The sequence below is a fragment of the Puma concolor genome, chromosome A3, assembly GCF_028749965.1.
Source record: "Puma concolor isolate L17-30 chromosome A3, mPumCon1.1.hap2, whole genome shotgun sequence".
NCBI lineage: Eukaryota > Metazoa > Chordata > Mammalia > Carnivora > Felidae > Puma > Puma concolor.
Genome location: NC_141669.1, coordinates 82,545,706 through 82,689,884, shown reverse-complemented (window position 1 = coordinate 82,689,884; position 144,179 = coordinate 82,545,706). Strand labels below are relative to the sequence as shown.

The 144,179-nt window shown below is 41.3% G+C and overlaps 1 protein-coding gene across 2 annotated transcripts; it reads left to right on the top strand.

The window, feature by feature from the left end:
* Window positions 1-66,032: 66,032 nt before the first annotated feature.
* On the top strand, window positions 66,033-132,603 carry RFX8 (regulatory factor X8). Of its 2 annotated transcripts, XM_086701410.1 has the most exons (15): window positions 66,033-66,184; window positions 73,253-73,376; window positions 83,985-84,046; window positions 85,143-85,229; window positions 104,846-104,909; window positions 108,898-109,008; window positions 109,596-109,673; window positions 112,260-112,373; window positions 113,227-113,377; window positions 115,617-115,675; window positions 117,297-117,453; window positions 119,872-119,966; window positions 123,150-123,264; window positions 125,861-126,177; window positions 130,503-132,603. In XM_086701410.1, the coding sequence occupies exons 1-15, from the start codon at window positions 66,111-66,113 to the stop codon at window positions 130,677-130,679; spliced, it is 1,785 nt and encodes a 594-aa protein (XP_086557536.1). In that variant the 5' UTR covers window positions 66,033-66,110; the 3' UTR covers window positions 130,680-132,603. The 2 variants fall into 2 exon arrangements, with proteins under 2 accessions (XP_086557536.1, XP_086557537.1); XM_086701411.1 differs by lacking the exons at window positions 66,033-66,184; window positions 73,253-73,376; window positions 83,985-84,046; ... (3 more) ...; window positions 109,596-109,673; window positions 115,617-115,675 and having other exon boundaries at window positions 112,261-112,373.
* The last annotated feature ends 11,576 nt before the right edge of the window (window positions 132,604-144,179 follow it).

Here is a 144,179-nt window from a genome sequence, read left to right as displayed (position 1 = left end):
CTTAAAATGAGGGAAGTAAATGGCCCTCTATGTCCCTATTAGCTCAACTCATTGAGAAAGAAGGGATACCCAGCCCACCCACAGGTGGGAGGTGCTGTCCTTAAAAGAGGTTGCCCTCCCTAAGCCCTGCCATCACATTCAGGATGAGTCACTTAGAAGGCTGGATATGCTTAAAGTCCATCATGAGTGACTCCAATCGTGCGCATCTAGGGAAGTTAAGTATTAGCTGTACCAAAATAGTTATACTTTCCATGTCCGACCTGGGCATAAACCTGTCTCCTTGTTCCTGTCTTTAATGTTGAAATAGGTTACAACTCACCATCTTTCTATTGATTGGTCATGTCCAGGCCTATAACTTTCAAGAATTATCATGAAGCCACAGAGTGTAGGTCATAAGGAATCAGGCTCTGGTGCTCGACCACTTGGTTTCAGAGCCCAGTTATTAGTTGGTGACTCCTGGTAGGTTACTTTTCCGACTATGAAGTGGGGCTTGTAATATTACCTAACTTATAGTTAATATAGGTGAAACAATGAGCACAATGCCAGGTACCTAAGCATTCAACAGGTGTCATTAATAGTCATCCTTTAAAGACACAATTATGCCAGTTGTAAAGTGCTCATGAAAAATCTTACCTTCCATTTCCCACCAGGGATGCTATAAAACTTGAAGTCATGAGTGTTAAAACACATAAAAATCTGTGAATGCATTGGGATTCTATCTATACAAGACTGCTGAGGATTGCTGTATTGGGGAAAATGCCTCTGACAAAGTTGTTGTTTTGTTTTTTTCTTGTTTTTTTTTTTGTTTTTTGTTTTGTTTTTTTTTTTTTTTTTTTTACCATTTCATTGACTAAACTCCCTTAGATTAGGATGACAGATAAACCAGTATTGTGCAACCCTGCTCTGTAATAAGTGAGGCAAGAGCAGACTTCAGGATCTAACAGACAGTGTTCAATACTGAAACTTCCTGTTGCCCTGAAGGAAATAGGTTTCAGTGCCTCTGACATTGTTAGTGGGATTTCTGGCTATGGCCAAGTGAGGAGGTCAACAAATACTGTCCTCAAAAAGTAACTATAAAGCTTGGAATTTTGACAAAGACAACTATTTCATTGCCTGGAAATTGACCAAAGGCATATAAAAATATAAGAAATATTTTGTACAGATAACCACTAAGGACAGTAGGAGTCTGGCATTTTTGCCTGGGGCTACTTCCACTCCCCTGCCCAAGTCAGTGGAGAATGTTTTGCCAGGGAGGATGGGCCATGAGGATCAGCATCTTTGCAGCCTCAATCAAGAATCTTGCTTGGTTTGGAGCAGTGGTGACACCTACATCCATCTACATAGTAGGAAGTGACAACATTGGCAGTGGATGAAGGTGACTCTATTAGCCCGAGGTTGCATTTGTGGCCGGGAAAAGCATATTCTTGGCTGAGTTGATGTACATGCCTAGCAGAGACTGGAGACAGCCCAAGCTAGGCACATAATCCTGGCCAACCATAGGGTTATACAGAAGATACGGGGGGTATGCAAAACAAAGCAAAACAAACAAACAAACAAAAGGTGGAAAGGAAAAACTTGGATAGGACATAAAAATGGCCTGAACTTTGAAAATGGCCCTCATCCACTCACAGATCCATCAGCAGAGGACAGAAAGCTTTTTGGTTCCAGGGGCTTGAGCAAAACCCCCCTCAAGTCTGGCACTCCAAAATAAAGGCAGAGATTGTCATACTGGATTAAAAAACCAAGATCCACCTGTATGCTGTTTAGAAGAGGTAAACTACACAAAGATTCCAAGACGCAAAAAGATTGAAAGTAAAATGATGGAAATAGATATCCAAAACAGTATCCGTAAGAGAGCTCAAGTAATTTTATTCATTTCAAATAAAATAAAGTCAATTGTACATTAAAGGAGTATTTCATAATGAGAATACAGTCAATACATGAGGAATTAAAACAATTACAAATGTATATACCAAAAACAGAGTAAATAAAGTAAAAACTGACAGAATTGAAGTTGAAATAAATAATTCCACAATAACAGTTGAATATTTCAATACCCCCTCAATAACTGATAGAAAACCTAGATATGAAATCAACAAGGATGTCGATGGGTTGAAAACTATCAACCAATTCACTCTGGCATATACAGAACACTCTGACTGTAGACACACATTCCTTTCAAGTGTATATGGAACATTCCCTAGGAAAAACCATATGATAGGCCAGAAAACAAGTTCCAATGTATTTAAACAGATTAATTATATAAAGGATGTTTACTGACAACAATGAAATTAAATTAGAAATCAACAAAAAAAGAAATCTGGGAAATCCCATAATACTTGAAATTAAACAACACACTTTCAAATAACCCATGGGTTAAAGAAAAAATCACAAGGGATATTACAAAATATATGGGGCTGAGTGTAAATGAAAACACAACATATCAAAATGTGTGGGATGCAGAGAAAATAGTGCTTAAATGGATATTTATAGCATTTAAATGCTTGTAATAGAAAAGAAGAAAGCTCTCAAGTCAATAACCTAGGTTCCACATTTAAAAAATAGAAAAAAAAATCTAGGTACAAAGCAAGTAGAAGAAAGAAAATTATAAAGATTAGAAGAGAAACCAATGAAATAGAAAACAGAAAAACAATAAAGAAAAATCAGTGAAACCCAGACTGGTTTTTCAAAAAATATTAATAAAATTGAGAAGTATTTACCTAGACCTATGGAAAAAAAAAGTTCAAAGAAGACACACATTTCCAAAATCAGGAATGAAAAACATCATTGCTGATCCTACAGAGATTAAAAGGATTATAAAGAATTATTATGTATACAAGGAATACTACTTGGCAATGAGAAAGAATGAAATCTCGCCATTTGTAGCAACATGGATGGAACTGGAGGGTATAATGCTAATTGAAATAAGTCAGGCAGAGAAAGACAGATACCATATGTTTTCACTCATATGTGGATCCTGAGAAACTTAACAGAAGACCATGGGGGAGAGGGAGGGGGAAAAAGTTACAGAGAGGGAGGGCAGATACAGAGTTACAGAGAGGAGGCAAACCATAAGAGACTCTTAAATACTGAGAACAGACTGAGGGTTGATGGGGGTGGGGGAGAGGGGAAAGTGGGTGATGGGCATCGAGGGGGGTACCTGTTGGGATGAACACTGGGTGTTGTATGAAAACCAATTTGACAATAAATTATAGTTAATAAAAAAAGAATTATTATGAACAAATTTGTGTGTGTGCACACACACACACACACAACTAGATAAAATGGACAAATTCTTAGAAAGTCAAAAATTGGGGGACCTGGGTGTCTCAGTCAGTTAAGCACCTCACTCTTCACCTCAGCTCAGGTCTTGATCACAGAGTCATGAGTTCAGGACTTGCATTGGGCTCCACATTGGTCATGGAGAAGGAAGGAAGGAAGGAAGGAAGGAAGGAAGGAAGGAAGGAAGGAAGGAAGGAAGGAAGGAAGGAAGGAGAGAAGAGAGAGGAAAGAAAGAAAGAAAGAAAGAAAGAAAGAAAGAAAGAAAGAAAGAAAGAAAAGGAAGAAAGAAAGAAAGAAAGAAAGAAAGAAAGAAAGAAAGAAAAGGAAGAAAGAAAGAAAGAAAGAAAGAAAGAAGAGAGAGAGAGGAAGGAAAGAAAGAAAGGAAGGAAGGAAGGAGAGAGAAAGGAAGGAAAGAAAGAAAGAAAAGAAAAGAAAAAAAGAAAGAAAGAAAGGAAAGAAAGAAAGAAAGAAAGAAAGAAAAGAAAGAAAGAAAGAAAGAAAGAAAGAAAGAAAGAAAGAAAGAAAAAGAAAAAGAAAAAGAAAGAAAGAAATTACCAATACTTATGAATAAATGAAAAATCTGAATTAGACCCTAAGAAGCAGAGAGATCAAATTAGTTTACAACTTCTTACAAAGAAAGCTGAGAACCTGATGGTTTCAAATATCAAAATAGATACAATATCAAATAATTAAAGAAGATACAGTATCAATCTTTCACAAAATTCTTCCAGAAAATTAGAGGGTAGTAAACTTTCCAACTCATTATTGCTTGTCCTGATATCAAAGACAGACAAAGACATCCCAAAAAAAAGAAAATCAGAGGCTCCTGGGTGGCTCAGTCGGTTGAGTGTCCGACTTTGGCTCAGGTCATGATCTCACGGTCCGTGAGTTTGAGCCCCGTGTCTGGGTCTGTGCTGACAGCTTGGAGCCTGGAGCTTCTATGGATTCTCTCTCTCTCTGACCCTCCCCCATTCATGCTCTGTCTCTCTCTGTCTCAAAAATAAATAAACATTAAAAAAAATTTTTAAAGAAAATCATAGACTGATATCTTTAATGTCCATAGATGCATTAATCTTTAACAAGATATTAACAAACTGAATCCAGCAACATATAAAAAGGACAATACATCATGAGCAAGTGGGATTCACCCCCAGAATACAAGGCTGGCTTAACATTTGAAAGTAAATTAATATAAAACAATATGTTAATAGAATAAAGAACAAAATCCACATGGTCATCTAAATAGATGCAAAAAAAGCATTTGATAAAATCTAACACCAATGTGTGATAAAAACTCTCAACAGATTAGGAATAGGAGGGTAAAGGGCATCTGGGGAAAACCCATAGCTAACATTTTACTTACTGGTGAAAAAGTGAATGTTTTTCCCCCCAAAATTAAAATCAATGCAGCAATGCCCAGTCTCATCACTTCTTTTCAACATTGTACTGGAGGTTTTAGCCAATAAAATAGGCGAAAACAAAACAATAACAACAAAAGGTAAAGTCATCCAGGTTGGAAAGGAAGAAGTAAAACTGTCTTTATTCTCAGAAGACAAGATTCTGTATGTTGAAAATGCCAAAGAATCCACATAAAATTAATAAGAATAAATATACAAGTTTACCAAGATTGCCTGACACAAGATCAATATAAAATAATTAATTATATTTTCATATGCTAGCAATAAAAAAATCCAAAAAATGTGATTAAGAAAACCATTCCATTTACAGTAGTATCACAGAAGATAAAATACTAGGAAATAAATTAACAAAAGAAGTGCAATACTTGTATACTGAAAGCTGCAAAACACTTTTGAGGAAAATTAAAGATCTAAACAAATAGAGAGATATTCCATGCTCATGGATTTCAAGTCTCAATATTGTCAAGATGGAAATTCTCTTTAAATTGATCTATAAATCCAACATAATTCCTATCAAACTCCCAGTAAGCTTTTTTATAACAATTCACAAGCTGATTTTTAAAAATCTATATGACAATGCAAAAGACCTAGAGTAGCCAAAACAATATTTTTTTAAAAGAAGAACAAATTAAGGTCTTACATTACTTAATTTAAAACTTACTACTATAAAACCACACTAATGTAGACAGTGTGGTATTAGTACAAGGATAGGCATATAGAACAATGGCCCTGATTAAGTGTCCACAAATAAACCCTCGTGTTCACTACCAACTGATTTTCTATGAAGGTTCTAGACATTTCAATTCAATGATAAACATAAACATAAACATATGTTGCTGGTCCAATTGGGTGTCCACATGCCAAAAAAAGAGAATAACTTAGACTCTCATCTCAATAAAAAAACAACAAAATTGACCCATAATGGATCATAGACATAAATATAAAAGCTAAAATTATTAAACTTATGGGAAAAAAACTTCATAAATTTATATTGGGCTACACATGTTTACAAATGACACCAAAACAAGATTTATAAAAGAAAAATTTCATAAACTGGACTTCAAAATTTAAAACATTTGTGCTTCAGAAAATACCATTAAGAAAGTGAAAAGACAAGGGGCAGCAGGGTGGCTCAGTCAGGTAAGCGTCTGACTTCAGCTCAGGTCATAACTCACAGCTCATGAGTTCAAGCCCTGTGTCGGGCTCTGTGCTGACAGCTCAGAGCCTGGAACTTCCTTCGGATTCCATGTCTCCCTTTCTCTCTCTGCCCCCCATCTCTCTCTCTCTCTCTCTCTCCCAAAAATAAATAAAAACATTAAAAAAAAATTTTTTAATAAAAAGAAAAGAAAGTGAAAAGACAAGTCATAGACTGGGAGAAAATATCTGCAAATTATATATTTTGTAAAGAACTTATATCCAAATGGTATAAAGAATTTTCCAAACATGTTGATAAAAAAAGCAATAATCCTATATAAAATGGTCAAAATATTTCAATAGGTATTTCACCATAGAAATTACAGAAATGACTAATAAAGTCATGAAAGATATTCAACATCATTAGTTATTAGGGAAATGCAAATTAAAACCACAGTGAGATATCACTACATACTCACTAGGATGACTATAATCAAAAAGGCAATAGCAAGTATAAGGACATAGAGAAACATAGCCCTCATACGTTGCCAGTGGGAATTTTATATGATGCAGCCACTTTAGAAAACAGTCTGGCATTTTCCTAGGAAGTTAAACTTTCTACTTGACACAGCAATTCTACTCCTTTTTTTCTTAATTTAATTTATTTTTTTAAATTTACATTCAAGTTATCATGTAGTACAACAATGATTTTAGGAATAGATTCTTTAATGCCTCTTACCCATTTAGCCGATCCACCCTCCCACAACCCCTCCAATAACCCTCTGTTTTCCATATTTAAGAGTCTCTTATGTTTTGTTCCCCTCCCTGTTTTTATATTATTATTGCTTCCCTACACTTTGTTCATCTGTTTTGTATATTAAAGTCCTCATATGAATTAAGTCATATGATATTTGTCTTTCTCTGACTAATTCCACTTAGCATAATACCCTCTAGTTGCATCCAGGTAGTTGGGAATGGCAGGATTTCATTCTTTTTTGAATGCCAAGTAATATTCCATTGTGTTTGTGTGTGTGTGTGTGTGTGTGTGTGTGTGTGTGTGTGTGTGTGTGTGTGTATACATACATATTACATATATATATATATATATATGTATGTATACACACACACACATATGTATGTATATATATACACCACATCTTCTTTATCCATTCATCCATTGATGGATATTTGGGCTCTTTCCATACTTTGGCTATTGTTGATAGTGCTGCTATAAACATTTGGGTGCATGTGCCCCTTTGAAACAGCATCCCTGTATCCCTTGGATAAATACCTAGTAGTGCAATTGCTGGGTTGTAGGGTAGTTCTATTTTTAATTTTTTGGGGAACCTCCATACTGTTTTCCAGACTGCCTGCACCAGTTTGCATTCCCACCAGCAGTGCAAAAGACATCCTCTTTCTCTGCATCCTCACTAACATCTGTTTCCTGAGTTGTTAATGTTAGCCATTGTGACAGGTGTGAGGTGGTATCTCACTGTGGTTTTGATTTGTATTTCCCTGATGATGAGTGATGTTGACCTTTTTTTCATGTGTCAGTTGGCCATCTGGATGTCTTCTTTGGAGAAGTGTCTATTCATGTCTTTTGCCCATTTCTCCACTGGATTATTTGTTTTTTGGGTGTTGAGTTTGATAAATTCTTTATAGATTTTGGATACTATCTGATATGTCGTTTGCAAATATCTTCTCCCATTCCATCAGTTGCTTTTTAGTTATGCTGATTATTTCCTTCGCTGTGCAGAGGCTTTTTATTCTGATGAGGTCCCAATAGTTCATTTTTGCAGTTGTTTCCCTTGTCTCTGGAGACATGTTGAGTAAGAAGTTGCTGCGGCCAAGGTCAAAGAGGTTTTTGCCTGCTTTCTCCTCGAGGATTTTGATGGCTTCCTGTCTTACATTGAGGTCTTTCATCCATTTTGAGTTTATTTTTGTGTATGGTGTAAGAAAGTGGTCCAGGTTCATTGTTCTACATGTCGCTGTCCAGTTTTCCCAGCACCACTTGCTGAAGAGACTGTCTTTATATTCCATTGGATATTCTTTCCTGCTTTCTCAAAGATTAGTTGGCCATATGTTTGTGGGTCCATTTCTGGGTTCTCTATTCTGTTCCATTGATCTATGTGTCTGTTCTTGTGCCAGTACCATACTGTCTTGATGATTACAGCTTTATAATACAACTTGAAGTCTGAGAATCTGATGCCTTCTGCTTCGGTTTTCTTTTTCAAGATTGCTTTGGCTATTTGGGGTCTTGTTCCATACAAATTTAAGATTGTTTGTTCTAGCTCTGTGAAGAATGCTGTTGTTATTTTGATAGGGATTGCATTGAATATGTAGATTGCTTTGGGTAGTATTGACATTTTAACAATATTTGTTCTTCCTGTCCAGGAGCATGAAATCTTTTTCCATTTTTTGGTGTCTTCTTCAATGTCTTTCATAAGATATCTGTAGTTTTCAGTGTATAGGTTTTCCACCTCTTTGGTTAGATTTATTCCTAGGTATTTTATGCAATTGGTGCAATTGCAAATGGGGTCAATTCCTTGATTTCTCTGTTGTTTCATTTTTGGTGTATAGGAATGCAACTGATTTCTGTGCATTGATTTTACATCCTGCAACTTTGCTGATTCATGGGTCAGTTCTAGCAGTTTTTGGTGGAATCTTTTGGGTTTTCCGTATAGAGTATCATGTCATCTGCAAAGAGTGAAAGTTTGACCTCCTCTTGGCCGATTTGGATGCCTTTTATTTCTTTGTGTTGTCTGATTACTGAGATTAAGACTTCCAATACTATGTTGAATAACAGTGGCGAGAGTGGGCATCCCTGTCTTGTTCCTGACCTTAGGGGGAAAGTTCTCAGTTTTTCCCCATTGAGGATGATTTTAGCATTGGGTCTTTCATGTATGGTTTTTATGATCTCAAGGTATGATCTTTCTATCCCTACTTTCTTTATTTATTTTTTATTTTTTTAATTTTTTTTTCTATCCCTACTTTCTTGATGGTTGTTATCAAGAAAGGATGCTGTATTTTGACAAATGCTTTCTCTGCATCTATTGAGAAGATGATGTGGCTCTTGTCCTTTCTTTTATTGATGTGATGAATCACATTGATTGTTTTGTGAATATTGAACCAGACCTGCATTCCCAGGTATAAATCCACTTGGTCGTGGTGAGTAATTTTTTTAATGTATTGTTGGATCCAGTTGGCTAATATCTTGTTGAGGATTTTTGCATCCATGTTCATCAGGGAAATTGGTCTATAGTTCTCCTTTTTAGTGGGGTCTTTATCTGGTTTTGGAATCAAGGTAATGCTGGTCTCATAGAAAGGGTTTGGAAGTTTTTCTTCCATTTCCATTTTTTGGAACAGCTTCAAGAGAATGGGTGTTAACTCTTCCTTAAATGTTTGGTAGAATTCCCCTGGAAAGCCATCTGACCCTGGACTCTTTTTGGGGGGGAGATTTTTGACTATGATTTCGATTTCTTTACTGGTTATGGGTCTGTTTGAATTTTCTATTTCTTCCTGATTCAGTTTTGGTAATTTATATGTTTCTAGGAATTTGTCCATTTCTTCCAGGTTGCCCATTTTATTGCCACATAATTGCTCATAATATTCTCTTATTATTTTTTTTAACGTTTTATTTATTTTTGAGACAGAGAGAGACAGAGCATGAACGGGGGAGGGGCAGAGAGAGAGGGAGACACAGAATCTGAAGCAGGCTCCAGGCTCTGAGCCATCAGCACAGAGCCCAACGTGGGGCTCGAACTCACAGAGCGCGAGATCGTGACCTGAGCTGAAGTCAGACACTTAACCGACTGAGCCACCCAGGTGCCCCTCTCTTATTATTGTTTTTATTTCTGCTGTGTTGCTTGTGATCTCTCCTCTTTCATTCTTGATTTTATTTATTTGGGTCCTTTCCTTTTCTTTTTCTTTTTTTTTTTTTTTTCTCCAACTGGCTAGTGGTTTATCAATTCTGTTAATTTTTTCAAAGAACGAGCTTCTAGTTCCATTGACCTGTTCTACTGTTTTGTTTTTTGGTTTTTGGTGGGTTTTTTTGGTTTTGATAGCATTGATTTCAGCTCTAATTTTTATTACTTCCTGTTTTCTGCTGGTTTTGGGTTTTACTTTCTGTTCTTTTTCCAGCTCTTTAAGGTGTAAGTTTAGGTTGTGTATCTGAGACCTTTCTTCTTTCTTTAGGAAGGCCTGGATTGCTATATACTTCCCTCTTATGACTGCCTTTGCTGCGTCCCAGAGGTTTTGGACTGTGGTGTTACCATTTTCATTGGCTTCCATGTTCTTTTTAATTTCCTCTTTAACTTCTTGGTGAGCCCATTCCTTCTTTAGTAGGATGTTCTTAATCTCCAAGTATTTGTTATCTTTCCAGATTTTTTCTTGTGGTTGATTTCGAGTTTCACATTGTTGTGCTTTGAAAATATGCACAGTATGATCTAGATCTTTTGTACTTGTCAAGGGCTGATTTGTGTCCCAGGATGTGATCTATTCTGAAGAACGTTCCATGTGCACTGGAGAAGAATGTATATTCTGCTGCTTTAGGATGAAATGTTCTGAATGTATCTGTTTAAGTCCATCTAGTCCAGTGTGTCATTCAAAGCCATTGTTTCCTTGTTGATTTTCTGTTTAGATGATCTCTCCATTGCAGTAAGTGGGGTGTTGAAGTCCCTTACTACTATGGTATTATTATCAATGCGTTTCTTTATGTTTGGGATTAGTTGATTTATATATTGGGTGTTGCCACATTTGGAGCATAAATGTTTACAATTATTAGGTCTTCTTGATGGATAGACACCTTAATTATGACATAATGCCCTTCTTCATCTCCTGTTACATTCTTTATTTTAAAGTCTAGATTGTCTGATATAAGTATGGCTACTCTGGCTTTCTTTTGTCGACCATTAGCATGATAGATGGTTCTCCATCCCCTTAACTTCCAATCTCAAGGTGTCTTTAGATCTAAAGTGGGTCTCTTGTAAAGAGTATATAGATGGATCTTGTTTTCTCATCCATTCTGTTACTCTATGTCTTTTGATTGGAGCATTTAGTCCATTGATGTTCAGAGTGAGTACTGAAACATGAATTTATTGCCATTCTGTTTCTTGTAGAGTTGGAGTTTCTGGTGGTGTTCTCTATTCCTTTCTAGAGTTTGTTACTTTTGGTCTTTTTTTCCCCCATCTTTTCTCCCTTCAGAGAGTCCCCCTTAAAATTTCTTGCAGGGCTGGTGTAGTGGTCACAAACTCCCTTAATATTTGTTTGTCAGGGAAACTTTTAATCTCTCCTTCTATTTTGAATGACAGCCTTGCTGGATATAGAATTCTTGGCTGCATATTTTTCTGATTCAGCACATTGAATATATCCTGCCACTCCTTTCTGGACTGCCCAGTTTCTGTGGATAGGTGTGCTGTACACCTGATCTGTCTTCCCTTGCAGGTTAAGGACTGTTTTTCCCTTCCTGCTTTCATGATTCTTTCCTTGCCTGAGTATTTTGTGAATTTGACTATGATATGCCTTGTTGATGGTCGTTTTTTGTTGAATCTAATGGGAGTCCTCTGTGCTTCCTGGATTTTGATGTCTGTGTCTTTCCCTAGGTTAGGAAAGTTTTCCGCTATGATTTACTCACATAACCCTTCTACCCCTTTTTCTCTCCCTTCATGTTCTGGGACCCCCTATGATTCTGATGTTATTTCTTTTTAATGAGTCACTGATTTCTCTAATTCTTAAATTGTGCTCTTTTGCCTTAGTTTCCCTGTTCTGCTTCATTGTTCTCCATAAGTTTGTCCTCTATATCGCTGATTCTCTGCTCTGCCTCATCCATCCTTGCACCATGGCAACCATTCGAGATTGCAGCTCAATTATAGCATTTTTTATTTCATCCTGACTAGCTTTTACTTCTCTTATCACGGCAGGGAGGGATTCTAATCTATTTTTGACCCCAGTTAGTATTCTTATTATCGTGATTCTATATTCTGGTTCAGACATCTTGCTTGTATCTGTGTTGACGAAGTCCTGGCTGTGGTTTCTTCTTGCTCCTTCTTTTGGCATGAATTCCTTCATTTCATCATTTTGAGGGGAGAAAAGAAATTAATAAGGTAAAAAATTTAAAATTAAAAAATTAAAAACAACACACACACACACACACACACACACATGCAAATCAAATAAAGGATACTAGATCTCAGGTGTGTTTTGGTCTGGTTGTTGAAAGGAACTTGATAGATTAGAGAAAAGGGGGAAGAAAAAAAAGGAAAATGTTGAAAATTTGGAAAAATGAATACAATGACATAGAATTTGAGAAATTTATAAAAAAGTGAAAAATACAGTAGAAAAAAATTAAATAAAAATATTTTTAATAATAATTGAAAATAAAAATAATGTTTTTCTCTTTCTGTATACAAGAAAAAGAAAAGAAACAAAAAAGAGAAAAAAAAGAAAATTGACTAGGTGGACCAACAAATAGACCAAAATACGATTGAAATTACACCATTTTCACCTAGAAGTCAAACTGTGAAGCAATATATAGTCCATATACTAAGCAGGTGGAGAGACTTATACTGTTCCTGAAGAGCGAGGTTGGCCCAGTTGGGTGGGGGCTTAGTGTAACAACTCCATTCTCCACGAGATGGCGCTGCTTAGCTTACTGAGGTGGATTGTAATGGCGCTTGTAAATGTGTATGCCTATGCGCAGGAGGGGTGAAAATGGCATCACCCAGCTACCCAGTCTCTAGTATGCGATCTCTGTTCTCCCACATCAGCAACTGCGCACCCATCCTTTGTCTCCAGCTTCCATCTACTCCCTGCTTCTACACTGTCCTTGACCAAGCCATCAGGTTGCCAGGCGGCACCTCCCTCCTGAGTTTCATCTCGGATGCAGCTGTGTTTCCCAACCCCTCACTTCTGAGGGACTGCAACTTTGTCCCACTCAGACTTTCTGGGAGAGGGTCTCACTGAGCAATGGCCAGGTGCCGGCCACACCCAGGAATGTTCACAGGACCATGCTGCTGCCAATGCCCAGAGACTGCAACTGGGTGCCAGTTGCACCCATCTCTGCCAGCTGGGCACCCATTTCTGAAATGTTCTCACAATCAGAACATTTTTTCTCAGAAAATGTTCTCACAATCGTGTAGCAGCAGCGTTTCAGGGATTATGGAAAATTGCAACACACATCTGGCCACCCTTATCAACCTGTCCCAGCACCAATGAATGTGATTGTTCTCTGGGGTCTGCTGGCACCTTTGCCTGTGGGGGTGCTGCAGAGCCTCTACCAAATGTCCTCCCAGCAGAGGAACTTCCTCTCCCCTTGTGGCCCAAGGACTGCCTGGACTTTGCTCCTGGGGATTCATCCCTCCCACCAGAGCACTGCCAGGTATCAAGCTGCAGAGTTTTATACTCTGTGCTCCCCATGTTTATAGAGTCTTAGTGGAATTTAAACTCTCTCCTTTCTCCCTTTTTAGTTCAGTCCCTGTGGCTCTCTCCACTTTTCCACTTTCTCTCCAGCTGCTTTTTGTGGGGGGTGCTTTTCCCGTACTCCCCCCCCACCCCCGCCACCCTGTCTCCATCCTCTCTCCACAAGCAAAAACAGCTCCCTGCCCTCTGCAGCTTCTCTCTCCCCCAGGTGACCTCTCCGTGCTGCGTACCTACTGAGTTCTATGGCTCAGGTTGTGCAGATTGTTGTGTTAATCCTCACATCAGTTTTCTAGGTGTGCAGAATGGCTTAGTGTTGCTCTGGCTGTATTTCATGGATGCAAGATGCAAAAAAAACCTTCCATGCTGTTCTGCCATCTTAACTCCTCCAAGCATTCTTTTACCTTGCAGTTCCACTCCTAGAACTTACCCAAGAGAAATGAAAACACATGTCTACACAAAGACATGTATGTAGATATTCAGAACAGTATCACTCACAACAGCCAAAAACTAAAAACAATCTAAATGTCTTAACTTGTGAATGGATAAACAAAATATTTCATGTGCACCCAATAGAATACTGTTCAGCAGTAAAAAGGAAAAAAACTACTAATACATCCTGTCACACAGATGAACCTCAAAACACAATTCTAAAATAGAGTGAAAGAAGCCAGACAGAAAAGACTAATTATTATACGATTCCATTTGCATTAAATGTCCAGAAAAGGCACATTATAGAGACAGAAAGTAGATTAGTGGGTGCCTAATCAACCTAATTAACTGCAAATGGGTATAAGGGAACTTTGGGGGCTAATAGAAGTGTTCTAAAACTGGATTGTGGTGGCAGTCACTCAACTCCGCAAATTTGTTAAAAATCATTGAGATGTGCCCTTAGAATGAGTGAGTTTAAACGCATATAGATTATGCCTCAATAAAGCTGTTTACAATCCTGAAAACATGAAATTCAACTGCTGTCCAGTTGGCTCTCCTTTGCTATGAATCATCTCTGCTGCTGAAGTTATGTTAGATTTTGGAATGATCATGTGAATTTAATTAATAGATCTCCAAGAAGATTGGTTTTATGTACCTAATGATATTTAAAGACATAAGCATTCAGTAAATTTTGTTGTCTGTTTACAGCCATCTCCTATTTGTTATGCTCTCTTCAGTGCAAGCTGCTGCCCTTCTCAGGGGGCATTACTACTCAATATAAGTAGTAATTAATTAAGAGCTCAGCTCCTACACTGGAAGCAAGCAGAAGGGCAAAGAAAGCCAAACAGATGTCCCCAAAATGAGTTTGGTTCTTCTAGCAAGTTTCCTAATTACCACTAATACACACATTTGCCATGGGTTGGAAATACCCACTTCCTGTTAAGAATAGCAGTAAAATAATCAGCCAGAGAAAGAAAACCCTTTCATTCTTATTTACTAACAGTTGAAACATGTAAACATAAAAATCAACTCAGGCATTGAATCAACTTGGATCATTATGACCAAGTGGGAAGGTGGTTTGGTTGACATTTAAAGAAGAATACGGGTTGGGGCATGTGGAAGGGAGACAGGTTTACCCTATCAGACATCAAGACTCATTTTGGAACACTAATAAATTAGCATTGTGATATATTAATAGACCAATGAAGCCAGACAGCCAGAAACAGATGATATTCTATAATATAATTAAAAAGCAAAACCTTATACTACACTGAACTTAAAAATACCAAAACCTAAGAAAACAATTGAAAGCAGATTTCAGCAAACTTTTACACTTTCTAGGCCACATACATTTCTGTCCCTTCTTTTCTTTCTTCCCCTACTCCTTTTGCTCCTTCTTCAAACCTTTAAAAATGGGCAATGGATGCATTAGTCACTTCACAGAAAACTACTCCAAATAACCAATAATCATATGAAAAGATGATCAAATGGAAATGTAAGCCCTAGCAAGATGTCATTTTGTCCACATTAGATGGATAGATGTTGAAAAGACCATGATACATCCAGAATACTTACATACCACTGAAGTATAAACTGGTCAAAACTCTGGTGGAGGTATTAACTGATAGACCCACTTTGAAAAATAGTAGTAAATATAATAATAATAGGAACTAGAAATCCCACTCTTAGGTATTTACCATAGAGAAATTCTTACGTATGTATACCAGGAAAAAATACAACAATGTTTATAATAGCAATGTTTATAGAAGCAAGGACTTGAAACAAGCTAAATATCCAATGGCAGTGCAAGGTATAGTGTTTATACAATGGAATACTATATAGCAGTGGAAAAAAAAGTCAATGAATCATAACTATGCTCATCAACATGGATGAACTGCACAAATACATAAGGTCAAAGGGAAACAGTTTTGAAAGAATACACAGAACATGTATTCTGTACAAAGCTTAAACACATTTAAAACTAAACAATATGTTTTTCAGGATTACATACATAATGGCAAATTGTAAAGAAAAGTAAAGAAACAAGCACTCAACTCAAGGAAGCAGTGGCATCTCATGGGAGGCAGGCAGATAAAATTTGGGAGGGACACACAAGTCCTTCAGAAATATCAGCAATAGTTTCACTTGTGGGTGATGGGCATACAGGTATTGGTTTTGTTATTATTATGTATTTCTTACATGCAACATACAAATATTTATATCACATGTAAGTTTAAAATGAAAAATTATGTGACAGAAAGAAAAGTACAGTAAGATACCATTTATATAGATTCATAAAGCACAAAAAGCAAAGTATATTTTGTTCTAGATATACACACATGTGGTAAAAGCAGAAAAACACCCCCATAAGGATAATCACTAATATAATAAATAAGTTTCTTTGGAAGAGGTTGGCAGAGTGGAGGGCTTTACTTGGGGAATGTTACAAAGAGATTTAAACTGTGATCTATAACTTTCTATTTAAAACATAAAAATAATTAAAGCTAAGATATAAGACAGGAAAATACTGACATTTTAAAGTCTGAGTGTTGAGTACTTCGGTGTTAGGTATAAGGTTGCCAGACTTAGCACAAATAAAAAAAGATGCCCAGTTAAATTGAATTTCAAATGAAAAACAAATGATTTTTAGTATAAATAATTTGGAAATAAACATGTCACATAGGGACAGTCTGTGTTTTATCTGGCAGACCTAGTTAGTTATATTAATCTCTGTATCTTAAATACCTTATAAGAAAAAGACATTTGGCCTATTCATGTATATTATGAAAAATCAGTCAGCAATTACATATTTAGTATGCAAAAAAATGAGAGGAGGAGATTACAAAGTACCTACAGCTTGTATCTTCAAGGCTCTGAACAGATCTATTTTCTCTGATTATTTAACTCTAAAAACTGATGTACTTATTTAAAAATCATAATTACCACTTATTATATGCTAAGATCTTGGCATGCATTGTCTCATTTGATCTCCATAACAACCTAGTCCTGGTACTGCTTTTCTTAGTCATATAATAGTTTCTGGTACTTCACCAAGGCTTAGAAATTGGCCAAGTTCACTGAGCTAGTGACTGGTTCCAAAGCCATTGTTCCTTCTACCTGATGGCCACACACACACACACACACACACACACACACGCGCGCGCGCGCACACACACACATACACACACACACACACACACACACACACACACACCAACAACAATCTTTTCTCAGTCCTTCATGGTCTCTCCCCCACTTTGTGTCTATATCACTTCTATATCACTTTGTGTCTGGTTCCTCCTTTGACAAGGAGCCCTTATTAGCCCTGTGTTTGTTACGTTTCTAGATCCAGACCACCCTCCTACTTAGATTACATACTTCTTTGCTCATCACTACCCAGCCCCAGCTCCAAATCTCTAACTGGTGTCTTCTGGGAAGAAGGCGCACATTACATATTTGTCAGTTGACTGGTCAGCATTTTTCCTAAAGGCATTCTGGAAGGCAGCAGTGGACTTGGCCACTTCCACCAGGCCTACTTTAAACACAAAGTTCCTTGGCTTCCAGTTGTCACATTAAAGTGCTTCAATTCCTTCTGGTCAGCACAGTGCATCACAGGGTCTGGAAACCCTCTATATTATACATCACACTGGGAAGCCCAGAGACAGTTTTCTTGGGAGTTTCCATATAAACAGCCCAAGTCCATGACTATTACTAATTTTTAAATTGCCCCAAAACAACCCCATTTTGTTGTTTAGAAGAGCAGGGAAGAATCCCTTCTGCCCCACAGAATAACAAAAGACCAGTTGGCTTCCTTTCAAATATGCTAATTGCCCAGCTTCCAAGTTTCAGCTCAAGGCCCATTTTTATGCCTGACAATAAGGTCTTGAATGGAAATGCTGACAACACTAACTGGTGAGAACAAACAGCTATTCCAAGAAGGGGGACGCGCAGGGAGGCAGTGAGCACCCATTCTAAGCTCCCACCCGCCTACAGCACACTCCAGACTACACAGGCCCAGGACCAAACCTGATATCTTCACTGGGGCTTGAGGAAATGTGATCCTGTCTCTTTGCTCAGTTTAAAAGTGGAACATTTTCCAGTTATGTTGGAGGGAGAGTTTGGACCCCTGCACTTGTGGGGGACCAATTCTGAAACTTGGGACAATCAGTATACAGGCATGGACCTGGGGTACAAGCCCCCAAGCACCCAGGTGCAGTTTCCCTGTTGTCAACTGCTCCCTCTGTTTGAAAGAGAGCATTTAAAACAAGAACCACGAGTAAACAGGCCTGGATGACCGAATGAATTTCACGAAGATGTGTTTCCTGTGTGGCACTGAGTAATCTGGGTCCCGGTCTGCATTTTAACAGCTCCATCTAGATAGTAGCCTTAAGGTTCTATGTCAATGGAGGCTACACCTCCAATTCTAACCAAAATGAGTGAAGAGTTAGTCCATGGCATCATCCCCTTTCATTTACACTCACCAGTGAGGTCAATAGTATTGTCTCCATTTTACAGATGAGGATCCTAAGCCTCAGAAAGGGTAAATCAGTTAAATAAGACCACACTGTTAATAGGTGATAGAATTGAAATTGAAAACCAAGAGTGCAAGGGACACCTGGGTTGAGCAACAAACTCTTGATTTTGACTAAGGTCATGATCTCACACACAGTTCATGGTGATGGAACCCCGCATCGGTGCCTGGTTGGGGTTCTCTCTCTTCCTCTCTCTCTGCCCCTCCCCTGTTTGTGTGCTTGCACACTTGTGCCCTCTCTCCCTCTCTCTGTCTCTCTGTCTCTCTCAAAATAAATAAATAAACATTTTAAACCCCCCCCCAAAAAACCAAGAGTGTGAGATATGATGGGATTCAGGACACACTGCCCCAAAATATAGTGCCTTGACATATGGATACTTAAGTGGAAGGAATTTGAAGAAATGGCATATGCAAAGTCATGCTCACTTTCCCCTGGCCCTTCTCCCCTGAAACAGGCTATAAACCCTCTGTGAGAGGTGGCTTCTCTGTACTCAGAAGAAAGGAACATTCTCATGTCCAAAAAACAAAGGGATGCCAAGAAGAATCCTAGCAAACAGGCCTTGCTAAATTCCCCATTTACAATACTTACCTCATACTCCTTGACCTATCATATTTCTACATGAACACCCACTATTCATCACACCTAGTATAAAAATACTCAGGCCTGTTTCTTCATGGCTTCATTTCCTTATGAAGGCCCCCAAGTCATGTAAAATCTATATTAAATATATGTGTGTTCTTTTCTCCTGTTAATTTGCCAGTTTGATTTTTAGACCCAGCCAGAGACCCTAGGAGAGTTGAGGAAAATTTTTCTTCCCCTACAGATGCTACATTGTCCTACCCTTGCTACTCAAAGAGTGGTCCATGGACCAGCAGCATTTGGCATCAGCTGGGAGCTTGTTAGAAATGAAGTCTGATAATTTGCCTTTTAACAAGATCTCCTGGGCTTCACATGTTAAAGTTTGAGAAATGCTGACTCACATCCCAGCCCTTCTCAAATGACCCTGCTCCACAACAGAAAAAACTGAGCATGGAACCGTGAAGATCTTGGAAGAGAAAACTGGGTGTGACATAAATGTCCTAAGGAGAGTGGAGTGCTAGGTGGAAGGAAATGAAGCATTCAGGATAGCAGTTATGTTATGTCTCAGAGGACTGCCTTGGATGCAGCACAGAGAAAAATAAAGTGATAGTCTCTAGATTTAGGTATCTTTACCTCCTGGGTCTGCCATTTACTAGCTACAAAACCTTGAGAAAGTTGTTAAATCCCCTGAGTCTCAGCTTATCTCCAAATGAGGATAATGCTACATCTTAGGTTGTTCTGATTTTTAGTGGTGTGTGTGTGTGCGCGTGCGTGTGTGTGTGTGTGTCTGTGTGTGTGAATATATATAACATGCCTAGAATGTCATAGGTCATCAATATGGGTTCATTTTAAATACTAATATCCACATTAAATATTATGCCATCCAGAGTCTGAGGGTACGTGAAAAAAGAATTTTCTTGCAAACAACAGAAACCAGTTCAGAACTCTGGCCAGTTCAAGGGATTCGTTACCGAATATTATGCAGTTTACAAAAAATCATTGTAAGTAGCTGATTCAAGCGGGAGCTTCCAGAAACAATTCCCAGGCTCAGAAGCATACTTGTGCGGCACTGCAGAAAGCCTTCCTAAGGATCTCACTGCCTCCACGGCAGTCCAGCACTGGTGAAATGACTGCCTTACCTTCTGCCCTCTCCCTCTCGGTTCAGGTCCAAACTGAGTCCCATACTTTGGTATATCTCATTGGTGGAGCCTAGATCACAACCAAAACCCTGTTTGTAAGGAAACCTGGGAAGTGTAGTTGCTAGCTTTCCAGTGGCTGCAGAATAAGGAGGCACTCCAGAAGGGGCTTAGAATGGATGACAGGGGACAGCGCATACTATCCACAACAAGTGGAGATTGCAAGTCCTAAATAGGACAATCTGTTCTAGGGGTCAGGGCCTTATCTGGAGGCTGTATGGGATGGGGGTAAGGATAGATCACCAAGTATGAATAACTAGAAAGCAGGATGTCAAAAGGAGCTATAGAGAAGCTGATAGGTAAATTCATTTCAGGCACTGTATTAAACTTGCACATGCACAGAGTTCAGGGATCTCTGCCAGCAGGACCTACTGGGGTGACATTAGTAGGCAGACTTTCTCTTTGTGCTCATGCCTGCTTACTCATTCTCTGGCACCCTGCCTGGAGTCCACATTCTACCCGAGGACCCCAAATCCCCACTCTGGTGCCCAACCTGGCTCGGCCTGATCAGGATTAATTCATAAGAACATGTAAAGTGGAGGCTAAGGGCTTGATGAATTATGTAGTCACAAGGATGTGTCTGAACTTCATTGGAGCTTTCCAGTACCAAGTTTCCAGGCCATGGGAGTGTGCAAGCAGAGGGTAGACACTTACTAGTCATGGCTGCTGAGAGATTCAGGCGTGTGGAGTGCTGGGCCAAATGGCCTGTAGGGCCTTTTCTTACTCTGAAGTTCAAGACTCTCTTGAGGCACAAGGTCTTACAACCCTGGAAGTGGCTATAATAAGGAGGAAGCATGGCAGACCAATAGGGAAGATTTGGAGTCAGGGCTCTCTACAATGTGCAAATCACTGTCAGAGCAGTGTCTACCTCCCTAGTTTACTGAAGCACCTGACTAAGGGGCTTCTTAGAAGCAGGGGCAGTGCCCCATCCCTCTGTTAGACAATTAATTGCATTGTTCTGTATGTTATTTACTTGAAGCAGTCAGTGCTCTCCCTTCTGAAAGGAGCCTGGCTTAGGCACTGAAAGGATTAGAGGAATAACTACTTTTACAAACCCACAAGAGGTGACCTATAAATAGATTCTTTCCATAATATTGTGAATATATGTGAACCAGAACTGTTTGAAAATCCTAAAAAACAAAACAACAAAATGTGTTGTGTGCAGCAGACAGGATTATGGTTAAGTTTCTTTTCTTCTTTTATTTGGATTTCTGCAAATATTTTATAAAGTTCCTTTGTAGACTTCAGAAAAAGAAATCATTTCTCTGGACTTAAAGGGTAGATCATGAATCACTATATAAGGAAGAAGCAGACATGTTTCTAAGTTTGTCTCATTTTGTCTTTGGCTTGCTAAAGGCCATCAGTGAGACTGAAGGCTCTGGGCCTCTGTAGTTCCAAATCCAAGTTGATAGGGCCTCAGACTCTGTAGTTTGCCCTCTGTGTGTGGTCTCTGTTTTGTTTGGTTTGGTTTGATGTGCCCAGGTGAGCAGGCTGGTTTGAGGTGTTGGTATCCATACAGCAGCAGAGGGGACAAAAGGCTCTGGGGCCACTTCCTTTCCTACACAAGCAAAAGTGTTCTTTCACAATCCATAGGATCTGGGTCTGACTTCTAGATAAAGATGGCAGACTCAACACCTGCCTCCGACTTTGATCTCTCCTGAAACCTACTAAACTATAATAAATAAAGTGAACAGGACAGGAGGTAATGAGGTTTGGAAGCTGGAAAGCAGATGAGAGCCAAATCTGGCAGTGCAGAAAGCTGAGATCTACACAGTTTACACTGCACCACCGTCAAAGAGCTCAGGACATGGCTGCAGCAGGCACTTCTGCAAGTAACCCACCATTCCATACCACAACTGCCTCTCCCCCACCCTGTCAGGAGACTGGAGAGTTAGTCTATGGAGAGAGCTCATGGGCCGTCTCAGAACTAGGAATAGTGGGTACAATTGAGAACAGCACTCTGTACGAAAACGATGGGAAAATGACATGTGTTGTGCCTACTGGCAGCTGTGGTGGGCAGCCCTCTTTTCTCATGCAGCTCCCAGAGCACAGGCAAGCAGGTCTTCACCCTCTGTGGAGGATGCTGGAAGCTTCTCCTCAGGGGTGTCAGATGGCCCAAGAGGAGAAACCTGAAGGTACTGACATCAGGGGTTTCCCAACTCATGGCCCAGGCTGGTCACCCCCTGAGCAGCTAATAGTCAACAATAGTCCCCAATCCCTGTGCAAAACATTCAGTCAGCCTTTTGCTCCCTTAGTCATCTTCTCCACTCCCTTCCCTTCTCTAATAAGCTGGGACCTGTGTGTCTTTTTGCCTTCTCCTGGGCTCCAGACCCATCCCCTTTGGCCTTCCCAGGAATGTTATCTTGGTCCTCTTCCTGTCAGATAATAGATCCTTCTAATTAGCACTGAAACCCTCTCAGGTCTCCTCCATCTCACAGAACCCCTCCTTCAGTCGCACATCATCTCCATTCCTAAAGGCCACCTCTTCTGCCCCTCACAGCCAAACTTTCTCACATTCCACTGATTTCCCAATCCACTCGAGACTGTTTTATATCTCACAACCTTTTCAAGGAAGGACATGGTCAGTCCTCTCCTTGACTTGACAACAGTATTCACTAATGTTGACCACCATCTTCTTGAAATACTCTCTCCCACTGATTTCCATGGCACCCTGTTCTGATTTCTCTCCTACTTCACTGACTTCTCAGCTTCCTTTGCTACCTCGCCCTCTCCTACTCAACCTATAAATAGTGTTCTTCAGGGTTCAATCCTAGGCTTTCTATTTTTCTCACTCTGCATTCTCTCTTTAGCTGATCCCATTCAGTTGTTCTTGAACGTGTATCTTGAGCTCAGACCGCTCCTTAAGTCCAATTTCATCTTTGGAGGCAGTGTAGATATCTCCAAATTAACTGTCCACGCTGAATTCGCCATTTCTCTCCCAAACTTGCTTCTCTTCCAAAGCCCTCCTCATTAATGGCCAACATCTGTAGATGTTGTTCGTGTTGAACACCTGGAGTCATGTTTGACATCCTCTTCTCCTGTTCAAACCTTTACTAAGTTCTGTTGATTCTACCTCCAAAATGTACCACAAATCCACCTCTTTCTCTCCATCTTCACAACCACCACCAGAGTCCAGGCCTCCATCATCTCTTGCTTCCAGACTACCTGCCCCACATTCATTCTTGCCCTCCAGTATCACTCCTCTGCTTCAGAACTTCCAGTGGTTTTCCACTGTTTTTAGGATAGAACAAAATCCTTCACTTGGCTTCCAAGGCTCAGGCTAATCCAGTCTCTCCCCCTCCTGCTTCCACTTTTGTCTTTCTAGCCACAGGGTTATTCCTTCACTTCCTGCCCCTGGGCTTTTGCACTTGTTACTCCCTTTACTCATGGTATCCTTCCTTCTCCGCCCGCCCTCCTCAGTGTTATGGACTGAATGTTTGTATCTTCCCAAAATTTATTTGTTAAAGCCCCAACCCCCTAATGTGACTGAATTTGGAGACAAGGCCTTTATGGAGGTAAGGTTAAATGAGGTAATAAGAGTGGGGCCCTAATCCAGTAGAATTCGTATCTGTATAAAAAGAAACTCCAGAGAGCTCTCCCTGCCCCAACCCCCCACCATGTGACAGAGCAAGAAGATAGCCAGCCGGAAAGGATCCTTGCCAGAAACTGACTCAGCTGACACTTTGATCCTGACTTCCCAGCTTCCAGAACTGTGAGAAATCAATTTCTGGTATTTAAGCTACCCAGTACATAAGTATTTTGTTATGGCAGCTCTAACTGGCTAATCACACTCAACTAACTTATACCATTTAAGTCTCCATTTAAACCACATTAAAAAAAATCTCTGAATCCCCATTCCCACACCATATTCCCATTTAAAGAGGACTTTTTTTAATTTAAAGAATTTATTGCAATATAATTATTTCTCCTACATTCTTTTTTTTAATTTTTATTTTAACTTGTTTTATTTTATTAAATTTACATCCAAATTAGTTAGCATATAGTACAACAATGATTTCATGAGTAGATTCCTTAGTGCCCCTTACCCATTTAGCCCATCCCCCCTCCCACAGCCCCTCCTGTAACCTTCAGTTTGTTCTCCATATTTATGAGTCTCTTCTGTTTTGTCCCCCTCCCTGTTTTTATATTATTTTTATTTCCCTTCCCTTATGTTCATCTGCTTTGTCTCTTAAAGTCCTCATATGAGTGAAGTCATATGATATTTGTCTTTCTCTGACTGACTAATTTCACTTAGCATAATACCCTCCAGTTCCATCCACATAGTTGCAAATGGCAAGATTTCATTCTTTTTGATTGCCGAGTAATACTCCATTGTATATGTATACCACATCTTCTTTAGCCATTCATCCATTGATGGACATTTGGCCTCTTTCCATATAAAGAGGACTTTTGATATTCAACCTCATAGCAGTCGGGTCCTCCTTTGTAGCATTTGTCACTATAGCATTAATTTATTGCACAAGTGTTGCCTTCTCCACTAGACTATGCTTGATAGAGGTAGAGACAGTGGTCTGTGTTGTTCAGTGATATAACCCCTGTATCTAGCACAGGGTCCAGAACATAGTAGGTGCTTAGCAAAAATCTTAATGGGTGATCTTTACAGTTATCCCTGAATTTGAGGAAATCTTGAACAACTTAAAAAAATTTTTATTTTTAACTCCAAAATCTTATAGGAGAAAGGAAACAAATCTTATATTCTATATGACTCTTTTTAATTTGCAATGCCTAACTTGTCAGAGCTCAAATATACATTTTCATGTTGCAGTAATCAGTGCTGCTTTATACTCTGCCTTTTTTACTGCAGTGGAAAGGATGCCAGGAAAATCTCCCTTCTGGGACCTGGGCATTCAGTCAAATGCTGCCTTATCACATGGCTTCTTCCCTTTGATCGCCAGACTATTCCTTAAAGTAGTTCAAGCCTGTAGGCCCTAAGTTACACACAAAATAGCGTAACGTGTAATTGTGTGGTAGTTTGAATATAGGTTCAAATACTAGATCAGAAGGAAAAGTCTATGATTGTTAGTGATGCAATCCAAGCAGGCAGTAGTTCATTTGTACATGTGTGGGCTAGCCCCTGAGTGCCCAGCCTGTCTCCCTTAGAACCACAACTACACCCAGTTAGTCCCACAGAGGAAGCAGCTCTCAGGTCTTCCCGGCCTGGGCTGTTTCTATACAATGTTTAACAGCTGCTGGTGGAATTGTTCCCTGCCATGGACTAAATATCGTGTTCCTTCAAAACTCATATATTGTCGTCTAATTCCCACTGCAGTGGTATTTGGAGGTAGGGTATTTGGAAGGTAATTAGGTTTATGAGGCCATGAAAATGCCCCTCAACCCCTGTTGGGATTAGTGCCCTTATAAGAAGAGACCAGAGCCCCTTCCTCTCTGCTCTGTGAGGACGCAGCAGGTAAATGGCTGTCTGGAAGCCAGGAAGAGAGCCCTGACCAGGAACTGAATCTGCCAGCACCTTTTTTGGACTTCCAAGTCTCCACAACTGTGAGAAATAAAAGTCTCTTGTTGAGGCTGCAGTCTGTGGTAGTCTGTGGTAGTTTGTTCTAGCAGACCAAGGTGACTAAGGCCTCCTCCAATATCGTCTCCCTGTAAGTCTGCACTATATTCTGCATCAAGGGACTGTCCACTTCCTCCCAGGGAAGGTTGCTTTTGAATTTACTGTTGTTTAACTCCTGTCTGATGACACTCTGCTGTCTGTAGAAGAGCTCGCTCAGAGGAAAATAGCCTGCTCTTAGTGTCACTCTCCAAACCAGAAAATTAGTCTTTAACTAGAGAAATGTCATTATCGTGACTTCACATGCACAGATACAGACAGAGGTCACACTTTCCACCATTTTTCATGCCCAGTTATTACACGGATATACTGAGTCCTTCCCTATTGTTGAGCCCTCTAGTTGTTTCCAACTTTTTCACTACTACAAATAGCAATGATCAAAACATTTTTGTACTGCTTGCTTTTTTTCTAACTTTTAGATTTTTCCTCACAGTTTCCTGGTTAAAGCGTAGGAGTTATTTTATAGCTCTTACATAAATCCTATTCCTTCATAAAAGCCACAATATATGTAGGGTACCAGCAATGTGCAAATGAGCCTCCTCGCTCACATGCCAGCCCATACTAGGTCTTGCCATTTCTCCTTTTAACTAATTTTATAGATACATTTTAACTAGTTTCATAGATACATAATGAGCCCTTAGATTTATTTTACTATTCATTTCTTTCTGTGAGAGTTCTATATGTGTGGTGAACAAAATGCTAACACTCTGAAAATCAGTTATCATTTGCCAACAATCAGAAATCTCTGCTTGATGACCCATAGTTTCAGCTCTGCCATAGCACTTTCCTCATTCACAAATCCACAAGGTATTGTTAATATCAGTGATACTTCAGGGGACTTAATGGGGACAAACGGTGGAAGAAAAAGCAAACAAATGAACAAATAAGCAAGGAAGCATTTCCTCTTGCAACATGGGCCTCCTCAAAGTCACTGTGTTCGTGGAAGGCCATCTAGTGGACCCACAAGGGAAAAATGCACAGTGGTGTGGAAAGGAGGCCATTTTCCCAGGCACACACAAACGGGTTGGGCAGGGCTTTCAGGACGAATTCTGGCTCAGAGTCCTGCTTCCTCACAGAAGGAAGAGCTGTAGATTTCCCCAACTCCCATCAGCTACTATATACCATTATTTCACATTTCTTGGGGAGATGATGGACTGGCTGGCCTCTTCCTGATAGGGGTGTGTGGAAACCAGAAGGGAATAAAAAACAGTTGTTATATCTACTAAACTATACAAAGTTGGGGACTCAGTTAAAGAAGTGAATTTCTAGTGTGCACACGCATGCAAACCATGTGTGCACTTTATGATTCCCATAAAGCAAGGTGCCAACATTAGAGATGTCTATTCGTTCACCAAATATTAGTTGAGTTCCCAGTATATGAACAATGCCATCCTCATTCTACAGATGGCTCTAGTTGAGACTGGGACGGAGAGTCTAAAGGAAGGGAAAAGACTTAGCTGTGAAAATTAGTTAAGGCAGAAGACAATGAGACTTAAAGAGCATGAGGTCACTCTGCAATAGAAGAATCAGAGAACCTTCCATGGAGGCGGTGGAACTCTTTTTCTCAGGTTTGTTTTTTATTTCACCTAAATAAAATAATACATGCTTCTAAAAATTGAAAACAAAACAAAACCAAAAGTGAACCATCTTCTCATTACCCACATGCTCCTATTCTTGACAGGGAACTGCTGTTTATTAGAGTTTGTTTTGTATAATTCTGGGAGATAGATTTTAACCCAGGACTTAAAGGATGAAAAGGTCCAGTGGAAGGGAACAGGATAGGAATAAATATGGTAGAGGATGATCTAGTACATGAAGGGTTAACTGGAAATGGGCACCTAACCCTGTTGTCATTGTGATATTTTAATTTTCTGATGGTCTCAGGTCCCCTGAGTTTCTGGTAGTACTCATAATTTATAAAAAAAAAAAAAAAAGAAAGAAAAGAAAAGAAAAAAAGGAACTAGTTAATTAATTCCAGATACCTGGCTTCTTTCAAACTCCCCAGATTTTTTTTTTCTTCTTTGGTTTGACCACGAAGTGAACCCGAGAGTATGAATCATAAGCCTTCACTTCATGAATGTTCTATTCCAAGACCTTTGACTTTTCAGAACTTTTTATATTGCATTCAAATCCTCAGGCAACATAATATTTCCCTGCTCTTGCTGGCCCTTGAAAATTTGCATTGTTGTCTAAGATTGGGGGACATTTGCTACATAGCAGCAGATACTTAACTCCCAATGCAGTAACTAGCAATCTCGTTCTTTGTAGACCTCCCAGACTAGTTTATGTGATTTTCTTCTGGATAAACTGCACTTAGCTCTGAGAGTACTTAACAATCTATGTTGTAAATTGCTATTAATTATTTGGCTCTATACAGACCATAATACTCATGAAGCCTGTCTACTCACTGTGGTAGGCTCCGTGCCTACGATCTCAAATATTTGCAGAATGACCAATGTTCCACAAGAAATTCTCTGTTCTAGGAGTGGCCCCAGAGTAAATGCATTAGCTGCTAGACACGTGTGATAAAATGATAACTCACCAACAGCTAAGCACTGCTTCCCACACAGGAAGCTGAGTTATGCCTCCTTTGTGGATATCCCAAGTCACTCATTTTTGAGGAGAGTTAGAACTTTCCGGGATCAAACTGCAAATTGCATGACACACATTCTTCCTGACCCTTTTCCTGCCACTACTTCCCCAGTCAGCACTGACTGACAGTCAGCATTTGCCACAAAATCATCATTAGCATATCTCTTGGATGGTGTCACTGCATGGCCTGTGCTCACCTTCTCTACCCCTGGGACCTTCAGAGAGAGGTGGCCTGCTGCACAATGTGTCAAGCCCAACCACAGACAAGGGTTCCAGCTTCAGTGTCTACCCAGACCCCCTTGCCACTTGACCTCTTGACCCATGTTTCCTGTTTCTCTTTTCCATATCTCTTTAGGCCCTTGATGTGCTCCTCAGCCTCCCCATACCTGCCTCAGATCCTCTGTGTTAGTCAGGAGAGGCGAGGCGCTTGTTATAGTAACTATCACTCTAAAAATCTTAGTGACTTAATAACAATAAGAGTTTATTTTCTGCTCATGCTATTTGTCTGCTATGGGTTGGTGGAATATTTCTGCTCACTATAATCATTTAGGGACCCAGGTTGATAGAGGTTCCTTCTCCACACAAAATTCCATGTGAAAAAGGCAACATGGTGAATTACAAGCTCCCAAAGCTTCTGCTCATATTTCATTGGCCAAAGCAAGTCACATGGCCATGCCTAATTTCAGTAGGTACAGAGAAGTACAATCCTACCACGCACCAGCAGGAGACAACTGGAGTATCTGCACATGACTTTAGTGACTACCAGACTCTCCTTTTATTGACAATGTGATTGGACCTGTTTGACAGCCATGCTGACCTTGGCCGTCCTGCCTATTCCACAGCTCTGCTTGCTCCTTCCGTTTTAATCCACCACAGTCGCAGGGGGAAATTTCTGGCTGAGGAAACTGGACCACTACTTCCTGCCAGAGGAAGGAATTGATCATCATTCATGTGAGATCAGAGTCTCAGTATTAAACAAAATTCCCAGAGAGTTTCCAAACACCTTCTTAACCAGTAGCTTGCATTCAGCCAGCCAAGTAAGCTCCACAAACATTTCTTGAACTCATACTATGTGCCAAGGACCCTGGGAGGTGCTGGGGTTACACCCATCTACCACACGCAGTCACTACTATGAAAGAACAAACACACAGGCTAACAGGTTAAAAAATATCCAAAACAAGCCTTGCCTCCTTTACTATCCCAGAGTTTCAGAAGTAGTGATGGGGCCAGAAGAAGGATAGCTGATTCAACTCAGCATCAGGTGGGTCAGCCATGCTCAGGCACAAAACTGCCAATAGTGGAGGGGGGTTGGCCCACTCTCTTTGCTTCCACAGAGAAGTCATGTCACGAAATCATGGGACTGCCCACCCTGAGGCAGGACTCATAGGAAAAAAAGAAAAAAAAAAACAACAACAGCATGTTAAGGCTTTTCTACAAGTTGCCAGTTCATGACATGGCAAGTGGACTTGGCCTGGGTTCGAGTCTCAGCTTCTATATTCACAAGTGAGCCAACTCTCCGGGGCTGCTTCCTATCCGTAAAATGAAGATTTTGTGAAGATTACATGAGATAATATATACACAGCACTTACCAGTCTCCCGAATGTGGGAGAGAGCCCGAAATGGTATTCTCTGCTAATGTTATCTGAAGCTTGCCCAAGCACCTGCAGTGGGTACACAGTGTATTTGATCAGTTTTTAATCACTCTCCTTCTTTTGCAACAAACTGTGTTTCAGTAATAATCAGGAAATGGAATAAGTCATAATAATGGCCATTAAAAAATGCAGTAAAATTTTCTTTTGATTAAGCTTTCTATATATAATCATGACAGTAAAACATAAATATCCAGCACAAAAAAGGAAGTACATTTTTGGTACAACAAAGGAAGGAAACAATGGATTAGTGTTTTTTAATTACAATAACTTTTTTTAATATAGAGGAGAAAAATGTATACTTAAAAATTGGTTCATCATGGTAATGGATGATAGTACAATTCCATAACAACTGATAAATGTAAGGTAAAAAAATAAATTTGAATTTTATATACATTTTCAAATATTACTCAAATTTAATCATGCATTTTGTGTATGGTAAATTTGCACATAACAAAAATATTATGTTTTGCAGTTGGCATAGTTTCAAAGTTTTAAATTTTAAAAATGAAAACTCCAAGTCATCATATAGAAAGTGAGACTAGAAATAACTCACATTCTGTTTCTTCATCTTTGCAATCATTCTGCTATCATTGTTTATTTCAAATCTACTGTTTAAATGCGGGAATATGTAGTTCTACAGAGGATTAGACATGAACTTGAAGTGAACTCACTCAAAGGGAACACAGGCCGGTTTGCTCTCAAAAGGAATGGGTGTAGCTAAGCCCAGGCTAATCCACGGCCAATTGTATAATTGGAAGTTCTCTGAAATAATGTTTCCATGGTACATAAAGTTTAGTAAGGACTGCAGTGGGCAGCATTCTAAGATGGCCCCCAAATTGCAACGCCTGGGGACCAGGCATTTTCTCCTGTTATTCAGTTAAACACGAATGTAGGCCCTGCATTGAGGGACTTTACAGAGGTAGTTAAGGTCTCACCTCAGTTGATCTTTTAGGGAGATTATCCAGGTGGCTTGGCCTAATCACATGAGCCCTTTAAATCTGGTTGTGGAAGTCAGAGACATAAGGAATCTGAGATGTGAAACAGGAGAAATTTTGGATGCATTGTTGTGGGCTTGAGGATGGAGGGGGCCACATGGCAAGGAATGTGAGTGGCCTTAGGAGCCAAAGCCTCAGACTGGCTGACAGCTTGACTTCCATTCCAGGACCTGGAACAGAATAGCAGCTCAGCCACACTGTGCCACTCCTACACAGCTGTGAACTCATAAGTGGGGACTGGGTTTTTTGTTTGTTTTTTAGCTTTATTGAGATATAATTGACCAGTAAAATTGTATATATTTACGATGTTGAAACAACTTAATTTTTTGTTTTGTTTTGTTTTGTTTTGTTTTGTTTTGTTTTGTTTTGTTTTTTAGAGCAGGGGATAGGGGCAGAGGGAAGGAGAGAGAGAGGATCTTAAGCAGACTCCATGTTCAGTGCGCAGCCCAGTTCAGGGCTTGATCCCATTACCTTGGGATCATGACCTGAACTGAAACCCAGAGTCAGATGCTTAATTGATTGAGCCATCCAGGAGCCCCTTGATGTTTTGATACTTGTATACACTGTCATATGATCACCACAAGCTAATTAACACATCCATTACCTCACATAGTTACTTTTTTGTGTGTGATGAGAACACTTAAGATGTACCCACTTGGCCAAATTCAAATCTGCAATACAATATTTTTAACTGTAGTTACAGTGCTGTGACATTAGATCTCCAGAACTTACTCATTCTGAGTAACTGAAACTCTGTACCCTTTGACCAACATCTCCCCATTTCTTCCATCCTCCAACCCCTGGCAACCACCATTCTACTCTGTGCTTCTGAGTTTGACTAGTTTAGATTCTATGTTTATGTGAGTTCATGCACTATTTGTCTTTTTGTGTATGGCTTCTTTCACTTAGCATAATGTCCATGCTGTTGATAATGCCCATGGATCATCCATTTTGTCATAGATGGCAAGATTTCCTTCTTTTCAATGGCTGAATAATATTCTGGAGTGTGTGTGTGTGTGTGTGTGTGTGTGTGTGTGTGTGTGTGTCTGTCTGTCCATCTCACATTTTCTCTATCCATTCATCCATCAAAAATTCTTAGGTTGTTCCCTATCTTGGCTATTGTGAATAGTGCTTCAGTGAACACAGGAGTGCAAATGTGTCTTCCGGATATTGATTTCATTTCCTTTGTACATATGCCGAGAAGTGAATGCTGTTTTAAACCAGTAAGTTTGTGGCAATTTCTTATGCAGCTATAGAAAAACTAACATAATGGATTAGTAATACACATATTCTAACGTTTACATAAGTATTATTAAAAATCTATAGTAACTGCACCAATTATTTAGAACTTAAGGGGTGCCTGGGTGGCTCAGTTGGTTAGGTGTCCGGCTTTGGCTCAGGTCATGATCTCACAGTTTGTGAGTTCGAGCCCCACATCAGGCTCTGTGGTGACAGTTCAGAGTCTGGAGCCTGCTTCAGATTCTGTGTCTCTCTCTCTCTCTGCCCCTCCCCCACTCACACTGTGTCTCTCACTCTCTCTCTCAAAAATAAATAAACATTAAAAAAAATTTAAAAATAAGAACTTAAACCAAAAAATATTTTTCGAGTGAGGACTTCTTTATCAATGACTTTAGAAATGCTAGAGCACAGTGATTCTATAAAGCAGACTGACTTTTCGTTGGTTTTATTATTATTTTAGAATTCTTTACCGATGGTGCTTCCCCTTACAGTCTGCATCTGAGGTAGCTGCTCTGCTTTTGGTAAGCCACTGAGGACTTGGAACCCCAAAAGAGGAAGAACCTTCTAGATCAAGCAGCTTTGTAGCAGTAGAACAGTAATCCAACCTCAGGCCCCTTGACTCCCAGTCCTGCCCCTTATTAAATTCTGGCTGCAGGTGTGCTGGGCAGAGTTCTGCCAAGTCTACTGTAAGTTTTCTGGTAAAATTCTTAGTAAGGTAACCAGTTAAGATTCATCAATAATCACTAGCAGAAGAATGCAAAGTGTTGTCCAAGATGAATACCTCATTGATTTAATATTTATTTAATTGATTTATTAAATTGATTTAATACTTATACCAAACAGGGCTGCTTAGGTTGCCATCTGTCTTAGTCTGCTCAGGCAAGTTTCCATGGGTGCAAGTGGGGAGGGGATTTCTTGTCACCCAATGAGTCCCAAGATTATACTTGTGGGAGATGGAATGGGGAATGAAGAGAGGACACCAGAGGGATGTAGAAAAGGAACACCAGGGTTCTGCCTCAGTGACCTCACAAGTTTGCCAAGAGCATGTCCCAATTGTTTAAGATTAAAAGAGCAAGTCAAGGACACTATGCCCAAGAGGAAGTACGATGGGCAGATTAGGCAGGGTGGGGATTGAGTTAAATGAACTTCACAAGTACTACATGTTCCAGTGTTCCTATCAATCTTGACTTCCTCACCATAGAAAAACATCTAATACCGGTGGGTTTGGCTATAAATTAGGGGCACCATGTAGATGATCTCCTGAGTGCTGACTGGCTCCAAGACAAGTGAAGTGGACAAAAGAAGCTTGTAAATTGTGCAACACCAACTTCTCTTCTACCTCCGTCTTCTATCAACTCTGTCCTTCTGGACATCTGAGGCTTGCATATCCTCCAGACAGTCCTCTTGAGTGAGATCCATTTTGAGGTGATCCAGTGGGTCCAGATCCAGCCCAGACCTGGGAAGTCTCACCCCTAGCCTCTTGTCAGGTGGTAGTCAGATATCAGCACACTGTGTCCCTCAAAACCTAGACACATAGTGGTCCCCCTGAAGCCTCTCTATTCCTTTGCTTTCTCATCATCCTGAACATTCAACTGTGTATTACGTTCATTGCCCCTTAAGGTCTCCACTGATCTGACACCTTCTTAAGACTTTCCAACCAGCTCAGTGAAGATGCCTTCAATTAATTAGTACCTTAGCCTCCTTCCCCACTCAGTATCCCTCTATTTTTAGCCTTATCCTCTTGGATTTCCTTCCCCAGCTGTTGCCTGTGTGAGTATGCCAATACCTTGATTGGCTGTCCTCTCTGTTGCCCAACCCCCACACCCCCACATGCCTACCTTTGGCATGATGCTGAACTGCCTTCCCTTGCATATCATCCTTCTGTTAAAAGTTCCTTCTCCCTCTAGCTAACAACCCTCTACCAGCACAGTGCTTATGTTTAAGACTGCTTCTGGGACACAGGCATGTGTAGACAGAAAAGCATTATTACTTCATTCCTTCTGCAGCTTTGGTGAAAACTCAGTGATAGATATTTATGGAGGAGATATTTACCATGGCTCTGTGTCTGTCAGGACACCTTGGAAGGATATTTTCACAGCTGATCCACATGGCAAAGTCACTGTGGCCATTAGGAACCTTCAAATGGTCCTTCAGATGGGTGGTGACAAGAACAACCCTAGGAAATATACATAAATTTATGGTCCCTGGTAAATAATGGGCTCTCCTCATGTATATCAACTTTCTTCTAACTCAGAATGAGTCCCCTGCATATTCGGGCCACATCTCCCAAATTTTGAAATGACTGAGGCAGCTTCATGTAAATTTCTCTGCTTTGAGTCTTAGACTGAAATGAATCAATTCTGAATGTCCTGGTAGCTCCTTTAGTATGGTTTCCAAGTTGGATATGCCAAGTAGGTGTTCACTATGATCCTCATAAACAGGGATTCCACACTGGGCTTGTGGATCTTCAGGATACCCACAGGGAATGGGGACAGAGGATTCAATACCTCCATCCCAATGACATAAGGTCCCCATGGTTTAAAAAAAGTTAGAAAATTACTGTGATGATTAATTTTTCATGTCAACTTGGTTGGGCCACAGAGTGCCTAGATATTTGGTAAAACATTATTCTGGATGTATCTATGAGGGTGTTTCTGGATGAGATTAACATGTGCATGCATAGACGGAGTGAAGCCAATCACCCTTCCCAGTGTGGGTGGGTCTCATCTGATCCATTAGAGGCCTGAATAAAACAGAAAAGTCTGAGAAGAGGGATTCATCCTCTCTGCCTAATTGTCTTTTGAGCCAAGACATCCATCTTTTACTGCCTTTGGATTTAGAATCAGAATGAGATTAGAGCTTATACCATCTTGATTCTCAGGCCTTCAGACTCAGAATGGAACTATACCATCAGCTCTCCTGAGTCTTCAGCCTGCTGACTACAGATACAATATGTGTATATATGTTATATGATGTATGTATAGACCTATTATTTATAGGACTATAACACATACATATATATACATAAATATCTGTATATATACATTATATGTATTCTTATTGGTTCTATTTCTCTAGAGAACTCAGACATACAATTAACCAGATGATATCCATTAATACTTCCAGTTTACAAATTGTTTGCAGGATATTATATCAATTTCCAGTCTCTATTGAGATTATAATGATCATGGATCAATGAGTTAAGGACTGTTAAAATAAATTCTGAGGGATTTGTCAACTCACTGGATCAAGAGAATTTTGCTTTATTGGATATAAGACCTCTACAGAAAATCTCTTGGGCTTTTGATAATAGAGGGATTTTAATTTTGATAGTATTTCTAGTCATGAAATTTGGCTTTCTTCCCATGAAACAAATAAAAATTTACCCTGGGTCATTAGAAAGGATGAATGATTTCACTGCCTTGTGTTGCATTCAAGACCAGACAGCCACAACAACTTAGAGCTGCCTCATTCCCAGCTGGAATTTCTCTTTTTTTGAATATTTCTGTGTGAAGAAAGTTGGAATAAGGATTAAGATTCCGGGTTTCAGAGAACAGGCAGTATGTAATGTCAAGGAGAAAACAGGATGATAAAATATTCAGGTTAGGAAATGATATTCTACTCAATTTGGAAAACAAAATTCAAAAGTACTTAAATCTTTAGAGTGTTTTTAGAGTAGTTTAGCTGACCAGCAATTTTACTTTTTTTTTAAAGTTCCTATGATTGCGCCCAAAGAATTAAGAGCCCACATGGCCCAGGTTTTACATAGATCATGCCAAAATCATGAAACGAGATCCAGTTTTATAATGTATACCAGCAGTTCTCAAACTTTTTGGTCTCACTCGTCAAAATTATCAAGGAACCCAAGGGGTTTTTGTATATGTGCATTCTAACTATTGGTATTTACCCTGCTACAATTATAACTGAAAATTTAAAAATATATATTTATCCAGTCATTTTGATGACAATGATACATCCATTAAGATAAATAATATGTTTTTATGAAAAAGAGGCTATATTTTGAAAACTTTAATGGAAAGTGTAGAATTGTTTTACATTTTCGCAAATCTCTTTAGTGTCTGGCTTAATAGAAGACAACTAAATTCTCATAGCTGCTTCTGTATTTAGCCACTTGCAATACCACACGTCCTGTAGCTTCCAGTGAACTTCACTGTGCACATAAGGGAATGAGAGTGGAAGGGCCAATAGCAGCTTAATATTCTTGTGAAAATACTTTTAAATGTGCAGTTGCCTTGAAAGTGACTACAGATCACTCAGCAATCCCCAGAACACAATTTGAGAACCACTGACCTGCATAACACCTCCTAAAATATCCTCTCCTCTCCTCTCCAATTCTCTCACATGCTAAAACTGCTCAGGACTTCCCACCATACGACCATGCAACATCCTCAACAGCCAGCTCTGCAATTTGTTCCTGTGTTCCTCTGCCCTCCACAGCCTCTAGACTACATAGATTTCCATTTACTTAGCTTTTGTCACGGGTTTCTGGTGCCTCTGCCACTGCTCAGATTGTCCCCCACAAAGGGGAGCCCAGAGCACGCCTGAGTCCATCTCCATTTCCACCCACCTCTCCAGTCCTACCATCTGTGCCTTTCCTCCCATTCTGTGTCACGAAGTCTAGAAGCTGGGTGGGAAAAAAAAGCAGGTCTTTCAACACTCTGAAGTCAAACCCCTTACACATTAAGCAGTCACTCCCCATGTGCCCTCCCCCTTGCTCCTATAACCACTAATTGACATTCTGCTCCCTAGAGAGTCATCTCTTCTGGATATATCATATAAAAGGAACCACACAATATGTGGCTTTTTGTGTCCGGCCTCTCTCACTTAGTGTAATGTTTTTGAGGATCATTTGCATTGTAGCTTGTGTCAGAACTTTGTTCCTCCTAAACACTGAGTATTATTTCATTACAAGGATAGACCACATTATTAATTCTTTATAAACTCATCCTTGGCCCTGACTGTCTACATGCCCACCTTCCTATCTTCCTGTCTTTATTCTCCTCAAGTGGAGGAATTTCACTGCCCTGTTCCCAGCACCTGAGGGAATACCAAGGAGATAGTGGGTACTCTTAAATATCTGTAGCCTGACTGGCCGGCTGACTTTTTTTCATCCCTTCACACCTTTGCTATTGGGCTTCCTTCCAATGTTTGTTCAGCAGAAAGTAATTACCACCATCCAATCTCAGGTGCAGGCTTGGGCTGGCTCCCTTCAGGCTCTTCTCCCAATGAGCTAACAGTGCAGGATGGGGTCACCTTCATTTTCAAAGCTCAGCTTCCATCCTTTGGGCTTACAGGTATTTGGAGTCCCAATGGAAGGGCCAGAAATAGGAGAGCTGTCCACGTGGGGAACACTGCACTGCAGCCAACTAAGCCTCAAGGGCACTGAGCAGACAGACTCCTGCCCTGTGGTCGGCAGGGTGGGACAGGAGGGGATGCAGAACATGGACTGCTGTGAGCCAACATCCTGGCCACCCTTGGGTCTTGGCAGTGTCTCCATACTTCTTTGGAGCTCCCTTACATTCTTCCTCCATCTGCCAGGCTCTGTGCCTCTTAATGCCTCTGAGATCTGGAGCATCTTTTCTAGTTGTGAGGTGGTGAAAACCTATTCTTGTTCATGCTACTTAACCCAAATATTTGGTCTGTGCCCAAACCCCTGTGCTGCCTGCTGGCCCATCATGTCCATCCCCGAGGAAAGGAACAGAGAAAAGCCTCCATTTGGAGGGGGTTTTGTGCCGTATCTCAAAAACAGTAAATTGCTTCAAAGGTCTTTTATGGGTACTATTCGGGAATAAAATGGTGACTGGGATTAAGTCCCTGCCATCAGGAATTACTTGCGCTGGGCTGTGTATCTCTCATGATTACCTGTCTATCCAGTTTCAGGTGAGGTCAATTTACCATCCACCTGACCAGGAGCTGACTGTTTGACTCTGATAATTGAATTAGACACGTTTTCTTCAGAGGTGACAGACAGCTTAGCCTCCCAGCTCCAGCAGCTTCTTTTCAAACCTCTCTCCAGGAACATTATTTCAGGATCTGTAGCACAGGAGGGTTTAAAGTGCACTTCATAAAATAATGTGAAAGCTTCTTCTGTAAATAGACTAAAAAGAAGAATTCTCTTTTTAAAAAAGCAACAGACATCCTCATTTCGCCACGCACAGATGCATGAGAATGGCTTTCAGAAATATTTTCCCCAAAGGTTACAAAATGCCTTGCATCATAGGTGGCTCTTTGGTTTAGTAATAAAAAGTGATCACAGTGGCCTATTAATTTACAGAAACTAATTCAAGCCTCGGGATACAGTCTAGAATTTTGTAGGCCGCTACTAACAGCTGCAAAAAACCCCATGGATCCAAGGCCAGAGAAGAAGAATCATAAAAATTATAGCAATGGAATATGCAAGGATTAAGGAGCAGCAACGCTGAAACAGCAGTCAGACTGATTTCCGCCAGAGACAATACATCACATAGGTGACTAGCCTTCCTGGATATATTTCCAACGCAGGAAACCATGTGAGCATCTGTTATGTGCCAGGGATGTATACGGACTATAAATACAAAGCAGCTGTGATAAACTCAATCTCAGAAAAAGCACCTTGCTTTTAGAAGTACAGCAGAAGAGCAAGTAATTTTCACCAGGGGTTGAGAAAGCTCATTAGAACAAATGTCACCTGTCCATCATTTGGGTCTAAGGCAGAGAGAGAAGAGAAGAACCCCAGATAACTCAAAGCTTTCTAGCTTGGCTATCAGGACAGGTGAGAGTAGACTAACCAAGACCTCAGGGGTAGACTTAGAAGGCTTGAGGTCTGCATTTGAACCTGACACTGGGGGTGCCTGCAGAATTTTCATGTAGCTGTTGGGGAATATGGTAACAACAGTAACAATATATTTCATCCTTTCAGTTCCGTTTATTTCCTTTTTTTTTAAACACTACAAACACACTCCATTTCACACTCTTTTAAATGCCAATGGCTAATCTTTTATCGCTAGCGTTCTTAAATTATTCTTGGCTATAGACTTGGATTTGTATGAACTCAGAGCTCTCCTTTGTTTTCTCATCCCATGCTGGGGGAACCCAGATAATTTCGGGTCACAGCTGCAGATCTGTGGTTGTAAGTGATCTCCTGGAAAATAGCCGTAAAGTTGCTGAAATTATCCTTTTAAAATTTTTATTTCATTTCATGACATAAAATACTTTAGCTTTGTTCTTGTGGCTGGATCTCCATTTCTGGCATTTCCCCAACCATGCTGTATTATCAAAGAGCTTCATGCATTTTTAAACAAAATTATCCTACTTTCCAGAGCCTTTCATTTCTTTTTCCAGGGACTTCAACTTTTTAAAGATCAATTACACTTGCAAAAAAACCCAGAATGTAACTAACTGTTGCTCCCATTAGCTATTGCATTGTGTGTAGACTTTTTACTTCTCTCTTTAAATACATTCCCAGAAATTATTCAAACTTTTGTTTTTCTGGTAAGGTCATTTTTTTTTTCTCAGCATGCCATTGTTTATATTATGTAGTTGAATTTTCCTTGCATACCTAAATTTGTTGCTGTTTAAAAATACCTAGCCTCCACACCATACACAATATATAGCATCAGTTCCTGCCTTCTAAGAACTTATTGTTTTAAATATCAGTTGCAAATTACATATATTACTTTATCTTGAACCTAGAATCAGAAATTATACTTTAAAAGATTGACTACAAAACATGCAGACTTGTACATGGCAAAAATTCACCCAAACAATAAATAAACTAGTTAATTAATAAAACAAAAAAAGGAGGGGGAAATATTTACAAAATATCCTACTTAAATGGTTAACATACAAATTGTAATACAAATTACAGCTTAAAATTTTTTTTAATGTTTATTTTTGAGAGAGACAGAGAGTGAATGGGGGAGGGGCAGAGCGAGAGGGAGACACAGAATCTGAAGCAGGCTCTAGGCGGGGCTCAAACTCAAACCACAAGATCATAACCTGAGCTGAAGTCGGAATCTCAACCAACTGAGCCACCCAGGCGCCCCTCAAATAACTGAAGCATTATTGCTTCTCTTTATGGTATATAAATGCTTCTCTCTATGGTATATATAAATGGTATATGGTATATAAATGAGCAATACTCTATTTTTGGAAAACCTTGCTCACATACTCTATTTTTCTTGTCAATAGTAATAGCTTTCTTATTGTTATAAGAAGGAATATATTTTATTATTATTATAAAGACAATATATTATTATTATTATTATTATTATTATTATAGCAATATATTTTTGTTATCAAACAGGACATTTTATCCAGTTCCCTCATTTTATTTATTTATTTATTTATTTATTTATTTATTTATTTATTTATTTATTTTAAGTAAGTTCCACAACCAGTGCAGAGCCCAGTGTGGAGCCCAATGTGGGGCTTGAACTCATGACTCTGAGATCGAGCCCTGAGCTGAGATCCAGGGTTTAAGGCTTAACTGACTAAGCCACCCAGGTATCCCTCAATCCCCTCATTTTAAACAACAGAGTAATGCATAAAATTCTAGAGTCCTCTATACAAATGGGTGATTCTTAATATATTTTCCTTGACATGGAATTGTTGAGGTAAACAACAGGCATGTTTGCATTTTTAATAAATGCTTTCAAATTGCTCCATAGAAAAGTTGCTCCTATTTTTCCTGCCATACCCAGTGTTTGAGAAAGCCTGCCCATTTCTTCATATCCTCAACATTAGGTGTTTGTGGTTTGTTTTTTAAGCCAATGGAAAAAGAAAAACCTGTTGCTAATCTAATCCATGATTTTTTTTTTCTCATTTCCATTTTAAATTTTATTTCTTTGATTATTAGGAGACTTGTGCTTCATGTTACATGGCTTTTGAATTTCTATTGTGAATCGATCAGGGAGGCGCCTGAGTGACTCAGTTATTTGATGTTGGTTGGGGAACCCGGATGTGACTGGGTGCTGGGAGTGTCTGTCAAACGTTAAGGTAACACAGGGGTCAATTTAAACCAGCATAGTACTGATAGCTAAGAAAGTGTTACAGAGTCGAGGTTCAGTTGGCTCTATTGTCATTTATGCCAGAATCATTTCTAATAGACACATTAATTGTTCACGTTAATATAGCTCTTATAAATTTAAGCAGATATGGAAAAAAGTAATGTTAGTTGCTCAAATCCATTTTTTCCACAGTACAATGTTTAATTTGAAACTGTGAATAAAATAATGAATGAATACTTACTAATCTTCTGAATTTTATCATGACTTTTAAATTTATATATAAATTGAAATAGGCAAGGCACCTGGGTGGCTCAGCTGGTTAAGTGTCCAAGACTCTTGATTTTGGCTCAGGTCATGATCTCACAGTTTGTGGGATTGAGCCCCGCATTGGGCTGTGCGCTGACAGCACAGAGCCTGCTTAGAATTCTCTCTCTCCCTCTTTCTCTGTCCCTCCCCTGTTCATGCTTTCTCTCTCTCTCTCTCTCAATAAATAAATAAACATTAAAAAATTTTTTTAAAAAGGAAAGAGGCAATAAAATAATTTCAATGTTACTGAATGGATTTTTACAAATAACCTAATCTTGAAAAAATTCTATTTCATGAATTTCAAGACTCACCATTTCTCCCATATACACTGTATATCATTTAATTCCCTAACCTCTTGTATTTTCACTTATCTGTTTTTACGTTTTGTTATATTTGTTACACACGTTAAAAAAAACAAACAAACTATGCAAAGTTGGGATTACAATAAAAGGGTAACTGCATTTCCTTTCACTGTCATTTAGGGACATTGTTGAACAGGCCCACTCAAGGATTATTTGATTCTCTGGGGAATGTACCTTTGCTTGAGTTACTAATTACTACTGATTTGGCCTAGATTCGTAATTGTAGGTTTTTGCCTAGTAGGTTTGCAAAGATCTGTCTGATAAACAAATTTACACCCAAAATTATCATTTTCTTGCCTGTTAGGACATTAACTAGTTTTGTCTCTAACACAAAGTGTTATAGGGTGAGCTGTGTCCCCCCAAATTCATATGTTGATGTCCTAACCCCCAATTCCATACAATGTATTTGAAGACAAGATTTTTGAAGAGGAAATTAAACTAAAACGAGGCCATGAGGATGGGCCCTAATCCAATCTGACTGGTGTCCTTGTAACAAGAGATCAAGAGATCAAGAGATCAGGACACAGACACACACAGAGGGAAGGTCCAGTGAAGACACAAAGAGGAGATGGCTGGCCACAAGCCAACCAGAGGGGCCTTGGGAAAAACCAACCTGCCAGCACCTTGGTCCCTGACTTTTAGCCTCGGAATCATGGGAAAATAAATTTCTGTTGTTTAAGCCCCTGGTCTGTGGTACTTTGTTATGTTAGCCTCAGTAAATAAATACACTTAGCAAAGCCATTTCAGCATGCCTTTCCTGACTAAATAAATTCTTAAATTCTACTTTGAAACAGCTTTAATGTCGTACTGAATCTCTCACTAATGTGTTAAATAAACTTTCTATATTTGTATGAAAGTCATGTTTTTAACATTTTGAACATTTTACTTTGACATAAGTTTTGTAAAAAGCCCATAAAATTATCTCCCCGTTTTCCTATTTGACATTTATTCCATCTGAGTACACATTTCCAAATGTTCTATTGTTAATTCTTTTGATATCTGACAACATATTGATCAACCAGTATGGTATGAATCAATATTCTCATCAGCTTTTACTCCTTGTTTGGTTTTGTTTTTAGTATCCCTTAGGGACTTCAGTTGGAGTGCCCTATGGCCAGCCTTCTTCCAGTTCATTCAAATAATTCTCCTTCCTTCTTTGTGTTACCTTAGGTCAGAGGGAGCTGAGAGATTGCTTATGAAGGGCCCAAGCCCTGAAAGCCTTTTTAGATTAAAATGAGCATGCAACAGGGGAAACTGAGGCTTTTCTTGGCTTAAGAAAGCTGTTGGGAAGAAGTCACGCTGACCCATCACTGATGCTGTTCCCCAGGGAAGGTGACATTGGATATTTTGTATCACATTATTCAGTGATGTCAGCAGACATAAAATCTAATAGAACTCTTTTCCAGTTCATCTGGGACTTTATCTTTAATCTCAGCCATCAGAATGTGACACTTTATTCACAGCAACTCATCCCTTATTGATTTTACTGGAACAGCTATCCCATATCACCAGGGTGAATTAAATTGCTTCCATTTACCAAAGATAGAGAATAGCCCTGCCCTTTACAAAGAGATGGGTGATAGTCATTTTTATTTAGAAAAATATTAAGTAATTTTCAGTTAGAGAAGCACATATTAGCTTATTCGAAGCATTCAGAGCCAAGGAGGAAGCTCTTAGCCCACTGTGGAGAATGGTATAGTGTTTGGAATAATTATTAAATAATTATTTAATTAAGTAATTAATTTAAAATTAATAAATAAATAATAAGGTGGTACCGATACATGCTACAATATGGATAATCCTTAAAAATATTGTATAAATGGGGGTGCCTGGGTGGCTCAGTCAGTTAAGTGTCTGACTCTTGATTTCAGCTCAGGTCATGATCTCACAGTTTGTGAGACTGAGCCCTGTGTCGGGCTCGGTACTGAGCAAGGAGCCTGCTTAAGATTCTCTCTCTCCCTCTCTCTCCCTGTCCCTCCCCTGCTTGCTCTCTCTCTCTCGACAAACAAATAAACTAAAAAAAATATTATACTCAGTGAAAGAAGTCAGACACAAAAGACCATATATTGTATGATTCCACATTCCATATGGAATGTCCAGATTGGGCAAATCCATAGAGACAGGCAGTAAGTTAGTGGTTGCCTAGGGCTGGGCAGGATAGAGCAGGTAGGGAGTCACTACTAAGATGTGCAGATTTTCTTTAGGAGTAATACAAATATTGTACAGTTAATTGCTGTGATGGGTGCACAACTCTGTGAATATACTAAGAGCCATTGAATTTTACACTTTAAAGTTTCTGTTAGAATAAGGTTTTCTGCCCAAGGTGGAGCCTGGGGCGGGGCGGGGGGGGAGGAGGGTGCTTCATTCAGCCAGCAATCTTTTATCTTTAACAAAAAGGAGCAGCAGGCACTTTCTGCAATACTGATGGTAGTGTATATTACTATAGCCCCTTTGAAAACAGTTTCTCATTTTGAATAAAATTGAAGAATTACATACCTTATGACCTAGCAGTCCCACTGCTGGGTATTTTTGGTGCAACTGAAATGCTTTCAGGTGTGTACCAAAAGACATTTCATAGGAGCATTATTCAAAATAGTCCCAAACTATTGGAAACAACCCAAATGTCCATGAATAGGAGAATGGATAAATAAAGTCATACAACTGTCATACCATCATATGGAAATCTATATGACAAAGAAAATGAATGAACTATAGCTAGATGCAGTGACATGGATGAATCTTAAAAACAAAAGTAGAAAGAGCCATGATGCAAAAAATTAAGTGTCCTCATATATAATAATTAAAATAGGTAGAACTGACTATCTTGTTTAAGGATGTATACTTAGCTCGTACAACTACAAAGAAAAGCAAAGACTGAATTATCATCAAAGTCAGGATAGTGATTATATTTGTGAAAAGGAATTATGGTTGAGAAGGGCCAAGAAAGGCAATATGCCATTTCTTAACTCAGTGTTTACTCATTGGCATAAAGTACTAATGAGTTACAGAACTACAACCTGTGGGTTCAATCCTGCCTGCCACTTGTTCTTGTAAATAAAACTTTATTGGAACACAGCCACACTCATTTGTTTCTATATTGCCTGTGGCTGCTTTTCACTGCAATAGCAGACTTGAGTAGTTGAGAGATGGATTGTATGACCACAAAGCCTAAAATCTTTACTATCTTGCCCCTTACAGAAAATATTTGCCAACTCTTGTTTTATACTAATTTGTTAAGCTATATTTTATATTTAACGTTCCTTTTGTAGTGTATTGTATTTCACAATTAAAAACAAGATTAAAAAAGAATGTGGTGTGATAAGTACAATGATGGCACCATCATGTGGGTAGGTTTTGAGATCATCCAGCAGGGCTCTGGGTTGCATGAGAAGGACTAGGAGGATAAAGAAATACTTCGGGGCATTTGATGCCTAAATGTATCTTAATAAATGAGTAAGAATCAGTCAGATGAAAATGACTGACTTCTACTTCTGGAAATACAATTGGCGAGGTTACTCAGAATAACACTCTTGCTAAAAATCAATGAAAATTAATATATGAAAAAATTTAAAAATCTTATCCACTCATTTTACCCAGATCCTTTCTAAAGTCTGATGAGCATCAGCATCAGAACATATTAACCCAGTGTTCAGTTCATCTCACAGTGCCAGTTCAGTTTTCCAAAAGTGGCCAACTAGGCACTCATGTTCCACACCTGGCTCTATGCCAGTGAGCCAGGCTTCTTGCCCATTTAAAGTCTGAGAGTAGGTTTGGGGCACCTGGGTGACTCAGTCCAACTCTTGATTTAAGCTCAGGTCATAATTTCATGGTTCGTGAGATTAAGCTCCACTTCAGGCTCTGCGCTGACAACGCGGAGGCTGCTTGGGATTCTCTCTCTCCCTCTCTTTCTGCCCCTCCCCTTCTCCCACTCTCTTTCTCTTTATCAAAATAAATAAAATAAAAGATTTTTAAGTTAAAAAAATTTTTTTAAATAAAGTTTGAGAATATGTTCAATATGTTTCAGCCCCAAGACTTCTAATAATTTCAAGTTCACTTTCACTGTGTATTAAAAACACCAAAGAGCTAACAAGATAATAAGGAATTACCAAACCAAACATTTAAGTGGAAAACCTCTATGGTTAAATGAAACTCTAATGTTCCTTCTGGCGCATTTGCCAACTGGTCAACATTGAGCTTGGGTTTTCTTGACCTCATGGGACAATGGGAGAAAAGTCAATACCTAGGGCATGACCAGGGTGGGGTTGGCCTTATGACAGGCCGTCCCTCCATAAAGCGGGGACCCAAAAAGTCTATTCCTTAAGCAAACATCCACAGGAAAACTTAAAGAAAATTGCATCAATACTGAGAAGAGTGTGGGAAATAAAAATTTCCCTAGAGTCATAACCACAACCTAACTCTTATGTGGATTTGCAGTTCATAACCATATCACCTGGTGGTCTAATACAACTCAAGCTTTGAGGTTAGTTTTAAATTTCTCTTGGACTAGTAGTGTCCCAAGACTGCTGGCAAAAATAAGCACAGATTCTCTCTTAGAGGAAAGTATCTTCAGCCTCAGGCAGATAAAACTCTAAAGATAGTTTTTCAAGAATAGTGGCCAATAGATAGACAAAGCAAACAACCAAACATCTTGAACAAGAATAAGTAAAATAGTAGATTGGAGAAATCAAACTTCAAACTTCAGATAATTATCAGACAGAATATATAACAAATACTTAAGTGTATTTTTAAAAGTTTTTTTTTGTTTTTGGGTAACCTGAGTGGCTCAGTCGGTTAAGTGTCTGACTTTGGCTCAGGTCATGATCTCGCGGTCCAGGAGTTCAAGCCCCACATCAGGCTCTGTGCTGACAGTTCAGAGACTGGAGCCTGCTTCAGATTCTGTGTCTCCCTCTCTCTCTGCCCCTTCCCAGCTCACACTCTGTCTCTGTGTTTCTTTCTCAAAAATAAATATTTTTTAAAAAAAGATTTTTTACGTAATCTCTACACCCAACATGGGGCTTGAACTCACAACCCCAAGATTCAGTCACATACACCAGTGACTGAGCCAGGCAGGCACACTTTCTTAATGTATTTTTAAAAAGAAATGCTCATAACAAGCTACAAAGCTTATGTCTGGAGGAAATAAGAAACTATAAAATGTGATACAGCATATTTTAATAGTAACCAAATAAAACTTCTAGAAATAAAAAATAATAATTAAAATTAAAAAGTCAATTAGTGGATTAAAAGGAAGATAAAATACATGAAAAGAGATTTAAAAGACTAGAAAATAGAGTGAGAGTCTAACATCCATTTAATCAGAGTTCCAAAAGAGAAAGAATAGGATAAAGGAAACATTTGAAGGGGTAATCGTTGAAACTTTTCCTCGACTGATGGAAGACACTAATCCATAACTTCAAGAAATCAAAGAAATCCCAAGCAGGATAAAATATGAGAAACTCACATCTAAATCTGCCATAGCAAACCTGAAGAGAACTTAAAAGAAGAGAGAGAAAAAACCCAACACTGTCATCAAAGAAAAAAAACAGACGTATGACTGACTGTTCAGCATCAGCTATAGAAGCCAGAGGACAGTGGAATAATATCAACAACATGCTGGAAGCAGTAAATGTCATTCAAAACTTCTAAAACCAGTGTACACATCCTTCAATAAAGTGAGAAAACTAAAGATATTTTTAGAATAAAACCTGAGAGAGGTTTCCAAAAATAGATCTTCAATAAAGAGAATTCTAAAAGATAATCTTTAGGTAAAAAGAAAGTGATGCCATGATGAAAGGAGCAAAGCATAAAGCAAAAGAAAAAAGAAGGTACATGGGTAAGGCAAACAAGCCCTGCTTGTATAAAACAAAGTATTAATGCTGGGGAATGGCAAAAAGATAGAATTAAAATAAATTACAGCATTTCCTGAGAAGTAGGTAGAAAGGGAAATGAAGTTAAATGTTTTTAAGTTTCTTCTATTGTTGAGGAGTAGGCTAAATGTGTTAATTAGTTTAGACTTCAAGAAGCTAAATATGTATGCTGTAATTTCTAAATATTTCTAACGTTTATTCATTTTTGAGAGAGAGAGACAGAGCACAAGTGGGGAGGGGCAGAGAGAGTGGAAGACACAAAATCTGAGCAGGCTCCAGGTTCTGAGCTGTTAGCACAGAGCCCAATGTGGAACTTGAACCCATGAACTGTGAGATCATGACCTGAGCTGAAGTTCAACATTCAGCTGACTGAGTTGCCCAGGTGCCCCATGTTGTAATTCCTAGAGTAATGTTTTTAAAATAGACACAGGATGTTACTTCCAAATTACTAGATGATAAGAAATGGAATGATAAAAAAAAAAAAAAAAAACTAAATCCAAAAGAAAGCAAGAAAGGAGAGAAAACTATTTTTAAATTTGCCATGAGATCAGAGGGTGCTCAACAAATAATGAAACTAGTAACACAGATATCACACAGTAGGAGGTTGCTATTAAATGAAGTGAGAGCAGGCATTCTCAGCACTTAGCAGAGGAATTCAGAAGATGAAAATAGGGGAAGAATCTCTATTTCACCATCTATACAACCATGTGGGACTCAATGGGTCTCCAGCTTCCTCCAAAACATCTGATGATTTCATGGTGTGTCTTTAAACTTGTGTAGTGTCCAAAGGTGCTATAAGTCATAGCTGTTGTCCATCTCATCATCGAAACCAAATGGATCCACTCCTCAGTGGGATGCTGTCAGCCTCTCTTTCCTCGACTAGTCTGCTGGGTTCACAAAAGTCATTTGACTGTCAACCTGTATTGTGAATGTTCCTCTCATTCCCGGCAAAGTTGCGTTATCCAGGAAGAAGAGTTGCCTTTGTTGGATTTGAGGAACTCTCTTCCTTGTATAAGACAAATAGTTTTTTTCAGCTATGTGAGAGCTGAGTGTGGGAGCCATTGTTTAAGCTTTCCTGTGCTGGGTTTTGTGATAAATTGAGACTTTTGTTTTGTTTTGTTTTTCTTCCTTGCAGAGGAAATCAAATGCAGCAGGCCTCTTTATGGTGGGCTGGATCTGATGTGACAAAGGCAACAAAGTCAGGAAGTTCAAGTGATGCTTCCTAGGATGGGTCCAAGCAAAAAACACCACCTCTACCTTATGAAATAGAAAATATTATGCTAAAACAAACAATGCAAGAAATGGTCCTTTTAAGAAACACAAAACTCAAGTTCCTATCATCTCTCTCAGGAGACATTTCTCATTACTTAAGCCATTCAACAAACATTTACTTAGCACCTACCAGTATCTGTCCAGCATTATGCTAGTCAGTCCCTACCTTAAGGAACTCACCATATAGAGGAAGGACAGCTGGGCACACAGAGTGGTAGAGCCCAGCATGAGCAATGCTGTGATAGAATTGAGCTCAGGGGTATAGGAGAGCCCTGGGGAACCCCGCATTTAAATGGGATGAAATAGAGGGGCCTGGGAAAGCTTCCAGGACAAGGAGAGATGACCCTGAAGTAGGTTGGACAGAAGTTAGCCAGGAGAAGATGAGAGGAAGTCTAGAGGCTTCAGGCAGAAAGAGTAGGTGGTGCAAAGGCACTAAGACACATAGATGGGCAGCTCCTCAAGGAACTGCAAGTTCAGACATTCAAATCTACATAATTGCTGTACGAATATCTGAACTATAGGCGTACACCCATAGAGAAGAAAAATCCTCAGGTGTGCGGTTATATCACTGCAGTCAGTTTTGAGAAACTGAGGATCCAGAGGACTGACCAAAATGTGAATGATAGCAAAAGTCTAGACGGATCACAAATTTAGTTGCAATACAAATTGCAACTGTACAATCTTGAGCAAATTGTTTAATTTCTAAGGAATTTTTTTTTACCTACAAAACAATAAAAATATTCCATAAATGGGTGGACATGACAGTGTTTTATGAGTTTTAGGAGCAAATGTGATGTAATGGTAACAACAATTGTGTTAAGGAACATTGTGGAAAGTATTAGCATTCTTAGTGTCATAATGTTCATTACTGGCACAAGGTTTGCTTGGTCTTCCCAGACCTCCACATGTCAAGAGACAGAAAGAAAGGAAGACTAGAGAAGATACAGTGGAGGGGATCAGAAGGGAAGGGCAGAGGACTCCAGGATCTCAGAGGCACTGGGGCTATTCATAGAGTAAAGGATGAGGAGGAAGGTGTGTGCCAGTGTTTGGCTGGGCTGCAGAAGGATCAGGAAGGGAAAGTGGCTAATTGTGTGGTGGGCAGATAAGTAAAAAGTGAGTCTGTCAATCAACATTCTGTGACTCTCAGCATATTTCTTGAGCAGTTATGATCACACTCTTTTTATTGTTATTATTTTTATAAAACTTCCAGAGCAAGGAAATCCCAAACTTATCAGTCTATTCAGTTTTCATCGTGCTTTCCAACGCACAGCTAAAACATGAATTCAAGAGCTAGCTAAGAGGAAAATCAGAGAAAATTCATTTGCATCATACCAGAATGTTAAATGTATAAAACATAACTATATATGTATTTTTAATTTCCTATGCTATCTCTCCTTGGATAGAACCAAACTCTGACTTAAATCTTGCTTACCATAAGAAGGCCCAAGTTATATGTAATTATGGGAGGGAAGAGTGGGAGCTGAGACTCCATCCAGAGCCCCAAGGAACCCGAACTCTTTCTCTAGCCTCCCTTTCACACTATAGTCAGAGACGCTGCTCCTGTGGGAGAGGTGAGCGAGATTCATTCACAAGGCCACCTCTTTCTCTTCTCTGGGTATGTGGCAGCTGGTGTTTTGGGGCCATGGGGAAGGAGAGTAGAAAGAAGAAAAGTAGACAAAGGAAGCATGAGACCAGGACACTAAGCTTCCTTTTTGCTAGACCTCTAAAAAACATTTTGTTTAACAGCATCCTACACTTCCTGGACAGCCCACAAGATCTGACTTATTCTGTGATGTAGCTCATACCAGTGTTTCCCAAACTGAGTTCCATGGGACCCCCTTATCCTTCAAGATGTTTATCAATGGTAATCAGTGTTATGTAAAAACAGACAAGTAAATGGGGAGGAGGTGGGAATCTTTAGATAATTAAACATGCAAACGTTAAGTTAAATGATAAACAGGCTTATCTACTGCAGGACCTCTCAGGTCCTTTAATATAATACATCTGCAAATCACCAAGACAGATGTATAGTATTTGGGAGTTTTCAAAGAAGAATTTTTTGTATGTGCATGCAGAACACTTAGTTGCCAGAGTGTTCTGCAGAATGCTAAACCAGAGTCCTAATAACTGCATATTGAAAAAATACTAATGTTAATTATACTGTCAATAACTTACTATGCTTGGATATTCTACATGTTGAAGAGGGTTTTAGGAAAATCTGAAACAAGTGTGTGTGTATGTCTCTATGTTTATAAATGTCTTTTATGCATCATCCCCTGGAATACAGTTTCATATATATAGATAGATATAGATATAGATGTATGCTTCATATATATATATATATATATATATATATATATATATATATATGCTTCATATATATATAGATATGTAATACAGCTTCACATATATATATAATGAAAAGCTAAATATATCTATATCTATATATCTATATCTATATCTATATCTATATCTATATCTATAATTTCAATTTTCAACACATGACGGTGGAAAGCAAAGTATAATGAACTCATGGCCTGGCATCAGCAGTCATCAGTACCTGCCAATCTCATATCCTCTATCCTTCCCTCTTTTCCTCCCCACCCCTGCCAGCTGGTTTATTTTGAAGAAAATCTCAGACATCCTCTCATTTCATCTGTAAATACTTGAATGTGTATCTCTAGAATGGATGAATTCTCTTTACAAACATAACCATAATACTATCACCATACCAAAAATTTCAAAATAACTGACATCATTTTAACTATTTCTTTTCAATAAAAGTTGTAAAATAGGCAAGTCAAAAGTTTACTGAGCAGGTACTATGTGCCAGGCACTGTGCTTAAATCTTTATCAGCTTTTTTTTTTGTCTCACAGCTACACTTGGCAGTAGTTACTTTACTGCCCATTTTGCAACCAAGGAAGCTGCCACTTAGACTTCCCCCAGTGGAGTGGTTAAGCTTGCTCGAACTCACAAACCATGAGATCATGACCCAAGCCAAAGTTGGACACTCAACATACTGAGCTACCCAGGTGCCCCTAAAACTGCTTATAAATCCCTAGCAGTGCTTTTGCTGGGTCATAGAGTAGATCTATTTTTAATTTTTTGAGGAACCTCCACAGTTTTCCAGAGTGGCTGCACCAGTTTGCATTCCCACCAACAGTGCAAGAGGGTTCCCGTTTCTCCACATCCTCTCCAGCATCTATAGTCTCCTGATTTGTTCATTTTAGCCAGTCTGACAGGCGTGAGGTGACATCTCAGTGTGGTTTTGATTTGTATTTCCCTGATGAGGAGCGACGTTGAGCACCTTTTCATGTGCCTGTTGGCCATCTGGATGTCTTCTTTAGAGAAGTGTCTATTCATGTTTTCTGCCCATTTCTTCACTGGATTATTTGTCTTTTGGGTGTGGAGTTTGGTGAGCTCTTTATAGGTTTTGGATACTAGCCCTTTGTCTGATACGTCATTTGCAAATATCTTTTCCCATTCCATTGGTTGCCTTTTAGTTTTGTTGATTGTTTCCTTTGCTGTGCAGAAGCTTTTTATCTTCATGAGGTCCCAATAGTTCATTTTTGCTTTTAATTCCCTTGCCTTTGGAGATGTGTCAAGTAAGAAATTGCTGCAGCTGAGGTCAGAGGTTTTTTCCTGCTTTCTTCTCTAGGGTTTTGATGGTTTCCTGTCTCACATTCAGGTCCTTTATCCATTTTGAGTTTATTTTTGTGAATGATGTAAGAAGGTGGTCTAGTTTCATTCTTCTGTATGTTGCTGTCAGTTCTCCCAGCACCATTTGTTAAAGAGACTGTCTTTTTTCCATTGGATATTCTTTCCTGCTCTGTCAAAGAAGAGTTGGCCATACTTTTGTGGGTCCGATTCTGGAGTCTCTATTCTATTCCATTGGTCTATGTGTCTGTTTTTGTGCCAATACCATGCTGTCTTGATGATAAAGTCTGGGATTGTGATGCCTCCCACTTTGGTCTTCTTCTTCAATATTACTTTGGCTATTTGGGGTCTTTTGTGGTTCCATACAAATTTTAGGATTGCTTGTTCTAGCTTTGAGAAGAATGCTGGTGCAATTTTGATTGGGATTGCATTGAATGCGTAGACTGCTTTGGGTAGTATTGACATTTTAACAATATTTATTCTTCCAATCCATGAGCATGGAATGTTTTTCCATTTCTTTGTATCTTTTTCAATTTGCTTCGTAAGCTTTCTATAGTTTTCAGCATACAGATCTTTTACATCTTTGGTTAGGTTTATTCCTAGGTATTTTATGCTTTTTGGTGTAATTGTGAATGGGATCAGTTTCTTTATTTGTCTTTCTGTTGTTTCATTATTAGTATAAGAATGCAACTGATTTCTGTACATTGATTTTGTATCCTGAGACTTTGCTGAATTCATGTATCAGTTCTAGCAGACTTTTGGTGGAGTCGATCAGGTTTTCCATGTATAATATCATGTCATCTGCAAAAAGTGAAAGCTTAACTTCATCTTTGCCAATTTTGATGCCTTTGCTAGGAATTTACCCAAGGGATACAGGAGTGCTGATGCATAGGGGCACTTGTACCCCGATACTTGTACCCTGATAGCAGCACTTTCAACAATAGCCAAATTATGGAAAGAGACTAAATGTCCATCAACTGATGAATGGATAAAGAAATTGTGGTTTATATACACAATGGAATACTACTTGGCAATAAGAAAAAATTAAATATGGCCTTTTGTAGCAATGTGGATGGAACTGGAGAGTGTTATGCTCAGTGAAATAAGTCATACAGAAAAAGATACCATATGTTTTCACTCTTATGTGGATCCTGAGAAACTTAACAGAAGACCATGGGGGAGGGGAAGGGAAAAAAAAGTTAGAGAGGGAGGGAGACAAACCATAAGAGACTCTTAAAAACTGAGAATAAACTGAGGGTTGATGGGGGTGGGAGGGAGGGGAAAGTGGGTGATGGGCATTGAGGAGGGCACCTGTTGGGATGAGCACTGGGTGTTGTATGGAAACCAATTTGACAATAAATTTCATATTAAAAAAATAAAAATTAAAAAAGGAAAAAACCCTGCTTTTAAAAATAATTCCTCCATGCTCATAAAAACCTTTAAAATACCATTCACACAAACCCAAACTAATTGCATTAGTGTGTCTTTGCTCATTTTCTCAGAAAATTATTAAACAAATTAGGGTGTGATTTATGATTTTGCACACACTCATGATTTGAACAAGTGCCTTTTGAGGTTATGTGACAGCTCTAATAGGATGACTTATTTATTTTTATTTATTTTTTTTTTATTTATATATGAAATTTATTGTCAAATTGGTTTCCATACAACACCCAGTGCTCATCCCAAAAGGTGCCCTCCTCAGTACCCATCACCCACTCTCTCCTCCCTCCCAACCCCCATCGACCCTTAGTTTGTTCTCAGTTCTCAACAGTCTCTTATGCTTTGGCTCTCTCCCACTCTAACCTCTTTTTTTTTTTTTTTTTTTTGTTCCCCTCCCCCATGGGTTTTTCTTAAGTTTCTCAGGATCCACATAAGAGTGAAACCATATGGTATCTGTCTTTCTCTGTATGGCTTATTTCACTTAGCATCACACTCTCCAGTTCCATCCACGTTGCTACAAAAGGCCATATTTCATTTTTTCTCATTGCCACGTAGTACTCCATTGTGTATATAAACCACAATTTCTTTATCCATTCATCAGTTGATGGACATTTAGGCTCTTTCCATAATTTGGCTATTGTTGAGAGTGCTGCTATGAACATTGGGGTACAAGTGCCCCTATGCATCAGTACTCCTGTGTCCCTTGGATAAATTCCTAGCAGTGCTATTGCTGGGTCATAGGGTAGGTCTATTTTTAATTTTCTGAGGAACCTCCACACTGCTTTCCAGAGCGGCTGCACCAATTTGCATTCCCACCAACAGTGCAAGAGGGTTCCCGTTTCTCCACATCCTCTCCAGCATCTATAGTCTCCTGATTTGTTCATTTTGGCCACTCTGACTGGCGTGAGGTGATATCTGAGTGTGGTTTTGATTTGTATTTCCCTGATAAGGAGCGACGCTGAACATCTTTTCATGTGCCTGTTGGCCATCTGGATGTCTTCTTTAGAGAAGTGTCTATTCATGTTTTCTGCCCATTTCTTCACTGGGTTATTTGCTTTTCGGGTGTGGAGTTTGGTGAGCTCTTTATAGATTTTGGATACTAGCCCTTTGTCCGATATGTCATTTGCAAATATCTTTTCCCATTCCGTTGGTTGCCTTTTAGTTTTGTTGGTTGTTTCCTTTGCTGTGCAGAAGCTTTTGATCTTCATAAGGTCCCAGTAATTCACTTTTGCTTTTAATTCCCTTGCCTTTGGGGATGTGTCGAGTAAGAGATTGCTACGGCTGAGGTCAGAGAGGTCTTTTCCTGCTTTCTCCTCTAAGGTTTTGATGGTTTCCTGTCTCACATTCAGGTCCTTTATCCATTTTGAGTTTATTTTTGTGAATGGTGTGAGAAAGTGGTCTAGTTTCAACCTTCTGCATGTTGCTGTCCAGTTCTCCCAGCACCATTTGTTGAAGAGACTGTCTTTTTTCCATTGGATGTTCTTTCCTGCTTTGTCAAAGATGAGTTGGCCGTACGTTTGTGGGTCTAGTTCCGGGGTTTCTATTCTATTCCATTGGTCTATGTGTCTGTTTTGGTGCCAATACCATGCTGTCTTGATGATTACAGCTTTGTAGTAGAGGCTAAAGTCTGGGATTGTGATGCCTCCTGCTTTTGTCTTCTTCTTCAAAATTACTTTGGCTAATCGGGGCCTTTTGTGGTTCCATATGAATTTTAGGATTGCTTGTTCTAGTTTCGAGAAGAATGCTGGTGCAATTTTGATTGGGATTGCATTGAATGTGTAGATAGCTTTGGGTAGTATTGACATTTTGACAATATTTATTCTTCCAATCCATGAGCAGGGAATGTCTTTCCATTTCTTTAAATCTTCTTCAATTACCTTCATAAGCTTTCTATAGTTTTCAGCATACAGATCCTTTACATCTTTGGTTAGATTGATTCCTAGGTATTTTATGCTTCTTGGTGCAATTGTGAATGGGATCAGTTTCTTTATTTGTCTTTCTGTTGCTTCATTGTTAGTGTATAAGAATGCAACTGATTTCTGTACATTGATTTTGTATCCTGCAACTTTGCTGAATTCATGTATCAGTTCTAGCAGACTTTTGGTGGAGTCTATCGGATTTTCCATGTATAATATCATGTCATCTGCAAAGAGCGAAAGCTTGACTTCATCTTTGCCAATTTTGACGCCTTTGATTTCCTTTTGTTGTCTGATTGCTGATGCTAGAACTTCCAGCACTATGTTAAACAACAGCGGTGAGAGTGGGCATCCCTGTCGTGTTCCTGATCTCAGGGAAAAAGCTCTCAGTTTTTCCCCATTGAGGATGATGTTAGCTGTGGGCTTTTCATAAATGGCTTTTATGATCTTTAAGTATGTTCCTTCTATCCCGACTTTCTCAAGAGTTTTTATTAAGAAAGGGTGCTGGATTTTGTCAAAGGCCTTTTCTGCATCGATTGACAGGATCATATGGTTTTTCTCTTTTTTTTTGTTAATGTGATGTATCACGTTGATTGATTTGCGAATGTTGAACCAGCCCTGGATCCCAGGAATGAATCCCACTTGATCATGGTGAATAATTCTTTTTATATGCCGTTGAATTCGATTTGCTAGTATCTTATTGAGAATTTTTGCATCCATATTCATCAGGGATATTGGCCGGTAGTTCTCTTTTTTTACTGGGTCTCTGTCTGGTTTAGGAATCAAAGTAATACTGGCTTCATAGAATGAGTCTGGAAGTTTTCCTTCCCTTTCTATTTCTTGGAATAGCTTGAGAAGGATAGGTATTATCTCTGCTTTAAACGTCTGGTAGAACTCCCCTGGGAAGCCATCTGGTCCTGGACTCTTATTTGTTGGGAGATTTTTGATAACCGATTCAATTTCTTCGCTGGTGATGGGTCTGTTCAAGCTTTCTATTTCCTCCTGATTGAGTTTTGGAAGAGTGTGGGTGTTCAGAAATTTGTCCATTTCTTCTAGGTTGTCCAATTTGTTGGCATATAATTTTTCATAGTATTCCCTGATAATTGTTTGTATCTCTGAGGGATTGGTTGTAATAATTCCATTTTCATTCATGATTTTATCTATTTGGGTCATCTCCCTTTTCTTTTTGAGAAGCCTGGCTAGAGGTTTGTCAATTTTGTTTATTTTTTCAAAAAACCAACTCTTGGTTTCATTGATCTGCTCTACAGTTTTTTTAGATTCTATATTGTTTATTTCTGCTCTGATCTTTATTATTTCTCTTCTTCTGCTGGGTTTAGGCTGCCTTTGCTGTTCTGCTTCTATTTCCTTTAGGTGTGCTGTTAGATTTTGTATTTGGGATTTTTCTTGTTTCTTGAGATAGGCCTGGATTGCAATGTATTTTCCTCTCAGGACTGCCTTCGCTGCGTCCCAAAGCGTTTGGATTGTTGTATTTTCATTTTCGTTTGTTTCCATATATTTTTTAATTTCTTCTCTAATTGCCTGGTTGACCCACTCATTCGTTAGTAGGGTGTTCTTTAACCTCCATGCTTTTGGAGGTTTTCCAGACTTTTTTCTGTGGTTGATTTCAAGCTTCATAGCGTTGTGGTCTGAAAGTATGCATGGTATGAATTCAATTCTTGTAAACTTATGAAGGGCTGTTTTGTGACCCAGTATATGATCTATCTTGGAGAATGTTCCATGTGCACTCGAGAAGAAAGTATATTCTGTTGCTTTGGGATGCAGAGTTCTAAATATATCTGTCAAGTCCATCTGATCCAATGTCTCATTCAGGGCCCTTGTTTCTTTATTGATCGTGTGTCTAGATGATCTATCCATTTCTGTAAGTGGGGTGTTAAAGTCCCCTGCAATTACCACATTCTTATCAATAAGGTTGCTTGTGTTTATGAGTAATTGTTTTATATATTTGGGCGCTCCGGTATTCGGCGCATAGACATTTATAATTGTTAGCTCTTCCTGATGGATAGACCCTGTCACTATTATATAATGTCCTTCTTCATCTCTTGTTACAGCCTTTTTTTTTTTTTTTCTTTTTTTTTTTTTTAATTTTTTTTTTTTTTTCAACATTTATTTATTTATTTTTTGGGACAGAGAGAGACAGAGCATGAACGGGTGAGGGGCAGAGAGAGAGAGGGAGACACAGAATCGGAAACAGGCTCCAGGCTCTGAGCCATCAGCCCAGAGCCCGACGCGGGGCTCGAACTCACGGACCGCGAGATCGTGACCTGGCTGAAGTCGGACGCTTAACCGACTGCGCCACCCAGGCGCCCCTTGTTACAGCCTTTAATTTAAAGTCTAGTTTGTCTGATATAAGGATGGCTACTCCAGCTTTCTTTTGGCTTCCAGTCGCATGATAAATAGTTCTCCATCCCCTCACTCTCAATCTAAAGGTGTCCTCAGGTCTAAAATGAGTCTCTTGTAGACAGCAAATAGATGGGTCTTGTTTTTTTATCCATTCTGATACCCTATGTCTTTTGGTTGGCGCATTTAGTCCATTCACATTCAGTGTTATTATAGAAAGATATGGGTTTAGAGTCATTGTGATGTCTGTATGTTTTATGCTTGTAGTGATGTCTCTGGTACTTTGTCTCACAGGGTCCCCCTTAGGATCTCTTGTAGGGCTGGTTTAGTGGTGACAAATTCCTTCAGTTTTTGTTTGTTTGGGAAGACCTTTATCTCTCCTTCTATTCTAAATGACAGACTTGCTGGATAAAGGATTCTCGGCTGCATATTTTTTCTGTCTAGCACACTGAAAATCTCGTGCCAATTCTTTCTGGCCTGCCAAGTTTCAAAAGAGAGATCAGTCACGAGTCTTATAGGTCTCCCTTTATATGTGAGGGCACGTTTACCCCTTGCTGCTTTCAGAATTTTCTCTTTATCCTTGTATTTTGCCAGTTTCACTATGATATGTCGTGCAGAAGATCGATTCAAGTTACGTCTGAAGGGAGTTCTCTGTGCCTCTTGGATTTCAATGCCTTTTTCCTTCCCCAGTTCAGGGAAGTTCTCAGCTATTATTTCTTCAAGTACCCCTTCAGCACCTTTCCCTCTCTCTTCCTCCTCTGGGATACCAATGATGCGTATATTATTTCTTTTTAGTGTATCACTTAGTTCTCTAATTTTCCCCTCATATTCCTGGATTTTTTTATCCCTCTTTTTCTCAGCTTCCTCTTTTTCCATAACTTTATCTTCTAGTTCACCTATTCTCTCCTCTGCCTCTTCAATCCGAGCCGTGGTGGTTTCCATTTTGTTATGCATTTCGTTTAAAGCGTTTTTCAGCTCCTCGTGACTGTTCCTTAGTCCCTTGATCTCTGTAGCAAGAGATTCTCTGCTGTCAGCTATACTGTTTTCAAGCCCAGCGATTAATTTTATGACTATTATTCTAAATTCACTTTCTGTTATATTATTTAAATCCTTTTTGATCAGCTCATTAGCTGTTGTTATTTCCTGGAGATTCTTCTGAGGGGAATTCTTCCGCTTGGTCATTTTGGATAGTCCCTGGCATGGTGAGGACCTGCAGGGCACTTCCCCTGTGCTGTGGTGTATAACTGGAGTTGGTGGGCGGAGCCGCAGTCAGACCTGATGTCTGCTCCCAGCCCACCGCTGGGGCCACAGTCAGACTGGTGCGTGCCTTCTCTTCCCCTCTCCTAGGGGCGGGATTCACTGTGGGGTGGGGTGGTCTGTCTGGGCTACTTGCACACTGCCAGGCTTGTGATGCTGGGGATCTGGCGTCTTAGCTGGGGTGGGTAGGCAAGGTGCACAGGGGCAGGAGGGGCAGGCTTAGCTTGCTTCTCCTTAGGTGATCCACTTCAGGAGGGGCCCTGTGGCAGCAAGAGGGAGTCAGATCCGCTGCCGGAGGTTTGGCCCCGCAGAAGCACAGAGTTGGGTGTTTGCGCGGAGCGAGCAAGTTCCCTGGCAGGAACTAGTTCTCTTTGGGATTTTGGCTGGGGGATGGGCGGGGAAGATGGCGCTGGCGAGCGCCTTTGTTCCCCACCAAACTGAGCTCTGTCGTCCGGGGGCTCAGCAGCTCTCCTTCCCTTTGTCCTCCAGCCTTCCCGCTTTCTGGGCAGAGCTGTTAACTTATGACTTCCCAGACGCTAAGTCGCGCTTGCTGTCGGAACACAGTCTGTCAGGCCCCTCCGCTTTTTGCAAGCCAGACTCGGGGGCTCTGCTTGGCCGGCGAGCCGCCCCTCCGCCCCGGCTCCCTCCCGCCAGTCCGTGGAGCGCGCACCGCCTCGCCGCCCTTCCTACCCTCTTCCCTGGGCCTCTCGTCTGCGCTTGGCTCCGGCGACTCCGTTCTGCTAATCCTCTGGTGGTTTTCTGTGTTATTTAGGCAGGTGTAGGTGGAATCTAAGTGATCAGCAGGACGCGCGGTGAGCCCAGCGTCCTCCTACGCCGCCATCTTCCTCCAGTCCGCAGGATGACTTATTTAATTCCTACTGTTCTTTTGCAAGTGTAACCACCTTTCACTTTGTTTTTTGCTTGGTTTTCTATCAAACTTCAGAAAACAATCCCACTTTTAATGTAGTAAGAGTTCAAATGTATTCCTCTACAAATTATTTACAAGCATTCTGTGATGAATGAAGCCTGTTCCCTTTCATTCTATGCATTCTCTGAGTTCCTCTGCAGATAATACTGTTTGTAACACCACTTGTGGCCAACCTTTCATGTGACCTGTGCAAAAGCAGGGAGAAAAAAACTGTGAGTCTGTAGAAACTAACCTCTACAGAAACAGTATGTCTCCAAAGTGCTCCAAATCATGGATTTCAGATCAAGAAATAGCAGAGATATGCTTTGTGTAGATTTGAATTTTCTTTCTCATCATCCTCATGTCTGTGAATGTGGTGTACACGATCAGTTTCAACTAGCACATGAACCAGACACTCAGAAGGTGAATCTAGACCAATGAAAATTTTAACATGTAATAGCAATTTGGAATCTCTCCAATGAGATTGCTTTGCTCCAGTATAGTTTGAAGTCTCCACGACTTATTGGTTTAGAGCCCAATGATCTTAGAAAGTCTCTTCCCCATATGAAAATGAAACAATACAGTTCTCTGTAATGCTTTCTCTGTGCAGATGCTAACTACATTCTACATTCTTGACCAAATGCATTATACTCATTAGATTTATTCAAAAATACATCTATTGCCTGAACACACCTGGTACATCCACAGAAAGTGAATAATTGTAAGGATTGAATGAAATTAAGCACCCCAGATTAGAGATGGTTTTGTGCAAGGATAAGTCACAGCTGGTGCCCTTTTAGAAGGTGAAATGAGACTAATTGGATAATCTAGAAACCAATTAGACTGAACTAGGCAAAAGAAGTCACTGTTCAACTAAAAGAGATATATTCAATGGCAGAGGGAGAAAAAGCTTGTAGTATATAAAAATGTGACATGAGGAATTGGAATTCTGTTTGATGTTAACTTTAAGATTTCTTTTCTCTGTAATAGTATAGGACACTAATGGTCAGATGGTGAACCTGAGTTAGAGGGAGACTGGATTTTTCAGATACAAGAGAGCATATACATGGGTCTGGCTATCTCATCAGTGAGTGCCATAAAAGGAAGTTTTTTGTTATGTCAGTTGCAATTAAACATTCTTTGAAAATAAAATGAATTTTGGTTTTTTTTTTAATGTTTACTTATTTTTGAGAGAGAGAGAGCATGAGCAGGGGAGGGGCAGAGAGAGAGGGAGACACAGAATCCAAAGCAGGCTCCAGGCTCCAAGCCCTCAGTACAGAGCCCAATGCGGGACTTGAATCCACAAAATGAGATCATGACCTGAGCTGAAGTCAGACACTTAACCGACTAAGCCACCCAGGCGCCCCCAAAATAAAATGAATTTTAGACCTAATTCTACTTAGCAGTCTATGTGGCTATATGCTCAACCCAAACAAAAGCCTTAATGATGCTGTTAGTAAAAGAGTCATATGCAGAGCAAATGTCTTTTGCACATATAGCACATTAGGAAGGCATACACTGTGAATAAATCCAAGAATGTTCTTGTATTAGCATGTAACTACTCAGAGTCTTCATCTCTATGAGGGCTGGTCAAACTAGGGACACCAGCTGTCACCTGTCATAGATGAAATTAACTGGTCCTTTGGGAGGAAGGTATGAAATTGACCCCATGGCCTCCAACCAACTGGCCTCAACAGCTCTGGAGCAAGGCAAAGTAATGTTTGGATTTCGCTGCATCTAATATTTGATGTAGTAAACAGCAAAGAGACCACTGGTCAACCAGAGGATCATGGTGTTCCACTGTATTTCCAAGATCTGTTCCAATGCCTAGTACTGACCGGAGCAAAGTTAACATGCAAATATCACGTAATCATCAGTGACATAATAAGACCTCAATTTGGCCCTAACAAGTTGAGCCTAATAACAGTAGGCTCTCTCTTGGTTATTTCCAGTCTCTATGGAAATGGGTGGGCATCTTAGGAAGTTCTTTGGGTGGCTGCAGGACCGACACAAAGAATGGAGGGAGCCATGTTCTCAGCTTCCATAGGTCACTGAGAAAGACCTGTCCCAATGCAGGAAGCCCAGGATGTGAGCACTCAGGCCAAAGCAAAACGGATAAAGCAGCCTGGCAGAGCTCCCACCCAAGGTCTTGAGACGCCGACCACTTCTCTGGACACAACCAGAAAGAAAGAGCTGAACTCAAGAGGGCTTCCTTGGAGAACCTTTTATACCATGTCACCTGGTTGTTTCTTCTCTCCTCCTGCTAGTCCTTCATCACAGTTACCATTCAGCTTTCCCTGTTTAGTGGAGTCTCCTGGCACTACTTGAAACCAGCTGTTGCCAACCCACTTCTTACCCACACAGTTGGCCTCCTTCTTTGCCAGGTCCTGAAGGAGTCTCTCCACATGCTGTTTTCCTTGACTCCTGGCCTGAGGGGGTTGATGTGGTGTCATCTGTCCTCTACTGGATGGCTTTTTTTTTAATTTATCTATTTTGAGAGAGAGGGAGAGAGAAACAGAGAGAGAGACAGAGAGACAGAGAGAGACAGAGAGAGCATGTGTGCACATGAGTGGGGGAAGGACAAAGAAAGAATCCCAAGCAGGCTTCACACTGTCAGAACAAAGCCTGGTACGGTACTCAAACTCACAAACCTTATGACCTGAGCTAAAATCAAGAGTGGGACGCCTAACTGACTGAGCCACCCACGCACCTGTCTACTAGATGGCTTTTTAAAGCAGCCAGCCCTAAACAGGGAAACTCAGCTGAGAAGATAAACAGGGCAAACCTCAGCCTCCATCACTTATTGATCATAAGTCCTTCCCACTTTACTACCCACCCCACCCCCTACACCAGAAAAATACCCTCCCCAAATTTCAAGATCCAGGCTGATTCCTGGTGCAGCTCCCCAAAGGGAAGCCAGCTGCCATCTGAGGTTGGCTCCAGTGACCTGGCCAAACCTCAAAGCTCAGGATCTTTTTAATGAATGTCCTGTGATCTCTCCTCTAGAACTCCTTTTGGAAACTTATTCCTGGTACCTGATGATGGTGTCCCACTAGAGGGAGAGTGCTAGCCCTGGAGACCTCCGATATATCCCAACAACTACTTTCAAGTGCTGTCACACAGAAGACAGTCATTGCTGTTTGTTGAGTGAATCTCTGCCCTGCTTCCAAAATGTATTCATGTGGTGTTGGGGCGGGGCGGGGGGGGTGTCTTTTTTTGAGGAAGATTTTTAAAATTATGGTAAAATATGTATAACATAAAATTTACCATTTTAACCAGTTTTAAGATTACAATTCAGTGGCATTAATAATTTACATTGTGCAACTATTATCATTATTAAGCTCTAGAACTTTTCCCTAATCCCATACTGAAACTTTATACTCATTAAACAGTGTCTCCCTATTTCTCCTCTGGTAACCACCATTCTTTCTGTCTCTATGAGTTTCACTATACTAGGTACCTCATATAAGTGGAACAATCCTTTTGTGACTAACTTATTTCATTTAGCATAATGTCTTCAAGGTTCGTCCATGTTGTGGCATGTAATAGAGTTCCATTCTTTTTTAGGGCTAATATTCCATAGTATGTAAATATCACATTTTGTGTATTCATTCATCCATTGATGGACACTTGGGTTGCTTCTACCAGTTGGCTATTGTGAATAATACTGCTGTGAATGAGGGTACAAATTACAAATATATGTTCAGGTCCCTGCTTTCAGTCCTTTTGGACACTGAAGGAATTCAGATCAAGTCTCCCCAGAACGTGCCACTTTAGCATGTGGACTGTTTTGAGCTAAAGGCAACTGAGACCCTGTGGGCTCAAGAGAAATTTTGCTCCTCCCTTAACCACCTAGAAGAATCTAAATTGGGATATTTCCCAGAATAAAGTTACTACAGAGATAAATTTTATCTGTGTGACCCATCAGTATGGCAGGGCAAACATCTAATTACCAAACATTTGCCCTTTTTCTTATTGTCCTATGAATTGCCCTGTTCCCCTGTCATGCCCCAGGACGCTATCCATTCCTCAGCTCAGGATGGCATGTATACCTCATTTTACCTTTCTGTCTATACACCTCTTATATATGTGGGGTTCTCATACATACAAAATTAAATTTGTTTTTCTCCTGTTAATCTGCCTGATGTAAATTTAATTCTTAGGATGGCCATAAGAATCTTTGAAGGATGAAGAAAAATTTTTCCTCCCAAATAGTACATACCCAAGAAGTGGAACGATGGGTCATATGTTAATTCTATTTTTAATTTTTTAGGAAACCACCTGTTTTTATAGTAGCTGCACCATTTTGCATTCCCACCAGCAAGAGAACATGGTTCCACTTTCTTCACATCTTCATCAACAATTGTTTTTTTTTTATTTATTCTTTTTAATAATAGCAATCCCAATGCACGTGGAGTGATATTTCATTATGATTTTGATTTGCATTTCCTTCAAGGCCAATGATATTTAACCTCTTTCCATGTTGTATGTCATTGTATGATGAAGTCATTTGTATGTCTTCTTTTGGTGAAAATATTCAAATCCTTAACCCATTAAAAAAATTTTTTTTAATGTTTGTTTAATTTTGAGAGAGAGAGAGAGAAATTGACAGAGTGGGAAGGGGCAGGAAGAGAGAGGGAGGCACAGAATCTAAAGCAGGCTCCAGGCTCTGACCTGTCAACACAGAACCCAACTTGGGGATCGAACTGAGCTCATGACCTGAGCTGAAGTCACGCTTAACCGACTGAGCCACCCAGGCGCCCCTTTGCCCATTTTTTAACTGGGCTGTTTTGTTGTTGCTGTTGTTGAGTTGTCAAGTGTATTTTTAGTCTAGATGAAGAAATCCTTATGAGAGAACTTATAAGCAGTCAGAAGCCAAAGTAACGGTTGCCTGACTGAGCTCTTCTTCATGCAACACGCCCTGCATTTATTAGCTCACTTAATACTTACAATAATCACACAATCCCTGATAAGAGAAGTGAGGTTGGGAGAGAGTAAGCAGTTAAACAGCACCGACGTGAACATATTGCTCTTGAGGGCAAAGACTCCCAACATCTGGCTGCAGGTTTGGGGGATCACTCCAAGCAATTCCCAACAGGAGCTACCACTAGAGTAACCTGGGGTCGTCCTCTCAAAAGTCCTGATGCCCGCTCCCCTCAAAACTCAGGACCAGTGGTTCTCAGCCCTGGGTGCACTCTAGCATCACTAAACTCCTGGGGAGTTTGTAAAAGCCGGTTTGCGCAGGCCCCTCCCATCCCCAGACCAATTACATCGGAACCTCTGGTGTTGGCGCTAGGGCGTCAATATTTTTCAAAACTCCACGTAATTCCAAAGTGCGGGCAGGGTTGAAGACCACTGCTAGTCAAACACCACGACCTGGTCTGAAACTTATACACTGATTTTTCTTTATTGCTTCCTCCTTTGTTTGATGGATTGGCAGCAAGGTGAGAAGAGCGCCTTCTGTATTTCTGTCTTTCGGTATTTTGACCCCGCCCGCCCCCAACCAACCCTCGCAGCTGGCCGCAGCGCGTGACCGACGAGCCTCCGCCGCGCGCCAGGGGCCTCCAGCCTCGCTGTCTCGTCTCCGGCCCCCGCGCCCGCCGCGCGCCCCGCTCTAAAGTAAACACCGAGGAGCGGCGGCGGCCCGACGGGTGCAGCGCCGCCGCCCGCTCCCTGCCTCGGTGCGGCGAGCGCGGGTCTGCGCCATGGCCGAGGATGTGCCAGCCTCCCCGTCGGGCGGCGTGGGCACCTGGGGCGTGCACGGCGGCATCATCCAGTGGTGAGCGGCCCGGGCGCCTTCCCACCCGGCCGGGTTTCGAGGTCAGGGCTGGGAGGCGCTCTGGGCCCGTAGAATGGAAGAGGTGGTGCAGGGAAGGGGGGAAACCTCACTTCCTCCGTTGCTGTCCCCAGGACCTAGAGCCAATGCCCAGTGTGAGGAGCGACCGTCTGCGCTCCAGGAGCCCTGATAAAAAAAATTAAAAAAAAAATTCTGGAAGGACAGACGTTCACACCCAGGACCAGCGCCTTTTGATGCTGGCTTGCCCGAGCCTAGCCCTGGATGGGACTCAAGACACACTTACGCGCGCGCGCGCGCGCGCACACACACACACACACACACACACACACACACACACACACACACAGAGTAAAAGCCCTCCTGGTGTGGGTTTTCCATGGGAGGACTTCCCTGTTGGTCACACTGACCGCGGGAAGCAATCCAGACCGTCCCCCACCAGGGGTCCTGTTGGTTGGACTCTGGCTTACATATACATCTGAAGGCACGTGGGCGTTGGCCCTGAGAGGAAATGTTTCCCCTTGGTATGAGATCCAGAATGGGATGTTTTCTAACTTAAAGCAAAGCAATTTTTAGCTTTAACAATGCATTCCACATTGTTTGTAAAATTCACTTCTGGCTATTTAAATAGGGGCAGAAAAACTGGAAAGAAAAATATCATTAGCCCTTGGGACTGATGAATTCATGGGTTTGTAGCTTTTCATAAATAGGAAAATAATTGAAACCAGTCCTAAAACCTAAAGCCTAACATTTAAAAGGTGAATAAATAGCAGAATAAATAGAAGAATCTGATTACTTTTTAACAAGATTTTAAGAAATATTTCTCAGAAAAGGCTTTTTGGAAAAGTTATATGAGTGAAATAGAAAAATGAAGGGTGTGTTTGTGATTATAACATGAAAAGGCCTAAAAGGTTACCCTTTTCCTCCAAAAGAAAATGTTTGATATATTTTATCTTGCATAAGAGAAAAAAATCAAAAAAATACATATTAGAGCCCACACGGTGTTTTCAGAATATTACACAGCAGTGCTGTCTTTCTTTTACACTCACTAACTCAGACCCCTCAGCACAGTGGCTCCTTCTTGGAAGAAAGGACTATGAGGATGCCTTTGTCAACTATTCCAGGTCACCATTTAGTAAATTGGAGTTTCTGGGGTTTGCATTATATTCCAGAGACTTGAAAGAATGATTAGAGATTCAAAAATACCTGGACACCTTCCTAACATTGCTTGTGAACTGACACAATGCAGGCTGCCCACAGTGCAGGTGCCCTAAATCGCTTAGGATACTGTAGACCATTTTAGCAGTGAGCTGAACTAATTCAAGTCCTATGCTGTGAATTCCTACCCCTGCAGGCCTCTAAAACACAGGGGTCATGCTCTTCAAGTTTGAGGAGGAGGTGAAGCAATGGAGGTGAGGAGAGGCATAGTTTCCTGTAGAGGGCTTCTCTTTAGGCATCCAGTCTATGAGGCAGAATGTTTAACAGATCATTGGTACTGGTGGTTTTAACACTGGCGTTAAAAACACAGCCCCAACCACTTTGCACCCATTAGGAGGGCCATTATCAAACAAACAAAAATAGAAAATAACAAGTGTTGTCAAAGACATGGAGAAATTGGAGCCCGTGTGCACTGTTGGTGGGAATGTAAAATGGTGCAGCCATATGGAAAACAGTATGGCGGTGCCTCAGAAAAATTGACAATAAAACTACCCTTATGATCCCACAGTTCCACTTCTGGGTACGTACCCCAAAGAACGGAATGCAGGGACTCAAACAGATTTTTGCACACACATGTTTATAGCAGCATTACGTATAATAGCCAAAAGGTGGAAATAATCCAAGTGTCCATCCACAGATGAATGGATAAACAAAATGTGATATGTACATATAATGCACTATTACTCAGCCTTAAAATGGAGGAAAATTCTGATACATACTACAATATTGGATGACTCTTGAAGATATGCTAAATGAAATAAGCCAGTCACAGAAAGGCAAATATTATGTGATTCCACCTGTATGAGAGACCTAAGGTAGTCACATTCATAGAGGCAGAAAGTAAAATGGTGGTTGTCAGGGACTAGGGCACGGGAATGAGGAGTTAGTGTTTCATGGGTACAGAATTTCAGTTTTGCAAAATGAAAAGACTTGGTTGGATGGATGGTGGTGAAGGTTGCACAACCATGCAAAGGTGCTTAATGCCACTGAACTGTATATTTTAAAATGGTAAATTTTGTTACATGTGTATTTTATCACAATTAAAAATATATATATTTTTTAAAAACCGCACATGCAATAGAGCCGCTCAGTTTGTAATCCAGAGCCTTGGTATCCTGGAAGGTCTTAAAGATGCCCAAGGAGACCAGCTTCCTAGAAGAGCAGCAGTGGGTACTGACTGGCAGCTGAGCTGTCCAGACACTCAGAAACAGCTCAGGCTTCCCAGTGAAAGTCAAGGGAGGCTGATTGTTGTCACGTGGAAGAAATGTTCCATTTTCAGCATTACTTCATTACTTCATTTTCTAGTCACTAGTCAGGTCCTCAACATTTCTTAGAGGCTTCAGTGCCACTGTCATAAGCATATGATAAATTCTCCAAGGAGAAAGGTCCTGGAAGGAATGGAACTGTCTCCAGGAATAGAAGTAATAGACGTTTTCTGTTTCACAGACAGGAAGGACTATAGAAATGGAGAGAGAGGTGGTCAGACCTCCGGGAGCACAAAGGGATGAAGACCAGTGACTTGACTTCCCCTGCTAGGGGGGTGCAGACCAAACAGGTCTGACTGGGTGGGGCCCCTGGCTTCACACCTCCGAGGAAACTAAGCATCTTCTAATCCCAATGCATGCTGAGCCTGGCTATAGACTAAAATAACTGTCTCCCACATATAATATGGCTTTCTCAAATTTCTGAAGACTATGGAAATTAATGAAATGCAAATTTATTTTGAAAGATACAGAATTCATAAGAATTTTTGATCAGGCTGAATCAAAGGGTACTATAATTCCCAGCATATGTAATTCCCAGAGTTATGTTTTTCTTTGCCATGAAAAGGAGCACTCAGAAAATGTGAGAATTGCAGGGCTAGATATGTGTGCTCTGATGTTGGTTATTATCAGACTGCCCATCACTCAAATGAAGAGAACATCATGAATGTTTTTAAGATCCTAGCAATCAACTTCATCTGATTGTGAGACCTGGAAAATACAGTTCCTATGCAGCTCAGCAAGGAATTCAGTGATCAGATTCACTCCATACCGGGACAAGCTTTATAATTATGGACCACCAAATGACATTTTGGTTGCACAGTGTGAAATCATGAACCAATCTCACCTGCCAATGGTTCTGCCCAGCCTTACTGCCTACACATCCCCAGTCAGCCTCTCCTTGGATCCACATGGAGTTGAAAGTCAGGCTCACTTATCACAGGTGTTTCTGTGCTACCAGTCTACCAACATGGATGTCTTTCTTGCTTCTGCTCAAGGTTTTGGAGGCGGACACTGAAATGGTAACAATAAGAGCTTCCATGTGCCTGCAAGTGTACTAGGCACATCACGTGCTTGTTTTCCGGTCACAAAAGCCCTATGAGGGTTCTCCGAATCAGAGTTTAAGCATGGGTCTAGGAGGTGCAAAGCCTTGGGTGATACTCATGATTGTAATTTCCTATAAGCATAGGAGACTGAATGCTGAACAAACTGCTGTTTGAGCTGAAGTAAAGGCACGACTCCGAATAGATGCTCAGACTGAACAAACTAACACCTCTTTCAAACCTTCCATTTTTCCCAGTTAATGTATGCTGGCTGCCCACCACAGGCCAGTCTCTGAGATCTGGCTGAGGACTTTGGGGAAATGACCAAAGGCACATAGACTGAAATGGGGTGCAGCCAGGATCAAAGCAGCAAAGTCACCAAGTGGCAGTGCAAGGCTTAAAGCCAAAAAGCAGCCCTTTGTTTAGGTGTGTGATGGAGAAAAAAGTCTCATCGCTGACCTTCGCCGTTATTCTTATTGATAGTATTATTTAGCCTTGTGCACCCAGCAGGCTCAGTAACGCCATTTTGAAAGAGGAGGACACAGTTCACAGAGGCCTGGAACACATGAATTTCCATGATGAGGAAGAGCAGTTCGCAAAAATTTAAACTAGAGTTCATTTTAAGGAGTGAATATTTTGTGTGTTTCTTTTTTAAGGAGACCGTTCTGTGACTAAATCAGTAGTAGCTATGAATAAGCAACAGTGAGTTTGAACTTAACATCTATCACATTGTGCTGCAGCTTCCACAGCATAGCTATTTTTTGTTATACTTCAGGTATGGGTTTTTCATGTATCAGCAAATGGTGTCTTGACAAAAAGTGTATACAAACATCACCTAGTTATATGAATTTGCTACTCCCTGTTCCCACCCCACCAATAGACATCATCCTGTATTCAAGATTGAGCCAGATAATTGGTGCCGGAGCAGCTAGATTTAAGCCATTGTGAAGTATCCCAAGTGTCCCCTTCTCACAATGATGTTAAGAAGACTCTCAGAAAACCCCCTTCTTGGGCAGGTACTGGGTTGAATAGTGTCCCCCCAAACGCACATCTATCTGGAATCACAGAATGTGACCATATTTGGAAACAGGGTCTTTGCAGATGTAATTAGTTAAGATGAGATCATGCTGGAGGAGGCTGGGCCCTAAATCCAATCTCTCACATCCTCCTTAGAAGAGGAGAGAGGACGCTCAGAGAAGAGAAGCCCAGGTGAAGACGAGACAGACATGAGTGCAATGCCTCTATAAGCCGAGGAATGCCAAGGATATCTAGCAACCACTAAAAGCTAGGAGAAGAGCATACAACACATTCTCCCTCAGAGTCTCTGGAAGGACCCATTCCTATGGACACCTTGATTTTGGACTCTCAGCCTCCAGAACTGTGAGAGAATAAATCTCTGTTGTTTTAAGCCACCTGGCCTCTGGTCATTTATACACCTCAGATACAGGGCCAAAGATTCCTCCCCCACCCTCCACCATATGTTATTTTTTCATTTTCCTAGGAAGCCAATGAATGGGTCAACAACTGTGACTGTGGTCTTTAGCTCTCAGGGAAAGTAAATTTGGGCCTCAGCATACCTCATCCCAGAAAATAAGCTGTATATCATCAATGAGAAAGAAGAGATATTGGTAAATTCCCTGCTGAAAAATTCTTCTATGTTTAAAAATTATATTGGCTTGCTTTGGATATTTCTCTAAAAGAGAATGAGAATGAGAAGAACCTGAGAGTCTCTCCTCAACTAGGACAGGGAATATTGTGATCAGATGTCACTAGGGACCACACTTTCGGACCTCAGTCTCTCTCACTTCTTGCCCCACACACATACCAGTTGCTGGAACAGGGACCTGGCTGTCCCCAGAGGGCTGGCTGTGGGCTGTGAGCCACAGGCAGAGCCCTTGGTTGCCAAGAAGGGGCCCCCACCTGCCCCCCTGCCGGGCGTGGGAGCACTTGAACAGTGAAGACCCCACCCTGAGCAGAGGCCTAGGGTGCAGCAGATCACATAAATGTCACTCAGCTGAAGAGTGAAAGTGTACTGCCTCTCTGTCTCTTGGTTTCTTGTATTTTATATCTCATCTCAGTTTAAAAGATCAAAATATAGTGGCCTGACCAACAGGACTCAGGTTTAAAAACTGTGCAAACAACTGGAGGACGGAGGCAAAGCGTCACACACATGCCCTGGGTCACAGGCACACAGGGACTGGCAGGCTGTGCTGGCTCCAGCAGTCACCTGCAGGGGTGATAGAGCAAATACATAATTCCCACTTTTTAGCTACAGAGATCTTGGCTGCTGAGCCAAGTGTCTGCTGAGCCAATAATTCGGGCTTCTTTTTAATATTCCTACATGCCAAAAACAAAAACAAACCAAAAAACAAACAAAACAAAACGACAATAAAAATCCACCATGTTGATAATTAAAAGATCACAATCAGAATGCAAACTGGTCCTGCCACTATGAAAAACAGTATGGAGGCTCCTCAAAAAGTTAAAAATAGAACTACCCAGGGACACCTGGGTGGCTCAGTCAGTTAAGTGTCTGACATTGGCTCAGGTCATGATCTACGGTTCGTGAGTTCGAAACCTGCATTGGGATATGTGCTGACAGCTCAGAGCCTGGAGCCTGTTTCAGATCTGTGTCTCCCTCTCTCTCTCTGCCCTCCCCTGCTCTCATTCTGTCTCTCTTTCTCTCTCAAAAATAAATAAACATTAAAAAAAATAGAACTACGCTATGATCCAGTAATCGCACTGCAGGGTATTTACCAAAAATATATAAAAACACTAATTCAAAGAGATACATGCTCCCCTATGTTTACTGTAGCATTATTTACAATAGCCAAATTATGGAAACAGCTGAAGTGTCCATCGATAGATGAATGGATAACGAAGATGTGATACACACACACACACACACACACACACACACACACACACACACACTGGAATATTATTCAGCCATAAAAAAGAATGAAATCTTGCCATTTGCAACAACATGGATGGATCTAGAGAGTATAATGCTAAGCAGAATAAAAGAAAGACAAATATCATATGATTACACTCATATGTGGAATTTAAGAAACAAAACAAATGAGCAAAAGAAAAAAAAAAAAGGAGAGACAAACCAAGAAACAGACCATAGAGAACAAACTAATGGTTACCAAAGGGGAGGATGGGTGAATTAGGTGATGGGGTCAAAGACTACGCTTATCATGATACGCACTTACTCATGTATAGAATTGTTTAATCATCATATTGTACACCTGAAGCTAATATAACATTGTATGTTAACAATACTAGAATTAAAATTAAAGACCTAATAAAAAAATAAAGGCCCACAATCAATATATTTAACTCTGGGCTGAGAACAAAAAGGTATGTTATTGATGCTGATTGGTGAGCCTTTGCATTCAATGAATTAAACAGGTTTCATTTCCTTGGATTCCCACACTTGTGTTTGACTATTGATCCTTATCAAAATGTCCTACTTTAGAAAAACCAATGCCAATTTCCTCTGCCTTGTCTTCCTCTCCCCGCAGGTTGGTTGACAATTTCTGTATTTGTGAAGGGTACAGTGTACCTCGTTGCCTGATGTATGAGATTTATGTGGAGACCTGTGGTCACAATGCTCAGACCCAAGTCAATCCAGCCACATTTGGGAAGGTAGGTTGTAAAGATAAAAAAAGAGTATTCATTGAGTAAAAAAAACGTGTGCAGGTGAATTGGTGAGGAAATACCATAGTTTATTTGGGTTCTCAGTGGGAATAATTGGCTTCACTTTAGGAAGCCAACCAGATAGTTAATATACTTCTTTATCTTCTTTGAAAAGCCATTCTGTCCCTTGTCCACACTTAATAGTGAGAAGCCAGGAAAGGTAAGGAGTGGGGTGATGCCTAAGAAAGAACAACAATGGCAGCTCTAAATGCTCCAAATACTCAGCCAGGTTTGTTGGGCCATTATTCCCTGCACAGAAATGCCAACATCTAGCACCACACAAACTCCAAGAGCCACTTTTAAATATCCTTTCTGGAGGTTAAGGGCTCTGTCAGGAGCTTTGTGTAGACCATATAATATAGAGCAAAGATTTATTAGCACAAGGATAGTCTCTCTGAGACCCTCCACATACAACAAATATTATTGAGAAGCTGTTATGTGCCAGACACTGTTTTAGATGCTGGGAATACAATAATGAGCAAGACAAAGAAAAATTCCTGCCCTTAGTCAATTTAGTCAATTTATTACACTTAGGGGAGACAAATAATATAAAATGCATAGTATATTAGATAATATAAATGCTAAGGGAACTAATAGAGCCAAAGGAGATGAGTGTGTGTGTGTGTGTGTGTGTGTGTAAGAGTTGTAATTTTAGGGAAGACAAACAGGGAAGGCTTCCCTCAGGAGTAATACTTGAGGGGCACCTGGGTGGCTCAGTGGGCTAAGCCAACTTTGGCTCAGGTCATGATCTAGCGGTTCAGGAGTTTGAGCCCCACATCGGGCTCACTGCTGTCAGCACAGAGCCGGCTTCAGATCCTCTGTGGCCTTCTATCTCTGCCCCTTCCCCACTCATTCTTTCTCTCAAAACAAGTAAATAACTTTTAAAAAATGTTAAAAGAAGTAATATTTGAGTCCAGACTTCAAAGAGATAAGGCAGTGAGGATGTGGATATACGAACAGAGAGCAGCACAGGCAGAGCTTGGGCAAAGGCCCTGCGGGGAGAAGGAGCCTAAGCAGCACAGAGGTTGCAACAGCTGGAGGGAGGAGAACAGGGAGAGAGGACCAGGATGGTTCTCAGGACCTTGAGGTCAAATCAGGGAGGTGAAAAGAGCCCAGGTGGCAGGGAGTGGACAGGGATGTAGCAGTGAGAAGGGGTCAAATTCTGGATATATTTGGAAAACAGAGCCAATAGGATTTGTTGATGGAAAAAATTAATAGAATCATGGAACTTAATTGTTATTAAATTAACAATAATAACTTCCAATCATGAAGTTGTATTTATGTCCAAGGCTCTTTTCCATCTGGTTTTTAGGAATAGACAGACACCAACTCAAAACAAGTTAAAAGGAGAATTTTTTTTTTTATTTTTTTTTTCAACGTTTTTTATTTATTTTTGGGACAGAGAGAGACAGAGCATGAACGGGGGAGGGGCAGAGAGAGAGGGAGACACAGAATCGGAAACAGGCTCCAGGCTCGGAGCCATCAGCCCAGAGCCTGACGCGGGGCTCGAACTCACGGACCGCGAGATCGTGACCTGGCTGAAGTCGGACGCTTAACCGACTGCGCCACCCAGGCGCCCCAAAAGGAGAAATTTTTAAAGGAAAAGGATATCTCATTAAATCCTACAATAAAATCTTTGGGTTTCACAGAGTCTAGTCCACTGCTGCCCAACAGAAATGTAATGGGAGACATAGATATAATTTAGGACACCCTAGTATCCTCATTTTTAAAGTATTTTATTTATCTCATTTAAAAAAAAATTTTAGTGTTTATTTATATTTGAAAGAGAGACAGACAGACAGAATGTGAGTGGGGGAGGGGTAGAGACAGAGAGGGAGACACGGAATCTCAAGCAGGCTCCGGGCTCCAGGCTCCTAGCTATCAGCACAGAACCTGAAACACAAACCATGAGACATCATGGCCTGAGCGGAAGTTGGATGCTTAAACCGACCGAGCCACCCAAGTGCCCCGTAAAGTATTTTAAAAGGTGAAATTAATTTTTATTATTTTAAAATTTAACCCAAAATATTTAAAATATTATTTCAACATGGAATCTGTATTATAAAATCGTTCACTTTTTCATTCTTCATGCTAAGCCTCAAAAATCAGGTGCGTATTTTACATGTACAGGCCATCTCAATTTGGGCTAGCCACATTTCAAGTGCAGAGTTGCCATGTGTGGTTGATGGGGTTCCCATCTCAGACAGCCCACAACTAGACTGTAAGTCACCAGGTATCTTCTTACTTTCTCTCTGGTATATCCTTAAACCACTGGGACTCTGCTCCTTTCCACTGGCCTGCCCCATGCCCCTTCCCAGAAGCCGGTTTTCTTCACTGACTTCCTGATTTCCCATTTTAGCTGCTCGGATGGTGCTTCCCATGATGCTGGACCTGAGCTCCTGCCCCAGTGCCCGACATCATAACAGTCTGGCAAGAGAGGGCTGCAGGAAGGACATGTGGGTGGGGAGGAAACAGTTGGCATCTTTAATGCTTTGTCTTGTGCCACAGTCATCGGCCGAGGCAAGCAGCGTTAGAGGTCAAGAAAACAAACCAGCAGTGATTAAGGCTGAGGATCCCACAGCTAGTTGCAATGCTTGGGCTGTGTTTGGGCAAATAAATTTTCCTCTACTCTTTCAGGTTCTTTTGGTTGGTCTAAGATTTAAATTGACAAGAGACAGATTAACAGGAGAAAATCAAACTTGATTGTGTATGTGTAAGGATTCCCTATGGTCAGGCAATTGAGGCTTATATGCCACCCAGAGCTAAGGAGAAGGGGGTGTGAATGTGGGACCTCAAAAGGGAAAGAATGCAATTCACAGGAAGATGAAAAAGAGTAAATGTTTGATAAACAAATGTTAGCTGGGCCATATAGAAATGATAGAAGAATTTTAACAAACAAATTTTGTTAAATTCCTCCCTGTCCTCCACACCTAGTTAATATTATACTGTAGTTATCTATGGTGATACCTCCCTTAGAGGACAGCAGATCCTCTAAATGCTTTTATGCATTTAGGGGAAAGGTCAAAGATTCTTCCTGAGCTTTCTCTTCCTTAAAAATAATCGGCCTAAAATAATCCACATACTAAAGAGACCCATTTTGGGGTGGCAAATTTTTCTCCCCTACAGTGTCAAATCTAGTCTCTTGAATTGTGAGTCAGACCTCTTTCCACTTGTTATTCCCTGAAAAATATCCTTGAGTTCAGAGGGACCTTATAGGTCACCTGGTCCAATTCCACACCCAGTGCAAGATCCCTTTGAAAGTACCTCTGGGTGGAGCTTTTTATGAGAACAAAATGCCCTCTCTGGACAGAGACAGCCACAGGGCTTAGAGCTGGGTGATGGGGCAGCATATTTCTGTGCTTTTCCTCTGGGCAAACACAGTCCTTCCCCAGGATCTTGCTTGGCAAGCAGAGCACAGGCTGATGAAAACCCACTCAACTCCCTATCAGGGACCTTGGTGCAGCTCACAACCTGCACAACCATACCAGTTTGGGCAGCCACCTGGCTTGAGCTGAAATGATGTGGGTGACAAGGAGCTTGCTCACCGGGCGACAGTGATGCCAATTCAAAATCTTCCATTCCTCCCTTCATTCTTTCCTTTTTTTCATTCCTTCTTCTTCTTTTCGGTGGCCCTCAGATGGACAGAATTGAATTGGTTCATGACACACTGTCATCATGAATCCATGCATGGCCTTATTCCATCTGATTATTTAGTTCCTTTTTAACAATGTGGTAAACATCTGTGAAATCACCACCACAAATGAACCACATTACCAGTGGTCCCGTGTCCCATCTCCCTGCCTGCCCCACTGGTGGGAACCGTCAACCTGTTCCTCATCACCTTGCTTTTTAAAAAAGAGTTATAGTGCATTTATATGTATTTGCTAACCTTTTGACCACCTTCACCCATTTTCTCGTCTCTTTGCCCCTTGCCTCTTTCGACCACCAACCTGTTTTCTGCATCTTTGAATTTGTTTCCTGTCGTTGTTTTATTTTTTTATGTTCACATGTAAGTGAGATTATATGGTATTTAACTTTCTTTGTCTAATCTATTTCATATATGTATTCTAAAAAGCATATTTTTGGGGCGCCTGGGTGGCGCAGTCGGTTAAGCGTCCGACTTCAGCCAGGTCATGATCTCGCGGTCCGTGAGTTCGAGCCCCGCGTCGGGCTCTGGGCTGATGGCTCGGAGCCTGGAGCCTGTTTCCGATTCTGTGTCTCCCTCTCTCTCTGCCCCTCCCCCGTTCATGCTCTGTCTCTCTCTGTCCCAAAAATAAATAAACGTTGAAAAAAAATAAAAAAATAAAAAAATAAAAAAATAAAAAGCATATTTTTAATTTTTGTGGCTTAACTTTTTTAAAAAGTGGTATCATGTTATTTGTCATCTTTTGGGACTCTGTCCACTTAATATTATCTTAAGGTTTATCTAGATTCATTGGCCATTGTGTAATATTTCACAGTTTACTCATCCACTGTCCTACTGATGAGCATCTGGGTTGTTTCCAGATTTTTTTTTTTTTTTTTTTTTTGCTATTGTGAACATTCATGTGTATGTTTCCTGCTGTGCACATGAAGATGTTATCTTGGGTGTGTATGTCCAGGAATGAACCTTGCAGGGTAAGGGGGTGTGTGGCTGTGATGTCTGGGGATGGGGCCAAACTATTTTCCAAAATGGCTGTTCCAGGTTACCCTCCCACAAGCAATTCTGTGGATTCCAGTGTTATTTCCAAAACATTGGCATTTTTAGATCCACTCCTTTATCCAAAAAGCTTCATCCCTGAAACTCACAGTCATTTGTGGAAATCCTGCACTTTTGATAATAATAAAATGCGTAGGAGAATCTTCTAATGTGGCAGCTGCTCAAATATCTGAGACAATGTTTTATATCTCCCAGTCTTTTCTTCTCCACACTGAATTCTCCTGGCTCCCAAATTTTTACCTTCCTGCCCACTTGCTTCATTATGACTTCAATTTATTGATGTTCTTCTTGAAAGGTAGATAGTCCCAAGGGTACAGCCCGGTGCCTTAGGAGTGCTCAGAAGACAGGGCTCTTACTTTTATGGGGGGGGGGGGAGCCGAAAGGAGGGCTCCTATTGGCTTTTATCTTTCCATGTCACTCTGTTGGTTTCATTTTAAGTTTGTGGGCAACAAAAATAACCCTTAAGTATTTTTTCACATGAATTAAAATTAGGCCTTCCAAAACTTCTCTGTAATCTGTGAAATACTCTACATAGATACAAAATATTGTCACTCTCAGATTATTGTCATTATGCAGGTAACCATTTGAACCCAGGAGCAGCCACTCCCTTATTCCTATATTTCAACTTGTTAGTTGCAGTCTGCAGTTGTATTTACCAGTATCTTGAATCTTGTAGGCCATCCAGTCTTCTCAACCTGGTGAAGCTCACATATTTGAAAAGTATATCTCTCATTGCCAGCTCAGTAAATGAAAGTGATATGAGCGCATGTAAGATGTTGAGTACACATTATATTTGCTAGGTGTCCCTGAGTAAGCTTTGCAGCCAGCCAGGAATTCCCTCGGCTAACTTATCATTCAGCCCACATTTTGCCATTTCATCACTTGGCAGCTGGGGACCCTTCCTCAAGCGGGGGTCAGTTCTGGGTACCCTGGCTCTGCAGCGTTTTCCTTCTCTACCTGCCCAGCAGCTTAATCAGATGGAAGTGGCATGACTTGAGCGTGACATGTTTGAGTTCTGTAAGATCTCTGCTGCCTTTTCTAAGAAATCAAAGCCTATTTTTCAAAATCTTTTTCAACATTTCTTGTAAGTGGTTTCCCCTCTGGGGTAGTCTCACTGCAGAGAATTCCAAAGGAAAAGTTAAAAAGAGACCCCAGTATGTGGTAATGGGTATTTAGTTAGCCTTTTTCATCTTAATACTTGCCTTAGAATCCATTCTTCAAGACCCTGAGGTACTAACTTTCAGTTCTCATTGGGGATTTGCCTGAAGAATGGGCCACTCAATGGAGCCTGACTTGGGAAGGGACCCTTGCTCCTGAATTTGACTAATGGACAACGGAGAGGAAGGGGAAAAGGATATGATTCCAAAGCGTGTTTACAAGAGAAACAACAAAATACCCAATTCTCATTTCCTCCCTCCTCCCCCGGGAATGTAGTTGATTCCAGACTCCACATCAAGTTCCTGTGCAGATGTCGGAATGTTTCTTGCTCTTTTTGGCAACCCTGGGCATATGATGGGTAATGCTCATTCTTGGTGCAAATGATACCTCACATGGGTTAGGGAATTTCCATAACACTGACTTCCCTTTTAAAAACAACATTTACTGAGTTTTTCTGATTATAAAAGTTTATAGTCCCTTTATAGAAAATGTGAAATTTAGAGTAAACTGTATAAAAAAGAGGAAAATAAACAGTGCTATAACCTCACTGTCCACAGATGTAGCCACACATGCACAGTTTATTTGCATGTTTGTGCACACATGCACATACACGTGACCAGCAGGAGCTGAGGGACTAATCACACAGTGACTTTGTCTGTGTTTCCCGTGGTGCTTAGAACCTGCTCATTGGGTGGTTCTTCCTTCACTCCTGAATGAGCATGTGAGTGGGCAGGATGACCTCTCTAGAAATCCTTGGGTGATACAGAGCACTGTTATCACTCTTCATTTACCACATGATATCAGTTTGATGCTTAGAATGTCCAGTTCTATGTAACACCCAGACTGAAATGGGTTTAAAGTAGAAACTTTTCCCCAGCTCCTTCAGGATAGTTTCTTGCCTGCAGAGAACTAGGCATGGGGGCTTCCCCTTCCCTCCCTACCCCTCCTCCCTGAAACTTGCTGGGGATGGTTTGACCCCTCTGGGAGCAGGGAAGGAAAAAAATGGCTAGAAAGTTCCCTCTGCTCAGCTTCACACTTTGGGGGCCAGGCAGACTCTGGCTTCCTTGTCCCTTTGGTGGCTTCTTCAGAGCAGACCATGGGAATGTTCTAGTATGCCTCCCTTGTCTTGGTGAACAACTCTTTCGGAAGCCTGACTGTCCATCCTGGGGGCCACTTGCTGGGCAGAATCTGGGCTCTCCCACATGTCAGCTCTTTTGCAGACAACTTCTTGCTATGGGAACTACTCAGCCATTCTTGGCCTGAACAGACTATGGGTGTGACAGCTGAAACCAGGGTGATAGCCACTCTCCTTTGCCTGTCCACCAAGTCCACTGGCCAGCCCATCTGTAGTCTATAAGGAGTCCTATGCCATAGCCAGATGCTAACTGCAGGGACCTCACCAAGAGCTCTTCAAGTGAATCATGAATCCCCTTCTGCTAGGCCTGAGGTGATTGAGCCACATCCTGTCCCACACACCCTTCACAGATAAGAGGGTCTTGCCATAAGAAATCCCCTTACACCTCCTCCTCTCTCTACCTCATGAGTGATTTGAGTTGAGGACTTTTTAGGGTTTTAAAACCCAATTTTAGCTAAATGCCTGAGGATGCAAGTCCCATAAGATGTGTGTCTCAAAATTCGCCTTGCTATCTGTTGTCTGTTGTCTTCATGCCTCATCCTGTTGTATAGATACTACGTGGATGGATGGATTGAAATATTGATGTATGGATGAGTGTGCACAGAGGTGGATGGATAGGTGGGTAGACAGCATGCAATACAGTGTAATTTTTAATCTTTTTTTCATCATGATAAGTGTACTCTCTAATTCTGATCCCCTATTTCCCCCATCTCCCCACCCACCTCCCCTCTTGTAACCATCAGTTTGTTTTCTATAGTTAAGAGTCTGTTTCTGGTTTGTCTCTCTCTCTCCCTTCCTCTCTCTTTTTTCCTTTGCTTCTTTGTTTTGTTTCTTGAATTCCACATATGAGTAAGATCATATGGTATTTATCTTTCTCTGGCTTATTTTGCTTAACATTATCCTCTCTAGCTCTATCCAAGTTGTTGCAAAGGGCAAGATTTCATTCTTTCTTTTTGTGGCTGAATAATATTCCAGTGTGTGTGTGTGTGTGTGTGTGTGTGTGTGTGTGTGTGTATGACATCTCTGTATCTGTCCATCTATCGATGGACACTGGGCTGTTTCCGTAGTTTGCCTATTGTAAATAATGCTGCAGTAAACAAAGGGATACATGTATCCCTTTGAATTCATGTTTTTGTATTTTTGGGGTAAATATTGTTGATAATGTGATTACTGGATCATAGGACAATTTTATTTTTAACTTTTTGAGGAACCTCCATACTGTTTTCCAGAGCGGCTGCACTAGTTTGCATTCCTCCCAACAGTGCAAGAGGGATCCTTTTTCTCCATATCCTCACCAACACTTGTTTCTTGTGTTGTTGATTTTGCAATATAGTATGCTTTTTAACAGCACTAAGCCTGGAATGCACCTAATTAGGTCTAACCCTGGGCAAGTTATTTCATCTTTTTGTGCCTCAACATCATCAACTGTAAAATGAAGCAATTCATATTGTTAATGATAGTCCCTACCTTATGAGATGTTTTTAAGAAATTAATGAGAGAACTCATGTAAAAAGAATTGAGCAGTGCTGGCAAATAGGAAGCACTCAAGAAATAATTACCTTTTATGATTACATGCCTATTTATCTCTCAGAATATCGTAAACATTTTCACATTAAAATATTTTAAAATAAATATTGTATAATGGTACAAAATACTTTGTGGATGTTCCAGAATTCATTTAACCATTTCCCTTATTGGAAGTTTAGGTTGTTTATGCTGTTTCTCTTTTCTAGTCTCCATCTGTACCTGGTAACTTCCCTAGGAGAGATTCTAGACAATTGTAACCAATTCCCAACCCTCATGGTAGTTCCTGATATTTGTACCCAAATCCCTAATATTTTTTACCTAGGAAATTTGTTGGTTAAGAACTGTATTTAGCTGTTTCAACTTGCACTTATTGGATGATTAGGGAAGATAAGCACTTTTACATGCATTTTGGCCATATGTATCTTGTGGGTACGTGTTATCACCAGACCACTTTCTATTGACATATTGTTGTTTTCCCATTAATTTATGTGAGCTGTCTATATATTAAATATACATTTTTTAGTTATTACATTTTTTGGAAATAATCATCTCCGTTGATTTTTACATTTTAACTGGTGTACCTGATCATAAAATGGAATCAGAGGATAGTCTGGGGTTGGTATTACTCAATTAAATAAAATGTAGAGATTTTTATGCTGCCAGACAACTAGGCAATTTATTTCTGTTTATGCCTCCAAAACACCAGATTATTTCCCAGAGCCTTGAATCTCACCATTCTTTTAGGTACTAAAGAACCTAAAAGGTTGTAAAAACCTACTATTTTACAACTAAAATAGTACTATTTTACAACTAAATATATAGGGAAGGTTTTAAGTGAGTTTCTTAAGAGGTGATGGGATTTTCAGAATCTGTAGTTGAAAGTAGGAATTTCTGGCCCCTAGTTCTGCATTTTTAGACTTTGCTGATGTTTTCTTTTATCTCCTATCATTTACTCTTCATCTGCACATTTTGGTCCCCCTTCCCTGAAGGAACCTCTCAGTTTGGCCCCACAACCTTGATGCTCAGTTGTGTAAGATTTGCCTTTCCTATTTCTTCATTTTTCCTCCTCCCCCCACTTTCCCGGGCTTGGGTGGCTTCTGGTAGGAACTGATAGGGCTGGAACCAGACCAGAGAAACATTAGACACTGTCAAATCCTACTACATGGAAATTAAGAGAAAAATAAAGAGGGATGTCAAAAGAAACTAAACAGAAAAAAGAGGCTGAATGATTATGGAGGGGATTGTAGAAAAATAGCAGAAATCATTACTTGACTGCTCAAAACACTGTGCCTTCCATGCTCTGTATTTTTCTAATTCCACCATGCTCCAGGATTTCCACTTTCAACAGACATGCACTTGGATACCATGCATGTCATGGACCTCTTCTAATAAGGAAAATGGAACAGGCTTCTATTTTTTAATGTAATTGATTATAAACATATATCAGTGCTAATAAAACACATCAAAAACATAACTAGGACATGAGAAGTTGAGTCAGAAGTAGCCGTGTTATTCAATATTTTAATAGCATTTGCTACCAAAACCTTAAAACGAAAAAGAATAAGTAAACAAATGAATAGTATAGTAAAAAGTGAAAATGACTATCACATTGGAAAAAGAGGAAAATAGTAAAATCATGGCAACTCACATGATGGACTATTATGCAGCTATTGATAACCCTATTTTTAGAGAATTCCTAATGACAAGGGGAAATGTTTATGATACAAAGGGGAGGGGAGAAAGTAGAAAGCAAAACTGCACACATGCTAACTGTTTCACATGAACACCCACAGAGTACATACACATATTGAAGCTTTGAAAAAAAGACTAGAAGGAACCACACTGGGGTTTAAATGGTGGTTTCCTCTGAATGGTATATTTTTGTCTTGATACTTGTCTGATTTTTCCAAATTTCATTTGCATATATTTTCTTTATAATAAAAAGAGGAAATACAATGTAAACATTGTAAGAAAAGAAACTGTAAGTTTTATTTCTATATTTTCAAATCCCAGCTTTAAATCTGGCTTATTCTTTCAGCTTGTGCGTTTGGTTTTTCCTGATCTTGGTACCCGGAGGCTAGGCACGAGAGGAAGTGCCAGGTAGGTTTATCATTTTTGTTTTATTTGAAATGTTAAAGGACAAACATTTTGAAAAATCAAAAAGTGGGTGACAAAAAATGCAAAACTAAATGAACTATAAATATCAACTCTTACCAGAGAATTCTCATACTTCAAATGAAATCCTAGTGCCTGGAATAATTTAGGTGATACTAGAATGAAGTGTTCATTTCTGTTTTCTTAGTGATTTTGTTAAAAATATGCAAGTTACAATATGTTTTCTTGTTTGAACACTTTAAGTGTTTTGACATAAATGTCTAACTGTTGAAATATTTAAATAATTACACGCAGAGAGCAATAGAACGGTTTTAGTTACTCTTTGAAGTAAAATTTCTAAGCCCTCATCTAATTAGCATATTTGAATTATTTTTGAGAGACCAGGTACCTACGTTCTATGTATTTTTAACACAAAAGGAAATTCCAGTGTTATCAGGTGCATCGGGTTATAATTGTCACTCAATTACTATTGTTATTTGTTGTTTCTTTTAAATGAAGAAAAATAGGAGAAATCAGTGAGATCAGGAAATCAGTGAGAAGGGACGGAAGCCAAATTAGGAAAGGGGCCTGCTACCCATGAGGGAATGAAGACAGCCAAAGCATTTGCCAAACTAAACACTGGGTAATAGTTAATTTGAAAAAGTTTTGTCCTGCTGTTTTGAGCCTAGACAAGCAGCTACAGTTTCCCAGCTCAGCAAAGTGCTCGGGCTGCAGAGAAGGAACCTCCTCCCTCTTGGGTTTCTGAGAGCTCGAGTCCAGTTCTCAGTACAGGGAACATTGGTATTGCTACCCTTCACTTTAAAAATGTTCATGGCAGTGACAGCAGGAGCCTCTCCCTGTCACATCTCTCTAAGACCAGAGTGTCCTAAATTGGGGAAGAAGAGTGGAACATTTGCAAGCCTGTTTCAAAGCTGATGTGTATGAAGTAGTATGAATCTGTCTACATAACAGAGCTAATAGATGGAGTAAATGATAAAACTCCGAGAAGAGCTTCAGGTCTTCATCAGTGAGTCTATTCTGTAGCTTCTGTAAAGCATGTCAGTGGTTTGACATAGTCTTTAAGACAACCTTTATTTTTCAGATATCATTATGATGGAATCTGTATCAAGAGAAGTTCTTTCTTCTATGCCCAGTATTGCTACCTTCTGGGTGAAAAAAGGGATCACAGGTTAGTATCTGTCATTTAGGTATTTTGGTCATGGGTCACTATCTGCCTTTTTTTTTTTTTTTTTTTTTGGCTGTTCCACTATTAATCCTTCTTAAGGATGGAAACACACACATCACGTCAACATGGCTTTGATGTGGGCAATAAATCAGTCTCTGGCAACATCACTGGCCAGAGAAAGGCATTTCCAGTTCATTCTCTTGGATACTTTTCATTATAAGTATCATCTCAATTGCCAGAGCAATTTTTCATTGAGTGCATCTTTGTTCTTCTCAATTTCTCTGTAAAATTTGATGCAATTGGTCACTTCTTAAAACTTCCTTTAGCTCTCAAGAACTTTTCATCCAATTTCTTCTCCAGAGCGATCCCTCTGAGTCTCCTTATCTCTCCTCCCCTTATATGCAGGCATTTTCCTGAGACCCAACCAGTGGTGCTCTTCCAATCTTTGGCCCCAAGATATTTCATCCTTCTTTATCCATCACCTATCACCATGCCCTCACAGATGACTCCTCCCCTAATTCATTTTTGATGGACCTTTCTCTCCCACCTCCCAGCCATTCCTCTTGGACTATCTACTGGACATCTCCACATAGATGATCCACTGGCACCTCATACTTAGTACGTAAAAATCTAAATTTTTAATCTCCTTCCAAATCATCGCTGCCTCTTGACTTCTTTATTTCAATCTATGATACCAGTAGGTAAAATCTGCACAAAGTGTTACCCCCAAAGCCATCCCCGACTAGCTTGGGAACAAGAGAGTCAGCCCAGAGATGGTTCTGAAGCTGTGGAGCTCATTCAGACGAGCACCTAGACCAAACAGGAGGCGGATCAGAAAGATCTGTCCAAGGCAGTGTCTTCAGTTGGTTGAGTCCATGTCAATAGAAGGGAGCACAGATGACTCAGCCCGGCCTGTCCCATCAAAACCTCAAACTTAACCTCAAATAAAGTCATCACATTCTTCTTCCAACCAGCTCTTCCTCTTAAATGTCTTATTCATCGATTAGTCACAAAGATGGAAAAATTACATCAACAAAAAATAGAGAAGTTAGGGAAGGGAATAGATAGGAGATTTATTTCAGTTAGGGTTAGAGCTTTCCTTGTGCTAATGTATTCTCCCACTTGCTGACCCGTATGCTCCTCAAAGGCTAGGCCTAGAGTTTGTGTCTTTTTGCCTCAGGGCACCCAGCAGGCAGTTTGGAGAGCCCTGCAGCATGACATGGCTGTTGCTCAGCAGCACTTAGAGGCCATTAGTGTCCTGAGGTCTCTGGGTCGATGTCACAGAGAGAGGGTCTGGAACTGGTCTTTATGGGGAAAGAAGTAGGCTTTATCCTCAGCAAGGAAAAGGAAGGCTGTCAGGGACACAGGTAAGAACAAGGGTAACATTGGTTTATCCATGACATAGGCCCAGCAGCAGGTGCTTTTCATGCTCAACACATATTTATTAATATTTAATAATTGATAAACTTTATACAGTCTTGGCCAATTAAGAGATATTTTTTAAGCACTAAGATCTAAGGTAACCTCCTTACCAATTCCACATATTTAGAAATACTAAATATATATTTTAGAATGCAGAAATATAATAAATGATATATTGCTGTTAATAATCCATGAAATATACGGGTGAAAATGTCTTCTATTTCATTGTATCTTTTATATAAGGACATGTGTGACAAAGCTAGGTCTCGAAATAAAAACTTCATTTCTCTGGTTTTCAGATAATGAAAACTATAGAACTCATCATTCACTTATTTGTTCATTCAACAAATATTTGAGTTCCTACAATAAGTCAGGCCCTGTTCTAGTTACTGGGGATGAAAAAGTAAACAAGATAAACAAGGTCTCCTTTTTGTCTATCTTAGTGGGGAAGATGTAAGACAATAAAGAAGGGACAATAGCAAGATTTATCTGAAGACAGTAAAACAGGGTCATGGGAAACCTCCTTGAGAAGATGCCTTTTGAGCAGAAATATGAAAAAAAGAGTCAGCCAAGCGAATATCTGAGAGACAAGTATTGCAGACAGAGGAAAGAGCAAGCCCAAAGGGCCTGAGGCAGGAATGAATTCAAAGAACAGAAAGAAAGTCTGGAGGTGGAGGTTGGCGAATGAGCAGAAGAGTGGGAAGAGAGGAATCTGAACACAGAAGTGGGACCTATAAGTCTTGGCAAGGACGTGGGATGTTATTCTGAGTGTGATAGAGAGACACTGGAGAGTCTTAAGCTGGGAAGTGATTTTTTTATTTTAATTTTTTAGAAACTTTAGTATAGTTGACACACCTGTTACATTAGTTTCAGGTGGATAACATAGTGATTCAACTTCTCTGTGTTATGCTGTGCTCACCATAAGTGTAGCTACCATCTGTCACCATCCAATGCTATTGCAATAGTATTGACTATATTTCCTATGTTGTACCTTTAATCCATGTGACTCATTTGTTCCATAAGTGGAAGCCTATATCTCCCTCTCCCCTTCATTCATTGTGCCCATACCCCATGCCCTTTTCTCTGGCATCATCAGTTTGTTCTCTGTATTTATAGGTCCAATTCTGCTTTTTGTTTGTTTATTCATTTGTTTTGTTTTTCTAAAAAAATTTTTTTTAATCTTTGTTTTTGAGAGAGAGAGACAGAGTGTGAGTGGGGGAGGAGCAGAGACAGAGGGAGACACAGAATCTGAAACAGGCTCCAGGCTCTGAGCTGTCAGCACAGAGTCCGATGCAGGGCTCGAACTCACGAACCACGAGACCATCACCTGAGCTGAAGTTGGACACTTAACCAACTGAGCCACCCAGGCCCCCCATTGGTTTTGTTTTTCATATTTCATATGTAAGTGATATCATATAGCATTTCCTTCTCTATCTGACTTATTTCACTTTAACATAATAACCCTCTAGGTCCATCCATGTCGTTGCAAATCACATGATTTCATCCTTTTTAATAGCTGAGTAATATTCCATTGTGTATATATATCACATCTTCTTTATCTATTCATCAATTGATGGACACTTGGGTTGCTTCCATATTGGCTGTTGTAAATAATGCTGCAATAAATATTGGAGTGCAAGTATCTTTTCAAATTATCTTTTCTTTCTTTGGGTAAATATCCAGCAGTGGAATTACTGAATCATGTAGTGTTTCTGATTTGTATTTTATGAAGATTAAATGAATTAATACAATGAAAATGCCTGAAACAGCACCTGGCACATAGTAAACATTCAATGTGACTCTTTTTTTTTTTTTAATTTTTTTTTCAACATTTATTTATTTTTGGGACAGAGAGAGACAGAGCATGAACGGGGGAGGGGCAGAGAGAGAGGGAGACACAGAATCGGAAACAGGCTCCAGGCTCTGAGCCATCAGCCCAGAGCCTGACGCGGGGCTCAAACTCATGGACCGCGAGATCGTGACCTGGCTGAAGTCGGAGGCTTAACCGACTGCGCCACCCAGGCGCCCCTCAATGTGACTCTTAAGCATATTGCTCTTGACTTTGATGTACTTATTTTATCATATCTATGATTTTCATGGTATTATGTCTATGGTTATTATTTTGGTCATTTTATTTTTCAGCATTCCTATTTGGTTCTTTTTTATAACTTCTATTTTTTTTGTGGAGGCTTTCTATTTTTTCATTTGCTTTAAGAGAATTTATAACTACTGGTTGGAGCATTTCTATAATGACTGCTTGAAAATCGTTGTCAGATAATTCCAATATCTGAATCATTTTAATATCAGTGTCAGTTTATTGTCTTTTCTCATTCAAATTGTGGCTTATCTAATTCTTGGTATTATGGGTGATTTTCTTTCTTTCTCCCTTTCTTTCTTTCTTTCTTTCTTTCTTTCTTTCTTTCTCCCTTCCTTCCTTCCTTCCTTCCTTCCTTCCTTCCTTCCTTCCCTCCCATATAATTGACATACAACATCACATTCTTTTCAAGTATACAACATAATAATGATTTGATGTTTGCATATGTTGCAAAATGATTATCACAGTAAATCTAGTTAACATCCATATGCAGTTATGTAATTTTTTTCCTTGTGATGAGAACTTTTAAGACTTACTCTCTTAGCAACTTTCAAATATGCAATACAGTATTATTAATATAGCCACCAAGCTGTACATTACACCCCCAGGACTTATTTATTTTATAACTGGAGTCAAAAGGTACAAATTACCAATTATCCATCCCCAGCCCTCTGCCCCACCCCCGGCAACCACCAGTCTGTTCTCTTTATCTATAAGCTTAGTTTTATGCTTTCTGGGTTTGTTTTTTTTTTGTTGTTGTTTATTTGTGTTTTTCTTTAATTTTTTAAAAAATGTATATTTATTTATTTTGAGGCAGAGAGAGAGTGTACATAAGCACACATGCAAGCAGGAGAAGGGCTGAGAGAGAGGGAGAGAGAATCCCAAGCAGCTCCACGCTGTGAGCACAGAGCCCAGTGTGGGACTTGATCCCATGAACCATGAGATCACGACCTGAGCCGAAATCAAGAGTCAGTTGCTCAACCGACCAAGCCACCCAGGCACCTCTGGCTTTAAAAAAATTTAGATTCCACATGTAAGTGAAACCATATAATACTTGTCTTTCTCTGACTCATTTCACTTAGTATAACACCCTCAAGGTCTATCCATGTTCTCCCAAATGGCAAGATGTCATTCTCTTTTGTGGCTGAATAATATTCCATTGTGTGGAATACACACACCATATTTTCTTTATCCATTCAAAGGTCAATGTACACTTAGTTTGTCTCCATAGCTTGGCTATCGTAAGCAATTTGTGATGAACATAGGGGTGCAGATATCTTTTTTGGGTTAGTGTTTTTATTTTCTTTGGATAAATACCCAGAAGTGAATTTGCTGGATAATATGGTATTTCTATTTTTAATTTTTTGAGGAACCTCTATACTGTTTTCCACAGTGGTCACACCAATTTACATTCCCACCAACAGTGCACAAGGGTTCCCTTTCTCCACATCCCTGCCAACACTTGTTATTTATTTTCTTTTTGATAATAGCCATTCTAACAGGTGTGTGATAGAGGTTGTATTTCATTGTGGTTTGATTAGCATTTCCCTAATCACTGGTGATGCTGAGCATCTTTTCATGTACCTGTTGGCCATCTATATGTCTTCTTTGGAAAAAATGACTATTCAGATCTTCTGCACATTTTTAAATTAATTTTTTTTGCTATTGAGTTGTATGTTTATATATTTTGGATATTAACCCTTTATCAGATATATGACTTGCAAATATTTTCTCTCATGAAGTAGGTTGCCTTTTATTTTGTTGATGGTTTTCTTTGCTGTGCAGAAACTTTTTTAGTTCAGTGTAGTCCCACTTGTTTATTTTTGCTTTTGTTGTTTTTGCTTTTGGTGTCAAATTCAAAAAAGTCATTGCCAAGACTGGTGTCAAGGAGCTCACCACCTATGTTTTCTTCTAGTTTTATGATTTCAGGTCTTACATTCAAGTCTTCATATCATTTTGATTCAATTTTCGTAGCATAAGAAAGTTCCATTTTTTGGCATGTGGCTGTCCAGTTTCCCTGACACCACTTATTGAAGAGACTGTTGTATACTCTTAGTTGCTTTGTTGTAATTAAGTGACCATATGTGTGTGGGTTTACTACTGGCCCTTCTATTCTGACCCATCAATTTATGTATTTTTCTATTGTATCCTGGACATTTTCTCTTGATTTTCTGTTGTATCATGAGCACTTGGGTTATGATGTTAGAGAGTTTTGATCCTATTTAAATTTTCTACTTTAGCAGACAGTCACCCTATTTAGGTTTAGCATGTAAGTTCTGGTCTATTTTTTTGTACTGTAGTTCCAATGACAGTTTAGTTTTCAGAACCCTTGCATGTTGCTCTGGTCTGCTTCATTCTTTTGGCACTACAAGGTCTTCTGATCAGTTCCCTACTAGTGCTGCCTATAGGGGCTGAAGCTGCTTCCCTGGGCCACCTTCTGTGGGGAATGCAGACAGTCAAAGTGGCTGGGCCTGAGTCCTTTTCTGCCAGTTGGCGTGAGTCAGGGAAACACCAGGTTCTGCTGGCATTGCTCCTATGGATGGAATGCCTGCCCTTCTGTGCTCCATTGAGTTGGCCAGAGGATTCAATACTGTCCATGCAGGCAGATCAGCCCACCTGTCAGTGCCCCGGGTGTGGAGTTGGGGGTGGTTCAGCCCACCAGGATGTTGAGGCTGCCACTGTGGTCAGACTGGGTGGCCAGCCCATACTCCAAGAGCAAGGGCTGTAGCCCCCTCTAGGTCTCTATTAGACTTCCCTCTCCTAGTCCTTTGTTTGGAGAGTGCAGATTTTTCTTGGGATTTATATCTATGTCTGCTGACAGTCTAGATTTCAGGTCTCTCCAGTATCCAGTCCAGATATGCATGGAACATGAAAAGAAAACCCAGGGCACTCACCACACTGTCGCTTCTCTAGGCAGTCCCATCTTCTTTCCAGCTTTCAGAGCCCTTGTATCATGATCCGCTGAAAAATTTCTGGGGTATTTATTTGTATTAACAGGAAGCAGCAAGGAAAAGTGAATCTACACTATCTTGTTCCCTATTCATCATTCTAGCTGCCTCAGAAACCTCCTGAAAGCAGACCATGTATATATTATAAATTAATGTTATCAGTGATTGGAATCCTTGATTATACGATTGTGCCTAACAAATTAAAATATGATGAGTCAAAATATGATGGTAGAGAGTTTTAGTTGGGACAAGATGGTGTAGATCAATTTCTTTTTGCTAAGCACAACTATGAACCCTGGAAATAATGCAAGAAGAAAACAAAGAAAAACTCTAAAAAGTGGCAAGAAGAAAATGAGCTGGTTGGGGACCCCAGGGCTGCACAATCAACACAGTGATAGGGCATCCTACATCTTTACCCACTCATCCAGGCCCACTGTTTCCCAACCCACTACCTAGCAAGATGAGGCATCCAGGTAGATTCATTTCTCCTCTCATTCCTCTAATAATATTGGTCAAGGGGCAGCAAGAGTGAGTCCCACCAAAAATAAACAGCTAGGGAAAGCACTCTCCTTACTCTCTGGGTCTGAGACACTCCTTTTCAACCATGAGATACAATAAGGAGTGTGAGCTAATCTGTTAAGGGAGACCCAGCTATAGCAAGTGGCTTAGTCCAGGAAGCCTGTGTCCCCACTCCACCTAGAGGCAGCTGGAGAGCACCAATAGAGGGAGCCCCTGCCCCACAGAGACCAATCCCCCACCCAGTCTAGGAAAAGCCCTCCAGCTCCCTCAGGCAGCACCAGCAGGGACCCCCAGTGGTAACAGATAAACCAGGCAGACCAAAATAATATATTCATACCCATAGCTAAAATTTACTACAGAGATATAGTAAGAATACACAGTCAAGTCATAAGGCGAAAAGAGGCAGAGGTCTGGAGGCGTCTATATGCAGGCTTCCACATGCTCTTTCTCTCCCATGAGGGGTCACACAGAGTGCACTCCTCCATGCAACAAAAATACAGCAACACATGTGTGATGTTTCTGTTCAGGTAGGCCCATTATGAGACTCCACACTCAAAGATTTTATTGGGGGATGGTCATAAGCACATTCTTCCTAGCATGTGCCAAAATGACAGATCCCCAAAACTAAAGTAGGTTATTCAACATAAAATATATTGTTTGCACAAACAGTCTAGGCACAGGCAACCACTCTTATCAGTTAACTGTTGACTGAGAACACCCTGGGAACCAAGTTCCCAGACTCCAGACTAGGGCCAATCTTACAAGCATGACTTTCTAAGGAGAGCAGTCTCAATACTGCTATGTTATCTCTTTTCTGCACAATTGTATGACCCTGTGAATATATGAAGAAAACATTGAATTGTACTCTTTAAATGAGTGAATTGTATGGTATGTGAATTATCTCTCAATGAAGTTGTTTAAAAAAAAAATCCTAGCAAGGTTTTTTTGTAGACATAGACAAGCTTATTCTAAAAGTTATGTGGAAAGGCAAGGCCCTAAAATGGTTCAAGCAATCTTGACAAAGAAAAATCAAGTGAGAGGAAACGCTACCTGATACTGAGGCTCAGTATGTAGTTATAGTAATCAAGACAGCAGTGTGGTTTTGGTGGAGGCACAGACACAGACCAATGGAACAGAATAGAGAATCCAGAAATAGATCCACTCAAATATGCTCAAATGGCTTTTCACAAAGGTGCAGAAGTAATCAGTGGAAGGAAACTAGATTTTCAACCAATGGTGGTGAAACAACTAGATGGCCACATGCAAAGAAAGAAAGAAAGAAAGAGAAAAGAAATGAACCTCAAAACTAAACGTTACAATTTATACAAGAATTAACTCAAAATGGAACATAGATGAAACAAACAAAAAGCCAAAATGGATCATAGATTTACTTTTAAATTTTTTTAATGTTTATTTATTATTGAGACACAGAGAGAGACAGAGCATGAGCATGGGAGGGGCAGAGAGAGGAGACACAGAATCTGAAGCAGGTTCCAGGCTCTGAGCTGTCAGCACAGAGCCCAACGCAGGGCTCAAACTCACAAACTGCAAGATCATGACCTGAGCCGAAGTTGGACGCCTAACTGACTGAGCCACCCAGGTGCCCCACATAGACTTACTTTTAAACCATAAAAATATTAAACTTAAAAAAATAGGAAAAAATCTTCGAACCTAGGGCTAGGCAAAAATTCTGAGACTTGACACCAAAGCCCCAGTCCTTAAAAGGAAAAGCTAATAAGTTGGATCTCATCAAAATTAAAAATTTTGTCTGTGAAAGATTTTATGAAGAGGATGAAAAGCCAATCTACAAACTGGAAGAAAATATTTGCAAGCTACATATCCGAAAAAGGACTAATACCTAGTATATATAAAGAATTATCAAAACTCAACAGAAAGAAAGAAAGAAAGAAAGAAAGAAAGAAAGAAAGAAAGAAATCAATCCAATTAGAAAATGGGCAAAAGAGGGGAGCCTGGGTGGCTCAGACAGTTAAGCGTCCCACCTTGGCTCAGGTCATCATCTCACGGTTCGTGAGTTCAAGCCCCATGTCAGCCTCTGTGCTGACAGCTCAGAGCCTGGAGCCTGCTTTGAATTCTGTGTCTCCCTCTCTCTCTGCCCCTCCCCCATTCATTCTCTCTCTCTCTCTCTCTCTCTCTCTCTCTCTCTCTCTCTCTCTCTCCTTCTCTCTCTAAAAATAAATAAACATTTTTTAAAAAGTGACCAAAAGACTATACCTCTCACTGAAGAGGATATATGCAAATAAACAGATGAATGATCAGTGTCATTAATCATTATGGAAATGCAAAATACACTTCAGTGAAATACAAACACACACCTGTCAGATTGACTACAATAAAAAAACAGCAAAACCACCAAATGCTGGTGAGGATTCAGAGAAGCTAGATCACTCTATACATTGGTGGTAGGAATGCAAAATAGTGTGGCAGTTTTAATAAAACTAAACATACAATTAACATCCAAACCATCAATTGTACTCTTGGACATTTATCCCCACACAAATGAAAATTTATATCCACATAAAAACTTGTAAATTGATGTTCATAGCAGCTTTCTTTATAATAGCCAAATATTAGAATCAGTCCTGATATTTTTCATTAAGTGAATGTTTAAACAAACTCTGGTACATCTATACCATGGAATATTACTCAGTAACAAAGAGGAACAAACTATTGATAGAATAGCTTGGATGAATCTCTAGATGCTGAATGAAAAAAACTCCTGTCTCAAAAAGTTCCATACCTTATGATTTCATCGATAAAACACTTTGAAATGACACAACTTTTAAACAGAAGACAGGAGTGCCTGGGTGGTTCAGTTGATTAAGTGTCTAACTCTTAATTTTGGCTCAGGTCATGATCTCAGTTTGTGGGATCAAGCCCTGCATCAGGCTCTGTGCTGACAGAGACAGAGCCTGCTTGGTAATTTCTCTCTCTGTCTCTCTTCCCCTCCCCCAAGCTTGCTTGCTCTCTCTCTCAAAATAAATAAACTTTAAAAATAAAAATAAAAAAAATAAATGGAGGACAAATTGGTGGTTGTCAGGGACCTGGGAATGAAGAAGCAACAGAGAGATATGGTTATGGAGGGGCAACACAAGGATCCTTACGATCAGGAGAATGTTCTGTATCTTGTCAGTGATGATGGATACACAGATCTCTATAGGTGATAAAAGTGTATAGCACTGAATATACACAAAAATGAGTTAAAGTTGAACTAGGGAAGTCTGAGAGAGATCAGGGAATTGTATCAATGCCAATATCCAGGTTGTGATATTGTACTGTAGTTTTGCAAAATGTTACCCTTGGGGGAAATTAGGCAGATCAGAAAGCTCTCTAAATCACTTCTTACTACTTGTCAATCTACAATTACCTCAATTAACATTTCAATTTCAGGGGTGCCTGGATGGCTCAGTTGGTTAAGAGTCCAACTTCAGCTTAGGTCATGATCTCACAGTTCGTGGGTTCAAGTCCTGCACTGGGATCTCCGCTCTCAGCACAGAGCCCGCTCTGGATCTTCTGCTTCCCTCTCTCTGCCCTTACCCTGTTTGCTCTCTCTCTCTCTCTCAAAAATAAATAAAAACATTTAAAAGTTTAAATTTCCAATAATAAGTCAGGCCTAATCCTACATGATGACAGGTCCCATGAAGTATCCCCACAGAAATCTGCCCATTTCTCAAGGTCATATCTCCAGATGTCCTATTGTTTCTTCTGCTCAAGAGCCCATTCTCTCTTCTTACAGAGTTCAGGTCTTTATTTCAAAGCACTCTCCTGCACGTTCATCTTCCTCTGGAGAGCTTAAATTGCCTCATTACCTTAACCGAGCCAGGAAGCATACAATGGTAGGAGCCCCAGACCCCACACACCTGGAAGTCTTCAACCCCAGTGGGCTCAGGGCAGCCGGCTGCCTGGCTACTCAGGCACCTCTTTCCATTTGCCATCAAAAACGTGACTCCCCCCGCAACCCGGTGTTAAATACAGAGCGGGAACCCCCAGCAAACCACAGAGGAGTGTATTCGTAGTTCCCAAAAGTTGAATGCCCCAGTGAAGCAGGCCTGATTTACAAAAACTTTCTTATGAACATTTGCCAAAGAGAAAAATAGGAATCTGAATTCTTGGTTTTTGTTGTTGTTGTCATTGTGGGGTTTTTTTTTTTTCCCCTTTTTTGTAAGAGTATGCCTTGTTAGGAGCATCTTAGAGTGGAATGTACTCCAAACCCAGCAACAAGCCTCTGAGTCATTGAACTGTGTGTACGCTGTTCCATGGCATCCTGTTTGTCTTTTGTTCCCCTCTGGACCTTGCTTTAAGGAAAGAAACGGAAACGCCAATAAAAGCATCAGCACTGAGAGATTTGGCCAGGAACCAGGGATGGTAGCAAAGGGGTGGCTTTGGGGGATTCTGCTTCCTCTTCACCACCATCCCCCAACACTACAAAGAAGCATGTAATAATCTAATTAAGATTAATTTAGTCTCAGGGCGTCTGGGTGGCTCAGTCAGTTAGGCATCTGACTTCAGCTCAGGTCATGATCTCACGCTTCTTGGGTTCAAGCCCCACATCAGGCTCTCTGTTGTCAGCACAAAGCCTGCTTCTGATACTCTGTCCCCCTCTCTCTCTGCCTCTCCTCTGCTTGCATGTGCTCTCTCTCTCAAAAATAAATAAACATTAAAAAGATGTTTTTAAAAATAAAATAAATTAAATTAAATTAGTCTCAAAATAAGCCCTTATCTCCTCCTTATGTCCTCCATGTTGCGCCTCCAAAGGCCCATCAGTATAGAAACTATGATGCCCAGGTCTCTGACACCATCCATGTCACCCCTCCTTCCACGCAAGCAGAAGCAGCAGGAGGACATGATCCAGAGCCAGGGACTATGGCACTGATGATCCCCTTAACTGGACACTTAAATAGGTAGCCTAGGAGCAGATCGGGGATTTCAGCGTGTCAACAACATTCGCTTGCAGCGGGGTGGGGCGGGACTTGCGCTGAATTTTGCTAAAAAACTGCTGAGGCAGCGTCTACCCTGAACCAAGCAGAGACCAAGATTTGATTTCTAAAGCAAATGAAAAGTTTGAGACTTTTTTTTTTTTTAAAGAAAAATGACTATAAATATGCAGTGTGCACCATATGAAAAGGACCCCTTCACAAAATCCAGAACTTTTCCCTCCTGCTCCTCTCTCCGGGGTAACATAATTTTACAGGGAATTGGCCTCCCCAGATTCCAATCTTGTTTAGCTGGCATCCAGACTGAGACTTGGAGCTGGGTATAATTGCTGACCTAGAAACTCACTGCAGAATTGAGGCCAGAGTATAAAATGCTTTATTATTGTCTGGGGAGAAGGGGGGAATGGGGGGAGAGAGAGAGAGAGAGAGAGAGAGAGAGAGAGAGAGAGAGAGAGAGAGAACATGCATGCATGTATTATGGTCACATCTAGAGAAACAACCCAGATTAATTCACTGTTATTCTCTACCTCTCAGACAAAATCCCCGTTAATATGTCCCAAGGAAAGCTTTTTTGTCATTTTGCAAATAGATGAATCCCATTCTACCTAATGTAGATTCTGAAATCAACTGTACAGAGTCTCATATTTCCTTCAGGAAATATGGAAGCTAACCCTTGCCCTCATTCCTCCCCCAAGAAACCTCTGCCCACCTCTCTCTCTCTCTCTCTCTCTCTCTCTCTCTCTCTCTCAGCTTTTCCAACTTGAGATATTAAAGGCCTTTAAAAAGCTTCTAAAATTGTGCCTTCAACATTCCGTGCCTTTGTTCTTCAGTCCTTTGTTCTTCTGCCAGCTCAAGAGCCAAGAGCCCAAGGGGCTGCCTCAGTGGGCCCCAGAGCCTGTGGAATCCAGGGCTGTGGGTCCACAGCTGGCTACTTGTGCCAACAAAGCAGAAAGGCGAAGGTTCGTCTTTCAGACCACACCACCCTGGAGGAGAATGAGTTCACAGGGAGCTGTCAGCCTGGCAACTGTGGGTACCACAGACCTAATGATGTCAGAGAGAACACCAGCAGCTTCTTCAGAGTCTTTCTCTAGCCCCGAGAAGGGCTTCTTTTCCTTCTGTTTGTGCAGCCATGGCACAGGGCAGGAGTTGAGCCTTCCTGGCTCTGATGAGCCCCAGAGGGCCCAACTCTTAGGTACTAATAAGGTATCCAAGTTGCAACCCGCTTTTTGGCCCTGTCCACCCTATGGTTTTCAAGGCTAGTTAGAACGTGTTAAGGTTAAAAAAAATAACGCATTACCTGATTGCTGCCTGGCAGTTCAAAAAACATACATGTGGAGAATTATATCCTAGACTGCACCCTTGCTTGGAAAAGATTTTGAAAGCAGGTAACGCTCCTAAGCTCGCAAACACTGGATGATCTAATTTGCTCAAAGCATCCCCTCACTCACCCATCTCCAGCCAGAGATGCCCGCCAGAAGGCCACACGTTTGCTGTCTGCTGGTGGAGCTTGACTTCTGCTTGCTGAGTTTTACCCCAGGAGGGTGAATATAAATGAATTAGACTTTCAACACTTTCAAAGGTGTTTTCTGCGGTCACCATTTTGCAATTAAGTTGTTCATAAAGTCTAATGGGTCAGGGTACAGTTAAGCAGTATAAAAAGCAACAGCCCCCAATGCAGAACATGACTAATCTACGACACTCAGCAAACCAGTTTTACAAATAAGGTAGTTCTTTATTTTAAGTTTCCAAAACCTGACATCTTACTTTGTCCTTCTTGTGTACATTATTTTTCATCCTACCTGTACCTCTTGTAAGACAGAATGGTAGAAGAGGTATAGAGATGAGGCTCTGAAGTCAGGGCCAGGTTTCTAGCTCTTTGAATTGTTTCTCTTTTCCAATATATAAAATGGGGATAATAACGAGTTATTATCTACCTACCTCGTGGATTGTTAGAAGAATTTAGGTAATACCAAGTAAAGCACTTAGCAATGAGTAAGTGCTCAGTGGATTGCAGTGATTAGTATCATTAGTATAAGCAAAATTATATCGAAGAAAGCTTTTTTGCAATCCTAACAACACATGTCTTTATATGAATACATATGCTTACTATTTCAGTTTTAGTTACAAAAATATTCATTAAGTTCATCCTAATGAATGAAACCTCCTAATCGTCTCCTAATGAAACCGAACTAATTAATTCATGTGCTTAGAGGAAAACTTGAAATTAGATCCTTTAATGATCGGAAGATGAAGCACCTTGGCTTTGCATTCTGACACCAAACAATGGTCCACGAATTAGGTTTTATTACATTTTTATCCTCTTACCTTTGTAATTGCTTCAAGTTGTTTCACTGCTGTTGGAGTGATTTGAGAGGACAAATTACGAGGCCAACATGATGTAAATGAAAGCCTGGATTAATGACAAATGATGTCAAAACCTGAGAATGTGAATGCAAATTGTAGTTAAACTAAAAGAAAGTCAAATGCCAAAAAGCTAACACCGCATTTGAAAGATTTTATGGGGGAAAGAAAAAGATGAGTTGTGTGCCATGTAATGACATCTCCATCCTCTTCACGCTGGATCCTTCTTTAGCCAAATTGATCATAAAAATTAATTAAAGTAAAATGTGGTTCTCTTGCTGTGTCTACACTGCACTGAGTGAAGTGGACAATTTGTAGGGCCCCAGAAGAGCCTTCCTCCACTCTCCCTGCATGAGGCCCAGAAAAAAATCTTCTAACCATCATGTAGACCCTGGAGGGCTTGGAGTCCACGTGACCACAAAGGATATGGGCTCTGGGAGCTGGAACAGATTTTGGGGGTCATCAAAGCCCATCTCTTCCCTGTATAGGGTTGGAAAATTGAGGCCTTCAAAGCAACAAGCTTCAAGCAACAAGCTTAAGGCCACATCTCAAGTCAAGGGCAGAGCTTGACAAGGATGCCTATTCTATTGTACTATGCGAATTCTCAGCCTTCCTTCTTCCTGAGTCTCTCTCCCTCCATTTCCAGCAGACCCTTTGCAGCACCTCCTGACCCCATTCCCTATCCTGAATAGCTAAATCCTGACATCCTGGGTCTGGTCCAAGTTATGCCCTGTGGAGCATGAGCTGAGGGGACTGCTCACAACACAAGGGACATCACTGGGCAGACTCGATTCGGCACCATGAAAGCGTCTCAGGCCTCAGGGAATGATGGAAGAAGACATCTTAGACCGGAAGCCCTTCCTTCATGGCAAAGCTGGCTCTGGATATCAGTGTGGTTTTATTAGAACCATATTTTAGCAATGACTATGCTTTTAACCACAACCTAATAAATGGCCCACGGGACTGAATCAAAACCACACCTGGAAAGTGATGCAGTGGCAGTGACCCCCTAAAACATGAGACTATCCTGGCTGGCACTCTGAGAGCTGAAAGTGTCACCTCCAATGCTCTTTTGGCCTCCCTACCGTCACTGCCCCTCCTCTTGAGTAGTAGACCCCACCTGTCTACCACAGTCTCCAGTTCTAGCCCAACCCAGCCTCATGTAAAGATTAAAGCATGGAGCCAAGACCTGCAATGTCCATTCAGCCTAGTTGGCCAGATCTTCTGGATGCCAATGCCCTTGTCTTGGGTCTCCACAGATCTCCCTCTTGGCACAAGGCTGGTCTCCAACAGTGATCCTCTGCTCACTTGCTTTGTAGTCTGCTCTGATACTGCCTCCTTCTCTCCCACTAGCTGGTGCATACTTTCATGCATCTTTGCTTGAAGGTTTGAGACTGGATAATTTTTTAAAGAAATAAATAGGATTGCACCAAACCTAGACCCATGTTGTGAGCCATTGACCTGAACTAAGGCATCCCAAGGTTGGAAGAGGCTGCCTTGCCATTCTTCTGAATAAGCAAGCTGTCTGTCTGGCCAGATGCAGATGGGCACTTTTTTTTTTTAACATCTCTCTCCAAAGTTGACAAATTTTATTTTTCCTGTCACCATTGTTTAAAAGCATAAAACCCCCCAATTTAAATGGTACAAAAATAAAATAGCTCCCCAGTGAGGATAGTTAGGTTGTATCCCCTAGTCTGATACCTAAAGGCTATAGTGCAGGGAATTCCCCTTCAGTCTTCCTTTTCACAGCGAGGAGGGTAACGCCACCCTCCTTTTGATAGCTGTTGAATTAAACTCGTATTCTATATTGAACACATGGCAGAACTTGGGAGTTACATTTATAAATCCTAAATAATTGAGAGTGTCACTCTCAATTGAATGGCTTCCAAAGCTATCAGAATCAGGGTTGAGGCAGAGGGGGTGAGCAATAAGGTGGAGGGTTTCCCTTCTCGTTCCTTTAAGTCCAAAACTAAACCTTCTAGCTTCCAGACTCCTGTTTGTAAGTATCTAAAGGAATTTCCCGTGAAGATTGCTGTCATCGTCCAAAGAGTTTAGTAAGTGCTGTCCAAGTACAGTGTTGTGATAAGTACCAACCAGATGGGGTAGCTAATCACAAAGGAAACTCTCCTGAGCTTATCAAGGTACCAATTTACAGGCATGTAACTGTTGAACTAACAAGAGGATAGCATGGACCTCATGACATATGTTCTCCTAACACCCTATATTTCAACTGTCTTAACTCCCACTCAATGTCTTTGCAATTATTTGTATATATATATTTTTCCTCTACAGAGGCTATCACCTCTGTAGAAAATATTAAGAGTAGCATATTAACACAATGTAGACTTGTAGAGAAATGACTCTACCTCCAATTTAGTGGAGGAAAGCCTCACAAATGATTTTTAAGACATTTCTTAAAGGCTGATGACTATATACTTTTATTTAACTTCCTTGTCTATTAGCCCTTTACTCAGTGAACTGCCATTTCTGACATTTTCTTCTGTTTTATTTCAATCTACATTTTATCCAATGTTTTTATGTATTGTTTGTTGGTCTTGTTGATGTAGTGTCCCAGAATTTGTGTGGCAATGGGCTATTTACAAATTTTACCTGGAGAAACTCCATCATGTTGCATGCCTACCCAAGAGATCATTCAGATATGACAAGTGGAATTCTTCACGTGTGGCTCTCCTTGCATCATCCATCAATCCATCATACTACGTGGAGGGGGTATATATGTATCTCCCCTCCAGGTTGAACAGATCCCACATTCTGAAACTCTCTTGCCATTAAGCACTCCAAAGTACAATTCCCATTGTGATAACAACTTAGTGGAAGGTTAAGAGGGTGGCTTTCCAGTGCTTTTGATCCAGACCCTGAATCTATTTGCCCTGTTTTGAAATAGACTATTATGTGGAAACATTGATTAGATGGGTATCAAGTATTGTGCCCAGGTTTCCACGCCTTGGGTTGGACACAAACCTTTAGCAGAGAGCTTCCGGGTTTTGGAGAGGCCGAGCAGGACTATAGTCTCTCCCTGTGTGAGATTAAAGCTATCTACCTCCATCTCCCCTGCTCCCCCTGATTCTCGCCTCCTTCCAGGCCATCTCATTCATGACCATTGCCTTAACAACAGATGTTGGCAAGGATGTAGAGAAAGAGGAACCCTTTTGCACTGCTGGTAGGAAAGCAAACTGGTTCAGCCACTCTGGAAAACAGTATGGAAGTTCCTCACAAAATTAAAAATAGAACTACCCTGGGGCGCCTGGGTGGCGCAGTCGGTTAAGCGTCCGACTTCAACCAGGTCACGATCTCATGGTCTGTGACTGTGAGTTCGAGCCCCGCGTCAGGCTCTGGGCTGATGGCTCAGAGCCTGGAGCCTGTTTCCGATTCTGTGTCTCCCTCTCTCTCTGCCCCTCCCCCGTTCATGCTCTGTCTCTCTCTGTCCCAAAAATAAATAAACGTTGAAAAAAAAAAAATTAAAATAAAAAAAAAAAAAAATAGAACTACCCTATGACCCAGCAATTGCACTACTAAGTATTTATCCAAAGGGTACAAGTGTGCTGTTTCAGAGGGTCACATGCACCCCAATGTTTATAGCAACTCTATCAACAATAGCTAAAGTATGGAAAGAGCCCAAATGTCCATCGACAGATGAATGGCTAAAGAAGATGGAGTATTACTTGGCAATCAAAAAGAATGAAATCTTGCTATTTGCAACAACGTGGATGGAACTAGAGGGTATTATGCTAAGCGAAATTAGTCAGAGAAAGACAAATATCATATGACTTAACTTATATGTGGAATTTAAGATACAAAACAGATGAACATAAGGGAAGCAAAAAGAATATGAAAACAGGGAGGGGAGAACAAAAACATCAGAGACTCTAAAAGATAGAGAACAAACTGAGGGCTGCTGGAATGGTAGTGGGTGAGGGGAAGGGCTAAATGGGCACAAGGCATTAAAGAAGACATTTGTTGGGATGAGCACTGGGTGTTATATGTAGGAAATGAATCATTGGATTCTACTCCTGAAATCATTATTGCATTCTATGCTAACTAACTTGGATGTAAATTTTTTTTAAAATGACTATTGCCTTGCTTCCAGAAGCAGAGCACTAGCCCACTGCCTTCCTCTTCTCTTTGTACGATTACATAAAGTTGAAACAGTCATGTATGAGGATGTGTATTGACTTGGAGTGGACAGAGTAGCCACAGCTCTGAGGATTGTGGGGGCACTGGGGAAAAAAATGTCATTTCCTCTGGCATCCACAGAAAACACATTCCTTTTGAAAAAGGGGTCATCTCTGGGCTACCAGTTTCTCAAATACCTGGAATTAAAGGAAAATGTACCAGAATGCATAGACAGGACTGAATCTGTTCTCTATGACATATGAATATCTCCATTATATAAGGTATGAATCCAAGAGGCATGGTGAAATAGGACATACATGTCATTATTCTCACTTTCCTCATTCTGTGAAGGTGCCCTGCTATATCCATCCACTCAGAGGATATTCTCATATATGAATTGATAATTTTAAAAGCCCCAAATCAGGGGCACCTGGGTGGCTCAGTCAGTTAAGCATCTGACTTCGGCTCAGGTCATGATCTCACGCTTTGTGGGTTCAAGCCCTGTGTTGGGCTCTGTGCTTGGAGCCTAGAGCCTGATTTGTATTCTGTGTCTCCCTCTCTCTCTCCCCTCCCCACCCCCGGCTCAAAAATAAGTAAACATTAAAAAGATTTTTAGGGGCGCCTGCGTGGCGCAGTCGGTTAAGCGTACGACTTCAGCCAGGTCACGATCTCGCGGTCCGTGAGTTCGAGCCCCGCGTCAGGCTCTGGGCTGATGGCTCGGAGCCTGGAGCCTGTTTCCGATTCTGTGTCTCCCTCTCTCTCTGCCCCTGCCCCGTTCATGCTCTGTCTCTCTCTGTCCCAAAAATAAAAAAATGAAAAACGTTGAAAAAAAAAATTAAAAAAAAAAAGTTTTTTAAAAAGCTCCAAATCAGAAAGTATAAGACTTCATTTCCATGATGATTTTTCTTTTCTCTCAGGAGCAAGTTCTACCTATGATGACATCATAAATTTACTTCTAAGGAGAATAAACCTCTCAAAAGAAATACATGGTTACCCCAGTTATAGAAATTGATTTTTTTAACTCCAAGCAGGTGCTAATCACCAGTCATGTATAGAAGCTTGGAAGAGAGTTTTGAAATACAAGTTATACCCCATATAAGTAAACTTGCTGCAAAAAAACACTTCATACTTATGCTCAGAAACAGGTGGCTTACTAAAATTATTTCTCTGTTATCTGTTCTGTCACAGTGGAGATATCATTGCCTTTGAAAAATCTACTAACTATAACAGCATTATCCAACAAGAAGGAACAGTGAGTATGGAATAAAATAAATTTACTATAATAGAGCCTGCAATATTCAGTAATTGCCTGATTAGATGAAAGTGTTTTCCTATGTTTAATGTTCTTAGTATGTGTGGCCCTTAACCACTCACCCATCTTACCAGTGTTGTTGATTATCCACCATGTACCTACCACACCCTATGCTGGGACAGGTGTCCTCAAGGAGCATATTGTTTTGCTGCACATCAGCTGTTTGTGTTTCTTTTGCTATAATTAAGAAGGATGTTTAGGTTGTTGGCAATAAATTTGTGTGAAAATGTCTCCATATTACAGTTATAGCTTTTTGAATTAGGACACCAGAACTATTAATAGCTAATCTATGACATCATGAGTTGAATTTTGCTTAAGTTGGCCAAGACGACACGATAGTACTTTGATACTGTCTTGTTGAGAGGGTCATTGAATGGGTAACTTTTTGAAAACTTGTTTTGTGACAAGCATTCTTGAGGACTGAATGGGGTGTGAGAGAAAAGTAAAAACAAACTCCCTATACGTGAATAGAATACAGTTTCATGGTTGGGAAACTGAGATAGACATGAAACAACCGGTGTACTGTGGAATAGGCAGGGTAGGCTGTAGGTGGATTGGGAAGTCCAAAGTGGGATTGGGGGGAAAATGTTGTAGTGGGTCAGAGTGACTAGGGAAGGTTTCATGGAAGAGGTGGCCTGTGTTCATTTCCTATTGCCACTGTAACAAATCTAGCACAAATTTAGTGGCTTAAAACACAAACTGATTTTCTTACAGTTCTGGAGGTCACAGTCTGATATGGTTCTCACCAGGCTAAGATCAAAGTGCTGGCTACAGTCTTTCTGGGGGATGGAGGGGAGGATCTATATCTTGTCTTTTCAGCTTTTGAGGCTGCCTATGTTCCTTGGCTCATGGCTCCTTTCTCAGTCTTCAAAACCAGCAAAGGCGGGCTAAGTCCTCACGCTGCCATCTCTCTGGTTCTTTGAAGCTTGGAAGGGCTCCCCCCTGTTAAGAACCCTTGTGATTACATTGGGGCTGCCTGGATGCTCCAGATAATCTCCCTATCTCAAGGTCCTTAACGTTAATCACATCTGCAAAAAAAAAAAAAAAAAAAAAAAAAAAAAAAAAAAAAAAAAAAAAAAAAATCACATCGCCATCTAAGGTTCTGGGGATTAGGATGTGGATATCTTCGGGCAGTCATTAGTCTGTCTGCCATACTGTTCTTGAGCTGATCCTGGAGGGGTCACTCAGATCTTCTTTTAGGAGGCATTCATCTTGAGAGTGTAGCTTGCATTCACGTTAGGAAGTGTGTGGGCAGTGAGGAGCTGGAGGTGAGGATTTGGGGAAACCGTAGGCTCTGGGTGGGATCAGATGGCAAATAGCTAGTCAAAGCCAGGCTGGGGAATTTAGATTTGAGACTGTAGGCCACCACTGAGGCAACTTTAGAAGGAGAACGACAGGATACATTTGCTTTGGGAGTGATAATTGAGGGAGCAGTGTATTCAAGGATGCAGAAAGGACCAAAGGCATCCAGGAGAATTGATAGGGGAAGCAGATAATACCTAGTAGATCGGGTGTTGATGGAAAGGGTCCCCCATTGTACCTCCAGGGTGAGACACATTGTATGTGCTTACTAAAGATTACAATGACATTTGTTTAGAACTACTGAAAATTCCAAACTGCATTTGATATGCCTGGAAAATCTAAATAGAATTTCTCATTTTTTCTTCGTCATTTGCTGAACTATTTCTGCAGAATGGGAATCCCTCTGATTCTTTCCTGAATGCCTTCTCCTGAAGAAATTCCAACTTCAGTGGTTCTGTAATAAACTTTCACTTTAGATTTCTGATTATGTATATTATAAAGAAAAGATTTCAATCATGATTTTAAAACATTTTTCTTTCCTGAAAGATCAATTGTTTTCATAGGAAGAGCTGGAAAGGAATTAACTTCAGGAACACATAACTTTGCTTTTTATTATTATTTTTTGGTAATCAATTACTTTTACATGGTCCTTGTAATGGTTTCTTACATTACTACAATAGTACATATACAGACTTTGAACAGGTAGAACAGTGATGCATTTGCCATGTTGAAATGTAGAGATTTCTGCAGTGAGACAGAGAATAGTCTGACTGGAACTATGCTTCTCCACTTGAGCGTGCATAAGGCTCACTAAGGAGGCAGATTAAAATGATAGATTGCTGGCCTCATCTGATCTACTAGGGCCCTAGAGATATGAACCCCAATTGCTCCCAGGGATTCTGATGTGGATGGTTTCAGGACCACACCTGAGAAGCACTGGCTTTGATAATAGAAACATAAGCCTCAGGAGCATTGATGAATACAGGAGGTCAGGGTGTGCTGTGGAGAAAATGGATGTAGTTAGGGTAAGATGTGGTAGGTAAGAGAAGCCAGCCCAGAGTTGGACTGGATGATTCCTTAGTGCTTCTCTAATAGAAGATTAATGACCAGGACAGTGAACTCCATGAAATAGCCCCATTTTTCTTGATGACCCACACCCACATGCTAGAAGAGCTCTCCATCCAATGACTCCAAATGAAGCCAGTGTTCCAAAGTGGTAGGAATGAAGGTTGAATAGCACCCAGTGCAAACCCAGTGAGAATCAAACAGCACCCAAAGGAAATGACATTTTTGGAGCTGTTGCCTTTCTACATGACTATGTATTTATTTAGACACATATACCTCTATTTTTATTTAAAAATATATATCAATAAGGTGAATTTCAACTTGGCATCTTCACAATATTAAGTGCATACTGTGCATTTTTCCAAGGAGAGGAACAATTGCTTTCATCAGAATCTCAAAGAGGTTCAGGACCACAAAGAGTTAAGTAGTACAGATTTTAGGACACTAAGAAGGCTGTTGACCATGACCCCTAATCTTCTCTGATCCTCACTGTGATGTAGGTTGATAACAAGGAAACATGAGAGGAGGAAGCTGGTAATGTCTGTTCTCGAGTATGTGCAGCACTGTGTGGGATGGGAGCTGAGTGCTACTCCTATCCATAAGGGTGGGTGCAGGTGGTTCGAAGGCCACTCTGCCCTCAGGTAGCTTGCAGACAGGAACATACTGCAAACCCACATAAACAATCTACTAAGCAAGATATAAGTGAGTAGCTCAGTAAGGCTCTAAGTATATAAGATCTGAGAAAGCTAAGGATGAAATATTATCTTAGAACTGTACTGTCACAGAGCACCATTGAGTTGGAGAGACACTGAAGACGAAAACCCTCATGCTTGTTGTAATCAAACGTGGCGGGCTATGCCATCTCAATTTCCAACTCAAAGGAATGATTTCATCCTACTCTATTGAAAATGGGAATTATTTAAAAGTAGTTCAGGAAAATCTTGAAGAAATCACTTAAAATAAAACCAATGTCCTTCAATCAAGGGTGATCATGCCTTCCCTTGCTCAAAGGGGACAGCAGGAAGGAATGTTGAATTTGCTTTCTGCCATGTTACCTTTTTTCCTCCTTGATGGAAACATTTTACCATTCTGTAATTTGTACTTCTAAAGGCTGTGCTCTTCATTTTCCTTGGTAGTTAGCCCTGAGATTTCTAATATGGGCATCATGACCTAGACAGGATCCGGTTTTATTTCAAGGAGGGACAGTTATATAGACAAGGATTATATAAATGCATTTGTGGTATTAAATTATTCATACATAATATTTTTATCACGTTACTATATAGCACTTGTAATACATGACTGCAAGAGTGATACATCTGAGTAATATACTCAGTTCTGACTGCTTCCTGATGACCATAGTTTATAGAATTATAGGACAAAGATAATATCACTTCGAATGAAATAAGGGGGAAAGTTGCTGGATCAATGATATATCCAGAGTGTGTATAAAAGTTTGCATAGAACATTAACCTGTAGTAGCAATGTGATCATGACATGGTTTATATGCAAGAAAATTCATTTATTTTGAAGAAATAATCCATGTATAAATGGTTTCTAGTGTGAAAATCATTCACCGATAAAGACAGACCCCATTGGATCCCCTTTGTCTGAATTCAGGAGATGTCCATTCTGGGAGCAAGAACTGGCAAAGAAGTACTCCTACAAAATGGTAGGCTTGCACACATGGGGGAAAGTAACTTTTCACACATTTGATGCCTAGGGGAATAGATGTCTTCTTATTTTGTTGTGATCATTTGAACCAGATGCAGTACTTTTGCCTCCTGCCAGACCTGTGAGCACCAACGTTCCCTCCCGGGGCTTGGTGTCAGTCAGGAGGTTCAGGTCTTCCCCTCACATCTTACAGAAAGGCTCCACCTAGGACCACTTTGTCATTAGAGTGAGGGCTTCCCTATGACAGAGCAGAGAACACATATGCAGGTTTTCTAGAAGCTGGGACTGGGGAACTTGGAGGGGCAAACTGGGGTTTAGGGAGAAAGATGTCAGATATTGGTGGCCTCTTTAGTGGATGGTACAGACCCTAGAGTTATGACATCAAAATTGAAGCTATGTCAATGTTAGGCCAATAACATGTATGCATTGCTACACATAAATAAACAACACTGGAAGAGCTCAGCTACTGTTATATCAGAATTGCAACATGAGCAGTGGACTCTAAGAGCTTAGAAAGATTCTTTGAGAATCAGTTCATTCTGGAAGTGCCCCTAAAACTGAAATGATTTTCCATATCCTTCCTAGATGGCCTTTCTTGCTGATGAATACTACAACTATTGCCAAGAGATTTTACAAAACGTGAGGAACCAAGAACTTGAGAGGGTAGGGTTTTATCTATAAAACACAAGTATTTATGACTCATCATTAATCATTGTACTTGAAAAGACCCCTCAAGGGATGTCAAGTAGTAATTTATTGCACTGAAGTGCTTAGAAGGCAGCTATTTATAGTTATTGAGGTGATACCTGAGGTGATATTTTTATTCAGTTTATTCATTTGGAAATTTTCCAAGGTGCTAATATAACCTTATGCTTCAAATATAATTCAGCTATTTTTTAAGATGTAATTCCTGCTGATTTTGAATAAAGTGTTGGTAACATTATTCACCCTAGAATTTTCAGTAACACTAAAGAGTCATTTTACTGATAACCTGCTAACTGAAAAGGAAGCAAGACTTTGAAGCAGGGTCATCTATGTTGTAATGATTGGATGATTTTATTCTAGAATTGGCTGTGAAAAATAATGAGCAAATCTTTTAACCATTCTGAATTTTATCTTTTGCCATAGAAAATCCAGGGGAACAAGTGCACATTTAAATGAAAATTTTTTTGATGCCTAGTGTTTTAAGTACTTCAATTTTGGGTGATAATGTTCATTTGGCATGAGTTCATTTAGTACTTATTGTGTGTAAAACATTACAGTGAAGGAGATACCAAGGTGTTTTCAGGATGGCCCTTGTCCTACTAATGCAATTTTATAAATATCCATCCACATTGGATATCTAATATACTCCTTTCCTTCATTTGCTCATCAAACATTAACTTAATTCTTACCCTGTGACTAGAACCATTTCTGGAACTAGGGAACGTATTCTTCATAAGGCTTATAGTCTGGTACTAAAAGGAGCAATACAAGCCAATAAATATGATACAATATGGCAAGTTCTAGAATGGAAGTTTGATTGGATTGTTTTGGGTGCCAGGAGGAAGAGTAATAAGATGGCTGAGAATCTCCCGGGGGGGGAGCCATGTTGCTGTTGATTGCAGTGAAAAAGCAGAAGTTCAACAGACTCAAAGTGCAGTAGGAAAGGGGTTCCAGGTAGAACCAATGGTGTAGGCAAAAGCAGCAAGATGTTCACAGGCAATGACATGACAGAAAGGTCACTATGACTAAATGTTAATATCTCTTAAGGAGAGAACCAGAGGGAAGGTGTGAAAGTAGTCTGGTGCTAGAAAGGGTCTCATGCCCTGTGAAGAATTCTGATTGATTGAGAAGTGGGGCAGGGGGAGCGGTTGGAGACAGTGATGCAAGATCACCATACGGGAGCAGAGGGCAGTGAGGAGGTTTTGTCATAGTCAAGGTGAGAAGTGAGGGGGGAGGTCTGGAGCAGTGACAATGACATCAGGAAAAAAGATAGACAAATTGGAGAAATATTCCTAAAGCAGATACAACAGGATTGGATGACTTTGGGAAGGATTGGTGAGAGAGTTATCAGAGATGAGCCCATGGTTGCCACCAACCCTGGGGAGCCTGGGTGGCTCAGTCAGTTGAGCGACCGACTTCAGCTCGGGTCATAATCTCACGGCTTGTGAGTTAGAGCCCCACATCGGGCTCTGTGCTGACAGCTCAGAGCCTGGAGCCTGCTTCGGATTCTGTGTGTCCCTCTCTCTCTCTGCCCCTTCCCGCTCATGCTCTGTCTCTCTCTCTGTCAAAAATAAATAAATATTTAAAAAAAAAAAAACCCACCAACCCCAAAAAACCCAAAAAACCATGCTCCAAAGTTACCAAACTGACAGTAAAAGGATTAATAATCCTCTCATCCCACTATTGTATTTTTGTTCAATATCTATGAGTCTCCTTGGAGATGTCTTCTGAAGAATTAATGCCCTGGTAACAAGATTTCAAATCACAGGTTCATCATCAGGTACTTAGAGAGTTGGCCCTAACTTCCTTGGCAGCCTACATACAGGGATAGTCCTTGCCTGGAGTCATTGGCAGGTCCTCCTGTCAGGGTTTCAATGCTTCAAAATATTTGAGCTTACAAAAATCCCTGAAAGGTAAGAGTCTTTATTAGCTGGCATCTCATGTTGGTCATCTGGTTCAATAATAGAGTCTGAAGAGTCATCATGGGCAAAGATAAAGAAAAGTAAGGAAGCTGCCATTTTGTCCCACAACGAAAAGTATCTACAGAAGTCTTTAAAGAAGGCCCCTATGTAGAATGATACTGGTCCTCTTTTATCACAGAGTCTTTAGGTGAATTCTAAGTTGGCAAGGAGGAAGCCTCTTTGATTACATACTGTTACACGTCCTTCTGAGCTGACAAATAATTGAGGGAGTCAGTCAATGAACATTTATTCTAAACTGTGGTCTGTGGTCTGTGCCCTGTGGCCAGATCTTTATCCTGTTACAATCAACAGGAGCCCCCCTGTGGTCAGAAACGGCCTTCCTTCCAGAAAACCATGAAAATTACGTTCCATGTCTTCCCATCCAACTGGCAGTTGCTCTCTGATAGGCTACTGGAAAGAATACTTCTAAAACACAGCCTGGAAGAGCTCATAGACAAAGTTTTACATTAACTGGACTGAAATTCATCCCATTATCACTTGGAGCTGATTAAATATGTAACGGGGGATTAGTCTCACCAGACACAAAATGAGTTTTTGGAGGTATGTTCTATTCCCTCATCAGGTGGAGGACTTGCTCACTTCTTTCTGGAAATCTCTGCAGCAAGACACAGTCATGCTTATGTCATTGCCTGATGTGTGCCAGCTCTTTAAATGCTACGATGTGCAGCTGTACAAGGTAGGAAGATATTTGTTTGCCTTTCCTTTCTAGAAATCGATACCAAATGCTGGGATTAGAACCACAGCCCTCCTGCTCTGCAGTCTCTGTGGTCTTCAAGCCCTCTGAGGAGTAAATAGTGGTGTTGATGGACCACGAGCCTTTTGATCTTTCCCTAAAACTCAGCTTTTTTTTTTTTTTTTAATTCAGCGAAAGTTACCTCATGTAAAGAAAAAGCCAATACACATGGTGACCTATGGTTCCAGTGATTACTGAACTCTGCACTAGGTCAAAGTTCTTTCTCTGGTAATTTCAACAAAAGAAGCCTTTTTAGAATGAGTAATTGGAATAATTGCTTTGGAATATACCTAATTGCCAGGGTTTTCTGGTTGTTGTTGGGTTTTTGTTTTGTTTTGTTTTGCTTGTTTGTTTGTTTTTAATGCTCTATCTCTAGAGTGGTTATCATTATTTGGGGATCAGTTATATATAATTTCTGTGGTTCTCCTTAAGCTGGCCATGAACCTTTGCCTTTTACTTTATTGCCTTTTAGGAAATAGTCTAGTCCTTCAAAGTTTTTAACACAAAGGTTGAAGAACGGTGTCTGGGTTCTCAGCCCTTATGTATTTGGATTTGACCCACCTACTATTGGCTGAAATAGTGTTTCTTAACATTTTGAATCAATTAGCAATGTTTTAAGAACTTTAAAAAAAAAAAAAAAACCATCCTGGCTGCACATCCTGCACAGTGAGCAGTGAGTGGCCAAGCCACTGGTGGCTTTCTCTCTGACTTTGTGGCACGTCTGACCATGGCCACTTGTAACTAGAGGACCCCTACCCTGGGTGGCAGCCACCACATCTTGACGATTCTGTTGCAGGGAATTGAGGACATTCTCCTTCATGACTTTTTGGAAGATGTTTCTATTCAGTACCTGAAGTGTGTCCGGTTATTTAGTAAGAAATTTAAGCTGTGGCTACTTAATGCTTTGGAAGGGTTTCCCGCCCTCGTGCAGATCTCCAAACTCAAAGGTAGGTTTCAGTGAAAAAAAAAAAAATGAATTCTGTTGAGAGTAGGTGACATATCTGACTTTCAGACTGAGGCAGGACACCTCAGTTGTTGGGTAACTCTTCCCCTCCTGCACTAAACTGTGGTATGCAAGGCATGACCACTTCAGATCTGCTGGTGTTTGCTTTAGTGCGATGATGGGTCTTTGTGCTGATCCACCCACGCCCTTTCACTATTGCCCCTTAAAAATACTCACAGGGACTTCTGACAGGCCCTCCGGGATAGAGGTGCAGGGAAGGAGCTGGCCCTGCCTCCAGCCCCTGGCTGATGCGGCCTTCTCAAACCAACCCCCGAAGGCAGCCTACAGTCCTTGGGCTCACTAGCCACGCAAGCAGGGCTGATCAGGGCTCAGGCTCCAATATTCTTCCGCCTCTTTGTGCTCTGTGTGGCCTCCCGCAAGGCTTCAAAGAATATTGCTCCCTCTTTTGAAATCCCTCCCATGCCCTTAACTTTCTTACACCTCTTGGGCCACAGGGGCATTGACACCTTTGTGGTCTCAATCTGCCCGTTGGCTTTCTAGAACACTTTCCCTTCCATCATGCTACCAGGTGGTAGTGGCTGAATACTACTTCCCCCAGGCTGCTTGCCTGCTCCAGGACTACAATGGCTTCCTTTAAATGCCAGCATTCACCCACGTGTGTGTGACATGTTTATGGTCCTGGAAATACCCATTTTCTCCCTCCTGCCTCTGTGAGGTTTTCCACCACCACCTGTAGCTGCTTCCAACAGCCTCCCCACCAGGACCCTCCTTTTCCTGGGCCAGCTTGCTCAGGGCTGAGTCTTGCTTTCTTTGCACACTGTTTGCTACCTTCTCAGAGTGCCCACATAACAGGACCATGTCTAATTTTAACCCACCAGCCCTGCACCCCTTGCTGGGTTCGGTACTCACACTGGGAATCTTGATCTCGTGTGACCCACCTGAATCATGGAACCATGACCACGAGACTGCCAGCCAAGAATCCGCAGGGAGGGGGTGCTGCAGGGAATGTAAGGTCTGGAACTTGCTGTGGCAGAAGATCCATGAAGTGGGGAGACCAATCCCCACTCCAGCTTTCCTGTGGTGGCTTTACCTCCCATCTTAACCCAACCCCGGGCTCCCTCTGTCCTTCCCAGAGGCACTTCAGAGCCTCCTAGTTGATCATCCTGCCTCCAGCCTCACCCCCTCAGTCACACTCCTCTCCACACCTAGTGATCATTCTACACAGTGATCTGACCCATTAAAACCTTCCATGGCCCCTGCTGCCTGGAAAGTCCCCTATGCAAAGTCATTCTCAGCTTGGCCTCTGGCCTCATCTTTGTCCCCAGCCCCCTAGGGTGTCCCTCCACTGGTGCTCCTCAGCAACACAAGACAGGTTGTCCCCAAAAAGGCCCTTATTCCTGCTCCTGCCTGTGCCTAGACTGCCAACCCCATCCGAAACCCCCCTCCCTCACCCCCCACTCCTCACCCTTGCTAACTCCTAACTTGCATGTTCTAAGTCATCCCTGACACCTTCTTCCAAACAGGCCTCTCCCTTCCCTCAGCAACCCCCACCCCCCCCAGCACCCCCTTCCTTCCTTCTTCCCTATGCTGCTCTCACACTGCCAGAGCACTTACCCTGCTGTGGGGAGGGAGTCTGCATGTCTGGTGACCTGTCCTGGGGGGGGTGAGCCCCTAGAGGGTAGAGGCTGTCTCCTTTATCCAAAAACCTGGCAAATACCCAGCAAACATTTATGGAGCAAATGCTGCACGCATATTGGTCATAAAGATTTGTCAGATGAATACATGCACACATTCCCTTTAGATTTTCTCTTGTCATCCTTTCCTTTCCTTGGGTCATTTTTTGAGGAGAGCACTGTAGAGATGACAAAGTTGGGGAACTCAAGCTTCCTGGGCAAAAATCTTCAACTCCTTTGAGCCGGTGTATCAGATGCCGGGGTTACATCATTTTATGGTACAAGGGAGGGGGGACTGAGGGGAAGGGGTGGGGGGAGGGGGTGTTTTAGTCAGTGGCCCCTGTCAACCTCTCCTAGCCATTCGGGAAAGGGTCAGCGGGTGGTGGGAAGCAGGATACACAGAGGTCTCCCGATGTGGAGGGCAGTTTAGGTGGCTATACCTTCCTAGGTAGATGTGTGTGCCTCTGTCTGTGCCGCCTCTCCCCCACTATGTACATGAGAACTTAAAGCTACCCTGTCAGTAATGGCCACGTGTATTGTCCTTAACAGAAGTTACTGCGTTTGTCAAAAGACTAAGAAGAAAGACATACCTTTCCAACATGGCAAAGGTAGGTTTCAGCCAACATGACAGGAGGGAACAAAGCAGTTTCTTGAAGCGAAAAGTGAAAGCTGCAAGTATCCCCTAAGAGCAGGTGGCAGTTCCCTTTGCAGGGAGGCCATGTGCATCCACTTAAAGGGCAGAGGGCAGACAGGAGGACCTTGCTGGCCACTAACTGGGAAGGCCTAGTGGGGCCAAGACTCATCTAGAAGCCCATCCCTCAGCTCCCCTCCTCAGAAAGGTTCTCCCTGCAGAAGAAAAAGCAGAACAAGCAGGTCAATGTTATAAAGTTCCAGAGGAAGACCCCATATAAGAGCAGACCAGGACCAGTTAGGGTCAGAGGTGAAAGGGCATCATGGCAGACAGAGCCCTTCAGCCAGTGCGTGGCCCCAAAGATTCAGTGTGTCCAGGCTGCCAGGTCTCCCTGCTGGATTGATTGTGTAGTTTCAGTGTTAGAAGAAGGCAGACTAGGGCTGAAAGAAAGATTATATAATGCCTGTGTGCAGGCCGCTCGGGAATCTGTTCTGAAATCCTATGGACACCAGATCAGGACAGTGCTCTGTTCCAAATCAGCAGGAGCTGTGTTGGGCCTTCCACTTAACCCTCTCCATCCCTCCAGCACAAACTCTCCCTAGACTTTGCATTCCTCGGGGCTGTTTCCTGCCTACTGCTCACAGCCCACCCAGTTCTCCAGCACGTTCTCATTCCTGATTGGGTCAACGGGTGATGGCCTCACAGCAAGGCCTTCATCCCAACCCAACTCAAATGGCAAGCTTGGGTTCTGGAGCCATGCTACTCTGAATCTTATCTTTGTTAACACTATCAGTTGGGAAGGTTTACTGAACACCCCAGGTGCCCTCAGGCTCCTCCTCAGTGAGATGGAGGTGGCTCTAGAGCCTGCTCCTGAGGCTGGTCTGAGGATGACCATCCCACAGACTCCAGGAATGTAAGGGACTGGATTGGCGCCCTTGGCCAGCTGAGGAACTCAGCTCCCAGAGGCTGAATTCATGGCCCTCCCTCTGAGAGGAAAGGACAGGGACAGCTTCTGAGTCCCCGCAGCCACCCTGTGGAACCAGTCAACACTCACTCTGCAAAGCCACATTTCCCTTGCAGAAGCTCAGTCACTTACTGTGTTCCTCTCTAGAGTAGTTTAGGCTTGTGGAGTGGGGTGCCCCGAGAGCCCCGACTGCTGTGAGCAAACCACTCTGAATGCTTATTTTCAGAAATACAGTTCTAGAATGTGTGAAATTCAAACACGTCAGTTGTCATTTAGGATTCAGTTTTAATCCACTTCTCTTTCTCCTCAACAAAAAGTCTTGGTCATTTGGAGAGGGGGATTAGGCAAAAGTAAAATGCCAAGGGGCGCCTGGGTGGCTCAGTCGGTTGAGTGTCCGACTTCGGCTCAGGTCATGATCTCGCAATCAGTGAGTTCAAGCCCTGCATTGGGCTCCGTGCTGACAGCTCGGAGCCTGGAGCCTGCTTCCAATTCTGTGTCTCCCTCCCTCTCTGCTCCTCCCTCACTCAACGCTCTGTCTTTCTCTGTCTCTCAAAGATGAATAAATGTTAAAAAAAAAAAAAAAAAGTAAAATGCCAAGATTTAATGAAGTATTATGCTTCCCCATTATCTTTAGACTATGAGAATGGTATTGAAAAACAACAAGAGGGTCAATGTTTTGAAGTCAGATCTACATGCCATCATCAATCAAGGTGCTTTGGACACTTCTAAGAAAGCCCCGCCGAGTAACCCGTGCAGCACGGCTGACCTGGAGATGCACACGGAGATGCAATGTAATCTTCCTTCTGCAGCTCGCGTTACTGGAGCGCTTGGGATATATCTGGGGCTGCCCGGCCATCACTAGTTTATGAGTTCTTAATAGAGGTAGAACCTACTTTACTCTTTAGTATTATACTTTATCTGCTCGCACACCTCTTCCTGCAGGGGTGAGGAACACCCAAGGGAATACTCCTCCAGGGTCCGCCAGGCCACCAGTGCTAGTACATGTTTGTTGAATGAATGAACAGATGAGTGTGGTTGTTGCCTCACAGCATCTCTTTCTGGAAATCAACCTGGAGTGTCTCCTTTGGAAGAAAAGACTTCTTCATCAATCTTGTACACGCACAGATTCGAAAGTGTCTTTTCTACCCTTGTCTGAACTGGATTGAATGACCTCCCTGCCTTGCCAGATTCTGCTGCCACTATTGTGAGCATCATCAATTATTATTTTTAACAATGTGAAATTTAGCCATGGTGCTTTTACTGTGTTTTGCTACTTTCCAAACAAGTGATAGTAAGTATGTGGATATTCCTGCCCTTTGCTATCTGTTGTAATTATTTTTTTAAAAAAATCTCCCTTCCACAAAGAGCTCGGCAAGCTGGCTGACAGCATCGTTCCATCCTGGGGAAGCAAGAGTAGTGAGAGAAGGAGCTGTCCTCGCTCAGGGGGAGAACCTGGGTGCTGTTTCAGGAGGAGAGCTGTAGAAGGTGTACGACCTCCTCCCCCAAACTGTAGGCGAATCTCTAGGCCCCTGTATGAGAGTCGCCGGGGGTGGGCCATGGGGGCCGTGCTCGGTTGGCACCCATTCCAGACACTCCACCAGGGAGGCCTGGGAAGGTCTACTAGCTTCATCCTCCACGAGCCTGACTCTGTCCTGGTACACTCAACTCTGCATAGAGCTCTGCTTCCCCAGAACCTGTGAGCTCCTTCAGATGTCAGCCATGGCTTCTTCATCTTGCTCCACCCAGCACAGTGTTGGCACAGGGTAGCCCTTCAGTGCTTCATAACTAGATGAGTACCTGGAGTCGGCAGTGCATACATGCACTGCAAACTATCCTCGCCTCTTTCTTTAACCTTGAAGTAGGGCTGACTTTGGTAGGATTTACCAGTTATTAAAATATTTAAATAGGTCCATACTGGGCCACCTGGGTGGCTCAGTCGGTTGAGCATCCAACTTTGGCTCAGGTCATGAGCTCACAGTCTGTGAGTTCGAGCCCTGCTTTGGGCTCTGTGCTGACAGCTCAGAGCCTGGAGCCCGCTTCTGATTCTGTGTCTCCCTCTCTATCTGCCCCTCCCTTGTTCGTGCTGTATCAAAAATAAATAAACATTAAAAAAATTTAAAACAAAATAATAAATAAATAGGTCCATACTTTTTGGCTAGTAGCCCCTGCCCCTGTTGCCTGGCCATCCCAAATCCCAGCTCCTCCCTAGGATCTCCCTTTCCAACCAAGCCAGCAATGAAAAGGTGAATACCTAACCCAGCAAGCTTCAGAGATATGGACAAGCAGTCCTCATTAGTAGGAGCCCAAAAGGCCTCCCTCCCAGGCTACTGGCTCTCCCCAAAGCTCCAGGTGCTTGCCTAAACCCTGCTTTTGCTCCCGCTGGAGCCCAGGGAACCCCAGGAAGGCATGAGGCCTCTCTCCCAGATGCCTGCCCAGTCCTCCTGTGTTCCTGCTGGCATTCTTGTGGACGGAAGAACTTCCAAGAGGGCACAGAGCCAGCAGGGAAGCAGTATGCTGGTAGCCACTGCTGACACCTAGCAGGCAAATGCTTGAGGTGTACCTCAAAGATCTGCCAGATGAACCCTGGCCAAGCCTCAGTCAGGGCCATGGCAACCTACTCGGTTTTCTAAACTCTGCTGGGTCCATGGCTGCATTCAAAAAGGTGAGAGAGCCAAAGGCTGTTCTTTGCTAAGTGCTGCCTGTGCAGGTGCAGGAGCCAAGTCCCAACGTCACATGTGCTGGGGCTCCACCCTTCAGGTCTGTACTAACTGAGTTTATAACCCCAGGCAAGGCACATCCCTCATCAGCTTTGATGTCCACCATCAGTTTCGAGGACATTAATAAACTACCCCTTTTGTGAACATGGCAAGGATAGGTGAGGTCATGTCTGTATCATGCAATGAGCTCATTTCTAGCTGGGTTCTGTATAATTACAAGGTGTAGTTATTATTTCAAAATATTTTTTCCATTTCAACAAGTGACAGAGGTGGTTCCTAAGAGGCAAGACCACATAACTCTGAACTAGTTGACTGCAGAGGTGACAAATCCGGCTTTCGAATTCATGCTTTGTGTTCAGAAGGGGTGTGAGGCCCCAGGGAGTTCCTTTAAACTACTGTTCCAGTGTCGTCCTCTAGGTTACCTCGTACACAAATACTTACAGTAAAATCCTGCTACTTGGCTCACAATCTTTTTGTTTCTTTTGTCTATAGGTTTAAGCAGTTTGATTTCTTTGCTGGGGACATCCACAGACCTCAGTGTATTCCTGAATTGTCTGTCTTCAAATCTCCAAGCATTCGTCTTCCAGGTACAAAACCATATTTTTAAAATTTTTTGAATTTACATCCAAGTTAGTTAGCATATAGTGCAATAATGAGTTCAGGAGGAGATTCCGGTGATTCATCCCCTATGTATAACCCCCAGTGCTCATCCCAACAAGTGTCTTCCTTAATGTCCCTTACCCATTTAGCCCATTCCTCCACCCACCACCCCCCCAGGAACCCATAGTTTGTTCTCTATATTTAAAAATCTCTTATGTTTTGTCCCCCTACCTGTTTTTATATTATTTTTGCTTCCCTTCCCTTATGTTCATCAGTTTTGTACCATGATATTTTTTTAAAGGGAAGAAGGGGTTATTGATCATTCCAGCTACATTTTAGCACCAGTGCCCGTGACCGGATGAAATGAATGAGTTTTCTCTGGCCAGAAATGTGTCATTGCTGGTGCGGGTGTTAAAGATAGGGAAGTGGTGTCTCACTCCTGTAGCAAGGCAGGAATCAGAGGCTGGCACATGCAGGTGTGTGTTTGTGGGTAAGCATGTGCTCTTGGGTGAGCACATGTGGGCTCAGGTGTGTGTGCAGGTGAGAATGTATATGCAGATGAGTGGGGGTGGGTGAGCATGTGTGTGTGAGTGACCACTAGTGAGTGTGTGTGCAAGTGAGCATGTGGGGGAGGCATGCGTATGCAGGTGAGTGTGTGTGTGTGTGTGTGTGTGTGTGTTTGTGCGCAGGTGAGCTTGGATGAGTGTATGTGTGCACCAAGCAGAAGTGTCTAGGAGGAGGGGCAATTTTGTCTGGGGAGAATGGCACTTTTCTGGGTACTTTGCAGAACCATCCCAACAAAGCATCAGGCTTGATTTCACAAAATCAAAGATGAATTGTTTTCGATATAGATGGGTTTCGTCCTTCCGGTCGACTTGAAACTTGGGTGTTCCTTGAACAGGGAGGGTTCTTTGCTTAATTGTCATCATCCTCTGCTTCCACAGCCACACTGTAAGAGCTGAGAATGCTGTCCAAGAAAGCTACAGCACCCTTGTCCTAGTGGCCCATGGTGGGTGGGGCATTGTCCTCTGAAGTCTGAGGCCATCAGGAAAGGCCTTGATGAGGGAGGTGGGGTTTAAACTGGGGTGTGGAAGGTGAATAGGATTAAAACAAGCTAAGGGAGTAATGTCCCCATGAGAGACCTGAGCAGAATGAGCATATGGAAAAAGGAGGATCTGTCTAGGGAAGAAGAAGCAGACATCTCTGGAGGAGACTTAGAGGGCCTGTACCATGAACATGACTTTGGGCTTTCTCTGTTTAAACTTCTCGTCACATTTCTTTCTCTCCTCTTTCCTGCCCTGCCTGTTCTTGTCCGTATGCCTGTCCTCCCCATCAAAGAGAAAGGGCACAGACAATACCTGAGACAAAGACTGCAGGCAGCACTGGGATCGCACACCTCATAGAGATGAACCAGAAAACTTTCCCGGAAAGAACTTGAAGGTCATTCCCAACCTTTGGCAGGTGTCTGTTTCCGTTCTTTGCTCCTGGGTGATAATCATTCCAGATTCTGTATGGCTTTTATCCCTCCCCGTCGGTCTTTGGCAAAGCTTATTTATAACAGTGGTAAACATGTTTAGGGCTATGATGCTGTGGAGACATTTATTCACATGAAAGCTTCACCCACAGAAGCTTTCAAGCCTCTGTTCCTTGTTTTGGGTATTCACTCCACCTCTGACTTTAACCAAGATGATCCCTCTGGTACCAGTAATACCAGACCTGCCTTGGAGCAGCCGGAGGGGCTCATCTTATTTTAGACCATGTAACATGTTGTATTTCCCAAGACTCCACCACCCTATCTTCAGCCTTCACCAATGAAGCATGTTAGAAAAATGGTGTTTTTGTAACTGTGTGCCTTTGAAGGGCTTGTTTTTGTAAAGCAGCTTGGCTGATAAAAAGCAGTGTATTGTCAATAAAATACTCAGACTGTTAAAATGTAAGCCCTTGGGCATGTGGGAGATGACTAATGGCTTCCGTGGCTAGCATCTGGCAGCTCGCTAGCAGAGGGAGATGTTCAGCTGCGTCACGTGTTCGTTCTCCCCGTTCTTGTGCAGTTGGGGCCCAGGAGCAATTTCTGAACACGGGAACCTGAGGTGCCACGTGGGTGGCGAGCGGAGGAATATTCCATACTGTTGAGGGTTTATGTCTAAACGTCTAAGCAGAGAGCTGGTCGCCCGCAGCTACTTCTCTTGATGCTCTAAAAAAGTATCCTTGTGTCTGTGAAGCAGGGCTTCTCCCAGGAGCCCCATTTAGATGATCAGAAAGACTGGCGGGGGGTGCCAGAAGCCACTGGGGGAGCGGGGTTCATGTGTTCCCAGAGCCCAAGGCACTCCCAGTGAAGGCAAAGGAAGGAGAGAAGCAGTGATGAGAAAGGGGATTCCTTCATTCCTAGACAGTCTCAACATCTCCTCCTCAGAGACATGTGGCTAAGCCAGTGGGTGGTCCACATATAGGATGAGGCTTAGGAGGCTTTGGGGCATTCATTCCAACATTTGCATGCGAGATTCATATGATCCCATGGGTTTGTAATTCATTGCAAACGCGGCCCAAGGCAGCTCCCAGTCTGGTTAGTTTCTCAGCCTGCACACAGACAGGCATCTCACCCACACCCAGTTAAGTGCTATGCAGGCCGTCGGCTGGCCTAGGCTCTGTTGGCCCCACGGGTGGGACCTGCCAGTCCTCAGATCCTTCACCTGACGCAGTGGCCAGCTTTGTGCTTTCCAAAATCAGTGCCATTACTTTCATCATTGTGGGATTCTGTGCGACTTTTTCACACGAACGGCCTTGGCAAGAATAAAACAGCCACCGTCTCTCTCAATGGCTACCGCCAGGTGGGCTTCAGTGAGGCTGCCCTGCAGGATTTCTCTGTTGCTTTTCACAAATGACTTCTTTCATGGGATTAAAACAAAAAATGTAGGCCAATCTCCCACCTCTTTTCTTCTTTCCACCAACTTCAAAGGATTCTTCTCTGGAATCATCTCCACAGGAGATGCCACAAGACCAGATATAGGCCAGTGTGCCTCTGCCTCTCTGCCCACCTCATCATTTCTTCTTCCTCTTCTCCTTGGGCCACTTGGGAAAGTCTGCGCATGACACCTATGCGCATTTGAAAACATGATCTTCTTGATTTTGTCATAAACCCCAGCATTTTTTTCCTCACAAAAATGTAATAGCCAAGCAGAAACAAAGAAGAGTTTATCAAATTGGCTGCCAGCTTCCAGCTGAGATGGAATTTCCTTCTTACCACTGTGAGCAAAGCCATGACCCTCTGCCACAGAGATAGTTTTGGTAAGTCAGAGACTACAAAACATTTTGTATTCTACCCTTTAAAAATGTTATCATAGGGGCACCTGGGTGGCTCGGTCAGTTAAATGTCCAGCTTTGGCTCACGTCATGATCTCATGGCTGGTGGGTTCGAGCCCTGCATTGGGCTCTGTGCTGACAGCTCAGAGCCTGGAGCCTGCTTCAGATTCTGTATCTCCCTCTCTCTCTGCCCCTCCCCACTCACACTCTGTCTCTCTGTCTCTTAAAAATAAATAAACATTAAAAAATTTTTTTTAATGTCATCATAGCATAAGTATTCTCCGTGTTCTACATAGAATCCAGTCATCTCCTTTTCACCTTTTAAAGCAAAATACAACATAGACACAGAAAGTCCTACAAAGCCATAACAATCATTTTTTTTAATGGCAACATGATACATGCTTCCCTTTCCCATTCCATCATGGTTGGATGTCTTAGAAGCTTCCCCAGGTTTTTATTTGTTTGTTTGTTTGTTTGTCTGTTTGTTTGTTTTAAGTAGGTTTCAAGCTGAACACAGCCCAACACGGGGCTTGAACTCGACCCTTAGATCAATAGTCAGATGCTTAACCAACTAAGCCACCCAGGTGCCCCACCTTTGTTTTTGAATTGTGTTCTTGGGACATGTTAAAGAAAGCACCCAGGAAGCCAACTAAGATAGAAAAAAAAAGTGGGTTCTTTGGGGTGCCCATATTTAAATTTTATAAATAACAGTTGATAAAGTCATCCTTGTACGCAAATAGTGGAAAGAGTGAAATAGCATCCATTGCAAACTTTCTGGTCAAATGGGTGGTCTTTCTCTGTCAGAGAAGCTCATGTCTGTCACATCTGTGGCAAAGATGGTGTGTAGGAGAGCTGTAGTAAGGGAATTTCACCCCTGAGCCCTCCAGCCTCATGGAAAGAATCACTCACTCCAATGGCTATTTATTGTGTCCCTACAAAGTCGCAAGCACCTTCCTGGGCACTGAGCATACAGCAGTGGAAAGACAAAGTCTCCACCCCTGTGATCTTGCACACTAATCAGGGTGAGGAATCCCTGTTCCAGAGATGTCCTCACGGCGAGCAGGTGGAACAAGGAAAAGGAGATAAGCCCTACGGTAGACCAGTTTTGCCAGCACTCTGGAAGGTGGCTGCTGTGAGTTGCCATGGAAATGACACCCATTGATAATGAGATTTCCCCTTTAATGAAGTCCAAATGACTCTGCTTTATGCTAATGCTCTCCCAGCACAAAGTGATGGCGCAGGGCTCACATGTAGTCATGGAAAGAAACCCAGCCCTGAAGCTGTCGTCCCCTCCCCCAATACACTTTCTTTGGATCCCTGTATGAAGCCCAAGAAAGTATTTAAACCAGTTTTTCCTCTTCACATGGTTAAGTGGGCCAGAGGGAGGTCAGGCTCATTCAAGACCCTGTCAAGCCATCCCATCTCACCCAGATCTATCAAGGAAAAACAAACATTGTATAAGGCTTTGATATGGACAGAAGTTTGCTTGAAATGGACAAAAGGCATTGAAACAGGCAAAAGGTTCAGCACACTGGTCTGAGTTATCTCTGTCTTTCATTGTGTTTGAGTTATTTTACAACTCTAAATTGTGTCCAACTGATGATAATGCAAATGATCCCCCTTCAGGGAAATGCAAACTAGCTGTGTCAGGTGGATGCCATTGATTACTGTCCTGAGGACAGGTCTGTTGAATTTGTGTAAATTCTTCTCTGTCTATATATGGTCAATGCTTTGAATTCTCTTTTGAACCAGTTGCAATATTTTACTAACTTCCTCTTTAATAAATGACACATGAGTTCTTTGACACCCATTCATTTTATATCTGTATAAAGAGTCAAGGTTTTACCTTCATTAAAAAAGTGTCTTTTAATGATAGCAATAAGCCAGATCCCCCTCCCCCACACCCCACCCCAGCCCCGCTTTTCAGCCTAATGTTAATTATCTTTTTCTTTTCTGGAAAACCAAAGGCCTTGGGATTTGGAGCGTTTGGCTGAGTCACATGCCCTCCTGTCTCCCCTACCAGTCTCGCTGAGGGCACCCCTTGCAGGCCCACGTGAGAGAATGCCAGCCAGCTTCCCTCCCCCACTTCCTCACCACAAGATGCAGCCACACAGACTGCAACAGGGGAAAGGCATAGCTACGTTTCCAGCTCTTTCCAGCCTCCTAAGGGCAGCTGGCTCCCTTCTGCACTATACCTCTGCGTCTCCCAGCCTGTCCCTTATGGCCCAGCCTCATGTGCCAACCACGGGAGGCCAAGGGGGCACATTCTCCAGCTCTGGGAGCGGCATCTCTTTCTCTGTGGGATTTGTTTTTCTCCCACCTCACACCAGATGGGTTTTAAGTTCCCCTTCATGGCTCAGGCTATGTAACTGTCTGTGCTTTCTGTCCAAAAGCCTCCTTGACTGGGATTCATGGGTATGGAATGCCCGCCTAGGACCCCTGAGGATCTGCTATAGGAGTGAGAAGGTCCCAGTACACAGGAGTTGAAAGCCCCAGAAAAGTTGGTATTTCCACAGTGATCTGTTTATTTGTCCATCTGTCTATATCTAATTATTCATTTGGGCTTGTTATTTCAATGTAGGCTCCTGGCATCTGTTTCATTTGCTGCTTCTGGAATATGTGATTCATATACTTCAGTCATGCATAGAAGAGGAAGAGGACGACGATGATGTGGGAAATCTCAAGGAAATGCTACCAGATGACCAGTCTCCTGTCCAGCCAGACCAGGCAACCTTTCACCCTCCAGATTCTTCACCAACCCTGGCGTATGACAGCCCACATATGGATCCACATCGGGTGATGCTGAAACACATAGGCCAGAGCCGATGTCCTGTGGGTGTGAACAGTGTGTTTCTCAGGGTCCTGGGCTTCCTGGTGGACACTGACACGGGTGATAAGGTACAGACACAGGGGCAGGCTTGGCAAGGGAAGTAAGAACTAGCACATGGTTAGGAAATCCACGAAGATCATTCTGTCCAAACAATGATACACGATTCTAGACTCATCTTTGCTTCAGGAGATTTTTGCCAGGGGTGATGATAGTAGCTTATCTGTTAATCACTGGTCAGCAAATGTTCATGGTGTATAGATTATGTACCAGGCACACTTAGAGCTGTGGAATATTTGGATGGCCTGGGTCTTGCCTTGCCAGAGTTTGCCAGGCATGCTTATGATGAAATTTGGAAGAAAGAATTCCTGAGATGTTTTTGGTGCAAAAAGGTGATTTTATTATAGCATGGGACAGGACCCATGGGCAGAAAGAACTGCACTGGGATTGTGAGGAGTGACTGATTATATACTTTTTGATTAGTGGGGTTAGGGATAGCATAAGTCTCAGGAATTTTGAAGCAAGACTTTCAGGACCTTGAGGGGCTAGCTACTGTTAAGATAAGGTTTAGTCTGTAATAAAACATAAACATTAATGTGCTAAGGCAGCCATGACTTCCTTGAAGAAGGTCACACTCCGCATGTTTCAGGTGTCTGTCCGTGGGCTGCAAGCTGTAAGATTTAGTTTAAGCTACATTTCTCTTGACTTTGTTTTCCTCAGTAGTTAGGCTAACTGAGCTAACTAAACTAAGAGGTAAGCCCTGAAAACACCTCTGCCATTTGGGATTTTGAAAAGATGGAATTGGGGTACATCTTGAAAGATATAAAAATAAGAATTGCTATTTCCACCTACTATACAACTTTTCTATACATTATCTCCAAGCCATACAGCCCTGCAGAGTATCTGCCCTTATCATTTCTATGCCATGGCTGAGGGAAATGAGGCTCAGAGAAGCTAAGTGACTTGCAGGAAGTCACACAGCAAGTAAATAGTGGAATGGAGATTGGAACCCTGGCCTGCCTGATCTCTAGTCCATTCTTCTCCCACAACACAAGATCAGAGGAGGGCGGTCCACGCCCAAAGGAGAATAGGACACAGGTTGCAGAGTTCAGAGAGGGGACCTTGAGTGCCAGAAAGAGGAGCCAGACTGCTGGAGCAAGCAATTGAAACTCCTCCGTTGCCTGGGGAAGTGGAGGGTACCTCGTGTAAAAAATTGTCTTAGTACTAATTTCTAAACCTTCTATACACATGTTTGGAAGTTTAGCCACTTTACATAGTATTTCTTTTGCACCCGCAAGTTCCCTCCCCTTTTGAGAAGATGAGGAGTTGAGTTGAGTAGGAGATCCAGGCAGGGCCATTGCCCTTCACCTGAGTTAACAGTCGTCTTGACCATGGGAATGAGTCACAGCCTGAAACTGTTCAATGCCCTACAGTCCTCACAATAACCAGAACCTCACAGGGACCTTTCCTTCCTGAATAAACCCTCATTCCAAGTACCCCAGAGTGCAGAGAACCCTGTTATTAAGCACTACTTGGACAGAACACCGTACTAGACAAAAATAATATGAGCCAGAGTGAAAGAAATGTGTGTCAGGTTTACACATTCTCTGGTTTTGGTCTTTGTTTTCTTGTCTTGCAATAGTTATGTTCATATATCTAGCTGCCTTTGATGCTGTTGGTGGAGTAGGTTCAGACATGTATCTATAAATAAGAAACTCACCTCCTCTGTGAGTGTGTATCTGAAGCAGACATGACAGACAGGCATGAAATAGTGACATACTGGCCTCAAATCAGGGACCCAATGGTGGGGGCAAGGAGAGCTGGGCCCTGTTAGGAGAGGAGCAGCTGGGGACAGTTAGGGCATCACTCACAAGCTGGTATTTCAGGGCTGCTGGCAGAGAGAAGGCCCAGTTAGATCTGAAGAAGGAACCAGTTGGCCAGACTGTGCCCAGGAAAATGTCTCTCCCTGCACCCTGACCCTCTGGACGAAATGTCCTGTCCTGGCAGCAGGGCCCTGCAAGGGCTGGCCGGTGGGAAACTCACCTGAGTACACTCTGGAACATTGTATGGAGTCCTAACAGGACAAGGAATTGTGCTGGACATTCAGCTCCAAGTGTGCACATCTCCACTCACTGGCTGGGGAGAGAGCTAGGACTGTAGACAATTTGACATGCCCCTTAGTCACCAAAGTAACCAGGAGTAAACTTTGTGTTGGGCATGTAAATGCATCGTTTCAACAACACAATGAGATGTACCATCATTGTTCCCAGTTCACAGATGGCATAACTGAGGCTCACGAAGGGTTGAGTAATGTTCCCAAGGTCACCTCACTAGTAACTGACAGAGCAGAGATTCAAACCTTCGTAGATCTCCTTGCAAAACTGTCCCTTCCTAGCACCCTCTCTCTTCCCAGAAGATGCTGCCATGTGCTCTAATTCCAAAAGCAGTGATGGGAATAAATTAGAAATACCTTGAAGTCTGATGATTTGGGAACATAAGTGGGCAGTCTAGTATATAACTTCCTTGATGAGATTCAAATTCCCTGTCTTCCACTTCTTAGCTGAGAATCTTGGGCAAATTTCTTAATTTATCTGTACCTCAGTCTCTTTATCTACAAAATAAGAATAATACTATCTAATTCCATAGGGCAGTTATGAAGCTTAAATAAGTCAATCATTGTAAGATTCTTGGAACATAAGTTAAGTACCCATAACCATTAGTCATCATTATTAATTCTCCAATGAAACCTCCTAACCTGAGCACCTTTCACCACACCCCACCCAATCCCCTAGCAACTCTGAAGTTCATTGCAGTGGGGTTTGACCTATATTTAATTGGTGGAAACAATAGAGAAAGACATTAACTACTTAATTGAACTACATAATAAAGCAATACAGGCAGATGAATGTCAGATAATCCAAGGTAATATGCATTAGAGATTAATTAAACCTGCCTCTGTTTGTGCATGCTTGCTGAATTAGCTATAATGACTTAAACACTCTAACACCAAAAAGTTACGCTCATCTAATTTTTATTGCATTCATTATTCGGCATTTGCACTCATCATCAACAAAAAAGCACACCCTCTGTGTCCCATCTGCATTCATCTGCCACGAGTTAACACCCCATTCAGCTGCACATCTGTGGCAGCCTCGTTCTTGGAACAATTTAGTGTCGCCCTGCACCTATGATAACAACCGAAGTCAGCATTCTGGACTGCCATATCCATCTGCCACTCTTCCACATTCTAGCAATGTTCAAAATAGGAAGGTGCCAAGGAATGTTTAAGAATAAAGTGAAAAAAATCACACTGATATTAAATAAGAAATATTCTTTTTAAAAACATACTACACAGTTTTCACTTTAGGGCATGTGCTCAAGGATTAAAACATGGCAAAAATATTTAAAAACAAGCAACACTTTAGCTCTAGGACAGAGGTAAAGACAATTTTTTTGAGAGAGAAGAAACACATCTTCTGGTTGGGTGGTGATGGTTATTGTCAAATTTAGGGAGGAAGAGTATGAAATACTTTCACTAACCTTGCATTTGAAGTTGTCGTGTACCCATCTTTGTCAAAATATGTTGACTTATGGGGGGTGGGGGGTTATCGATAAAACAGGGCCAAGAAAATACATCTCTGTCAGTCTGAAAGTCATCATGTACAAGGATTTGCTCATCTCCCAAGTACCACTGGAGCTAAGGGAAGGAAGGCATATTATCCCTGTTTCTCTGATAGGGAGACGTGCTAAGTGAAGTTAGATGTGTTAGCTGAGAGCAGGTGCTTAAGCTAACATCAGAATCTGAATCTCCCAAATCTCTTACTACCCAGCTGAGTGTTAAATTAACCAATGACTATTTTCATGGTCCTCCCACCCCTACCTTCCTTATCTACTGGCATGCTTGATGGATGGTGGAGGAAGGGTCTGTGTGGGAATCTGAGCCAAGAATACAGGGATGGGTCTCCAACTGGAAGGCAGCCAAAGTGATGAGCATTACAGCCACATGGAGCCCCACGGACATTTCATACGTTTCTTCATGATTTTCACACCAGATCCACACTCTCCCATGTCCTTGATGGAAGTGTGCTGGCTTTATCTCAAGTGGTCACAAACAACCGCAGGCCCATTCCTTTTCCTAAAGACAGCCCACCTGCCTCACCCTCCATGGCCCCTCTCTCTTGTACCATCCGAGGGTTAAGATTCTCTCCCTGCAGTCCTCAGGCCTTGAGCATTCCTGAGAGAAATTGGGATCTCCAGTAGTAGGAGTAAATAAATGCAGAAGCTTCTGGTTAGGTCCGTGAGGGCATGGTGGAAGAATTCAAATGGTGGGTCCTGCAACAGGAAATCATATAATTTCTCTTTTTATCTTTTCCTTGTGACTGTTTCCCCCTTGCAGCTCATCCAGGTATTGTTGGAGGACAAGGCCACCGAAAGCACCTTCAAACTCAGCCTTCCTGTGGGACAAGAGGCCCTGGTAACTCTAAAAGATGGACAAAAATTTGTAATTCATGTATCAGATGTACCCCAAAGCTCTGAAAATATTTTTTTCAGGGAAAGCAACGCTAATATATAAGATCATTTCTTAGAATAGGACATGAGAAAACATAGATTTTCACTCTTAAAAATATATTAAGTGCTAAAGCTTTTACATTGATGAGAAAGAAGATTTTATGTACATAATAGAGGTAGCATTGTCTATTTTGTGTTTATATGTATTTCAAGCAGTTAGTTTAGGTGAATCATATAAACTGATTTGGAGAATATTTTTTGCTTCTGTTGCTTTTCTTCAGGGCTTTTCAAGTGTTTTTACCAGGGACTTAATAGAAGAGAAGTTTGAGAAATCTTGTGAGTAGAGAAATGGATAGATCTCTAGCGAGAGATAAAATTTGAATACAAACGGGTACAACCAGTAAAAGGCCAATGGTAACATTTTTCTTCCCCTTGGCAGGGCCCTGACTGAAATAGAATTTGTGGAAAGATCTCCTCAGGCAGTAAGAAACAGACAAAATGCAATTTGATACCAACCATTAGGCTTACTTATTGGTCCATTAAGAACATTCTTGAAGTGAGGTCGAATTTTGAACCCAACAATGTCTGCAACAAATGGTGATGCCCTGCTTTGAGTCACTTTTTATTGCTCTTTGTTGCAAAATCCTGAGAAATGTTAAAACTAAGAATAGATCATTCACTGCTAAGCCAGATCAATTTTTATGTAACTGATTATAACATTTAAAAGGAATTTAGCAATTCATGCTTAACATGACTTCTGGTATAAGAGGAAATAATAGAGAATATTTTATTGATCTCATGTTATATAAGAAATGAATTAAATTTCCCTAAATGCTTGGAAATTTTAAAGAAACACGAACCGTGTCACTAGATTTGTTAAGAATTATGCATCTTTATAGTTAAAGAAGCAATCATTATTTCAGGGCCCTTTACTACTACATTTAATAGGTTATCTCATTAGTTAAGCTCTCTGGGAGTAATAGTTTATCAAAGAATTACTCAGGGATATTCCTTTACTCACTGTTCAGTGACCTTGCATATCATTCATTTGCTCACATGTAAGTGGACAGATGGGAGACAAGAAACAAAGGTAGCAACAAGATGTACCAGATTGGGAATAGTGAATTTTATTTGCATATTTTGAGGTAAACTGATTAGCCGAGAGCTAGCAGAGGATATTCAGTCCTTGAAAAAGCTAACCAGGTTCATCAAAGGCAACAATCTGAATTGCTTATCTCTAGGGTCAGAAGTTAGGTTAGGGGATGAGGGTGGGTAGTAAGAAACAGGAGAGGAAGAGGCTTCTGGGACCCCTGATAGTGTTCCAATCTGCCGTTCAAGTGTGTCCACCTTGTGAAAAGGTGTCAAAGAGCTTATGACTTGATTTGATTAATTTTCTGCTTTATGCTATGTATGAAAGTGTATTTTTTCAAGTTTATTTTATTTTGAGAGAGAGAGAGAGAGAGCATGAGTGTGGAAGGGGCAGAGAGAGAGGGAGAGAGAGAATCCCAAGGTGACAGACCCTGCGCTGATAGCACAGAACCTGATGGGACTCAGTGTCACCAACCATGAGCTCACGACCTGAGCTGAAACCAAGAGTCGGACACTTAACCGACTGAGCCACCCAGGCACCATGAACATGTGTTTTTAAAATAGAAGGTATTGCATATACACTGGGTATTGCATTAGAGGCTCCTGGTGGGGGAATGGCTAAGAAGCTCGTGGAAGGATTTCAGGAGAAAGTGAGCCAGCTTGGAAAGCCACCAGGTTCAACAAACACTGATGTGAAAATGCAACCACACCTGCCGTGTACATCTTTGTTTTTCCCTCTCAATCCACCTCGCTGACAACCTGAGGCAGGAGGCCAAGCAAGAAGAGAGAATCTCCCCACATCCACCTCCCTCACCCCAGGCCTCAAGACCCAATACAGTTCTCAGCCAGGACAGAGGAGAAGCTTTCATCCTTAATAAAGTTTGACATTTTGATTATTACACTGGATTAGACATTTTAATTACTCATCAGAGATGGTTCTTGTTTCGTTCACGGCAAATTATGCTCAGAGACTGAAATTGTCTTTGCCAGTAATTTATTTAACAAAAGTTCACTGGGGGAATTATAATTTATAATAATAATATGTCACAAGCCAGTAGCATACAGGATAATGTCTCTTCATGAGCCAATAAGGAAATAATATAGTCCAAACCAGTGATAGATTAATTACACTACTGTTCTAGGCAAAGGGGAGATGAAAGAAAAAAAAGACCAAATTTAATTGAGGTGTACCTTTCTGCAAGTTGGTTCTCAGAAGATTTGGCTTAGCCAACCAAGAGCTGACGTCCAGCTGCCAGCACAGATTGCTAGAGCACAATGCTAGCAGAGCGAAGAGGCCCGTGTTTACGGGCAAGATCTCTTTCGTGGGTCCGCTGCACGGTTTACACCACTGCCGGCAAGGAGTGTAGCCTTCATCGTGGCAGGAGCTAATGTCTCAAGGTCTTCAGAGAGCTATTGAGATCAGCCAAGAGTAGCCTTGCTCAGACAGAACACTCTTGGTGAGTCTTCACAAATTCTTGGTGTTAAGGGTTTCCTCTCTGTAGGCACTCAGTAGCACAGCTTGGGTGACATCATTCTGACATGGCCTCCCCAAATGTAAATCACCCTCAGATCAAGACAACTTCACTTAAACCGTAAAGAAGTGGACTTGAAATCATAACAATACACAACGGTTGCTATGACTGAAAGCAACTGGTGGTCTGTTATCTGAATGCGAACACGAGTGTAAATAGCCACTGCCTCTAGCCCCTTCCCCAAACCTGGGTTTTTATCCAAGAGCCAGAAATAATTCATAGATCAAGTGGCAAAGGTTGTTCTCTGCTTGCGCCATCTATCGCTTCACAATTTCGGCATGACAAACTAATCCTTAATGGCTTAAAACAGCCACAATGGATTTATTATTCCTTACCAGTCACCAGGTTGCTTGGACGGTTACGCTGGTCTGGGCTGGACTTCATGAACCTCAGCCGGGCTCACTCAACCATCGTGTTTTCTGAAACAGTAATTTGAAGTAGAAATAATAATGAGACCCTGTACAAACCAATCTTCCCAGGGCACATCGCTGTTGTCAATATGGTACTTACAGAAAGACAAGCACATCAAATAGCACATGGATCTTGGAACGTTAAATTGCACTCACGATGATGTTAAATCGGAAACCCACGAACAATCTGGTAGCAGACAGATCTTGCAAACACAGAAGTTTGATCTAAAATGTATAGCAATGTGTTCTCAAATATTTGTCATGTATATTCTTTTACCAGGAACTCTTTAAGCATTGGGGATCATCAGTGAACTAAACAGGCAAATCCCTGCTCCTCAGGGGTTTGTAATCCTGGTAGAAGACCCACACCGAACTAAGTAACAAATAAAAGCCAGGTATCTTAGGCAGTGATTCCTAAGTATAATAGTAAAAATAACACCCAATAAAGAAAATCATGATGGGGAGGCAGGTGTTACTTCATGCAGGGTTCTCAAGCCAAGGTCTCTTTCACAAGGTGTAATCTGAAAAGAGATCTGAAGAAAGTAGGAAAAAAGAAATTGAGAGAGCCTCCCAGAAAGGTGGGAAGTTGAGTAGCACTACCAGGCAGCCCCAGCAGCCTCTTGAAGTTAATGGCCATGAATTTTAAATTATTAAGGGATTTAAAATCACTATTGGTTTCCAGAAATTTGGCAAGCCAGTTTATTTGAACTAATTCATCAGGTGAAAACAACTATATGTGTTGGAAAAAATATAAAATGTCTTCTTAAAAGCATCAAAAAGATAAAAACAAATCTCTAGGTCCTAATCTAAGAGAATGTGGAATTTAGTGTGGTGAGCTAAGCACCAAGGCTGCTTTTTCCAATCCCCACAACTTTGAGCTTCAGATTTGAAGAGAGCAGTAGTAGTCAAATACCAGAAGCCAGCCAGGGTAGGAAGTCTAATAGTGACCTTATAAACTGGAACATCCAAAGGGCTATACACTCCAGGTAAGGGTGAGTAGGAAGTAAACGTGCCCCTCCTTCCCACCCCATCCTCACTCCCCACCCAAGATGTGACAAGTAAATTCACTGAATGTATCAGGGTCAGGGGAAAGCTGTCGCCCTCTCTTCTCTCTTTCTCCCAGGCCCTAGCAACCACTCCTTTTATTGACAAATGATACTCAATTGTATGGATATACCACATTTCATTTATCCATTCATCATCGTTTGATGGGACATTTAGGTTGTTTTCCCATAATGGAAACATGAATAATTTCATTTCCACTTGAATAATGCTTCTGTGAACACAGATGTACAAGTTTTTGTGTGGACATACATTTCATTTATCTTGGGTACATGTACCTAGGAATGAAATTGCTGGTTCATATGGTAACTCTATGTTTAGCCTTTTCAAGAGCAGCCAAACTACTTTCCAAATGGCTGCACCACTTTATATTTCCATCAGAAATGTGTAAAGGTTCCACATTTTCACCAATATCTATCACTTGCCTTTTTGATCATAGGCATCCTAGTGGGCGTGAGATGGTATCTCACTGTGGTTTTGACTTGCATTTCCCCAACGACTAATGATGTTGAACATTTTTCCATGTGCTTATTGGCCATTTGCATGTCTTCTTTGGAAAAATGTCTGTTCAAATCCTTTGCACATTTTAAATAGGCTTATTTGTTTTGTTTTGCTTTGCTTTTTGTAATTGACTTATACATGTTCTTTGGATATTCTGGGTACAAGTCCCTTGTCAGATACAGGATTTGCAAATATAACAGTAAATACTGCAGTATGTCTCTGTAACAGAATTTTTTACCTAGCCGAAACTCCCTTATCACACCTGATAAATAAAACAACATTCTTTCATATCATCTGATACTTAGCCCACATTCAGATTTCTCTACTGACCTCAATAATGGCTCTTAACAGTTGACCCATCTCTTGCATTTCATCTTATGTCTCCTAAATATTTTCATATCTATAACCACACACCTATAATTTTTCATCCCATTTATTTGTTGAAGAAACTGGGTTATTTGTACTATGGAGCGTTCCACATTCTGAATTATATGACTCGTTCCATTGACTCTGTATTTGTGTTATCTAGCAGTTAAAATAGAAGCTTCAGCAGATTCAGGCCAAATTTTTTTCAAACACTTCATAGATAGCACTGTGTACCTCCTACCTGTGCACACTACTACATCACATCAGGCAATGCTTCATGTCACTATAAAGGGCTAAATATTTGTGTTCCTTCAAAACTCTGTATGTTGAAGCCCTATACCCCAGTATTCGAAAGTGGAGGCCTTTGGGAGGTAACTAGGATTAGATGAGGTTATGAGGGAGAAGCCCTCATCATGGTATTAGTGCCCTTATAAAAAGAGAAAAACAGGAAAGGTCATGTCAGAACACAATGAGGTGGCTGTCTACAAGGCAGGAAAATAGTCCTCACCAGACATCGAATCTACCAGCACCTTGATCTTGGACCTCTCAGCCTCCAGAACTGTGAAAAATAAACGTCTCTTGTTTAAACCACCTAGTCTATGATATTTTGTTATAGCAGCCTGAACAGACAAAGGTAGTCCTTTGTCCCACATTTGGTGAAATTAAGAATTAAGATTCAGGACACCTGGGTGGTTCAGTCAGTTAACTGCCTGGCTCTTGGTTTCAGCTCAGGTCATGATCCCAGGGTCATGGGATCAACCTCATCAGGGTCCACGCTGAGTGTGGAGCCTGCTTAAGACTCTCTCTCTCTCTCTCTCTCTCTCTCTCTCTCTCAATCTCTCTCTCTCTCTCTCTCTCTCTCTCTCTCTCTTTTTCTTTCAAGGGGTACCTGGGTGCCTCAGTTGGTTGAGCATCCAACTCTGCTCAGGTCATGATCTCACAGTTCTTGGGATCGAGCCCTATGTTGGACTCAGCACTGACAACAGAGCCTGCTTGGGATTCTCTCTCTCCCTCTCTCTCTTTGCACCTCCCTTTCTCTCTCTTTTTCAAAATAAAAAGAATTTAAAACTTTAAAAGTTTCTCACTCTCTCCCTCTGCCCCTCTCCCCTGTTCACACACTCTCAGTCTCTCTCTCAAATGAAAAAAACAAAACAAAACAAAACAAAAAGAAAGAAAGAAGAGAAACAAAGAAAAGACTTAAGATTGATCATAGGGTTCAGGTGTTGCCAGGGTGATCTATCTACTATAAGATTCCACTCAATATTTCATTTAGTATTTCACATATTGATTATTGTTGCCTATATTGATTGCTTCATTAGGGGTTGCAAAATGATTTCTTTTTCTAATGTTCTAATTCCTTCTAGATGTATTAGCTGGAACTTGTCTAGAAAGAAAATCTTTCCCATATCAACAATTTGGTTACCTCGAAATAGAATTGAAACATAAAAGGAAAGGCAGGATAAATGCTTGAATTATTTTTGCTTTAGAAAAAATAAATTATCAGAATAAATTAGATGCCTTGATAACTTCCAGTGATGACCATTGAAGACTTGTCTTTTGTTTTTGTTTTTAATCATTATTAACTCAGGAGACCCATTACCAATACTTGTATCTTACACAGTTATAGTGTGATGTCAAAAGCAGACATTGTACAACCAAAAAACAGACATTGGTGCCTTCTGTGTACAGTTCTATGACATTTTGTCACATATAGATTGTGTAACCACCACTGCAGTCAAGATGCAGCACCCTTCCATCTCCACAAAGAGCTCCCTCATGCTGCCCCTTTACGGTTACACACACCCCACACACTGTCACTAACCCTTTAGCAACCACTAATCTGTTCTCCACTCCTATAATTTCGTAATTTTGAGAATGGTCTATAAATGAAATCATATAATGTATGACCTTTTAAGACTGGCTTTTTTTTTTCACTCAATATAAGATCCACCCAAGTTGTTTCACATATCAATTTAGATTTCTTTTTATTTTTTAATTTTTTAATGTTTAATTTTGAGAGAGACAGACAGAGTGTGAGTGGGGAGGGGCATAGAGAGAGAGGGAGGCACAGAATCCAAAGCAGGTTCCGGGCTCTGAGCTGTTAGCACAAGAGCCTAACATGGGGCTTGAACCCACGAATCGTGAGATCATGACCTGAGCCGAAGTCAGACACAACCAACTGAGCCATCCAGGCACCTCTCATTTTTTATTTCTGAGCAATATTCCATGGTATGGATGTGCCTGTATGTAACCATTCACATATTGAGGGACATTTGGGTTGCTTCCAGTTTGGGGCTGTTACAAAAAAGTTGCTATGAACAATGATGTATTTGGTTTCTGTGGGAGACACACGTTTTTAGTTCTCTGGGATAAATGCCCAGGAGAGCAATTGCTGGGAGGACAGTAAATATATGTATGCTTAGTTTTTTAAATAACTGCCACCATTATTCTTTTTCATGCTTAAATTATTCCACATTTTCCCAGTGGAAGTCTCTTCAAGTTGACTCCTGTGTTCTTTTGACATGACCCATTAATCTTTTCTAGCTTTGGGTTGTTTTTTTTTTTTTTTTCTGACCAAGAAGACATCCCAGGCTCCTCTTTACATTCCTAGCTCTAAACTTTAAACTGTGCTTTGTTACCTGTGACTACATGCCTCTCATTGTTCTTGGCAAACGTTTGTGAGTAGGAAGTAATGGGTGAGGAGAAGTTCTGCAATGTGTTCCCTCCCATCACTAGTCAAATTTTTTGTAAATATACCAAAGACTAGTGTCCTGCAGCCAAACCTGAGAATGTTTGCTGGTGGAAGAGTCCTTTGCTATGAACTGCTTAAACAAGCCTAAAATTTCTGCAAAATGTTACTAAGCCAAGTAACTGAGTTCCAATGCAAAATAGCTCCTTCTGTATAAGTGCTATGACCACCTGCATCATTGATGAGTAGCCCATGTGGTACTCATATATTCCTAGTAAGACTATGAAATGGTAAAAATCATAATGGAACACAGTTTGATAATGTTTCAGCCTGCTTGAGCTGCTGTCACAAAATATCATAAACTGGGTGGCTAAAACCACAGACATTTATTGTCTCACAGTTCTGGAGGCTGGGAAGTCCAAGACCAAGGTTCCAACAGACTGTTTCTGGTGAGAGTTCTCTTCCTGGCTTGCAGATGGCCGCCTTCTCACTATATCATCACACGGCTTTTCCTTGGTGCACATTGAGAGAAAGAGTTCTCTGGTGTAATTTTTTTTTTTTTAATATTTATTTTTTATTGTTGAGAGAGACGGAGTGTGAGCAGGGGAGGGGCAGAGAGAGAGGGAGACACAGAATCTGAAGCAGGCTCCAGGTTCTGAGCTGTTAGCACAGAACCCGATGGGGGGCTCGAACCCACGAACTGTGAGATCATGACCTGAGCTGAAGTCAGACGCTTAACCAACTGAGTCACCCAGGCACTCCTGGTGTCTTTTTTTTTTTTTTAATGTTTATTTATTTGTTCTGAGAGAGAGAGAGAGAATGAGAAAGAGTGTGTGAGCAGGGAAGGGGCAGAGAGAAAGGAAGACAGAGAATCCCAAGCAGGCTCCTGGCTGGCAGTGCAGAACCTGACACAGGGTTCAATCTCATGAACTGTGAGATTATGACCTGAGCCGAAACCAAGAGATGCTTAACCTGCACCCAGGTGCCCCTTTCTGGTATCCTTATTTGGGCACTAACTCTATCATACCAGTGCCCCATCCTTACAACTTCATTTAGCTTTAATTATTTCATTCGAGGCCCTATCCCCAAATATAGCCACCCCAAACACATGAATTGGGGGTGGGGTGGACACAAACCTTGCATCCACTGTAATTATCTAAATGCTGCACAAAGACAAAGAGACAACAGATACGAAAGACAGGTTAGAGACCAGAGGGAAGGTCCAAAATGTTTCTAAGGAAAGGAGGAAGGAAGAAACCCAAACCTAGTTGCATACCAAAGACATAGAGAAGAGTTTTAAAGCCACAGGAGAAATAAAGAACAGTCATCTTCAGAGGTGTGGCCATGAGACTGGAATCTGACTTCTCAGCAGCAGCACAGGAACCGAAGTGGAATGAAAGCCTCCATGTGTTGAAAACAGGCCTACTGGTAGAATTCTGTACTCAGCAGAAATATTTTCTGCGAGTGAAACAGAAGTAAACTTCAGACAAACAAAAGAGAGTGTGCCACTAGTAGACCCTTGTTAAAGGAAATTCTAAAGGATATACTTCAGTAGGAAAGAAAATGATCACAAATGGGTGATCTGAGATACAAGAAAAGATAAAGAGTGAGGAGACTGGAGACTACATAGCTAAATCTAAATGAACGTAGACTGCATAAAATAACAACGTCTCATTGTATTCAGAAAAATACAGCATTAAGACAAAAATAACGTGTAAGTCAGGAAAAGGGATAGTCTTTTGAACAAAGAGTGATGGATCAATTTGATCTCTGTAGGGACAAAATGAACCTCATTCATATACAGAAAATGTTTTTAATGGATTACAGACCTAAATGTAACAGATAAAACTATTAAGCTTCTAGAATAAAACATCAAAGATATTTTTCATGGGCTTAGATCAGACAAAGATTTCTTAGAAATGGTACAGAAAGCACAAACCATGAAAGAAAAAAATGATAAATTAGACGTTACCAAAATTTTAAATGTTTGCTCTTCAAAAGCCACTGGTAAGAAAATGGAAATGCAAGCCACAAACTAGGAGAAAACACTGGCAAAACGCCTACCTGAAAAAGGACTGGTATGGAGAACATATAAAATAACTCTCACAACCGAACACTAAGAGGACACAACCAGATTTTTAAATGAGCAAATATTTACACAGACAATTCACCAAAGAAGAGAGACAAAAAGTAAGCACATAAAAAGCTGCTCAATATTGTTAGCCATTAGAAAAATGTAAATTAAAACTGCCATGAAATGCCATGACACACCTAGTAGAAGAGCTAAAATTAAAAAGCCACTCAATAGCAAGTGTTGCCAAAGATGCAGAAAAACTGGGACTGTCATGCAGTGTCAGTGGGAATGCAAAATGGTATAGCCACTTTGGAGGGAAAAGAAAGCTCGACAAAAGCTTATTATAAAGGTAAACCTATGGTTACCACACAACTCAGCAATCTTGCTCTTAAATATTTACTCAAGAGAAATGAAAACGTGTCCCCACATAGACTTGTACGTGAATGCTATTAATAGCTTTATTCCCAATAGCAAGATAAATAAATAAATACATACATACATACAACCCAAGTAGCCATCAACTGTTGAATGAATAAACAAAACTATGGCATGTCCATACAAGGGAATACTACTCACCAGTAAAAAGGAAAACACTCCTGATACATAGAACAACATGGATTAGCTCATGTGATTATGGAGACAGAGGTCCCATGATCTGCCATCTGCAGGCTGCAGGCCCAGGAAAGCCAGTGGGGTAGTCCCAGTCCAAACACAAAGTTCTGTGAACCAGGGGTGCCAATGGCGTAAAGGCCCAGCCTGAATCTGAAAACTGGAGAACCAAGAGTGCTGATGTCCAAGGTCAGGAGAAGGTGGATGTCTCAGCTCCCTTCAGACCCACAAGGACTGGGTGATGCCCATCCCTATTGATGAGATTAATCTTCTTTATTCATCTACTGATTCAAATGCTAATCTCTTCCTCAAACACCCCCACAGACACACCCAGAAATGATATTTTACCAGCCATCTGGACATCCCTTAGCCCAGTTAGGTTGATGCATAGAAACATTAGCATTAACAACTACCCCAAAACAATCTGTGGCACTTTTCAATACCAAAGCACTGGAATAAAGAAAATAAAATTAATTCTTACAAATCAATACAAAAACCCACAGGCAACCCAATAAAAATGGGCAAAAGACATTAACAGGCATTTCACAAAAGAGGATATCCAACTGGCCAATGAAAGTATGAAAAGGTGATCAACCAACCACATCAGTCATTAAAATAGAAATGAGACACCATTACTCATCCACCAGACTGGGGAGGTCGGGGGGTGGGGAGAGAGAAAAGACAGAAAAATCTAACCATAATCTGTGTTGATGAGAATGTGGAGCAACAGGAAAGCTCATACACTGATAGTAGCAATGTAAATTGGTACCATCATTTTGGAAATCAGTTTGACATTATATAATATAATGAAGCATACTTCTACCCCACAACCAGCAACCCTACTACGAGGTATATACCCTAGAGAAACTCTTGAATGTGCACCAGTGCCTTAGTTTGGATTCCTCCAAAGGGCCTGAGACAAGGACTTGGCACACGGGTAGTTTACTTTGGGATGTAGTCCTAAAGAACAGGAGTGGGGGACTAGAGTGATTGGACCAGGGAGGAAGGAAAGCCATTCTAAGGCTGTGTCCCTTAGCTGTTACCACTGTGAGCAACCGGGGCTCAATCCTGCTGGATACCCTCTGAGGAAGGGTGCAAAGTGAACTGCCCACCCATGACCTGGAAATCCTTTGACTCCTGTCCCCATTGGCCAAAGATCCCTTTTCTTGGGATCTATGAGTAGAATAAATTACCTTTTCAATGGCAGGCATCTCTTGATCACCTGGCCTCACCATACCTGAATAACAAAACCTATTAAAACACCTACCAACGGGGGCATCTGGGTGGCTCAGTTGGTTAAGCATCTGACTTCAGCTCAGCTCATGATCTCATGGTTCGTGAGTTCAAGCCCCACATTAGGCTCTGTACTCACAGTGCAGAGCTTGCTTCGGGTCGTCTGCCTCCCTCCCTCTGCCCCTTCCCCACCTCTCTCTCAAAATAACCAACAACAGGGGCACCTGGGTGGCTCAGTCGGTTGAGCGTCCGACTTCGCTCAGGTCACGATCTCACGGTCCATGAGTTCGAGCCCCGCATCAGGCTCTGTGCTGACAGCTCAGAGCCTGGAGCCTGCTTCAGATTCTGTGTCTCTCTCTCTCTCTGGCCCTCCCCCCGTTCATGCTCTGTCTCTCTCTGTCTCAAAAATAAATAAATGTTAAAAAAAATTAAAAAAAAAATAACCAACAACAAAATAAATAAAAATAAATAAAACACCTACTGACAATAGTTGAATAAATGGTCATATAGCTACACTATGCAATACTATACAGCCATATATATCTACAAACAACAAAGTAAGTATGATTCTCAAACATAATTTTGACAACATAGAAAGACACAAAAATTAAAGTATGATTTCATTTATATAAAGTTCAAAATAGGTAAGATGAATCTATAACACTGAGGATTGCATGTGTAGGAAATCCAACTATAAAGGAAAGCAAAGAAATGTGTATCACAAATGTCAAGACAGTGATTACCTCTAGGAGAGGAGGCAAGGGATTGTGATTTGGGGAGAGAGGCATATGGAGAGCTTCTGGGGAACTGGCAATATTCCCTCATTTCACCTGAATGATTTTAACAGGTTTTTTGTACATATATTTTTATGCATTTGCTGCATGCATTCTCTTAAGAAAAATACTTGTAAATTACTATCATGTACCTTGATGAATGAACAGAGGGATTAAAAGTGAGGATGAAAATAGATCAAAATGCTAATTGTATTAATCTATCTGGTGCATGTGTGGGTGTTCACTGACTGTAGAACCATAAAGACGCCAGATCGCTGCAGTGGAGTCTGGGAGGGTGATGCAGTGGGACAGACAGGGATAGACAGACAGGCAGGGACAGGTTACAAGGGACCTATATACTGAGTTAAAGAGCTTGGACTTTATCCTGCTGGCAACGAACAGTAAGAACTGGGCATTTATTCTTCACATCATGTGCTGGGACTGGCAGAGGAAAATATCCACCTCCACCAGAGCCTCGAAGGAAGAAGTGGCCCCTAACAGCCAAGAACAAGAGCCTGGGTGGAAGGAGTCAGCTGCCAGGCTCGCCTGCCTCCCCCCTCCCCGCCCCCCCCCCCCTGCAGAGCATATGATAGAAAAGAGGCTGTGGTATGCATCTATCACGTGTCTGCTCTGTGCTTCTCCTAGGCCACTGGGATAGAAGTGACTGTCCTTATTTTACAGACACGGCTGGTAGGTGATAGAGCAGGATGTCAATTCATTTGAAGTCATTTGAAAGAGCTCACGTCTTTTAACGACTTGCTATACTGCCTCTCCAAGACTATGGGACACATCATTCAGGGGCAAGTGAGAGAGGCTGGCAAGTCATCAGCATAAAAGGCTGGCAGAGCCATGGGAGGAGACGAGATCATGCAGAGAGAATACCAGAACTCCCCTTAGACTAGCAACAGAAAGAAGGCATCCTGGAAAGGGTGGCTGGGGTGGGATGGGAGGCCAGCTTGGAGTGCACTGAGGAGATTAAGAAGACTTTTTAAAGAAAAATGGCTTTGAATAGGAGGGAAAAGGAGGAGGTAGATGGAATGGAGGACAGGGTAGATAACGGATCCTCTGGCTACTGCACAGTGTAACATTTACCAAAATATCTACAAAAATTCTGATGCTAGTTCAAGTCACTTTCATCCGTAACAAACTGGAAGCAAGACTATTAGATGTTAGGTGGAAAATCTAGAGCAGAATATGTCTCTTAATGGGCAGATAAGGGAATACCA

What these genes read in the sequence shown, in the direction of transcription:
- RFX8 (XM_086701410.1), top strand. Translation starts at nt 66,111, where the DNA reads ATGGCCGAGGATGTGCCAGCCTCCCCGTCGGGCGGCGTGGGCACCTGG. An exon ending in CACGGCGGCATCATCCAGTG is followed by an intron (nt 66,185 to 73,252) that starts GTGAGCGGCCCG and finishes CTCTCCCCGCAG; the next exon opens with GTTGGTTGACAATTTCTGTA. An exon ending in GGCACGAGAGGAAGTGCCAG is followed by an intron (nt 84,047 to 85,142) that starts GTAGGTTTATCA and finishes TTTATTTTTCAG; the next exon opens with ATATCATTATGATGGAATCT.